Raw genomic sequence first — 121,896 nt, forward strand, 5'->3', positions numbered from 1 at the left:
ATATGAAACAAGAAAGTGGAGATGAATCAGCCTATATACCAGGTAAGTTGAAAAAAAAAGTTTAAGTAGGCTATTGATTTGTTTTGAAAGTTAAAGGTTCTAATTCTACTGTTTGTTGGTTGAAAAATGAATGGAAAAAATCCAAAATTAATGATAATTTTTTTTAACATTAATAGATGTGGTCATAAGAGAAGAAAGGGCAGAGCAGCAGATGGAGATGCTGCATGCGATGGTGCATGCGACGATGCTGCAAAATGCATGCGATTGGTATTGGTAAGGAGGAAGAAGAAGAAACAACCATCAATATACCAACGAGGCAACCACCAATATTTTAACACCAACCGCCAGCTTACAAGCCCGGAGGATGCAATACAATTGGCAACCAGCCACAAGGAGCCCCCTGCACAGTCTTTCAAAGGAAAGCAAGGTGCAACAGCTGAAGTTGACGTTTTCAATGAGGAAAACCCTCTTGAATACTTTCAGCTAATTTTTAGTGATGCATTACTGGATTGGCTTGTTACAGAGACAAACCGGTAGCCTATGCATATCAATATTGGGCTTCCAAGGTTGACACATGTTCACTGAGACCCAAGTCGCGGTGTCAGGCCTGGAAAGATACAGATAAAAACGAGCTGAAAGTTTTCTTGGGGCTTGTTATCCTAACGCAGTGGTTCCCAACCTTTTTTATCTGGTGGACCCTTTTAGTCGGTATTCAAATTTATATTCCCCCCTTACAAATTTAGTTTGTTAAAAACTTGTTTACATTAATACTTTAATTTATAAGTCTTGGAGGATAAACTAAACTTTCACTAGTAATAAGCTCTTTAATCTTATTTCTTTTCATACCAAAATAATTTAATTAATGAAGAACGTTGTTGAAAAGTATTTTATTCAAAGAATGCATTCAAATTCAGAATACAAGTCAATGCATTCAACAGTCTGTGTGAAGCTTGTGATTTTATTGTTTTAACAACTCATGAATGTGGTGGAAGAGTATTGGAAAGAGCACAACGAATATCATTCTCCACGTCTAATCTGTTTCTCTGTTTTGTTTTCATTTGCAAGAGTTGAAAAACCTGATTCGCATAGATAAGTGGAAGCAAACGGAAGTACTTTCTACTTCCAATAGCTTTCTCTGCCAATTTGGGATACGAATTACACATTAATGGCCAAAATCCAGTGATTGATTTTTCTCTGAATAAGTCTCTTGCGCGAGAATCCGTTTAGAGTTCCAAAAAATTCATCCTGCAACTTATCGGGAAGTTTTTCCATCAACAATGTGAATGAATTTCGTTTTAAATCAAGCTCATCGTCATAAGTTTCAGAAACATATGGAATGAATTCCAGTTCTAATGCTGTGGTGAGATGTTACAAAATCAATTCTTTTTCTAACTCTGGAAGAACTTGTTCTTTGCTGTCAACAACCCGCACCGATGATAATTTTTTAAACATGGTAACATGTTCAATTGTTCATTCTAACTTTTCTCTTTCAATTATCAAGCTAACTAGTAAAAGCTTCCAAAGCATCTTTAAATGCGAAGCGGTAGCCTACTGGCATCTGCTCCTGGAAGGGCCACCCAAGCCAGTCTGGTCGAAAGGTAGAGGCCAGACAAAACGTAGTCACCTCACGACCAGGACAGCAGAGCCTTCTTATAGCGCCTTTAAGACAATCTCCTAATGACCATGACATAAATCAATCACTGTATTCCAACTTGCCTTGAGCCAGCATGGAAGCAGTACAGTTTGTAAATTCACATGGTATCAATACGTCAAGTGCTCATAGATAGAAATAACCCATATTGATGCGCAATCTGCTTTAAACGGAGATGACGATTGAATACCGTATATTGATTGAATACGTTTAGTTTAAAATGGACCAAACATATCAACCTAACAAGCAAGGAATCTAATCCATCTGTCATCATTCAGCAATGAAATAAATTCCAATTTTATTTAAAGGTAAAAAATAATTTAAGCTCAAGAACTCGCTTGGTTACGTTTCCTCTTGAAAGCTATCGAGTATTTGCATGAAACAGAAGTAGGCCTACGTGATGGTCAGCATCCATGTCAGTGCACAGTTGCTTAAATAATTGGGAGTCAATCTAATAATAATTTCCTGTTTGACGCTCTAGTCTAGACCAACTTACTAGGCTTAAAAAGGTTTACAATTAGTGATGCAAGCCGCGCCGCGCCGCGTACGCGGCCGCTTTTGACTTTTTCGCCGCGTGCCGCGCCGCGCCGCGTGGAAGGTTGAAATGACAAAGCCGCGCCGCGCCGCTTGCCGCGTAAACTTTCAAGAAATTAATTTTTCGTAAACGTAAACTTTCAAGAAATTAAACTTTCGTAAACGTAAACTTTCAACTTTTCAAGAATCAGCTATGAAACTTCAAATTTAAATTGGAAACACGGATCAGTTATTTTTCCCTTCGGAAACCCTAAGATGGAAAGCTATGCAAATTGCAAATGGCTTGCAGTTGACAGGGTTTTAGGGCTTGCTTGTCAGGGAAGCTGTACGAATGTTTTTGGTTAGTAGCCTAGCTGATAAGCTCAGTTACCAGGCTATAGGCCTAGCGCAACTACCGCATTATTTACTATATCAGTTAGCCCAGTGAGTTCAGGCTATAAGTTTTACTCTTGTGTGTGTAGTTCATATAGCCACTGGCATTATAATTGCATTATTGCTTACAAAAAGTGTTCAAAAGTCCTGATACTGGATCCAGGAACATTCTATTTGTCTTAGTTTGTATTATGTCTTAGAACTTAGATGCATTGCTGATAAGAGAATATGATCTGGTTAGCCTGGCCAATTAGTGCACAACTGTATTGGTACTAGGTTACCAGTTATATGCCATGGATGCTTTTTCCTACAATTGACTTTCTAAACAATAACTCGTTAAAATATTTTTTTTTAATTTTGTAATTTGCGGTGTGCGGTGCGGTGCAGTGTCAAAGTTCCAGATAAATTGCGGTGTGCGGTGCGGTGCGCGGATAGATGAGTCAGTTGCGGTGCGGTGTGCGGATAAAAATTTTGGGTTCGCTGCATCTCTATTTACAATCCTAAAACCAAATTCTCCCCTTGAAAATTGCAAAATTCCCCCCTAGTGGGAAATCCCCCCCCTCCCGGTTGGGAACCACTGTCCTAACGGGTCTGGTATCAAAACTCACTATAGAAAGCTTTTGGAGTACAGATGAATTGACTGAAACACCATTTTTCGGAAAGTGCATGAGTAGAAATAGATTTCAACTTTTAATGTCAAGCGTTTTACATTTCAACGACAACTCTAGTATGCATGAAAATAATGATGATAAATTGTATAAGATCAGACCCGTTTATGACATGATGTTATCTAGATGGCGTTCGTTGTACACCCTTGGGGAGCACATTTCCATTGATGAAGGTATGATGAAGTGGAGAGGTCGAGTCTCATTGAGAGTATAGGCCTACAACAAAGATAAGCCCATCAAGTATGGCATCAAGTCATACATAGTGGCAGATTCCACAAGTTACTATTGCTGGAATCTGGAAATGTACCACGGTGTCTGGAAGCCCTTGAGAGAGACTGTTTGTGGGTTGTTGACACCTAGTTACACCTATCTTTGGCACTCACTTTACAATTTTACATGGATAACTTTTACAACAGTCTGGAGCTCAGTGAAGCCTTGCGTGCAAAGGAGATTCACACTGTGGGGACTTTGCGATCATATAGGGGCGAACCTCCAGAGGTAAGAGCTCCTCATAACCTGCAACAGAATTCCGTTGTTGCTGTGGACAATGGTAAAGTGATGGTCCTTGCTTGGAAGGACAAACGCATTGTTAAAGCTATAAGCACCAAGCACGATGCGACACTTTGTCCAGTTCCAAGACGGATACGATGAGCTCATAGAGAAAGGGAAGTGGTGATCAAACCTGCATGTATTGTAGATTATAATAATTACATGTCAGGGGTTGATCACCTTGACCAGATGATTGCTTATTACCCTTGTACAAGGAAGAGTGTGAAGTGGACAAAGAAGGCTTTCTTTTATCTTATGGAGATCTCGATCCACAACAGCTTTGTCTTGTACAAGGAGAAAAGCAGGGAGGGGTCCATATCATTCAAAACCTTTGAACTTGAGCTTGTGAGGCAGCTATGTGCACGGCCCCCAGTTGATCAGCAAGGATCTTTTTCGTCCGGTGGTGCTGTCAAGCGGCCTTCAACATTTGACAGGCTAAATGGGAGGTTCATGAAACACCATCTTGATAGACCGAGAGCCTACGACAGAAGATTTCACCCCATAAGGTACAAAAGGTTTGACCCCTTGAAGTTACTGGGGTCAACCATGTCACTCACAAAAAGTATGGAAGATTGACCGCACCGGGTGGATCTGGACCCTAGAGCCCCCTAAAAAGCCCAAAAGGGGGTTAATTTCACCCCATAAGGTGCATGGACCAAACTTGGTGAAAACGAAGTTCTATGTCAGGATATCACAAAAATATCAAATCTAACAATATTTTCGAGTGGAAAGGTGATGTAAGACCCCCCAAAGTGACCCCCCAGGGAGTTAATTTCACCCCATAAGGTACATGGACCAAAGTTGGTCAAAACGAAGTCTTATGTCAGGACATCACAAAAATATCAAATCTAACAATATTTTCGGGTGGAAAGATGATGTAAGATGACTTCTAAGTGACTTCCCTTAATGTGACCCCCTCGGAAGGTTTATTCCACCCCATAAAGTAGCCTACATGGACCAAACTTGGTCAAAACGAAGTCTTATGTCAGGACATCACAAAAATATCAAATCTAACAATAGTTTTGCGAGGAAAGATGATGTAAGACTCCCCCAAAGTGACCCCCCAAGAGATTAATTGCACCCCATAAGGTGGGCTACATGGACTAAAGTAGGTTAAATCGAAGTCTTATTTCACGGCATAACAAAAATATCAAATCTAACAATATTTTCGGGTGGAAAGGTGATGTAAGATGTCATCAAAGTAACCCCCAGAGGGTTTATTTCATCATAGAGTACATGGACCAAACGTGGTCAAAACGAAGTCTTATAGGGCACCACAAAATATCAAATCTAACAATACTCTCAATTGGGAAGGTGATAAAAGACCTACCCAAAAGTGAATCTCCTCCTGTAGTTTAATTTACTTCATCCCTTACTCGAACCAACCTTGGTGTAACGGAAGTGCTATGCCAGGACAGTACGAGTGGATTAAATCTAAAAATAATTTTACATAGGTTTTGGTGAAATACATTCACAAGCTGTCCCATGATGCATGAAATGGAACTATAGCCTACTTTACAAAAAGTTTTTGTATAAATCATATTCAGTCAATCGAAAAAAGGCAACAGGACATGACAATACATGGCTTTGTAACACCAAAAACAGAAAGTACATAAGAAGCATATAGGCTACAGTAGCCAGAAAATTGATCCAAGATCTTGATACGACCACTAAATGTGGACTTAATCGAACAACTGACTATCCAAATCAAAACGTTTCGAAATGAATCATTTGGAACGTTAATTTAGGCAGTAATGAACATTTTCCAGCTGCTACAATAGATAACCCAATAAACCCAATGTACTGTAGTAAATTTTTGTTTAATGCCATTTGCTTTATGTCTCCAATCAGTTATTGTAACTGTTCATTCATAAACAGAGATTGTTTGTGTAAATGTAAACGGTCGTTTCTTTATTCTTCATTGTCACTGCTGTCGCTTTCACTTTCTTCGTCTTATTCTTCAGATTCATACAATTCTCCTGTTATATACAGAGAAATAAAGACTGTACGAAACATTTGCTATTATGCACTACAGATATGCGTAACATACAATAGTAATTTTATTATCTTTGCAGACGTCTATTTTTCTTCGAATGATGCAACATTGCAATTTACTATTAACTGGAAAAAGTTCAACATTTATTAGTTATTTAGTGCACCCAGGCATTTTTCTCAAGATTGCAGAAACTATTGGTTACAGGTTCTTAAAACGAAACTTTACAGCCAGTTATTGGCTAATGTTTACAGTAAGAAAGTAAATGACGGATAGACCAGGAGAAAGTTTTATATTTATAAAGGGTAACCCAAGCGACATCCAATGCTGTTTACCTTCTTCTTGACTTTCCTGGATGAGATCAGATTCCACGCAGAGACATCTAAAGATGCTTTATACCTTTACCTTCAAACCACACCACTTTATAACAACCTCCTTCTTCTTTCCAGCCATACTCTAGCAGCGACGTTGCTATGCTTGTTCACTTCTAGTTGAAGATAACCACCATCTTGTGATGAGATGTGTGCGCCTTGTCTTCTGGAGAAGTACTCGTAAACAAAGTGGTAGAGTACTAGGCCTACTATCTACAGTAGCTTCTGGTATGTATGATATCCTTTCATTTTCTTTTTTGGGTTTGTAGCTGTCTAAAAACATGTGTAAACGAACTTCGTTGACATAATTAATTTTCTTGTTTTTGTACATGTTACACACAAAGTTCTCTATTGCGATGATAGTGTCTTCACTAATTTTTTTGTCTTGCCGAGTTGGCTAAAAGCTTTCCGAGTTGGCTAAAAGCTAAAAGCTGCCTAAACGTTTTGATTTGGATAGTCAGTTGTTCGATTAAGTCCACATTTAGTGGTCGTATCAAGATCTTGGATCAATTTTCTGGTTACTGTAGCCTATATGCTTCTATGCTTCTTATGTACTTTCTGTTTTTAGTGTTACAAAGCCATATATTGTCATGTCCTGTTGCCTTTTTTCGATTGACTGAAACGATTTATACAAAAACTTTTTGTAAAGTAGGCTATAGTTCCATTTCATGCATCATGGGACAGCTTGTGAATGTATTTCACCAAAACCTATATAAAAATATTATTAGATTTAATCCATTCGTACTGTCCTGGCATAGTACTTCCGTTACACCAAGGTTGGTTCGAGTAAGGGATGAAGCAAATTAAAGTATCGGAGGAGATTCACTTTTGGGTAGGTCTTTTATCACCTTCCCAATTGAGAGTATTGTTAGATTTGATACTTTGTGATGTCCTATAAGACTTCGTTTTGACCACGTTTGGTCCATGTACTCTATGATGAAATAAACCCTCTGGGGGTTACTTTGATGACATCTTACATCACCTTTCCACCCGAAAATATTGTTAGATTTGATATTTTTGTTATGCCGTGAAATAAGACTTCGATTTAACCTACTTTAGTCCATGTAGCCTATACCTTATGGGGTGCAATTAATCTCCTGGAGGGCCCCTTTGGGGGAGTCTTACATCATCTTTCCTCGCAAAACTATAGTTAGATTTGATATTTTTGTGATGTCCTGACATAAGACTTCGTTTTGACCAAGTTTGGTCCATGTACTTTATGGGGTGAAATACACCTTCCGAGGGGGTCACATTAAGGGAAGTCACTTTGAAGTCATCTTACATCACCTTTCCACCCGAAAATATTGTTAGATTTGATATTTTTGTGATGTCCTGACATAAGACTTCATTTTGACCAAGTTTGGTCCATGTACTTTATGGGGTGAAATAAATCTTCCGAGGGGTCACATTAAGGGAAGTCACTTTGAAGGCATCTTACATCACCTTTCCACCCGAAAATATTGTTAGATTTGATATTTTTGTGATATCCTGACATAAGACATCGTTTTGACCAAGTTTGGTCCATGTACTTTATGGGGTGAAATACACCTTCCGAGGGGGTCACATTAAGGGAAGTCACTTTGAAATCATCTTACATCACCTTTCTACTCGAAAATATTGTTAGATTTGATATTTTTGTGATGTCCTGACATAGAACTTCGTTTTCACCAAGTTTGGTCCATGTACCTTATGGAGTGAAATTAACCCCCTTTTTGGGCTTTTTAGGGGGCTCTAGGGTCCAGATCCACCCGGTGCGGTCAATCTTCCATACTTTTTGTGAGTGACAAGGTTGACCCCAGTAACTTCAAAGGGTCAAACTTTTTGTACCTTATGGGGTGAAATCTTCTGTCGTAGGCTCCCAGACTATGAACAGTTACCAACTATAGGCTACTCAAAAAGTAAAATATCCAACAAGGAGTTGCAGGGTGTGTCAAAAAAATAAAATCAGAAGAGAAACCAGATATTGTTGTAAAGAATGTGGACTGTGGAGCTACTCTCTGTGCAGTGCCGGTCTTTGGGGTGTGCAAACCGTGCGATCGCACAGGGCCCGCAAATTAGGGGGCCCGGTATTTACCCAGAAAATGCAGTAATTTTGTCATTTCTAATGGAAAAATTCAACAAAGGAATTAGCAACAAGAAAACATAGAGACTCAACGGGTGCAACCTATTTTCTTACCCTGAAAAGATCAAGAAAAAAAACAACAGAGCCGAAGTCGCTGATCGGAGCTGCCGCAAACATTTCAAAATTTCTCTCGAGCTTTTCAAGGGACGAAATAGGTCAAAATTTGATTTTGTTACTCCGATTTCAGGGTACGAAATCAGTGTACGAAATAGGCTGCATCCAGACTCAACATAGTGACATAGCTTTATATCCGAAAAATGCCAAAGAAAGCATGATCTTATCATTTTGCTATGCCACCGGACAGCACCATTTTAAAGTAATATTCATACCCAATTTTTTGTTGAACATGCTCTCAGAATGCCCCAAATTCAAACTAATTTTTTTAAATTTTCTAGGGGAGGCCCCCCATACCTCCCACCGTTGAGTGTCGCCTTCGGAGATCACGCCGTTAGGCCTCGCCCGCCGACGGTCAAACCACAGCCTCCCCTTTCAAAATATCTAGCTATGCTACTGAATTGGATCATTGTCATTGGGGCCCGCAAAGCATATTCCGTACAGGGCCCGAAATACCCTAAGACCGGCACTGCTCTGTGCCACACCCTGCTTCCACAAGTTTCATTTACTTGAAGACTATTAGGTTTCGAAGTAAAGAAGCGCCCAATCACGCGGGAATATTGTTTGCATTCAATGAAGTTTCATCATTGGTAATGGAAGTTGCTGATCCAATAAGCGAATCATGGTATTCTTATTGGGGAACAAAGATGCTTAGCCAACCAAGACAGTATAATCCACAAACAACCATACAATTTTATAATGAGGACAAGCATATAACACAAGACACACTTGTGACAATGGAAATAAAAGAACCTGAACAGATTGCTATTGCGCTTGAAATATCTAGTAGTATTATGAATGTTAATCTGATGTATCAAAATCAGCTAGAAGTCGCTTGTTGGCATTACTTGACTAAAGTACTAATCCAACTACCTAAAGATAATCAACAGCTAAATCGTGGAGAAAAGCTGATACTCCTTCGAAATATTACTACACGTCGAGAAAATGTTTGATCAGTTTTAGAAAGGCGTATCCGTAAGAACAAGGCGTTTATTCACGTCAAAGCAGATTATTTTGAGATTGAAACTGTTCAACACATGAACGATTTAGTTTATTTCTTATTTCTATTCCAACAAAACAACTACTGAAATCAAAACAACTACTGAAAATAATGGTCATTATCAGCTGTGGCAAATGCTTCACCAGCTATAATTTGAACAATTGAAACAAACAACAAACAGTATTTTTCAATATTTGTACTTTGTGGTATTAATTATTTGAAGATTAAAAAAGACTGAAGGCGATTAATGTTTAACTTTAAGATGCTTTTTATATTGAGATGGAATTTTTCAAGTAGGGGATGGTTGCATATATGTATGAAGGTTGCTACTCCAGTTTTGAAACAACTAAATAAAGACTTATGCAGTGGACAGTAGCTAAACATGTTTTTGCTATTAATAGCATAACAAACCAGTCTAATGATTTGCAAGTAACATTTCAAGTGATTTGCAAAGTTTGGTTGTTTTATGAACACCTTTGTGTTTTTTTGTGCGTTTTCCATACTGAGCAATGGCAGCCACCACATCAAAAAGTAGATGTAACTTGACAGCTTGCTCTTTTTCAAAAATCTTGTTTCCTCGATCGTAAGTAAACTGAACACTTCTGTTCATGTGTTGTATCTGCGTGTGTTATTTGTTGACAAACTTAGCATAGCATTTGAAATAAAATATAACAAACCACTCTGAAAAAGTTACGGTGTCATAACTGGGCGTTACATCTTAGTAAACGAACATCAACAGTCTCAGTTTGTTGAAGCTGCCATTCCACACGAGGAAGCCTTGTACAATTCAACGGGTGATCTTTGATCTATGTCTTATTTGTCTTGTTCTTATTCGAGCAGAGTGAAATAATTAGTGCCAATAAGAAAAGCAAATTCTCTGTAAACTATGCAAAAAAAATATTTAAAAAACATATTATACAAAAGAGATTTTCCAGAAGTCAGTCAACTATCAGTAAAGGAACGCTTACAAATACCTAAATCATTTTTCTCACACTTGCCTGTTTTTTTTTAGCATTAAACAAAATGTGGATAACTTGCAGTAGGCCTACTGTAATTTTGTTTTTCTGAAATTTGATATTTTACTTGACGTAGTATTCTGTTTAGTGAGACTAGGCCTATAAGGAATTTCTGTTCAAGTTTGAGGACATTCAAATTAGCTTCAAAAAGTAGAGCCATATCTAGAAATCGAGCTCGGGCTAATTTAAAATAACTGGGCCAGTTTTAGGTCAAATTTTCGTAGATTCCTTAAGCTCAATTTTTTATAATAACCACCTTTAATTTGTTGATTCGACTAATTGCAAAGCTGAATTTCTTATCTAATTTGTCTTTCAAGTAAATTTTCGACTCCAAGAGGATTTAAATTTGCATTTTAAACGTTTAGCTTTTAGCTCGAAACATCCCAGCTAGCAAATCGGTCCTACAGACGTTGAACCAATGTAAACAAGGACTGATTTGCTACTTGGGATGTTTCGAGGTAAGGCTAAAAGTTGAAACTATGAATGATTATGACCAGGACTGCTTTGCTGGTTGATACCTATTCACAAGCTTTCAATAGGCCGACTTGAGATGATGCTCATCATAAAAGTTCGGTTTTAAAACAATGTTGTAGGCCAGTGGTTCCTCCTCAGTTGGGTAGGCTATCATTTTGACCTTCCTAGGTTTCAAAGAACGTCATATGAAACTTTTTTAATTAAAGAAAATTAATCTGTTTTCTTGCAAACCCTACAGGTGTTTAATTATACAAAAGACATTTTTGTTGTAGTGGTACCTGCACCTCCATTGTTAAAACTTTATTGCAACAAAATTTAAAAACAAATACTGTAGGCTACCTAACCTTTTGAATGAAATTACCTATGCTATTAAATTGGTCTTCTTTGTTTGCAGCCTCACAAGTAGCCTACCTACAGTAGACCAGTAGCGTAGTGTCTAAGGGGCACGTGCCTCCCAAATCGTATTGACGTTACAGTATTTTATTTTAATACTTTTTTTGAAAAAATTATTTTCGTCAGTTTGGTTTGAAATTTTTTTGAGTTATGAAGTTCAGGGGTAGGCTATGGGGGGTTACTCCTACTTCCTACAGAAGTTTGTGCCTACTTGTACTTCCTACTGTATTTGTTCCCAGGGGTTTATTCCTATTTCCTACTTATTCCTACAGAGGTTTGTACCTACTTGATTAGTTGGGCTGCATGAAGCAAAAATAGGCTAACTTAACATTGATCCAGGCAATCTCCCGCTTGAATAGGCTAACTGGTCTATTTTCCACTACTGGTTAATCTAATTTTTAGTTGACTACAGTTTTCACGCTTGGGTTAATGGCCATGATTGGGTAGCCGGTGGTAGGTAGTGTTTCAAAATTTTGCTTCATTTTTGTTACACATTTCCATTGCATTCATTTTCTTTTCGAGTTAAGGTTCTCAAACGAAATAAAGTCCTTTGCCATAGGCCTATTTGCTTCAAACACCTCTAATTTATAGCGATTTTATCACGTTTCAGCAAAAGCAATAAAATTTTGTTTTCAATAAACTTCATCTATCGTAAAATTGTAGATCAGTGCGGTCCAAATTAGTTTTGTCCGAGGATATTTGTTTGCAAGCAAATGACGATTCTGGTTCAAATTACTGACGCTATATTTGTGATTGTTGAAAAAATTATTTTATGGCCTATTATGCTGGTTAACAATATAACATGAACGCCGAACGGTCGAAACACTGTAGCAACAAGGCTGTAAGACGCCAAGACGGTAAGATATTTGCAAAAGTTAATATCACCTGAACTACTTTGTTCTGGCGCAATGCAAAAGTAGGCCTAAATCACTACAACAATTTGTTGTGATGTAATCTTAACTCCCAGAAGAATTCTTTTTTTGTAGGCTACACTGCAAGAAAGACCGATCAAACATGGCGTGCAATAAGTTAATTTTGAACAATGATATGCATTCTCAGCCCAGTGCCGGTCGTTGGGGTGTGCAAACCGTGCGATCGCACAGGGCCCGCAATTTACTCAGACAATACAGTAATTTTTGTCATTTTCAATGCAAAAAAATTCATTTCGATTGACAAGCAAGTAGGCTACCGGAAGAAAACATTGAAAACATGATCTAATCCTTTTGCTATGGCACCGGACAGCACCATTATACAGTAACATTCATACGCAAATTTTTGTTGAACATGCTCTCAGAATGCACCAAATTCAAAGTAATTTTTCAAAATTTTCTGGGAGAGGCACCCCAGACCTCCCGCCGGCCGTCAACCCCCCCCCCCTTTCCCTTTCAAAATACCTAGCTACGCTATTGAATTGGATCATTGTCATTGGGGCCTGCAAAGCAAATTCCGCACAGGGCCCGACATACCTACCTTAAGACCGGCACTGCTCAGCCCATACATTGTTCACTAAACCAAAAACTTTTACAAGTACCTTAAATAAAAACGTAGTTTTGATTTGATTTATTAAACAATCTAGCAGCTCTGATCATGAGTGTAATTACAGTACAAGTCTCCATTTTTAACCTTTCATAAGCCCGGATTTGTTTCTGCCGTGGAGTAACAGGTTACCATGGCACTGTGTTTGTACCATGCAATTTGTTTTCCACCTTTTCCCACCATTGCAAATTTCTGTGTAGCTTGCATCACTGATTTAAATTTATTTCCAAGGTTTATAGCACACATCAGCCTCCTGACGAGTGATGTGCTCAGCAGTACGGTACTTCATTTTGTGACTATACGCTATATTGTAAGAACTAGCCAAATTTGAATATAATGTATCTTTTAAAACCAGTTGCATATAGCCCAGTAGACTATTATTACAAATAAATTAAATTAGAAAGGGGAAAATAGCCAGGGTGTATTAGAAATGCGTTCATTGGATCATGGGTAAAATTTGAAATGTCATAGACCAAAAATTGCCTAGCCTATGGCTAAATTTTCATGTTAAATTAAATATTTTTGCCTCTGAAGTGCCCCCCGAGGTGCGCAGGCTACTACATTTTAGTTTTACATCACTGGTCATTTTTACTTTTGACAATTTGATTTTTAAACTTTTCTTTTTTCTGTTCAGTTAGGCTACCATACAAGCGTGCCATCCAGCGGAGTTTTTAATCAAATTTCTTTGAGAGACCATGGCCTGGTTTAGTGCTTTTCAATCTTGTTTTGAGCCACGAAAGTCTTCATGCATTAAAATAATCTTGCAGGACACCAAACGTAATTTTATAATGTTGCAATGAATAAAACAACACAACAACAATTTAAAAACTTTCAGTTTTTGTCAGTGCGACATCTAGCCCTGTTTGGATGAGCACAAAGTTGATATCCAGGCAAGAATTGCAGAAAGACAAAGGCGAAGCTCTTTTGATTTTCTACCGATTTGTCATGGAACACTAATCAAACTAACAAATTTCTTGCAAAACACTAGACGATCTTTCACGGAACACCAGTGCTCCGCCGAAAACCCGTTAAAAATCACTGGCCAAGTCACTGGATAATTATGTATAAGTAAGCATTTGTTTTAGCAAATATTTTTTGACTGAACGACTTAGCCTACCTAGGTGTTTAATAAACATCGTATACAAACAATAGATTTAGTCAAAGTTTATCTACAGCAGGGGTCACCAACTGGCGGCCCACGGGCCGCATGCAGCCCACCATGCTTTTATATGCGGCCCGTGGAAGGCATCAGCGTACAAGTATAACCAAAAATACTTTTCTTGAGGAGAGAGCATGCAAAGCAAAAAATACTGTCCGGAAGCATATTTTCGCTTTGCATAAGTTACGATTCCATCGACCGACCAATCAGATTGTAGTTCTAAGTGGGGGTCGCTTAAAGTTATTCCAATGCGATGTCCAGCCACACTGTCCCAGTGGTTGATTAAAACGCGTACAGAGTGGAATTATTATGCTTTCGGGCAGTTGAAAAATATTTAAATTAGTATTGCAAAAATGTTGTTAATCAAAAATTCTTGTCATGCTGATAAGCACCGCAAGTGACAGTTGTCTAATCAAAGAAAGGCGGTTTTGTCGACTCTCACAAAAAGGATGAAAAACCAACTCATTGCTTTTTTAGAGGGAAGACTGTTCATGAGTTCGCCTACGATAGAAACGTTTTTTCAGTGATTTCCACAAGCGTTTGTTTCATGGTTCATGGTTTCTTTCTCCCTGTTAGAGGAGCCTATTTTCGCTGATATGTTTACAGGTCACCATTGTTGCCTGTATTGCGATGTGTCAAACATTTCCTTGTTTACTTAAACTGTTAATTGCAAGATATCTTTTGTGAAGCGAAGTGACGACACCAATCTTGCTTGGCGATGAATATTCGCTCGCCTCGCTATAAGTGCGCAAAACAAGTGGCCTCGTTTATCAGGCATTGTTAAAGAAATCAAAAGTGTTGTAAAGGGAGCTTGGCCTGGCAGTAGTGTTGTTGGACTAATTTTGTTGCTGCGGTATTCTAAGATAAATATTAACAACATGTAATGCTGGATACTGGATACGAAATCCGTTCTTTTCTAGCATAAGAGTCAACCTATTTAAAATGTTATTAGTGCGGCCCGCCACAGCTCTCCTTAGCGCCAAAGTGGCCAGCATGCAAAAAAGGTTGGTGACCCCTGATCTACAGCAATGACAATAAGATTATTGCATGATGATTTATTACACGATTGTTGCCAATACAAACCATTCAAGACTTTTAGCATTACGTATTGTGTGAAATACAGTCCATAACCGAATTACAGGAAAATCACTTAAAAACACTTGAATTTACGAATTATGAGCAAAGCAAACGTTTTAATTAGGGATAATTTTAATACTTAACAAAACATTTCTAAAAAACATAGGCCTAGCCTTCCGCTTGTTTGTAGTGTTTCACCTCGTCATACAAAATTGAAAACTTTATGTGTAGGCTACGCGTCACTCATCATCATAAGTGTTATAAACAAAATATTTTGTAAAGTGAGAAAAAAGATTTCTTAACCATTTTTATCAGAACTTAATACAAGATACAAAGGTACGATATCTGCACGAATAATATACAAGTTATTATACTGTACATTACAATAACTTAATTTTTTTTATGGATTGATTTCTTTTACTCTGAAAATAAAGACAACAGCATAAAGAGCTAAAGCAAATAATACTTGACATTTATTTTTCCTATAAATTGGTTAAACATCGTTTAAATAGTTTTTTTTTATTAGTTATAGTGAGTTTCGACCAAAAAAATATGACATGATAACTTCTACAACAATAAAAAGTATTAAAAAATTCTTTTTGGTCGCTGTTGAGCAGTTTGTTAAGTGGAAAAGAAATGAGATTCTCTTTGGATTCCAAAGAAAGGCTCCGGTGCAGGATGAACCCGGTTTGGCCTCAACTCAAGTGGACCTCTTCTATTGGTAACATCCTTCTCAAAATTAGATTCCAATTTTTCTGAACTCAGGTTGTTATCACCACTTTTATCATACTCAGGTTGATGTGTTTCATCTGAGCCACCATCGAATTTATCTTCATAAAAAATATTTCATAAAATTTACCTTAAATTGCACAATTAAATAGTAAAAAATTTATCAAAATACTAGGCCTCGTTGTATCTGAGTTTAGTTACAGTAAAGTACTTTATTTGAGTTCAAAGACAACTTTATCGTATTTTATGATAAATGATAGCCTACAAAAACTGTCCTAACATGTTGGTCAGTTGTTAGTACAGTAACTTCTCAACTTACGAACATTCGAAAATAGGCTACGATAATTAATTTTCGTACCGGTACATATATGTTCCCACAAAAAAAAATCGTAAATGCATCTCTGGCGTGTTTATTTGTGTCAGAAACACTCTTTATTTTCTCTTTCTTGACAAGGAATCCTTTCTGACAAGGGACGATTTGTTTGCGCCCGGTCCAGAGCGGGCGAAGATAGAGCGACTTTTTTTTGCTCAGCGACTGTGTTTTACTTTATTTCGGTGTGTTTAATATAACAAAAAACTTAAGTGTATAACGCGTATGTAATAGACCTATGTCTACTAGACTAGACTTTCGACCATGTAGTTCTATAGGCTACTGCTACCGCTACATTATCCTATAATCTTACCATTGCTGAACCCATCATTAATCGGAGTTTGCTTTGGTATAAAATCTGCTTGTCCCAAAGAAGATGGATTTTTTGAAAGGCAGGATCTAAAAGGTACGTACAATCGAAACTATCTGAAGTCTTTTTGTTTATTTGTAAGCTGACAGCAAAGTTATAAGTTGAAAAAGTGTACTGTTATCGACCCTACGTTTCCATGTGTAAAAGAGAAGCGGCAAGATTCGCCAGACTCTCACAATGTGCAATTGTGCAACCCTCTCCAATAACACCTAAGTTACGAAAGTTTCTGGAAGGAAAGTTGGAATCCTGCAGTAGTCTCACAGCTTCTACATTTATGATCTCATAGCCTTATTAGCTGTATATAACTTATTCGTTACTGACTTCAGCAGTTGAGGTAAATAACTTTATCCCTACCAGCTATTTTTACTGTGAGAACTGTGCATCCATAATATAACTTGGTGCATCTTTTCTGCTTAAGCAACTTTTCATGTTAGTAAATATAACTTAATCTTGGTTGATAACCTTCCCATTGTGAAAATAGTGCTTTTCACCCTGGAGTCCATTGATTTTGGCACCTGGTATTGATTTTGGCAAAGAAAAATAAAAAAAAATACAAGAAAGCATTACGTCATAAAGCAATTTTTGTATACTATTGTCAAGCTGTATATTATACTATTGTAGAGTTTTTGATAAAGGTTACTTTTCAAAACTACGACATTCTCTGGCCTAACAATTCCGTAAAAAAGGTTCGTGATTTTGAAAAAGTTGAGAGTTACTTCATAAAACAACGCAAAAGTTTCTCCACAACAAAGCTTTAGACGAGGCAGGGCCTATGAATGCAAAAAAAGATTTCTTCAATTAATTGTAAGCTTACAATAGGAAAATGTTTTCTTACTTGCAACAAGACAAGTGCCTCCAGCAAGAACACCTCCACACCAAGTACCCAGGTTTCCATAGTAACCAGTACAGAAAGTAACTTCCCATAAGACCAATCACTACACCAGCGACCCATAATAAATTTTCTTCTGGGTCGACGTTAGATGGCGCTGCTGCTGATGTTATGGTTGCCGCTGTTGTTTCCGCAACCATTGTCTCAGGAGGCTCTTCAGCTAAACGTTAAATTATATAATCAACAAATCGAGCTCTTGCTTAAGTGCATTTGTAAAGAGAATTTTGTTCGGAAAAGTACAACAAAAAAAGAGACTACAGTGCAGTGCCACACATGCTGTTGCTGAAGTTGTTCGCTCGCAATGCAATTTAATCGTAAACCTACTGAAACAGTTTAAAAAATGTTTGTCATAAAGATAGTTATCGTTTTACGCTAGTGGGTTAAATTGCCTAAGATTTAAATTTGCAAAAAAACAGCAGGAGGCCTTGTTTTTACATGAGCAGTTTCCAGGTGGCCCTCGACTGTTATCAGAAAAATCCCCGCAGTTGTTGATCAGTGTGACGTCACATTGGCCTTCGCGTGAAACACAACGTCCATTCGAGCAAGGAAAAAGGCTTGCATCATCGGTGCAGTTTGCTAAAGGAAAACAATCAAAAAAGTAAACAAACAAACAAAATAACAAAAATGTAACAAGCATTAAATTAACAAAAATTACATTTCTCACCTGAGTCAAGAAAGGAAGTGTACTGTGCGGTGAAGTTCATAACTGTGTCGTTCCCTCCAAACGAGATGATTTCCAAAACTAAGGTATCTCTAGATGACAAGTACTCCGTTCTGTCAATCACCCCTCCGCACAATTGAGCTAGTCGTGTCAGTCCGTCGCTGTCCACGATGTTCATCCTTGCTCCCACACAATCCAAGTCATGAAAGATTCCATTTACTTCTCCCATTCCTGCAATCAATAACAATCACAATCAAGTAAGAGCATATTCGTCCTGCAGTTCCTGGATTTATATAAAGCAACTGCGCTTACGTCAGCTTGGGATGGAATGAGATGATGGAAAAAGGTTCTATCCATAAAGTTTTAATTTCAAATTACAATATATTAACTTACCTCGGTTCTCCTTGTGATGTTAAGGTAAAGCTACGCTCTGTGAAAGCAACCAAAATTAGATCTCAATATTTTGACAAGTTTTCTCTTTTATCAAGACAAGTAATAAAATAAGCCTACTTTACTGTTACAAAGCATAGGAAATACAATTTTTCAACAAAATAAAAACAAAATGGCCACTCAGCGCTTTCGCATTATGTCAAAAGAATCCACTGAAAGTAGTTTGTCATAAGCTCATCTGAAACTTAGTTTATATTGTAGTGACGTCAGCTGCATCACCGAGCAATGAGAGCAGCTGGGCAATGACTGAAAACACATCGGTTCTACACCTATCGAGTGCAGGTAGATAAATCTTGTGACATGACATTTTTTGACATGCTTGAAAGTGGACACGGTGAACTGCCTTGCTGTCTTCCCCCTCACGTAGTTTAAGTTTTCAACCACAATGCATAAGCCTATGGTTGAAAATTAAGGTTGTGGAGTCGAAATCGTTAAATAAAGGTCGACTCCGATTCCGGTTGATACAAAACTGTGAACAATAAATTGTTTGTTTACAATCTTTTTCAAAATATTGTTTCTTGTTCTCCGTATTGCGCTCTGACATTTGTCAGAAAATAGAAGTGTTTGTTCTTGTCAGTTTTTAGGAAATTAAATTTTAAAAACAAAAAAGAGCAAAATTTTTTTTTTAATCTGGCAACACTGAATCTGGAGTCGCCAGTTATAAACCGAAGTGTCTGGAGTCTTACATTTTTCGCCCGACGTTATAGCCATGTTGAAAATAAGTTAAATAACCATAATACTTATCTCTATAAGACATATAAAGCAGTTAGCAAACATGCTTACCGGTCCCCACATTAAATCGAAGTTTATGCTCTGCGGTTGTGGCTTGAATTGTGTATCGACAATTCAAAACCCTAGGAGAATAAATTCCATCTCCTTCGTCTACTCCAGCATGCGCTTTGAGAATGCCGCCGCTGCTTCGATCAGCCGTAGTGCCGCATAATGCTGGTAGGATGGATACTGAAATACAGATGAAAACAATAAACCACTTCAGTTATTCTTTGCTTAAATTAATTTTGCCTGCACTTTTTTTTCTGATTTTTTTAAATATAGCACAAAAACTTAATTGAATCAGTCGTCATCCGATTTAAAACTCAAAATCGGAAAAAAAAACTCTGAACCTTTTGGGTTATTTTGTTTTAACATTCTTAAAAACATAAAAACTTTGGTAGCCACTTTAACATAGCAAATTTTGTTAGAGCCAGTTAGCCTTCGAAGCAATCAACCAATCAGAAGTACAGGTGAAATAGGGTTTGAACCAATCAGAAGTTAGAAGTAAGACAGAGAAAAAACGCAAACTGTTCTGATAAAAAGTAAATTAAGTGACTGTTCCGCTGTAGCCAGCGTGGCCTGGAAGGTTAGGGCTAGTGAATCCATTTCGATGACGTAGTTTCGATTCCCACCCTTGTCAAAGTTATATTGCATTACAAAGCTAAAAGTTTAATGCTTGCAGTAATGCCCGGGGCAAATGAAATCATTGTCATTTGAAAAAATATAAACTTTTCTATATAGAATTTGTATAAACTATTTCAAAGTTTATAGCTTTTCCCTTTCGTAAAGCTTGGTTGGTTGGTTTTGAATCTTTATCCTCGGACTGACAAAGCCTTAATTGGATATTCCCGGTAGTTTCGCATACTTGTAGAGGCTCTTGACACAGGGCCAATCACCGAAATTGGCAGAGTGAAGTTTTCCGATCGTTGAAGTGTTGTTGGCGAGACTCCAGAAAGTTTAGTTCAAACTACAAATTTATTATTCACTTAAAATCACACCAAACAACATCAAAATAGTATTTTACAAAAACAAGCATTTTCAAATTTCTTTCCCTGCTCTTCAGTCTTTTAGTGGTTTAAAGCAAGCAGCTCTACTCTATCCTATCTAGGGGTGTGGAAGTGTAAGGGGTGCTTTTCACAAACATTCTACCTTACATGCTCTGACAAACATCTGCCTACATAAATTATTGTACGTCGAAGATAAGAGTCTTAGGTGGTGAAAATGATCTTGCATATAACCAGGGCCATTGGGAGGATAGTTTGAGCCGGTACCAATAAGATCCTCAGGCCTTTAATCATGGCACTTCTAAGAAAACTGCAATATATCCAAAAATGCGGTTATTTTAAGTTCACAAGTCTCCTTGGAAAGATTACGGGCCCGTAACATCATCCCTAGCCCAGGTCCTCTACTTCCCGTCAACATTGTTGCAGGTAACTGCAAAGAATATAGCCTTGGACAGCTTGTCGATATGCAATCAAAGTTGTTCTGACCACACTTACCTGTTGACAAACTGTCTCCTCCTTTAATAAATATAAGAATGGTTGTAATAATGTAAAGTTTCATTTTTTGTCTTGTTACATCAGATGTAAAATTTGTCATCTATAGCTTATTAGCTGTGAGATTTAAAAGATAGTTTTCATCGTTGGCACACAAAATTACAAAAATTTGATCACTTGAGTCAAAGATTTTATTTATGATTTTATTTGTAGGCTACTGTTGGCAAGACATTGCAGACTGACAGTTTCTTCGATAATGGATATAGGCCTAGTTTTCACAGCTGCCCAAACTTTTACGGTGCAATACAATTTGTTTTGCAAACAAAATTTTAGTTTGAGCTTTGGAATGTGCGGTTGAGCTCTCCCGTGATTTGTCACAACCTAATATCCGCCATTTTCAAGTTTTCGAGATAAACGACTTTTTGTGTTTATAGCTGTAAAATTAACAAGGTAAAACACTCGAAGTTGACTTTTGGAAGGCTGGAGCGGACAACCAAACAAAATTTTTAAGAATGAAATTTGAGCCAGGTTTTTGTTTGTTTATTAAAATATGGCTTATATTTGGTTTTGCCAGATAACTAGTTATAAAAAAAGTATTAGGTTTGTATGATAAAACCTAATATACACTCTCGATGTTGACTTTAACCGCCTTATTGGCTTATTTAATGTTATGTTTTTGTATGATAAAGCCTCATATAAGCTAAATGTTGACTTTGACCACACTATGTTGGCTTGTAAGCCTAAATCAAACCTAAAGTACCGGTAAGCCTCTGGATTTCTCCCAGAACTGTGTATCATTTCATCACTGTAATCTCTAGATGACTTTGTTGATATCACAAAAGCCTGCTAGGTTAAAGGCTATCGCTGACTCAAAATTAGTTGCTGGTAGCCTACTTAATAACCATGCCTTCATTTAAGGCAGAGGTGATGAACCTGCGGGCCGCATGCGGCCCGTCAAAGAGTTTTGTGAGGCCCGCAAAACGATTTGACAATCGCTCATGCATTAAAGACATCTCAAAACTGTTTTATGCATTCACTGGTACACCTTTCCTTTGCTATTTTCTTGCCCTAAACACTAACTTTCAAGGTTTAAAGTTAGAAAATAGAAAAGCTATAAGGCAAAGGGAACGTTCAAATATTACGTAACGCCTTCGAGGGGGAGGGGGGGGTTTATGCAAAGCGTTACGTTAGCGTCACATCGGGGGGGAGGGGGTTCAAGCAAAACGTTACGTAACGCTTTGGAGTACGGAATGGTAGTTTTTTGTGCTGAATTCGTAGTGAAAAAGCGTTACATGGGGGAGGGGAGGATTGAAAAAAGCGTTACGTTGGCGTTACATGGGGGAGGGGGGGGTCAAAAATTCGGAAAAAAAGCGTTACGTAATATTTGAACGTTCCCAAAGTTGTTAACACTATTCACCAACTTCACCTTGTATTTTTGGTCGATTCCAATCTATGACGTCATAGAATTTTGACAAGCGCTAAGTTGTATGGCCCGATAACTCATATGTAATTTACAAAGTGGCCCGCGACCGCAAAAAGGTTCGTCACCCCTGATTTAAGGCTACCGTACTACATTGGCTCATTGGCTGCACAGCATCTGGGACGGTTGATTAAAAATGACCAAACACACTGAGTAGCGTACTCCCGGGCCTCTGCTTTAAAATCGTAATAATCATAAACCGTAAAGTCAACTAAGCCATCAGTACACCAGTAGGCTGCGAAAAATCAAACTGATTGGCGAGACGTAAATGATACGGCATTTAATGAAAATAAAAGCTAGTGTGTTCGGATGGACATTTTTAGGCTAGCCCACATAATTAAGCTTACTTAGTGCTTGACAACATTTTCGCCCAATCTACTTTATCAAAGAGATGTAAGATGTTGTAAAATAGCCTGCTGCAATTGCTTCTAAAATTATGGCTGTCACGTGACGATATCCTGTTACGTGATTGGAGTAGAAGAATATGTTAGGTTTCAGAAAATTATTCTTGCACAGATTAGAATATGTTAGGTTTTACCCACCAATTATCTCGAAAACCATACTACATTAGGGCACAAATTTTTGTCAGGAGATGCATGAAGTCTTTAAACGTAGAAAAATGCAAAAAAGTCATTTTCGACAAAATGGCGCATATTAGGTCTACCAAAATCACGGGAGAGCTATTTAGATCAGAGCTCTTCAAGCTTTTTGTTATCGTGGAACCCTTGATTTACTTTCGGGTAGACCACGGACCCCACTAAAAAATTTAAAAATCACCAACTGCTGGCAAGAAAATTAAATATTTCGTTATTACTTTTCAAAAATAAATAATTAGACACTTCAAAAATAAACAGCTGTTACAAAAGTTACAAAGTTATATTACTTTGTTGATCTTACATTTCTTTTACAATCTTCTTATATTGAGGCTCCATGTTGCTCATTGTTATCGAATGACTCATGAATTTACTGAAGCAAGACAAATTAATTCCCCTAAAAAACGAGGAACTCTTACGGAACCCTTTAAACTTGCGGAGCCTTACCACATGTTCCAGGAAACCCTAGGGGTCCGCAAAACCCCTGTTGAAGAGCATAGATCTGGTTCTAGATGTTCTCATGATGTTCTTTGTGCAGCTCTTTTTGTAATTCGGATTGCCATACCAACAATTCTACCTGATTAATTTATTTTTCGACAATAATTCCATTTATGCTATAATATAAGCTTACTTATACTTTGTATAAGCGTTTGCTTCCAAAGAAGGATTCTAAGACTGACTGCAAATGCAATCGATTGAACAAGCAATCTGAAGTATATTATCGACAGAGAAATGAACACTCTTTTGAATCTGATTCAGCGTTAGACACGAGTTGAGGTCTTTCCTATTTGCAATCAATTAGTCTTCTGCATGCTTGCAATTAGCTTAATCAATGAGGATAGATGTCTATATTGAACATAGACAAAGTGATAATTGATTCCTTATTGGAAAGCGTAAGTTAATTATTTATTGGAGTGTTTTATTCAATTATTGTCTCGACTAATAAAGAACGTTTTTAATGAGTCTAAACTAAGAAAATATTTTTGCTGGGGTGCGGTGTTTGTTGCTTTTTTTTTCTCAGTCATGCCAAATTCTAAATTGTTTCTTCATGTAAAAGAATTATTAGTATAGAATATTGCTTTTATTAAAGTAAATAAAACACTGCTAAGTTCTAAAATTAAATGAGAAACTTCATGCTTTTTAATGTAATTTTTGAACGTTTGCTTTCTTATCCGTAACCACAATACTTAACTCGAAGGTGCGTTCAAACGTGATGTTAGTCTTATTACTCGATTTGTGGATTCAGTTTTATTTATTTCTCAGATTACAAACAGATGATAAAACGAACAAAGTTTTCTTTTATGTCCAAAAATCTGTTTGAAATCCTTCGCTGCTCGCGGACAGCACTTAGGCTTACGTAAAACCCTCATTGTGAAATGTAACTTGACAACTACAGAAAACAAAGGTTTGATGTTGAATCACAATAAGATTTTTTTTTCCTTTGACATGTGAAGATATAACTTACTGGCGATCAAACGAATTGTAATAACAAAACATGCTTTCAGAATACAGAAAAGTTTAGACGTTGATCAGGAGTAAAAAAAAATTCTTTAACGGATACGACTACATCATTAAATACATAAGCTACAAACAAGATTGTGGCCGACATTAGCAACCACACAATGTATCCCGAAAACAATTTCTTTGAAAGTTTTTGTTATTTTTAACAGCTTTGAAGTAACATTTTATCAATCTTAAAATATCTCCTGTTTTCATGTCGGATCAAAGTTGTTTGTGGTTCTGTTGACTTAATTTTGTTGTAAATCGTTTTAGTTATCGCAAGCATAAATACTTCCATTTATTATTTAAGATGTAAATACAGAGGAACACATTTTATCAATTCATAATTAAGTTTATGGGTTCTTTAAAAACCCTGTTTTGCTTTAGGATATCGCTTCTTGTTTTTCTGTTTCATTGCACTCTTTCAAGAAACATATTTCAAAATACGTCGGTTCGTTGAAATTTAGAAAGCAAAATACTTGCATAAGTGACGTAGCAAAAAGAAAAGTTTAAGGGGCAAAAGCAAACTGTTGGAAGGGTAAACATTTTGATAGTTGGAATAAAGAGTTTGTTTAAAAATATAGTTGTTGAATACAGCTAAACATGTATAAAACGTCATTTAACATGTAGTGCAGTGTTATTAACACGCTTTAATAGCATTAAAAATCCATTTTAGTGGCAAGATCAAATCTTGGGAGGGAGCGATTGCTTCTGCGTCGGACCGTTATATATTAGGTAGGCCTACTTGATATTTTTGCCAAATAGAAGCTATAAGGCTCCTCAAATATGCTAATTTCTTATAAAGAACTAGATATAAGGAAAAGAGGACAATATGGAAAATCGGAAATGCGCCAGAAAGGGAATAAACACCAACCAAAACTCTTCCCAAACCAGGCCAACATAGATCTGGAATCATGGAAGCAACTTGCCAGTAACCTGGCAACCTGGAGAAGTGAAACTAGGCCTACACGTGGCAAAACGTGTTTAGAGAAATCGAGGGAACTGAAGATAGAGGAGAACCTTGAACTAAAAAAGGTAAAATAAACCAAGCCCATCCTCTACCTCGTACCCTGTAATGGTTTCCACGTCTGTTCCATCACAAACTTGATCTTCAAAACCAAGTTCACCATCGACACCAATCTGGAGCAAGAGCAGGAACCGACGATGATTTTTACATCACCAATAGATTATAGTTTTTTGTTTCCATGTTTATATTTTCCTAAACAGCTCGTTTCATAGACTCATTTTAAACCACCACCTGATGTATTTTTATCCATCTTGATGAGTAGGCTAATCCATTTTCTGACATTTCTTATCAGATTAACACAAATCAGTTTGTACGTTTTCAAATGCCTGATCCGTTTGCTGCGTCGGCCTAATCTATTCTCTACTATTTCGTATTTGAACAATGCAAAGCAGTTTTCTCAAATGTTTGAATCGTTCCACTGCAAGTTTTTTTCTTCTATTTTTTTTTGTAGTGAAGGAAATATCTTTTTTTCAAAGGCATGACTGTTCCCGACAGTTATTCACCAAATCAAACGTCATATAAAACCGTTATGGTCTACTTAACCTAGCTGGCATCTTACGTCATGGAAATTGCTAGAAAATGTCCAAATATTGCACCATCGGTTGTAAGCCTGATGAAATATTGCATCACTACCTTTGAACACCGGTTTGAATTGCGTGACAATGTTTTTCATTATTGCGTCACAGTACTGCGTACGTGAGTTTGAGATATTGCTATCTATTCTGGACTCTGGTCATTCGTGAAATGGTTGCTTGAGAGTTAGTCGCACATTTAACTGTTGGCTTAGTGCTTGCTAGCTGGACAAAAATTCTGTCTTTATCTAATTAGTTTGTATCGTAGTGACAAGTTTTAGCGGTGCACGGTGTTGCATCTCCATTTCAACAGCCAGGTGGCTAATTTTACAGAAATACAAATTTGAATAGACGTTTCAAAGGAGTGTTTCTCTTTCGGTCATTACATACAGACGAACGGATTCGGGAATCTTATGTTACAATTTTCCCACGAAGAGATTATGGTTTACCGCTGTGACCAATGACAAGGGCTAGATTTATAGCCGAATACGTTTGCAGTTTTGTTCTTTTTTATATCGTGATAAATGCCGTGCTGTTGGTTGGTTTCATTTACCTATGATCTAAAAAAGTAACATTAGCATCAAATCTGTTTCATGGATAAGGTATTTTCCAAATTTTGAGCATCGTGTGAGTAGTAAGATTGTATTTGCATTTTATTTTGCAAATTAAATCATTTGCAAAGTTTCATTGTCTATTGTAAACACTTCAGGGCTACTACTGGTAAACAAGCAGTGCTAATGAGCAGGTCAGCACCATCTGCCAGAGAGATACCCTGAGAGAACTTCAAAAATGTGTAACTGTAGGCTACATTCTTACTCTACAATTAACAATAGTTAGTTGTGCAATAACTGCTTTGTAATCCTGTTGGAAGTCTAGGTGTAGGCTAATCATGACAGAGACTAGCGAACATGTCCACCGGCAAGGCCTGCAATCCCTGCATAGTTGAATGTGGTGGAAATGTCTGTCAAGGATTTGGAGGGCTGTATGTGTGTTTTATTGTGAATACTTCAGTGTTTATACTGTATATTTAATGCAAATATTGCAGTGTGAGTGAATATTTCAGTTTATTTCAATGTTTAAATTTCAGTTTTAGTCTGGGTGCTTTAATGTGAATATTTGGGCGTGTATGTTTTAATCAGCAGTTGATTGATCATTTTAGGTTACAATAATTACACAGAAAGTGTTCCATGCATGTTTCTGACATATTGTCAATTTATGACACTTAAGCAAGCTGTGACAGTTATGTGTACCGAATTGAAATATTGTTAGAATTGCTGAGCAAGATGTTCTCACTGTCACTTTTTCAGTACGGTACAAAACTGTTCAAGTGTTTTTTTGGTTACAAATTATCGAAGTAGGCTATTTTTACCCACTTGTTGCCATGGTTACAATCCGGTGTTACCTGAGTTAGGATTAAAGTCAGGAAGGGTTAAGGTAAGGGTTAGGAATAAGGTTATGGTTTTGATCTTTGCCCAGGACTAACAAAAATTTCCATAATATGATACAAGTTTTTGTTTTCAACTGTTTTAAATTTTTCTCAGATTAGGGAATAATTCCTTATCTGGCAACGCTATTAAGGCTATATTTACACTATATAGTATATAGTGTAAATATCTAAAACACAGCCTAATCTAAACACAGCCTACAATCATACTGAAATCTTGAAACTTCTCTGATATACAGTACTGTAGGCTACAATATCTTTGAATTTTTAGGGTTTGTTGAATCATTTTGCTATATTAATGCAAGCAAGTTTCATAAATGCAGTGCTGGAAAATAATTTCTGTCCTTGTAGCAGGGCCAAATGTCATAACAGTCTAGCAGAAATTGAAAAAAAAGTTAAAAGATTAGTGAAAGTGTGATCTTTCAGTAAAAAATCATAGGTCTTCACTTCTGTTGAAGTACAATTACTTTTAGCTCTACAGTAGACAGAATCAGAAGTGTCCTAGTTGCAGTGCAACTTACTTTTTCAAGCACTGCAGAAAGGTGCTGATTTTCAAAAATATGCTTAGTAGGCTACGGTATATCAACAAATATCTTTTTTTGTTTCTAAAGTTTTCCTTTTCGTTTGTTTTCACTATTTATTTCTTAGCAGTCTTCTCTGGCCAGGCCATTCCAATCTTATTCTTGAATTTCAGGGACAGTGTCAATATTGACTCAAACAGGCATTCTGTAGTTATGCAGGGTGTCTGTAAAGTCTCGATACATAGTATAGTGATAGATTGTAGGTACATTTACATTGGTAGATTGAAAATAGAAATATGTTCAACTTTATTTTCTACTGAGTACTGACCACTTGCTGTGGAAATGAAGAGAAAGTGATCTCCAATCCTGCTTGAAAGCAATTTTACTCAAACAAGCAAAGAAAACCAAAGGAGTGAAAATAAAAAGCAACAGCCTATTGAATATTGATCCAGAAATGAACCTGATATTTCTTAATGTCATGAACCAATAGCAATGCATTCATCATGTATTTGTGAATTTAAAGTTGTAAACACCACTACAATACTGCATTCTTTGTGAAATAATGGAGTGTTAAACCTAATGTATTCTTTGTGTTACATTTTAAACAGATCTGATATTAAAATAGAAACACTGTTCAGAACACCATGTGTGCATAGGCCTTGTGGATTAACCCGCACCACAAATTTTGCTTGTGATTTGTGAGATCACGCGACATGTCGCGCTGGGGGGGCCCGGCAGCAACATCTGCACCGGGGCCCGGCAGGCCTCTTGGAGGCCCTGCCTATGGCATCGTTACTACTGGCGTTCGTAATGAAATAGTTAATGCGACACAACACATCTAATTGTTACGTATTTGCAACATTGTTGCATAATTGTTACGTAATCATGCAATAATTTCCCGATCTAATAGAAAACATGAAAAGTCAACAAATGAAGTGAAGATTAGTGACCGGGAGTAGCCTACTGCTGAAGACCAAACTGCGGCTTGTGAGATCCATAGTAACGTTGGTATTTTTAGAAAATTTTAACATTCAGTAACACTTAGAAATGCTTCCCGACCCACCTGAAATAGCTTCGCGATCCACCAATGGGTCGCGACCCACCATTAGGGAAGCACTGTGGCCTAAGCAAACAATTCACACAATAATTCATCACAACATTTTGCTTTAATATGTCACTAAAACGTTTTTCGACGTCGTTTTAATCTTAAAAATTGTTAAACTGAGCAACAGAGCAAAATTGTTCATCCAGATTACGACAATCAACTCTTAGTAAAGAAAAGATTTTGATCTTCGAAAGATCTTAAACCAACTTTGGAAATCCTAAAACCCTTAGTACCATGGCAACCATCTGTATTTATTTGGGAAAACAGATGAAAAGATATTTCATTTCTGCATAGTTGAGCTCAAACGTGTCTTTTTGAACACGTTTAGTTTAGATAAAATTTTATTTGAGTTTTCTATTTTGTGGATACAAAGAATTTTCGTTCAAAACTAGCTTAGAAGAGTGAAGACTACCTTTATCAAAATTGACTTTGAAATAAATGAAAACTTGTAACACACTGTAGCCTACAGTTATTTTTAAAACAACATTCATGCTTAAGAGTTTTGCTTAAAATTATAGAGATTGCATAAGAACTACAGTGTCCTACATCTACATATTACAATTGCTAAATCAAATATAGTTATTACTATCTGAAGCCTTTACAAATTGTTTCACCTAACGGATCATCAGAAGGTCTTATTCAAATAGAATCATTTATTATAATTATTATTTAATATTATTTATTAATTATTATATAATCATTTATTATAATAATTATTTCTATTTGAATAAGACCTTCTGATGATCCGTTAGGTGAAACAATTTGTAAAGGCTTCAGATAGTAATAACTATATTTGATTTAATTTGCTCTGCTTTGCTTTTTTGCTTAGCATTGAGCACTTTTTTGTAGTATTGATAGTTTTCATTGTTTTTATTACAATTGCTAAATATACAGTTGAACTAGTTTAATCTATCTGATGTAGGCTACGCATCTAATGTATAGACTAATGTGACAAGTTTAGATAAAATTTTAAGCAATTGACGGTATTTGTTGGTAGCGATGATATCTAAATCAACAGATCAAACCAGTACACTAATATATTAGTTTCAAAATCATGTATTTTAAGCTTTCTCGATCCCGAATGATAGCAGCTGGGAAGAGGACACAGAGCAGGACAGGCCTTTCATTATGTATTGAAATGTTACTCACTTGATCTATTTCTTGGCAGTGGACCGCAGAGTAGCAATTTAGCGATAGACTCGTGTTTCGACTGTGAGGCTTGGCTTATCAGTATCGCACCACTATGCCACAAAATCGTAAAAGCCGCCTATACCTGTCAATTGCATTCTAACCGTAGTAGAAAGACACAGAGAAGTGTAGGGAAAGTTTTTGTTTCACCTTGATCACTGTCATAGCCTGCTTAATGAAAAATTGGTGTTTTGGGATTTCGTTTGCTCTTTTCCTTGCATATCAGGTAGAATGCGTTGTTGAAACAAGTGAGCCACGTTGTCAAAACGTAAAAGTCAATATTTAGCTTAAATGAATGTTTTTGATGATCAAGTTGGCATCCTAATTTTATAGGCTACATTAGTACAATATTGCTTTTTTAAATAACCACCAATAGTTTAACAACGTATCTGACTAACTAAAAATTTATCACGCAAAGTTGGTAACTACCATGCGTAAACTAACCTTTCAATTCGAAAGAAAAATGAGAAATGTCTTATTAACTGAATCATACGCCATGCGATATAGCCTACCTGTATAGGTGGGAAAGTGGCATAGGCCGATATACGCAAACAGTATATTATGTTGCTTTTAATTTTTTCATTACCACTTCCATGGCCACCTGGAGATGTGGCCTGATTTGTCACATTTTGCAGATTTTGATTACAGCTACTGCTAGTGCTTGACTGACATTTTCTGAAATGTTTTTACTTTGTGCTGTTTCCTAATGACAAAAAACTTTTTTGTTGCCTTGGGGAAGCAGTAGCAAATGAGAAAAAGTAAGTTGAAAAACGCAAAATCAGACTGTTATTGAAAAGTAACAGTCTGACTAAAATCTTCGAAATCAAATTTTCTTTGTTTTTCAACATGTAAGGATGTTAAAACCTATTATGTCATCTGGGGAAAAGAATAAAAAAAGCGTAAAAATCTAATTTTTAGAAAAATTTATTTAAACGTTCGCCCAAAGTTAGAAAAACCTGGAAATTTCTGCAAAATGTGACAAATCAGGCCGTATCTTTAGGTGGCCATGCCACTTCTTAAATAGTAGCTTCAAGACCGGTTAAACGGTTTTAACAAGGTTAAACGCAAATGGATAAAACACATAAAAGCCAAAAATTAGACGTCATAAAAATATGTTTTTATGTTTGGTTTTTGCTTTGTTTTACGGCACCCAAGTGTAGCGAGAATTAATGGCGATAGACAGTTAGCATTTAGACCATGAGACTGGCTTTGTCTCAGCAACCATTTTCAGAGTCAGTTAATTTTCTTAGTTTTGTGAAAACCAGCTGTAGCCAACGACTCAAGCGCATCTGTAGGAGATAATTGTATTTAAATTATATTTATTGACCGCGCATCCAACTTTTAAGTTCACAATGAAGGAAAAGCTAACCTCTCGTGGTCTTGGGTCAAGGTTTTGTCGAAAAAGCTGAGAAAACACACTAGTCTGCACAGCGTATTGATCATTGAAAAAATAGAACATGAAACTCATTAATTGTGCCTGTAACGTTTTGTCGTAGACTTCCAGTGTAAACTTTAGTTCAGTGGTTTCGAACCTTCTTTATCCTGTGGACCCTTTTAGTCGATATTCATATCTAAATTTCCACCCTTGCAAAAAACTCGTTTACATTAATATTTTAATTAAGTCTTAGAAGAGAAAATAAACTCTCAATAGTAATAAGTTTTTTAGCCTCTAATATTCCTCTTCACACTAAAACAATTAATAATGAACTTTGCTCAAAAATATTTTATTCAAAGAATATATTCAAATTGTAAAAGTCGATGCATTTAACAGTCGGTGTAAAGCTTTTGTTTAAAGGGAAAGTAATTATGGCATTCTTCCCACTGTTTGGGTACTTTTTCTGTTTCAATCAGGCCACACCCTCGACATGAGGATTAATTCATGGCCTGTATAATCAAAATTGGTTGATGATGAATCATTAAGTGTATGTTCATTTCATTTGTAGGTTTGAACCTTTGCTCACCCAGCTGGTCCAGTGCTGGTTGATGAGTTTATCCATTATCAGTATCAGCTACTGTAGCAGCAACCTAAAATTCTTTGCGTGTGATTGCTCGTTTTCCCAAACAGGTTGTAAATATGATAACAAATGCACAGTGTGTAGTATCTGTGATATCACAGATGCTTTGTTTACTCTTCATTACCTCTTAATCCTCTCAACTTTTGAGTGAGAGATATGGAGTCGCAAAGGTTTAGTTAGTGTGTGAAAACATGTTAATTCAAAAATGATTTGAACACGCTGTAAAGCTCTAGTCTAAGCCAACTAACTAGGTTAAAAAACTTTACAATCCTAAAACCAAATCCCCCCTGCAAATTGCCAAATTCCCCCTAGTGGGAAATCTCCCCACAGTTAAGAACCCCTGGTTTAGTTGGTATGATTTTGGCGTGTTCACAATTTTGGCGTGTTAACAAACCTCGGTTTTTTAGTTAAACTCCATAGCCCTTTCCATTGTTATGGCATCAAAAATAAAGTCCTGAAAGATTGCAGAGTCAAAGTCTGATGCTTTTGATTGACTGCACAGTGCACATCCCATGGTGTGAAAAACATTTTATAGGCACCGTCACTAAAAAAATAGTGGCCCACTAGTAGATTTATTTTGGGATGGGAGTGGGGCGAAATGGTGCTTACACTGTCCTGTTTATGTAAATAAACTAATAGCCTACCACATTCACTTGATGATACTGAAAGTGTTGAAAATATATTGAAACTTGATATAAAATAGCATCTAATGCGATCTTTCTGATACGGAAAATTTAACACAGGCAAATGCTTAAAGTAGTCGACTGATTCACACCAACAGGTGAGGTAGGCTATATTGGTAATAAAATAACGTTACCTTACCAACCACAGTTTTGTCTTGTCTGGCTACAACTTTGTGTTTGAGATTTTAAATAAATTAAAGCTAACACTATAAAATCCCCTTCACATTTATGCGTTGTGTGGTGCGCTGCTGTAGTTTTAGATTAGTTATCACATTTTTGTGTCGTTTTAAGCAAGCTATGCGATTGCTTAAGCCACTAACAAGTGATAAAAGATGATCTTTGACCCTTAAGGCTCAAGTAACAAAAAAGAAAGATTAAGAGCGGGTTTATTGGGAAAGCAAATGGAAAAACAGTTTTCAAATTAGGCACTGCAATTCAGGTAATTTAAGAATTGTGAAAATGCAGACAAAGAAATGTGTAGAAAACAACATATTGCAATCACAAGAACCTCAATAGACGTGAACTGAACAGGTTGCGAACGAAATTAAGCTTTGCAAAGTTTTAGAGATAAAAAAAAGTTGAATAATTGTAAAATGGATAACTTTTAAACGTATACTTGGTAATGGAAGACGCAACACAAAAGCGACGATTTTCACAATGCTTGCATTGATTTCAAATCTGAATAAAAAACGAAACGGAACTTTAAAACAACATAGGAGAAGTATGTTTAGCGTGCACAAACTCAATAAGAATCATTACCTCAATAAACAAAAAATGACTTTCTTTGAATGGTAATTTATTTATAAACTATTTCTATAAATTTTGTTGACGTTGGAGAAATATTTGTTTTCGCAAAAAAGTTAGTTAGGTTTTAACAAGGTTAAACGCAAATGGATAAAACACAAAACAGCAAAACAGATTAGACGTCACAAAAACATTTTTTTATGTTTGATTTTTGCTTTGTTTTACGGCACCCAAGTGCAGCGAGAATTAATGGCGATAGACAGTTAGCATTTAGACCAGGGGTCGGCAACCTACGGCCCGCGGGCCGGATCCGGCCCGCCAAGCAAAATTATCCGGCCCGCAGCATTTTTGCAAATTGTAGTTGGCGGGCCAAAACGAACATCCCATTATTTTATGCTGCCATTTGGTTTTACATAACAGAATTAAGATTACTAAATGTTATGTAAAACTTTCGCAATTTTTACTTTTCCATATTTATCCGTAACGCTCACTTGTAATCACGTAGCCTGTGTACTTATGCCGCAACAATGCTTAGTTAGGGCATTGTCGCCATTTTGAATTTCCTTGATATTCTTTCTCTGCGAACTGCATTTTAGAGAGAGCGACGTTGCAGGCCTGACAGATAGTTTGATAGATTTGAAGTTTTAAGAATTAGTTTGTTTGAAGGTTGATAATTTAGAAATATGTGTAGCTTAGGAAGCAGGAATTGGCCTTTTTAGTGACAGCCGGTCCAGACTTTTAAATTACTTTATTTTTTAGAGTTATAATTTACTCCCAGTTCCATTTTTCCGTTTTTTTCAACAAGTGATTCTTGTCTTTGAAGAATTTGCTACTTGTTAGAATCCACCAAGCATAGGAAATTATCACAAAGCGCCTTTGTACCCGCGACCTATCGATCACGGGTCGCTTTGTTATAGTAAACTAGGTTTGGGGCAAAATTTAGCTTAAGCTTGCAGAAGGTAGCATCAAGGTACTTGGCAGTTTCACCTTGAAGTCCGGTTATATTAGCCTATTTACTGCATGCTAGTTGCAGGCTACATGAGTTGCGTTAGTAAGTCAATTAACCGTATATTTAACGGCAAGTTGAGAACACAACTTACTGATGACCACTTGCAAGATGTTATGATTCTTGCCTCATCCAACCTATCACCTGACCTTCAGAAACTTTCTAGCAGGAAACAACATCAAATATCACATTAATGTTGTGCTGTCAATAAATAAAGTACTTGGTGTTTTTCGTTACCAATTGTTACTATTTTTCTTTATATTAATCTATATAAGCCTATAGTAGCTAAATATGGAGATATTCTGATAAGAACGCCAATTTTAACAATATTATGAAAAGTAAAGAAAACGGAAGTGCAAATGGAAAACTTGTACGGCCCGTTGACATCTGCGCAGTTTTGTTTTGGCCCGCGACTGAAGAAAGGTTGCCGACCCCTGATTTAGACCATTAGACTGGCTTTGTCTCAGCCACCATTTTCAGAGTCAGTTAATTTTCTTACTTTTGTGAAAACCAGCTGTAGCCAACGACTCAAGCAGCTAGAGAGCGCTTTTTCTTACTGTCAACAAGGTGCTAAGTACTCTCTTGTTTTTTGATATGGTAGCCTAACTATGCCGTGAAGCAGACCAATCACATCTGCCATTTTGTTTGTTCTTAAATGCAACAGCGGCACACGCATCTGTATGAGATAATTGTATTTAAATTATATTTGTTGACATTAGCGCATCTAGGGGAGCACTTGATCACGTGCTCTCTTGAAAAAAATAATAACACGCAAATTTTCTCGGCTTTTAAAAACTAGTTTTGTCAGTTTATGTTCTCAAATAATTGAGAGACCAATGTATGGTGTTTGGCTAACGTTTTGAAAACTAAACTGTTTTCATCTTCAGTGTTATTACAGTAAATGCACTTTAAATAACACTTTATTTTAATTTTCTACAACTGAAGCTCTTTATTTTTTAACTAGATTGACAAAGCGTTCCAACCGTTTTGCTCCTAAGACAGTCACTTCTGTAGAAGTTTTGAGACCAAACGTAGTAAATTATTATGCCATCAAACAAGATTATGGAGTAGCACATGATCGCAAAAAGTGTGATGTGGATATGCATTCTAAGTAACCTAACGTTAGTTATAAAAGTCAAAGCCTAGCTTTTGTTGTTATTTTCTTCAAATTGTAGCTTAGTTAGATTCTGATTTAAAGGTTTGACTTGTTTTCGCCGAGAGTCATACTTAAGCCAGGTACGATTATTGTCCAGCAGGCATGTTTTGATAATTTGCCGATAGTGATTTTTATTAAAAGCGTTGTGTGTAGAAATATAAACATAAACCTATCAAACGTTACCTGTATGAAACAAAAATTAAATTACTTAAGTTTTAAACACTGCTAATTATTAAGAAAAGTAAACAGGCTTTGAAGAAAGCGCAATGGAAGAAAATAGAGCACTGACAAAACGAAATGAACTGGACAATAACGTGACAGAAAAAAACAAAGTACTCAATAAATACGAGAAGATGAAAAACCAACAACTCAGTTTAGACAAGATGATTCAAAATTACATTTTGAAGTACGAAAGCATGGACATTGCTTGGTTTGTAAACGCAGGTACCACAAACCACATCGGAATATTATTTGCGTTTAATTGTGTGCCAGCATTTATAATGAATCTTGATGATGATGATGCATCAGTTGGAAATGGAATGTCCAATTACATTTTTTCCCATTTGTCTTCGATTGCAAACATGTTCAAGCAATCGTTTAACAGAAACAAACCAATTAACGATCGCATCGTGATGGATTATTTCAATATACGAAAGCATGAAATGAAAGACAAAATCATAGAGATGTCAATCAAGAATGAAGATCAAAAACAAGCTGCACTGAAAGTTTTTGAGTCCATAAAGAACGTTGACAAGCAGTACTGCGATTTTTTGATGAAAGATTGTCGACACTACGTGGCAGCAATGGCCGCCTACATACTAAGACAGCAGATCCTTCCTGAGCAAAGCTCTGCTAAACGTAAACAAGAAATCTTGAAAATGTTGGCAGAAATGCTTTCCTACGGCCAAAACAGATCTAGTGCTGCAGAAGAATCACTTAATTTGGCAGAGAAAATGTGGAAAGAATTAGAGAAAGAATGACATTTTATCAGACTAGATCAAACATTTCGAATTGCGTTACTGGCATACACATCTCCTGCGACATCTGCGATCCATATCAAAAATACGCAAAGTTTGCAAACTGAAATAAAATATTTTGTTCATAAAAGTAGCAGTTTTTACATCAGGGCTAAAATGAAAATTTTTGTTAGCAGTGTCAATTTAAAACCAAAATGAGTTTAATGTCACAAAAATAAATGACTTTATATTCATCTTTTGATGGATTAAAAACCTACTCTTTTGTGTAGGGATCTTACCACAAGCTTATTTACTAACTTTTTACTTTATAAAAAAAAATCGTGTACAACTGGCAAGACGCTCGACTTTTATTTGTAATTTTGTTTTTCCTTGTTAAAAAAAGAAAAAAAATGTTCCACATTTTACAGATTTTGGTTTGTATGTTTTCTTTGATTTTCAGTTTTTTGATAACGATTCGACAAATAAAATGTCTTTTTTAATTCCCTTTCCACATTCCAATTTTATATGTTTATGCATATATGTTACTACCTTGGTATGATATTTTTCTTTGTATAAATGATATTGTATATTGTAATGAAATACATTACCATTGTCCTTACTATGCAACATTTCTATATTGGCAATTTGTGTGTTGTGCTTTACTCTTGCATGAAAACAAGAGTTAAGCAATTTGTTGTGTCCTATATGTTGTATACATTGGGGGTCCACAAGACAGCCTTGGTACAAATTGGAGGTTAATGACCCCAAATAGATTAAGTTCCATTGCTTTTTACCAGTGTAAGCCAGAGTGACTAAAGTATTGTCTGCATTAACACTTTTTAATCGTTATTAAATATACTGTAATTATTGTATTAAGCTCGAGCGCCAGCATCCAGTATCGGAACGAGAAAACAATTCATGGTAGCCTATAGCAGCAAAAAAGCGTGATTTCAACTAAAGGGCTGCTTTGCATGAATTAACAAAAGGACAGAAAACATCCCCAGTTCAGCTTGGTTCAAAACTAGTCTAGTTCTAGCTTGGGGTGTATTAGATTTCCTAAAAAAATTACCAATTTGCCTTATTTTGGTTAAAAAGTTGCGTTTTTTTTCAATATTTGAGGCGATACTGTTAATCTCTTCCGCTTATTGCTAACATCTCGTTACATCAATGTGATGTTAAAATTTAAAAGTTCAAAAATTTCAAAACTTGAGATGTTTTGGTAATGCAATCACGAGAAACGTTTCTTTGTTTGAAGCAAAAAGGTTAAACTTTTCTTGATTCTCGGGATTGGTGGCAACATCAAATCTCGCCCTAGATTCGATACTGCTGGACGCTGGTGTCTTGTTACATCAAAATGCTTATAAAATTTTGTAACGTTTTACTGTAGATTGTTTCAGGTCTTGATACACCAGCTTGCAAAATATTGCTTATAGATCTGTCATATGTTGAAATCATTGCAAAGCAAGTGGGTAACTGAAGAAAACTTATGGCAAGAAACAATGAAATTAAAGATTGGGAATTAGTTGACGGTTACATTAGAGAAAAATCTAAGGAAAGTATGGAAATTGCTTGGGTTTATTAGAAATGCGTTTATTGGATAATGGGTAAAGTTTGAAATGCTATAAACCAAAAATTGCCTATGACTAAAATTTTCATGGCAAATTAAATATGTGCTTTAAAGTGTACTCCCCTCCCCCTCTCCCAATCAAATGAGTCAAGCTACGCCAGTGCAATAGGTTATGTGTATAAGCAAGAGTTTTATTTGTTAGGATAGGAGATCAAATAGTTCACAGTCCGTAATTTTATTTACAGTTACTTGTTGGACGATTTCTTTTCTTTTCTGCATAATTCACAAAAGTTTATAAAAGCTAAAAGTACAATAACTTAATTGGTAACAGCAAAGAACATTGTGGTGGTAACGACTAAAGTAGCTTACCTAATAACAGCTAAACGATTTCATGCGGTAGTGCGTCTGGTCATAGCCCTGCTAGTTTTTTCATTGAGGGGGTTGTGCAGGCTACTACATTTTAGTTTTACGTCGCTTGTCATTTTTACTTTTAACAATTTGATTTTTAAACTGTTCCTTCTTCTGTTCAGTTAGCATACAAGTGCGTCATCCAGCGGAATTTTTAATCAAATTTCTTCGAGAGACCGTGGCCTGGTTACGTGTTTTTCAACCTTCTTTGAGCCATGAAACACTTTATGCATTAAAATAATCTTGCGGAACAACAAACAAAACTTTTGTAATGATGCAATAAATACAACAACACAACAACAATCTATATTCACTTTCACTGTTTCTTAGTGTGATATCTGGGCCTTTTTGGATGAGCACAAAGTTTATATTCAGGCAAGAATTGCAGAAAGACAAATGCAAAGCTCTTGTGATTTGATTTTCTACCGATTTTCCGTGGAACATTAATCAAACTAATAAATTTCTTGCGGAACAATTGACAATCTTTCACGGAACACCCTTGTTCTACGGAACATCCGTTGAAAATCACTGGCCTAGCCACTGAAAATGTAAGCATTTGTTATAGAAAATATTTTTTGACTGAACGACTTACTTCGGTGTTTAATAAACATCGTATATGAACAATGGATTTAGTCAAAGTTCATCTACATTCTACAGCAATGACAATAAGATTACTGGGTGGTGATTTATTACACGATTGTTGCTCATTCTCAACACAGGATATTCAAATAATTTACTAACAGTGCTCGGATCCACACATCTTTATGAAACTTAATTTTCTACTGCAGTTGTTGTTGAGACCAAGGACAAGCTAAGAGCGGAAACTTACGCTACGTTGCGTAATTTGTAAACTTAAACCTCGCATTAAAAATGTAGTTGCTGAGAAGCAATTTCAAGTATTTTTCTAACATGTATCAATGTATACACAAAAAAAGAGAAATGATAGTCATCTGTCAATTTATTCACACATCACATATCCTTTTGGAGTTTTGGTGTTATTCTTGATCGTGATCGCCTTTTGTTACAAGTAAAACTTACTCAACAAAATAACACACATATTCACAAACATACAATGTGACCAGTCGTCTGGGCTACGCATATTGGTTGTGACAATTATTATTAACCTTCCATGAAAGCGACGCTAAGTCTTGTTTTCTCAACAAAGTTATCGCAACTGTTTGATTGAAAATCGAAACTTCAACAAAAGAGTCAGATAAAATAGAATGAAAGATGAAATCTACTGTTTTGATAATTCAGTTCTGGACCTGGTAAAAGTTATGAATACAGTTTTTGTGATGAAAAGCAACACATATGGGAAGGTGGGGCAAAACGGACATGCTAACTTCAAAGTGCTCTATTTGAGCAAATAAATGAGATATCCTGGACCTATTGCGTTTTTTTGAATTAACATGTCACTCAACAACAACCGCCCAGAGTATAAAAGGGGTTCAAGTTTAGTTAAAGTTTATGTGCAAAAAATTATTTTTATTCTGGGTGTCCGTTTTGCCCCGAACATAGTATGTGACTGCTTTGCCTAGAAGCCTATTTTGTTAATTATTTGTCACGATCAAGCGATTTTTTGTAAAGTTATTCGAATAAATATTTATGAATAAAAAAAGTAAGATTTGATGACCAATAAAGTTATTCCAAAGAAAGCTTTCGTCGTCATAAAGCCAGCTTCTTCAGTAGTCTTATTCAAATAGAATGAAACTAACTGTTTGTCAGACAGTGTTTGACAAATGCATCTTTGCTGTTTTAGGTCTTTAAAACAAACTAGTTATCTGTTTGAAAACAATTTTCAAACCAAACAAACTACTAATTCTTTTAGGCTGTGTTGCAAGTAATATCGATATATCCGTTTTGCCCCAATCATTCATTGTCCGTTTTGCCCCAGCAGACAAGCTACATAAAAAAATGTATATAATTATAAGCAAAACTAAAATATGTAGAAAGCTCATGTTTTGGAGGATAGTGATTCATTGTCCACCAATGTTCAAAATTAAAAGAAAAGCAGAAATTTTTTAAAAACATCTAAATACAGGCATGTTTTTATAACAAAGTACTGAGAAAGGTATTTCGACCTCTTGCCCGCCGAGTGTGGTTCGAAAGTATCAACTTTTTTTTTATGTAGAATATTCATTCAAGGAGTTTTAGAAGATAGAGAAAAAAATTGTTGTTTGTATTTGTATGTTTTTCAAAAAAGCAAATGTCCGTTTTGCCCCTCATGTCCGTTTTGCCCAGCCTTCCCCTACTCGCGTACTACGTGAAAAGCCTTCGCGTATTTATACTGTAGGTCACAGTGGTTCCCAACCTGGGGTCCGTGGACCCCTTTGGGGTCCGTGAGAAAGCATTTGGGGGCGATTACCTTGATGAATTTTGAAAAAAAAAAAAAAACGAAAAGCGATCTTTTTACTTTCATTTCTCTTTTTAAATGCAAATTTGTCAAGCTTTAGTAAAAAACGAAGCTCCTCGCGTGGTTGTTACCCATTGCTGCTTGCACAGGTACGCCTTAGCAGCAAAAACTTTACCAGCAAGTCTCCAAGACATTCTGACGAATTTGCGTGAAAGTCTTTAATTTCATCGAAAGCAGAGCTGTAAACCACCGTACTTTTAAAGCGCTCTGCCAAGAAGTAGGGTCAGATTATGCAGTAGGCCTACTTTTGAATCATTCTGAGGTACGTTGGTTATCTAGAGGAGAAGTTTTAAAACGACTGCAGCAGCTAAAAAATGAGGTATCAACTCTTTTGAAAGCAAAAGGAAGTCCCCTCTCAAAATTGTTTGAGAGTAAAAGTTTCTATACGGCCTATGGCCTATACTTAGCCGATATTTTCGGTCATATTAACAATGTTAATCGTGGCATTCAAGGACCAGGTGTGACCATAATTGATGCAGCTGAAAAACTGAAAGCGTTTTTAGCCAAGTTGCCAGTTTGGAAACGCAGATTGGAAGCAGATAACATTACGCTAACTTTCCAATGTTAGAAGATCTTATCTTGATGAATGAAACTCAAAGAGAATGTACTCTTTTGATCTCTATGAGAGAAAAATTTTGCGCACACTTTGAAACCCTGCAAATCTCATTTCAACGTTATTTTAATTTAGAATACCTGCCGAACGAAGTTGAAACATGGATTCGAAATCTTTTTCTTTTTGACTTGAACAACATTGGCGATCTCAGTAAAGATGACCTAATTGATTTGAGATCAAAAGAGTTATTACGCATTGGATTTCATTCAAAAACTGTGGAAAAATTTTGGTGCTCATAACTGCAAACCTACCCACATTCTTGGCAAAGCAAGCGATTATTGTTTTGTTACCATTCATAACCACTTACCTTTGCGAAGCAGGATTCTCAGCTCTTGTTACAATAAAAACTAAACATCGAAATCGCCTGGACGTTGAAGATGACATTCGTGTTGCATTGTCAAAAACTTAACCACAGTTCAGTCGTTTAGTTCAGGAAGGCAACAACAGCCCTCTCATTAAATTTGCTTACGTTGAAAAAGTTTCGGCATGGCACTTTCGGTCACCTTAATATTCAAATACTGCTGACATTTCTTGAACAATTGATTCATTTTCTTATTTGAGCAACTGTTTAACTTGATATTTGCCGCAGGAGTCATAGCAGCAATGCAATATGACACAGTACAGTAGTTGAGTAGCATAATTATTACAATAGTCAATATTATGTTAATTGAGTTCAGGCAAAATTTAGGTAGGGGTCCGCAAATTAATAATTTGTCTAAAGGGGTTCGTGACAACAAAAAGGTTGGAAACCACTTCTGTAGGATGTGTTGGTTGTGTCATAATTTATGTGTTTTGGATCAGCGTAGACTTTATCCACTAATGAAGACACTTGCGCTTTTTGCGTACATCAGCATGGTGTGTTGACTGAAGCCTGACTGAAGCACTGGTAGTTATTATTGTAATGTTGACCAAATTTTTAGTATTAATTTCTGCTTACTTCCATATCACTCTTTTTTGTACTATAGCCAAAACCTCTATTGATATCTGATACTACGTGTTGAACTGTTAAATATGAGGCTCTTCAAAACCAGTTTGTGTTTTCAAATGACTTTGACAGTAGCAGCCTATTATTACTAAGCTCAAATTTTTACGTCATCAAGCAAGATGATTAAAAGTTGCACACGATCGCAAAAACTATGATGTGGACTTGGACATGTAAGCAAAATTCTGACTTGTTTATAAGGAGCGATCTCCCTGGAGTCAGCACAAGGCTGACTACTCACTTTGGAACAGCGAGCATTTTAGTTATCAAGCTCATAGCCTAGCTTTGGTTCTTATTTTCTCCAGCTAGTTGCATATTTAGATTCTTACCTAAAAGTTCGACATTTTTTTAACGAGAAATTTATAAACCAAGTAGGTTATCTTGTTATCCAGCAGGTATGTTTTGTTATTTTGATGACAGATGATTTATTTAAAAGCGTTGTGTGGAAAATTAAACATAAAAAAAAGAATGACAAGTTACTTTCATTATGCAAAAATAGATTAGTTAAGTTGTAAACTCTGCAAATAATTGAAAAAATGCAATGGAAAACAATGCAGTGACAAAACTAAGTGAACGTGATAAAAGCGTGAAAGAAGAAAACGAAACACTCATGGACTCCGAGAAAACAGAAAGCCAGCACCTCAGTTTCGACAAGAGGATTCAACATTACATTAGGAAGTACGAAAAAATTGGCATTGCCTGGTTTGTAAACGCAGGTCCCACAAACCACATCGGAATATTATTTATGTTTAATTGTGTACCAGCATTTATAATGCATCTTGACGATGACACTTCAGTGGGAGCTGGGATGTCCGATTACATTTTTTCATTTTTGTCTTCGATTGCAAACTTCTGCAAGCAAACGTTTAACAGAAACAAACCAATTAACGATCGCATCGTGATGGATTATTTCAACATACAAAAACATAAAAGGAAAGACAAAATCATAGAGATGTCAATCAAGAGTGAAGATCAAAAACAAGCTGCACTTAAAGTTTTTGAGTCCATTAAGAACGTTGACAAGCGATACTGCAACTTTTTGATGAAAGATTGTCGACACTACGTGGCAGCAATAGCCTACATATTATGGCAGCAAATCCTTCCTGAGCAAAGCTCTGCTAAACGTAAACAAGAAATCTTGAAGATGTTGGCGGAAATGCTTTCCTACGATCAAAACAGATCTGGTGCTTCTGATGAGTCAGTTATTTCGGCAGAGAAAATGTGGAAAGAATTGGAGAACAACTGATATTTGACCAGACTGGATCAAACATTTCGAATTGCATTACTGGCATACACATCGCTTGTGAACCAAATTAAGGATTCATAGATTTACGGGATGACCAACTCGGCTAGGTTATCCGACAAGTTGAGGGTACTGCCAGAATATTTTTTAAACTTCTAAAAACATTTTTTAAATATTTCTTTGATACTTTTAAAGTCATGGTCTTTTAAAGCATTTTTTGTTCGACTTTGGGTTAGTTTCAAACAATCAAGCTTTAGGTGGCTACTGCTTTAAAAATGTAAAAAAAGCGTTTTTAAATTTTTATCTGGCAGTACTTTACCCTCCACTTGTCAATAGCGTAGCCTAGTTGGCCATCCCGTAATTCTATGAATTCTTGGAACCAAATAAAACTAGGCAAAGTTTGCAAACTAAATATAGGCCTACTTGTTATTTTCCGATAGCTTTATCAAGAAATTATACAAGCTTTTGAACCTAGTTGATTTTGTTAGCTTGTTAGCAAAATAGTTATTGATTAAGCATCATTTTTTATCAGTGCTGAAATGACATATTTTTGCTCGATTTGAAAAATCTGACTTTATTGTCAGAAAAATAAATGATATTTCAATAATCTTTTCATTTATTGGTTAAAGTCCTTTTCTTTTGTCTAGGTGTCTTATCAAAAGCGCACAAGCTCATTTATAAAATATTTAGTTTATGGTAAAAACTTTCCCTACTGACAATTGATTTTGCTTCATTTCTTTTATTTGTGATTTTGTATTCTTGCCTTATCAAAAAATAGTTTGATAATTTGCACACTTTTTGTATGTTTTTTTTTATTACATTTTTTTTGTTACGGTTCGATAAATAACATGTATATTTTGTTCATCTTTTCACATTTTTAGTTTATATGCATATACTGTATGTTGCTATCTTTGTATGATACTGTATATTATAATACAGTGAAATGCATTTCCTTGCCCTTACCACGCAACGTTTCAAAATCCGCTATTTGTGGACCATTTGCAGTGGTATAAGGAACGAATTTTATTTCGACCAGGCGATATTTCTCACTGCAGTACTTATTGCAAAGCAAAACTTACTTGCAAAGCAAGTGTCGAAACAAAATTTCGTTTTGTTGAATTTTTAAAATCTATTTGTTTCAAAATGTTTTATTTGGTACCTGTAAAATTGCTTGTGTGATTTTTGATTAGTTTATACAGCACAAGTTCTTTAAAACCTGGAGCCCATTGATCACCAAGGAGTTCACAGAACAACTTTTGAGGGGCAGAGAATGTAGCCTATGTTACAAAATGCAAAAGCCTTTTTGTACTTTTAAAAATAGTTGACTTTAAGAAATTTACATCCATTTTGTTTTACTCTTGGATAAAAAATGTAGCCCATTAAATTTCTTTTGTATATATATGGGATCCACAAGCCTGCCGTGGTCCAAACTGAGGGTTTACCGAAAGTACTGAATTTCACTGCTTTATACTAACTTATAGTATAAGCCAGTGTATCTAAAATATAGTAGCAGCGTTACATTTAAGAAACTTTTCAGTGCACAATATTTTTTTCAGTGAGTAGTAATATTGTAAAATGGCGCTTGCAAAGTTGCAAGTGAATTACAGGCTTAATGACTTGCTACTGTAAAAGTTAAACTTTGTAGAAGTAATCTCAGAGTATCAAAAAGAACGAAAAAATTACAAACTTCATCCGCTCTTCTTTGCTTTCGCACTACTGTCGTCACGTCAACTATTAATTATTATTTCTGTTGTTATAGGCTACTTAAATTGCATTTAATTATGATTCAACGGATTACAGATACGTTGTGTAGCCTACAAGTTAAATTTAAAAGCTTTGTTTTAAGTTCGAAGCATTGCACGTGCACAAAAATCAAATCACACTGCGCAAACGTTCTGGTGGCAATGCGCAGTGCGCACCTTAGACGAACACTGTATAGTAGTAACTAACGTTCTTTTAATGCTTATTAAAATGTACTGTAATTAGTGTATTTAGTTTGAACGCCAGCATCCAGTATCGGAACTAGAAAACAAATTATCGCAGCAAAAGAAGAGCTTTGTTTCAAATAAAGGACTGCTGTGTTGCAAGTGATAACAAATGAGGAAAAAGCATCTCAAGTTCAGCTTTCTTCAAAATCAATATAAGTTTAGCTTAGTGTGAATTAGTCTCCCTAAACCAATTTTCCAATTTGCCTTATTTTGGATAAAAGTTGCATTTTTTTTTCAATATCTGAAGCGATGCAGCTTATTGCTAGTATCTGTGATGCTAAAATTAAATTGTTAAAAAGTTTCAAAAATCTTTATGTTTAGATTTAGTTGAGGTGCTTTCATAATGCAACCAGGAGCAACGTTTCTTAATTTTGAGCCAAAAATTTTATTTTCCCTAATTCTTGAGATCAGTGGCTACCCTCAATCCTGTCCTAGATCCGATACTTTTAGTGTCTTCTTATATCAAAGTGCTAACAAAATTTTGTAACGTTGTAGATTCAATTACGTCTTGGCACTCCCTTTGACCAATTGTTGCCTATATTTAGATCATTTGCTGAAATTGTTATAAAGCAAGCGTGCGTCCTCAAAAAACTGATGGCAGGATGCAATGACAACATTAGTTGGGAATCATTGGCTGAGTACATATACAGCGAAGACTACGATAAAATGAAGATCGCTTGGTTTCGAAGGAAAGAAGCGTTCGATCACGCTGGAATATTGTTTGTATTCAATAAAGTTCCAGCATTGATAATGGAAGTTGGTGATCCACCAAACGAATCATGGTCTTCATATTTGGGAAGAAAGTTCTTTAGAAAACCAATACATTACAATCCACAAATAACCATACAACCTTATAATCAGGAACAGCATATAAAACAAGACACATTTCTGAAAATGGAAATAGAAGAACCCGAACAAATTGCTCTTGCGCTTAAAATATCTCAAAATGTATTGAATGTTAATCTGATGTATCAAAATCAGCTAGACGTCGTTCGTTGGCATTACTTGACAAAAGTACTAATCCAACTACCTGAATATAACGAACAGCTAAATCCTGGACAAAAGCTGAGTTTCCTTCGAAACATAACCACACGTCTGGAAAATGTTTGAGCAGTTTTAATACGGCGTATCCGTGAGAACAACGCGTTTATTCACATCAAAGCAGATTATTTTAAGATTGAAACTGTTCAACACGTGAACGTTTTATTTTATTTCTAATATATATTCCAACAAAACAATTACTGAAATCAACTGGTCATTATCACTTATCAGCTATGGCAAATGCTTCACCAACTATAATTTGAACAATTGAAACAAACGACAAACAGTACCACAAAGTACAAATACTTTTCAATATATGTACTATATGGTATTTAATTTTTTTTAAATTGAACAATACTGAAGTAGATTAATGTTTAACCTTAAGATGATTTTTAAATTGAGGTGAAGTTCTTTAAGTAAGTGATGGTTGCATATCTATATGAAGGTTGCTACTTCAGTTTTGAAAAAATTAAACAAAGTTAATACTAAATAAAGCCACTGTGTTTTTAACTAAATAAAGACTTACGAAGTGTACAGTAGCTAAACATGTTTATGCTATTAACAGCAGAATAAACCAGTCTAATGATATGCAAGTAACATTTCAAGTGATTTGCAATTTTTGGTTGTTTTATGAACATCTTTGTGTTTGTTCTTTGCGGTTTTAATACCAAGCAACAGTAGCCAACCACATCAAAAAATTAAATGTAACTTGACAGCTTGCTCTTTTTCACAAATCTTATTTCATCGACCGTAAGAAAACCGAACACTTTTATTCTTGTGTTGTATCTGCGGGTGTTATTTGTTGATATACTTAGCATTTGAAATAAAATATAACAAGCTACTCTGAAAAAGTTACGGTGTCATAACTGGGCGTTACAGCTTAGTAAACGAACACCAACAGTCGATTTAAAGGTTTGTTGAAGCTGCCATTCCACACGAGGTAGCCCTGTAGGCTACAATTCAACAGGCGATCTTTGCTCTATGTCTTATTTGTCTTGTTCGAACAGAGTAAAGTAATTAGTGCCAATAAGAAAAACAAATTCTCAGTTAATTATGAAAAAATATAAGAGATTTTCCAGAAGTCATTCAAGTAAACTTATCAGTAAAGGAACGCTTACAATGGCCTAAATAAATTTTCTTGTATTTGCCTTTTTTTTTAAGCATTCAACAAAGTGTGGATAACTTGCAGTAATTTTGTTTTTCTGAAGTTTGATATTTTACTTGACGTATAGTAGGCTATTCTGTTTAGTAAGGCTATAAGGAACTCCTTGTTCAAGTTTGAGGACATTCAAATTAGTTTTAAAAAGTAGAGCCATAGCTAGAAATCGAGCTCGGGCTAAAATTTAAAATAACTGGGCCAGCTTTAGGTCAAATTTCCGTAGATTCCTTAAGCTCAATCTTTATTATAATCAGCTTTAATTTGTTGATTCAATTAACTGCAAAGCTGAATTTCTTATCTAATTCGTCTTTCAAGTAAATTTTCGAAGAGGAATTAAATTTGCATTTTAAACGTTTAGCTTTTAGCTCGAAACATCCCATCTAGCAAATCAGTCCTGCAGACGTTGAACCAATGTAAAAAAGGACTGGTTTGCTACTTGGGATGTTTCGAGGTAATGCTAAAAGTTGAAAATATGAATGATAAATGACCAAGACTGGTTTGCTGGCTGAGACCCATTCACAGCTCCTCAATTGGGTATCATTTTGACCTTCCTAGGTTTCCAAGAACGTCTTTTGAAACTTTTTTAATTAAAGAAGATTATTTGGTTTTGTGAGAGTAGGTAAAAGAATTCTTTAAACTAATCTCTTAGGTTGACAAAAGTCAATTTTTAAAAAGAAAATTACCACTTAAACAAATGGTTTTCTTGTAAACCCTACAGGTGGTTATTTATACAAAAGACATTTTTGTTGAAGTGGTTCCTGCACCTTCATTGTTAAAACTTTATTGCAACGAAATTTAAAAACAAATACTGCAGGCTACCTAACCTTTTGAATGAAATTACCTATGCTATTAAATTGGTCTTCATTGTGTGCAGCCTCGCAAGTACCTACAGTAGGCCAGTAGCGTAGTGTCTAAGGGGCACGTGCCTCCCAAGTCGTATTGACGTTACAGTATTTTATTTTAATATTTTGTTTTGAAAAAAGTAATTTCGTAAGTTTGGTTTGAAAATTTTTTGAGTTATGAAGTTTAGGGGTAGGTTATGGAAGGTTACTCCTACTTCCTACAGGAGTTTGTGCCTACTTCTACTTCCACCTGTATTTGTTCCCAGGGGTTTATTCCTATTCCTACTTATTCCTACAGAGGTTTATACCTACTTGATTAGTCTGGCTGCATGAAGCAAAAATAGGCTAACTTAACATTGATCCAGACAATCCCTCGCTTGAATAGGCTAACTGGTTATTTTCCACTACTGGTTAATCTAATTTTTAGTTGACATACAGTTTTCACGCTTGGGGTTAATGGCCATGATTGAGTAGCCGGTGGTAGGTAGTGTTTCAAAATTTTGCTTCATTTTTGTTACACAATTCCCTTGCATTGATGTTCTTTTCGAGTTAAGGTTCTCAAACGAAATAAAGTCCTTTGCCATAGGCCTATTTGCTTCAAACACCTCTAATTCATAGCGATTTTATCCCGTTTTAGCAAAAGCAATAAAATTTTGTTTTCAATAAACTTCATCTATCGTAAAATTGTAGATCAGTGCGGTCCAAATTAGTTTTGTCCGAGGATATTTGTTTTCAAGCAAATGACGATGCTGGTTCAAATTACTGACGCTATATTTGTGATTGTTGAAAAAATTATTTTATGGCCTATTATGCTGGTTAACAATATAACATGAACGCCGAACGGTCGAAACACTGTAGCAACAAGGCTGTAAGACGCCAAGACGGTAAGATATTTGCAAAAGTTAATATCACCTGAACTACTTTGTTCTGGCGCAATGCAAAAGTAGGCCTAAATCACTACAACAATTTGTTGTGATGTAATCTTAACTCCCAGAAGAATTCTTTTTTTTTTTTTGTAGGCCACAGCACTGCAAGAAAGACCGACCAAACAAGACGTGCAATAAGTTAGTTTTGAACAATGATATGCATTCTCAGCGGTCAGCCCATACATTGCCCACTAACCAAAAACTTTTACAAGTACCTTAAATAAAAACGTAGTTTTGATTAGATTTATTAAACAATCTAGCAGCTCTGATCATGAGTGTAACTACAGTACAAGTCTCCATTTTAACCTTTCATAAGCCTGGAGTTTCTGCCGTGGAGTAACAGGTTACCATAGCACTGTGATCGTACCATGCAATTTGTTTTCCACCTTTCTCTACCATGGAAAATTTCTGTGTAGCTTGCATCACTGATTTAAATTTATTTCCAAGGTTTATAGCACACATGAGCCTCCTGACGAGTGGTGTGCTCAGTAGTACGGTACTCCATTTTATGACCATACGCTGTATTGTAAGAACTAGCCAAATTTCAATATAATGTATCTTTTAAAACCAGTTGCATATAGCCCAGTAGACTATTATTACAAATAAATTAAATTAGAAAGGGAAAAATAGCCAGGGTATATTAGAAATGCGTTCATTGGATCATGGGTAAAATTTGAAATATCATAGACCAAAAATTGCCTAGCCTATGGCTAAATTTTCATTTCAAATTAAATAACTTATTTTTGCCTCTGAAGTGCCCCCCGAGGTGCGCAGGCTACTACATTTTAGTTTTACATCGCTGGTCATTTTTACTTTTGACAACTTGATTTTTAAACTTTTCTTTTTTCTGTTCAGTTAGGCTACCATACAAGCGTGCCATCCAGCGGAATTTTTAATCAAATTTCTTTGAGAGACCATGGCCTGGATTAATGTTTTTCAACCTTGTTTTGAGCCACGAAACACTTTATGCATTAAAAAATCTTGCAGAACATTAAACGTAATTTTATAATGTTGCAATGAATAAACTAACACAACAACAATTTAAAAACTTTCAGTTTAGTCAGTGCGATATCTAACCCTGTTTCCATGAGCACAAAGTTGATATTCAGGCAAGGATTACAGAAAGACAAAGGCGAAGCTCTTCTGATTTTGATTTTCTACCGATTTTTTATGGAATACTAATCAAACTAGCAAATTTCTTGCGAAACACTTGACGATCTTTTATGGAACACCAGTGCTCCACGGAAAACCCGTTGAAAATCGCTGGCCAAGTCACTATAAATGTTAGCATTTGTTTTAGCAAATATTTTTTGACTGAACGACTTACCTAGGAGTTTAATAAACATCGTATCGTATATAAACAATGGATGTAGTCAAAGTTCATCCACAGCCATGACAATAAAATTATCACATGATGATTTATTACACCATTGTTGCCAATACAAACCTTTCAAGACTTTTAGCATTATATAGGCTACTGTGTGAAATATAGTCCATAACGGAATTAGAGGAAAATATCAAATATGTTACACCTATAAAAACACTTAAATTTACGAATTACGAGCAAAACAAACGTTTTAATTAGAGATAGTTTTAATACGTAACAAAACATTTCTAAAAATCATAGGCCTAGCCTGCTGCTTGTTTGCAGTGTTTCACCTCATCATACAAAATTGAAAATTTTATGTGTACGCGCCACTCATCATCATAAGTGTAATAAACAAAGTTTTTTGGAAGGTAAGAAAAAAGATTTCTTTATCATTTTTATCAGAACTTAATACAAGATACAAAGGTACGATATCTTCGCGAATAATCTACAAGTTATTATACATTACAGTAACTTAGTTTTTTTATCGATTGATTTCTTTTACTCTGAAAATAAAGACAACAGCATAAAGAGCTAAAGTAAATAAATACTTGACATTTATTTTTTCAATAAATTGGGCAAACATCCTTTAAATATTTTTTTTAATTAGTTAATGATAAGTTTCGACCAAGAGAATAGGTTATGATATGATAACTTATACAACAATAAAAAATATTAAAAAAGTTTGTTGGTTGCTGTTGAGCAGTTTGTTAAGTGGAAAAGAAATGAGATTCTCTTTGGATTCCAAAGAAAGGCTCCGGTGCTGGATAAACCCGGTTTGGCCTCAGCTCAAGCGGGCCTCTTCCATTGGTAATATCCTTCTCAAAATTGGATTCCAATTTTTCTGAACTCAAGTTGTTATCACCACTTTCATCATACTCAGGTTGTTGTGTTTCATCTGAGCCACCATCGAATTTATCTTCATAAAAAGTATTTCATGAAATTTATCTTAAATTGCACAATCAAATAGTAAAAATTTGTCAAAATACTAGGCCTATTTGTATCTGAGTTCAATAGTTACAGTAAAGTACCTTAGTTGAGTTCAAAGACAACTTTATCGTATTTTATGCTAAATCATAGCCTATAAAAGCTGTCTTGTAACATGTTGGTCAGTTGTTAGTACAGTAACTTCTCAACTTACAAACATTCGAAGATGGGCTACGATCATTAATTTTTGTACCGGTAGGCTACATATACGTTCCCACAAAAAATCGTAAATGCATCTCTGGCGTGTTTATTTGTGTTAGAAACAGTCTTTATTTTCTCTTTGTAATCTCCCAATCGTCAAGACGGCAATAGGGATAAAAAAATGGTAGGCTGTCGTAATCAACAATGGTCATTGTCGCGAAGACAATCGCACAAATCTTTTTAACTGTCAGTCGGTTTTAGGCTCCGTCGCTAAAGCGGACTGTAGTGTCCAACCGGGCGTTGCCCTTGTCACCTTGATCTCGCGGCTTGGGAGACCGCTGTCGATCACATGTTTCAGGCGGGAGTTTGACTGGGGCGGTACGCCTGCCAAAGGATAACGCAAGTGTTCAAAGGCGGCTCAGGAAGACGGAAACCTGCTGCAAAGCGAAAGGGCAAAAACCCGCTCGATCGAAATTTTCAGTACGAATAGCGACCGCGAAAGCGCGGCCTATCGATCCTTTCGTCTGTTCGGGAGCGTCGAACGAGAGGTGTCAGTAATAGACGAGTCAATATAAGGTTGAACCCCAAAAAAATTGATACAAAAGGTTTTTCAACGGATTCTGTTACCTATGGGCCTACTAAATAATATACTAAAAGTCTACCAAAATCGGACCTCCAGAAAGGGGTCATTTTCAAGATGGCGTCCAAGATGGCCGCCGAGATGTTATATTGCCTATATCTCAATTGCTATTCAAGCTAGAAAAGCGGTTTAGGTGTCTATCCCTAGGTTTTCAGGGTCAATCAATCGAATTAAGTAGGTTAAATTACGATAGACTGATTATCTACTGAGATACGTATGATTTGTATATAATATACGCATACGACCTGGAGGAGCCCGGGGACATTTCGGACGCAGCGATAGGCCAACATCAGACAGAGCAGAGCACGATATTAGCAAATTCACTTGAGGTTTGAGATAAACCGCAAACAAAATCATCTTGACTTCCATTATGTAACACAAGCTTGAGAAAAGTGGTTTTCCAACATTCCAGTTTCTATACTTTTGGCAGCTTGATAAGCCGAATAGTGGTAAAATTTTCAGAGACAACTCCTCACTTTTCATCTGAATAAATTCCATATGTATTGGTGCAAAACGGTTTCCAGTAAACTTTAAAATAAAACGTTTTTTCGAAAACAAAACACTCGAAAATCCGTCCGTAGTATCCCCAATCTCCCCTAATAAGATGGAATTATCATAACAGCATATTACATGCGGCATAACAGGTACTATCAATACAGGCATCTAAGAAAAACTGCAACCAACAGGAGGCTCATACTTGGCCTCCTACAGCAGATGAATACAGGGGATTAATCTGTTCTAAAGAATGGCGTACCATTAAAGTCTGGACACAAACACATTCAGAAAATCATCGGAATTACAACAGTAGGCTACAAAGGTAAATCGTAAACCAGGGTGATCTACCGGTTTGTTGTCTTATTGCCTACGGCTGTCTCTATTCATCATCTTCCGACTCGTCTAGAAGAAACTTGTTATGTGGATTGTCACATTCTTGCAGTTGGCATGGTCCACATGCAGCGGTACATGGTAGTCCGTATCCTCTACAGGAGCAGCGGAGTGTCTTACAGGCAGTGGAGCAGTTGCAATGAATGACCTTCAAGAGACTGTCTGGAGCAGCCTTCATTTTTGACATAAGTGGGATGAGCCGATTCTTTTGCAGGTTCCACCCCCAATTCATGACATCCATACTCTCTGCTTTTCCCATCCAGACCATTATCTGGTAGTAAACTCGACGACAGTGAAATTGGGTAGCAGATTCAGTTGGTGGCATACTCTCGGGCGTTACAAATGATGAAGCAGAGACAACTTTCTTGCTGAAGGTGTTGTATCGTCGCATTATCGCAAGGGAATCTGTGCTCTGGCCATCAAAGAAAACAGCCATTACTTATTGAAACTTGAAACTTGGCACCCAAGGTCATCGATTATCTCTGTGGTCTGGTTTGGGGCAGTGAATGCTTTAGCACAAGACCGAAGAACAGGATCTCCATCACAAGTTTCCGAAAAGCAGTCTTCTTGCAAACACCGAATATCCGAGACGTAGTGTCACAACCAGTCATGGCATGGATAAATATCAACTCAGAACACATCTCATGTCCAAAGATTTTTTTCAAACGGTTGATGTTGTATACTTTGGTACTACCATCAGCTTTGGACTTGTCTGACCTGAAATAAAGGCCCTTATACTGTCTTGTCCCCGGAGTACATGTCTATCATTGGCAGATACCTTACTAAAGACTGGCCTGGGTGTTCCTTTCCCTGATAAATAGTGTGCATCATCCCCTGCCAGCCTGGCGTGGCCTGCTTGAAGTTGAATGACAACTCCCAAAGCAGATCAACCATGTTGGCACATGCAGTGAGAATCGGAAGTTCTCTGAATGTGATGTCTTGTCGAATATGTTTTGCAAAACGATGCTCAATTATCGCAACCTTGGACGTCTCTACAATGTTCAGTTTTAACGTTTCGTGCCTTGGGATAATCTGGCTTGTTTCCTGTCCTGGTGTCAAGGCGGCTATCATGCCCATCCCGTGAAACGTTGCTTTCCCATCAATTGTGAGAATGTTATGATCTACATTGTCTGCTGCGAATAGCAAGTTGTTGTCCAACACATCAATATCCTTACCAAGCATGTTTGGTGCAGAACAATTTGCGGCATTCATTTCAAACCTCTGCATTTCGCCATACGAAGAGCAGAACCCCATCTGACACAAGCTATCCAAAAGAAACCGCGATCGATTTAGATGGTGCAGTTGCACTGAAAGGCCAATTTGCAAAGGGGCAATAACAGCTCGTGGTCGGACTGCCTGTATGATTGCATGACCAATAATAGCAACTTTTCGCTGTGTGCCTTTACCTACAAACAAGGCATTGAACACAACGTAGAGTGATTTTGGAATATAATCAAGAGCCGCCTGGATTTTAAGTGTCTCTGTAGTCAAGTACTGGTCGTTAACAGATGGCACATTTGTCTTGATGTCACTCTTTATGAGCCTGGCAGCTGCTTCAAGTAATGCTCTCTTCTGTGACTCTTCATCACCTTCTTGGTTTGTGCTTGCGAAGTATGACCTGAGGATGCTTCCCGTTTTCTCTCTCAGCGTCACTATGTCCTCTAAACCTTTTCCTTCTGCAATAATTATGGAGTTTCCATACCGTTTCTTCAGGTGACTTTTTAGGTATTGATTGCCATAAGGGAGGGAACCGTCCTCAGATAAATACTCTTTCATTTTACACCTTAGATCAGAAACATTCAGCTGTTCTTCATCATTCATGGCTAGGTACGCACACATCTTTGTGAAGGCTTGCTCTTGATCCTCATTCTTTGGCCTTCCAGCTTTCCTACGCTTTGAATCGCGATCAGTCTGAAACTGCAAGGGGACATCACGGCTACACCTGAAATGGCTGCTACATACTTTGTGATATACGCAGTCTGCAGCATGTAGATCACCACAATAGTATTCAATTCTACCTTTGAATTTCAAAGACCACTCATCATGGCGGTTTTCACTGCAATCCAATATTGCCTTTGCGAAGATATCAGTTTTCACATAACTATAGTCTTCACTTCCATCATGAACATTATTTCCGCAGAAAAGGCAATCAGTCTTGCTATTGAACAGACCCTCAGAGTCCCTATAGTATCGGTACTTCTTTTATAAGTGCTGGTGGAATAAATCTTTTCGACTTTAACAACGATAACTTTGCTTGCATTGTGATGCGACTATGCACGCATTCATGTGATTATGATGTCACAAACACAAGAACAATAAAAACTTTAATACCACCATCTACCCAATACGCAAAATTATTTAGAAATATGCCGTACATTTCCTTAAAAATGACCCCTTTCTGGGGGTCCGATTTTGGTAAACTTTTAGTATGTTATTTAGTATGCCCATTGGTAACAGAATCCGTTGAAAAACCTTTTGTATCAATTTTTTTGGGGTTAGGTGCCTTTTTTCCGTATATTGACTCGTCTATAAAGTTACCACAGGAATAACTGACTTGTGGTGGTCAAGCTTTTACAGCGACGTTGCTTTTTGATTTTTTGTTGTCTGCTCTTCCTATTGTTACGAAGCAAAATTCACCAAGCGTTTGATTGTTTACCCACCAATAGGGAACGTGAACTGGGTTTAGACTGTTGTGAGACAAGTTATTTTAACCATACTGATGAACGTTTGAGCGAACAACAACTCTGCTTTACGCTTGTTAAGTTGGAATCCTTCCTGGCAAGAGATGATTTGTTTGCGACCAGTCCAAGACAGAGCGACTTTATTGCTGGGCGACTTTGTTTTACTTTATTTCCGCGTGTTTAATATAACAAAGAACTTACTGTGTAAGTGTATGATGTATGTATGATGTATGTGTATGATGTGATAGTGATAGTCCTATATGTCTACTAGACTTTCGTCCTCGTAGTTCTGTAGGCAACACCAGTTGGCCATGGCTACACCAATCAACAGTCCAGTTCGCACTTACGAACTGCCGTTTGAAACGCAACTTGTTTGTAAGCTGAGGAGTTACTGTAGTGGTAAATAATATTTAACCTTAAATGCCAAACACTAAAATGACATACAATGTTAGACAATTTGTACGCATTGCAAACATAGCCTTTTTGGAAAAAGTAACTTTTGTGGTAGGGGTTGGATAAAAATGTCAAAAAAAATTGTGTTAGAGTTTTATAATATCCTGATGCTGTGTATCCACAAAATTAAGATAAAATAGAATTAGACAATCTTTGACAAATAAGTTCCCCCCCATTTGTTATAGACTACTGCTACCACTACATTATTCTATTCTTACCACTGCTGAACCCATCATTAGCCGGAGGTTGCTTTGGTATCAAATCTGCTTGTCCCAAAGAAGATGGATTTTTTGAAAGGCAGGATCTAAAAGGTACAACCAAAATTATCTGAAGCCTTTTTGTTTATTTGTATACTGACAACAAAATTATAAGTTGAAAAGGTGTAATGGGTTTGGCTTAGACTGAAACTTGTTATATAAAAAAAAAAAGAAGAAGCGGTGAGATTCACCAGACTCTCACAATGGGCAATTGTGCAACCCATTCCAATGACACCTACCCAGTGATGTAGGCGCATACAAAAAATATTGACGCCGTCAGCGTAAACGCAAACGTTTGAAAACCATACGCCGTATGTGTCAACGTAACTTGTAAAAAAAGTTGGCGGCGTCAGCGTCAGCGCATACACTAGCGTAAACTCATTTTGTTTGCTAGGTGCCAAACATTCACACGGTATAAACCACTCGAAACAAACAAGTTTTATTTTGAATTTCCACGAAGAAACACAAGCATCTGAAAGTGCTCATCTGACATTTTGCTGCGTTTTGGTTTCAATATGTCTTTGCCCATTGAAAACATTCTTTCAACTGCAGCGCTGGAAAGAATTAGCGAGTTGTAGCGAAAAAAAGACATTAAAAAGTATGCGTTGACGCTATGCGCTAAAAAAACGCGAAAACTTTACGGCGTAGCCTCAAGCGACAACTATCCAAAAAAATGTGGCCGCAAGCGTTAGCGCAAACAAAAGTCTAGGCCGCAAGTCTACGGCGTCGAATTTGCGGCGTATACGTACATCTCTGCACCTAACTAAAGTTTCTGGAAGTAAAATTGGAATCCGTCAGTAGTCTCACAGCTTCTACATTTATTAGCCTTATTAACTCTATATAACTCATGCGTTACTGAATTTAGCAGTTTAGATAAATAACTTTCTCCTTACCAACTATTTTATTGTAAGTCAGAACTGTACATCAGTCGTAAAATTTACTGCATCTTTTTCTGCATAAGCAACTTTTCATGTTAGTGAATATAACTTATTCTTGGTTGAGAACCTTCCCAATGTAAAAATAGTGCTTTCCACTCTAGAGTCCATTGATGTTGGCACCTGGTATTTGCTACCTGGTATTGATTTTCACAAAGAAAATTAAAAAAGCACAAGAAAGCATTATTTATTAAAGTATTTTTTTATACTATTATCAAATCGTATATTATACTATTGTAGAGTTTTTGATCAAGGTCACTTTTCCAAACTGAGGTATTCACAAACCTAACAATTTCGTGAAAGAGGTTTGTGATTTTGAAAAAGTTAGGAGTTACTTCATAAAACAAGGCAAAAGTTTCTCCACCACAAAGCTTTAGACGAGGCAGGGGCAGGGCCTATGAACGCAAAAAAAAGATTTCTTCGATTAATCGTACAATAGGAACTTAAAACGCTTTCTTACTTGCAACAAGACAAGTGCCTCCAGCAAGAGCACCTCCACACCAAGTACCCAGGTTTCCATAGTAACCAGTACAGAAAGTAACTTCCCATAAGACCTATCACTATACCAGCGACCCATAATAAATTTTCTTCTTGGTCCACGTTAGATGGCGCTGCTGCTGATGTTATGGCCACTGTTGTTTCCACAAACGTTGTCTCTGGAGGCTCTTCAGCTAAACGTTAAATTATATTATCAACAAATTGATCTTTTGCTTGAGTGCATTTGTAAACTGAATTTTGTTAGGAAAATTACAACATGAAAGAGACTACAGTGCCAAGCATGCTGTTGCTGAATTTGTTCGCTAGCAATGCAATTTAATCGTAAACCGACAGAAACAGTTTTTAAAAAAGGTTTGTCATAAAGATAGTTATCGTTTTACGTTAGTAGGCTACATTGTCTAAGACTTTAAATTTGCAAAAAAGCAACAGGAGGTCTTGTTTTTACATGAGCAATTTCCAGGTGGCCCTCGACTGTTATCGGAAAAATCCCCGCAGTTGTTGATCAGTGTGACGTCACATTGGCCTTCGCGTGAAACACAACGTCCATTCGAGCAAGGAAAAAGGCTTGCATCATCGGTGCAGTTTGCTAAAGGGAAAAAAATCAAAACAATAAACAAACATAGAAATCAACAAAAATGCAACAAGCATTAATTTAACTAAAAGTACATTTCTCACCTGAGTCAAGAAAGGAAGTGTACTGTGCGGTGAAGTTCATAACTGTGTCGTTCCCCCCAAACGAAATGATTTCTAAAACTAAGGTGTCTCTGGATGACAAGTACTCCGTTCTGTCAATAACACCTCCGCACAATTGAGCTAGTCGTGTCAGTCCGTCGCTGTCCACGATGTTCATCCTTGCTCCCACACAACCCAAGTCATGAAAGATTCCGTTTACTTCTCCCATTCCTACAATCAATAACAATCACAATCAGATAAGAGCATATTAGACCCAGTGCCGGATTAACTATAGTAGCAGATGTAGCAGCTGCTACGGGCCCCGCGCTTCACAATGCCCAGCGCTTGGTGAGCAAAACATTTTTTTTGCAAAAAAAACTGTCGAACATAATTGATAAGTAATTTTTGGCTTGCAAACTGGCATGGCATGGGAGAATACCATAGTTTTAGGATTAAATTACTTAGTCTCAACGTCTTATCCCTTCCTAATTATTGTAAACTTTAAAAACCGGTAATTTCCTCTTGAGGCAACTGCCTGATCCAGTGCCACGAGCCCACGATACTAGTTGTTTGAAAGATTATTCGACTGCACTGTACACCAGTGAGAAGAGTATCAATCTTGCCGATTGCCTTGGACAGAGTTATTACAACGCGTCCAACATGAGCGGGAAATATAACGGAGTAAGCCTACAGGCAGAGGTGGGCAAAGTTACTTTCAAAAGTAACTGAGTTACAGTTACTTGGCCAAAATAGTAACTGAGTTACCGTTACAGTTACCAATTTTAAAAAGTAACTAGTTACCGTTACTAGTTACAGTTACTAGTTACTTTCAGTTACTCACAAATCTGAACATAAAATTCTGCACCTGGCCAGCTCTGCATGCAAGCCCAGTTTAACCGCAATGTTTGATATATAGTGTTAGAGCCATCCATGCTAACATAACAGCACAAGCACAAAACCAACAAGGTTTTATTTAAAAAAAAATACTCAGTGGCTTATATGTTTATTTCCTTTGAGAAATACGAGCATTTCAAAGTGCTCGTCACTCAGGCCTGCCCTTTTGGGCTTTAAAATGTCCATCTTTGCCCAATCGTCGTCGTTGTGTGAGTCCCTGGGGCCGAAAGTCTATCCTTTTACCGCCCCAGATTCACGATGTTCCCGGACTACACTGGAAGGCTACTAGAGAGCAGCCAGTCTTTGGTTTCATCATCCATGACGCAGACCTTCCACTCCGTTAGGTGGCTTGAAGATGTTACAGTCATCGATGATGTCCGCCCCGATAGTTCAATTGGTTAGTGCGTCACTTCTGGAACGAAAAAGCTTCAAGATCAAGCGGCACTGGTTCGACTCTCAGGGCATGCGCTTGAGCAACGCACGTTAAGGACTCCTCTCTATTCAGCGGCATCTAATAGATGGAATAATTTCCCGGCAACAAGACTTCAACAATCGGAAACTTCACTTTGTCAATCTCGGTGACCGGGCCTGCGTCAGTGATTTAAAGCCTCTACAAGTATTCGAAACTGCCAGGATTAAGTTCTGCAAGAAGCTTTCCCAGTCCGAGGATAAAGATTTAATCAATCAATCAATGATGTGGTCTGCGGTCTGTTCCTCGGCACCACATTCACAGAAGGAAGAGGCCATTTCCCATTGGTGCATGGTTGAGCGGAAAAGCCCGACGCCCGTACGGAGACGGTTGAGGCGCACCCATGCCTGTCTTGGTAGTGTCAGGTCGATGGAGCGTGTGTCGGCGTCGGGGATGAACGAATAGTCTGGTGATGAACAAGTGCTGCAATGAAAACAATATTTCTACTGCAGCACTTGACGGAATGGGAGTGCTATGTTTTTAAAACAGTTTTTTCATCGGTCCAATTGTGAATCTGGATCCGCTTAACTTGTCCTCAGGGTCCGCTTCCAAATACTCCTGTAACAGATTAAACGCGCATTGCTTTCTTTTCTAGGTATTTGCGTAAAGTGGTGCAAAAGTCCTCCGTGGCTCTACCTACCACCATCCACTTCAGCGTCGCTGCTGCTCCCCTCTTCAGCAGACCAGTTTGCTTCTTCAATTGCTTGAAGCATGTTCTGTTTTATTTTTGTCTTCAATTCAGCAGTGTCGCTTAATGATCAGGCATTAAACACAGATAAGTCTAAATTGTAGGTGGAATGCAGTCGCTGTCCTCGAACCAATGACCAAATCTGGTTTGTATTGCTTCCACAAGAACGTCCACCAACGGCAAGCAAACAGCAATGCTGTTGCTGGTTTTAATGTCAGACAATCTTTTTAGAGGCATTGCAAGCGTTACACTAAATGCAATAAGTTTCAACTTCTTGAAGGTAACTATAACTAACTGACTATAAGCATCAACAAATTTCTTTTAATCGCTGCGTGTTTCTTGATGCTTAAAGTCAGTTAGTTAGTTACCTTCAAGAAGTTGAAATTTACTGCATTTTTATAAATATTTTCAGGTTCCTGATGAGGGCTTAAGTTAAACCGAAAACGTTTGACTGTTAAATTCATTTGTAAATATGTAAAATTTATTATTATAATGCTCAACCCTGTTGCATTGTTGTGTCTTGCCTGTCTTTGGTACATATTGATTAATCGCCAAAAACAACTAATTTAGCCAAATCAGTTATAAAAAATCGCCAAAAAAGAGCTAAATCATAAATATGAAGCTAAACGTCTTAAAAAATCGCCAGATTTCTGGACTTTGGCGATCAATTCGCCAATATGGCAACCCTTCTCCACCAGACCACAAAACAAAAGTAGAACCGCGCATGCGCAGTGCTGCGCCGATACATCTGCGAAAAAAATGCATTATTGCGCAAAACGCAGCAAACACGCATTAAGCAAGACACAAACACGTGCAGAGAAATAAACGGCAATTAAAAACTAAAATTTCAATACAAAAGTAACTTGTAACTGTAACTGTTGAAAAAGTGTTAAAATAGGAACTAGTTACCGCGTTTCGTTACTTTTGGAAAATAGTAACGAAGTTACCGTTACAGTTACTCAAAAAGTAACTAGTTACAGTAACTAGTTACTTTTGTAACTAGTTACTGCCCACCTCTGCCTACAGGCACTTGTAAAAAAAAAAAAAAATTGGTGCTGTTGCAGAATATGTTCCATGCTATGCTCGTTCGTTGAATTTAGTTGGTGTACGTGCTGCACAATCGTGTCCAGAAACAGTTCAGTTCTTTGACTTCGTTGAAAAGATCTATCCTAGGCTATTCTTTACTGCTTCAACACACCGTTGGTCCGTTCTGGAGTGTTCAGGTGGTGGAGTGCTAAAGAAGCTCTCTGAAACACGATGGTCCGGAACACGATGGTCCGGAAGAACTGATGCCATTAATTAAGGTAATTAAAGAACGTTTTCTTTTCAAAAAGGAGGCACCGGAGAAACTTGCTAATGACCAAGAGCAAAAGGCAGACTGTCAACAGCAGGCAAATGGACTCCTTGAGAAAATGGAGTTGCTCGAAATTGGAACCTTAGTGGTTTTTTGAAATTCCTTACCCGATAGCTTCCAAGCAAGTCAAGCCTCTCTTCAAACAAAGCGGCAAAATGTCAACATTGCTTCAGCGTTGTGTGCCTCTTTGGCAGGATCCCTACAGACTTTCAGAGAACAATTCGCTAAGTTTGAGTCAGAGGCGTAGAAGCTGACTTAAGTGCCGGATTACCGACCAACAAGCACAAGAAGAATTGTCCAAAATCGAACGCACGATGAGAATGTAGGCAGTGGCCGCTCAGTTTCAGATGCAATGGATATCAACTAAAGGCAGATTCTCGATGGAAGTTTTCCTTGCAGTATTGGACAGCCTACAATCTGCGCTGGAGCAACGTCGCAAGGCATACACCAATTCGTAAATCACATTGCTATTGATTGCTCCTCTCCAGAACTCAACTGTTTCACTTCGATTAAAGAAAACAATATTGACACCACGTTTCCTGACATTGACAATTTGTCACGATTTCTTTCTATCTCTTACCAGGAAAAAGACTTGGAAAGGTTCAATGACGTAGTTTAATGGGTCAAACCGAAAAGCAGTCAATTAAATGTCGAATGGTTCTACTAGTGAGATGATAATCTAACTTCTTGAAGGACTTTAACAAACGGCTCCTCAAATAACTCTAATTTCGAACACAATTTATATCAGCACCAATTCTCATCTACTTGTATTCGATTACTTCAACTCTCAATCAACAATAATTTCTGCACCAACTACCAATCCTCAACTCATAACATAATCAACTCATAATAATCATCATAATGCAAACTACACCACTATTTATAGAAAGTTGTTTCGGTGTAGTAACTTCGAGAAGGTTACGTAAGGTTACATCATAAAGAACCATTGTTCTATCAAGCAGCATTTAAATGTAAACAACAGAAGTCTCTAGATTGTCACGTAGGGAAAATGATTCTAGAAAACACACGTTACATCAGGGCTTCCCAAACTGGGGGTCGCGACCCCTTGAGGGGTCGCGTAACGAACTTCGGGGGTCGCAGAAAGTATACAAATTTTACACAAAACACTGCATATTAACACTTATGTGCAAGATGCTGTGAAAGTTATTAACTTTAATAAGAGTCGTGCACTCAATAGGCTACCCGTATTTTGTAAATTTATGTAGTGAAATATGGAATAGGAGCTTAAAACCATCTTTGCTGCATTGTAAACGTGGATTTCAAAACTAAAGTCAATGCTTTAAAAAGTTATTAGTGTTAAAAAATTAAGTCGTGATTTTTCCAACGGAAAAAAGTTTAGACTTTGTCCGCCGTTTTTGTAAAGGCTTTTCAAATTATGCTATTTGTCAGGTTTGCTTGAAAATGGGGAAGGAATTTAATTTGTCCTTTCAAGGAGAAAACGTCCATGTTTTTACATTGAAATCTAAAGGCGAAGTGTTCATCAAAAAAATTAAACATCTAGAAACAAAAGATTGAAAATGGTTTATTTGAAATATTCTCATTTACTGAAAAGTTTTGGCTAACAATGGCGTGGAATCAAACGTTATTAAGCTTCTGGTTATCGACACTTGTCAAGACTGTTGAATGAGGTTAAAAAGTAGGCTATTTTTATCTAGAATTGGACAATAGCCTACCAATTTAGATTTAATCCAAAACCCACTTAATGCAAAAACAAAGTACCGACCACCTCTCTTTCAAATCTCATGAAAAATTTGCAGATCTATCTTTTGACTCTAAGTAGTGGCTTGAATTTTCTGGAAAAAAGTCACACTTTTTGGCTTAGCCCAACGTTAGAGGGGAATATTCACCATTAGGCTATATGGCTTAGCAATAACCGCACTCCTGCCGTTTGTCTCCACGTAGCCTATATGTGCGTGTCAGTGTTTTCAATGTTGATAAAAAGCGTTCCAACGGAAGTAACATTAAACCGCCTTGAGACCAGCATTGACAAACATCGTGCGATGGCTAGACTTGCTTTGTAGCAGAGAGAAGACGCACCCATCACACATTCACACTGAATAAATGTGTTGACTTTTTAGTTTTGTTTCCAGCAGGCTACAAGTAGTAAAGTAATAGGTTTTGATTACGGATAGCTTGTTTTCAGTTTTCGTTTAAATTAAGCCTTTCAATACGTATCACAAACGTATATTTCGCATTGTTTGTTCTTTTAACCCTAAAGGGTCGCGGAAAATTTTAGGAGATTAAAAGGGGTCGCGAGCAAAAAAGTTTGGGAAGCCCTGCGTTACATAATACAGATTTCGTAATCAGAGGTCCATTCGTAAACAACCTTGTGACATCATGACAAACGATATTGGCAATTGTGAAAACAACAGAATGTTCCAGATACAGAATGATCTAGAATTACGTTACATAACAACGACTTCACAATTAGAGGTTACTACTGGTCATTGACCGATAATAACATACCGCTCAAGAATTCCATAATGAAAACAGCAAATTCTGTCAAGACGCAAAGCAGTCCGACGCCAGGCCTTGCACATTGATTGTGACACAATTTGTTACGCATTTATCTATGTATGATTGTAACTAACTGTACTGGAGAGAGATTCAAAATTAAAGTTGATGAAAAACTAGCCTATCTGCGAAACACGATGGGGCAAGAGCGGCTGCACTATAATGAAAAAATATCAAATCTGTAAAATACATTAAATCAATCTGCTACAGGCCCGCACTTGGTTAATCCGGCACTGATCAGACCTGCAGTCCCTGGAAGTCTGAGCAGTCCCTGAAGAAAGCAACTGCGCTTACGTCAGCTTGGGATGCAATGAGATGATGGAAAAGGTTCTGTGCATAAAGTTTTAATTTCAAATTACAGCATATTAACTTACGTCGGTTCTCCTTGTGATGTTAAAGTAAAGCTACGCCGTGTGAATTTCTCTTTTATCAAGACAAGTAATAAAATATGTCTACTTTACTGTTACCAAGCATAGGAAATACAATTTTTCAACAAAATAAAAACAAAATGGCCACTCAGCGCTTTCGCATTATGTCAAAAGTATCCACTGAAAGTAGTTTGTCACAAGCTCATCTGAATCTTAATTTCAATTGTAGTGACGTAAGCTGCATGACCAAGCAATGAGAGCAGCAGGCTGTGCAATGATTGGAAACACATTGGTTCTACACCTATCGAGTTAGGGATTGTAGATCATAGCGATACGAAACTACATCCGCTTTTGGCTTATCCGCAACACTAAAAGGGTCACGTTTTTTTTTTTATTTACAAAATATTGTACTTTTTATAGGTTATCTAAGAAGAGTGAAGTTGGTTTTAAAGTAATTTAAGGTTTTTAGTTGAAAGCAAGCCACCAGCAAAGCGAAAAAAAAATGTCAAATTGGCAATTGACCCTTCTAATGTTGGCGGAACAGCGGAGTTGCGCGTCCCGTAATGTACTGTTCCTACTATCGAGTGCAGGTAGATAAATCTTTTGACATGACATTTTTTGACATGCTTGAAAGTGGGCAAGATGATCAACTAACTGCCTTGCTGTCTGCTCCCTCACTTAGTTTAAGTTTTCAACCATAATGCATAAGCCTATAATTGAAAATTAAGGCTGTGCAGTCGAAGTCGTAAAAAAAGGTCGACTCCGATTCCAGTTGATACAAAACTGTGAACCATAATTTTTTTGTTTACAATCTTTTTCAAAATATTATTTTTTGTTCTCCGTATTGCGCTCTGACATTTGTCAGAAAATAGAAGTGTTTGCCCTTGTCAGTGTTTGGGAAATTAAATTTTAAAAACAAAATAGGTCAATTTTTGTTTTGAACCTGGCAACCCTAAAAAATCTGGCAACACTGAATGTGGAGTCGGTTAGTTATAAACCGAAGCATTGGGAGTCGTATATTTTTCGCCCATCTTCATAGCCATATTGAAAATAAGTTAAATATCCATAATACTTATCTCCATAAGACATATAAAGCAGTTAACAAACATGCTTACCGGTCCCCACATTAAATCGAAGTTTATGCTCGGCGGTTGTGGCTTGAATTGTGTATCGACAATTCAAAACCCTAGGAGAATAAATTCCATCTCCTTCGTCTACTCCAGCATGCGCTTTGAGAATGCCGCCGCTGCTTCGATCAGCCGTAGTGCCGCATAGTGCTGGCAGGATGGATACTGAAATACAGATGAAAACAATAAACCACTTCAGTTATTCTTTGCTTAAATTAATTTTTGCCTGCACGGTTTTTTCTAATTTTTTTTAAATATAGCACAAAAAATGAATTGAATCAGTCGTCATCCGATTTAAAACTCAAAATCGCAAAAAAACTGTGAACCTTTTGGGTTATTTTGTTTTAACATTCTCAAAAACCTAAAAACTTTAGTAGCCGCTTTAACATAGCAACTTTTGTAAGAGCCAGTAATGCTTCGAAGCAATCAACCATTCAGAAATAGAGGTGAAATAGCGTTATAGCGTTTTAACTAATCAGAAGTTAGAGGTAGAACAGAGAAAAGACTCCAGAAAATTTAGTTTAAATTACAAATATATTATTCACTTAAAATCACACGAAACAACACCAAAATAGTACTTTACAAAACAAGCATTTTCAAATTTGTTTTGCTGCACTTCAGTGTTTTAGTTTAAAGCAAGCAGCTTTACCCTATCCTATTAGGGGGTGTGGGAGTGTAAGCGGTGCTTTTCACAAACATTCTACCTTGCATGCTCTAACAAACATCTGCCTATCTAAAATTTTGTATGTCGAGGATAAGAATCTTGGGTTGTGAAAATGATATTGCAAATAACCAGGGCCATTGGGAGGATAATTTAGGCCCGGGACCAACAAGATCCTCAGGTCTCTAATCATGGTACTTCTAAGAACACTGCAATATATCCAAAGAATGCTCGGCGGTTTCTTTAAGTTCACAGAGCCCTTTACAAAGATTACGGGCTCTTAACATCATCTCGAGCCCGGGTCTAAAAATACCTCCTGTACAGTGTACATCCCTATCAACGCTGTTGTAGATAACTGCAAAGAATATAGCCTCGGACAGCTTGATGATATGTAATCTAAGTTGTTATGACCACACTTACCTGTGGACAAACTGTCACCTCCTTTGATAAAAATAAGAATGGTTGTAATAATGTAAAGTTTCATTTATTGTCTTATTATACCAGATGTAAAAATTTTTATCTATAATTTATTAGCTGTGAGATTTAAAATATTGTTTTCATCGTTGACACACAAAATTGTTCACATATAGACCTACGGATGAAATAAGAAAAAATTGCCAGGGCAAGACTTCGCAGACTGACAGTTTCTTCGATAATGCATGTAGTTTTCACAGCTGCCCAAGCTTTTACGGTGCAATACAATTTGTTTTGCAAACCAAATTTTAGTTTGAGCTTTGGAGTGTGCGGTTCAGCTATTTAGATCACTGCTCTTCGACCTTTTGTTATCGCGGAACCCTTGATTTACTTTCGCCTAGATCACGGACCCCACTAACAAAATTTAAAAATCACCAACTGCTTGCGAGAAAATCAAATATTTTGTTATTACTTTTTTTAAATAAATAATTAGACACTTTAAAAATAAACAGCTGTTACAAAAGTTACAAAGTCATATTACTTTGTTGATCTTACATTTATTTTACAATCTTTTTAAATTGAGGTTCCGTGTAACTCATTGTTATCCAATGACTCATCAATATACTGAAGCAAGAAAAATTAATTCCCCTAAAAAAACTAGGAATCCTTACGGAACCCTTCAAACTTGCGGAGCCCTACCACATATTTCACAGAACCCCTGTTGAAGAGCATTGATCTGGTTCTGGATGTTCTCATGATGTTCTTTGTGCAGCTCTTTTTGTAATTTTGATTGCCATACCAACAATTCTACCTGATCAATTTATTATTCGACAATAATTCCATGTATGCTATATTATACTTATATTTAGTATAAGCGTTTGCTTCCAAAGAAGGATTCTATGATTGACTTTACAATTTTGTACATGCCATCGATTGAACAAGCAATCTGAAACATATTATCGATATAGAGAAAGAATCTGATTCAGCGTTAGACGCGAGTTGCAGCCTTTCCTATTTGCAATCAATTAGTCTTCTGCATGCTTGCAATTAACTTAATCAATGAGGATAGATGTCTATATTAAACATAGATAAAAGTGATAATTGATTCCTTATTAGAAAGCATAAATTAATTATTCATTGGAGTGTTTTATTCAATTATTGTCTCGACAAATAAAGAACGTTTTTAATGAGTCTAAACTAAGAAAATATTTTTTCTAGGTTGGTGTTTGTTGTTTTTTCTTTTCTTGGTCATTCTAAATTCTAAACTGTTTCTTTATGTAAAACACTTATTATAGAATATTGCTTTTACTCTAAAGTAAATGAAACACTTCCTAGTTCTAAAATTAAATGAGAAACTTATGACCAAAAGACAAGTAAGCCTATGGGCTAAAGAAATTTGTTGTTTCTTGAATTTTGTTTTCACTCAAAACTACAATGACCTAACATCTATAGCACTCTATCTCGTCTTTTTCTAAATTAGCTGCAAGCAATGGAATTGATTGTTAAAACTTTGTTTTGTAGCACTGGAGTGACAAAAAAATCTCACGATAAGTTCAAGGTTTCACTTATACGAAACATGCTTTTTAATGTAATTTTTGCACGTTTGCTTCCTTATCCGTAACCACAATACTTAACTCGAAGGTGCGTTCAAACGTGATGTTAGTCTTGTTACTCGATTTGTGTATTCAGTTTTATTTATTTCTTAGATTACAAACAGATGGTAAAACGAACAAAGTTTTCTTTTATGTCCAAAAAATCTAACATTTGAAATCCTTCCCTGCTCGTGGACAGCACTTAGGCTTACCTAAAACCGTCATTGTGTAATGTAACTTGAAAACTACAGAAAACAAAGGTTTGATGTGGAATCACAAAAAGATTTTTTTTCCCTTTGACATGGGAAGATATAAATTATTGGCGATCAAACGAATTGTCATAACAAAACATGCTTTCAGAATACAGAAAAGTTTAGACGTTGATCAGGACTAAAAAAGTAAATTCTTTAGCGGATATGACTTCATCATTAAATACATAAGCTACAAACAAGATTGTGGCCGACATTAGCAACCAAACAATGTATCCCAAAAACAATTTCTTTGAAAGTTTCTTTTTAACAGCTTTGAAGTAACATTTTATCAATCCTAAAATAACTCTTGTTTTTATGTCGGATCAAAGTTGTTTGTGGTTCTTTTGACTTAATTTTGTTGTGAATCGTTTTAGTTATAAACAGACGTAACCCAGCAACAATATTACATTTAACATAATAAAAACAAAAAAAAAAAACAATATGCTAACGTTTTCGGCTAATCATACAGTCCTTTTCAAGCCTATAAGAAAAAAAAATACTAAAGAATAATACACTATCGCAAACAAAATATGGATAAATCTAAACATTTGAGACATTTTAGTTAAGTTTAGTTTAATTTTAGTTTGGTTTTTTAAACGTTTTAGTTACGGTATCGCAAGCATAAATACTTCCGTTTTTTATTTAAAATCTAAATACTGAGGAACACATTTTTATCAATTCATAATTAAGTTTATGGGTTCTTTAAAAACCATGTTTTGCTTTAAGATATTGCTTCTGGTTCTTCTGTTTCATTTCACTCTCAAATATGCAGAGAAAATAGAAGTTTGCTCTTGTCAGTTTTTTTTTTTTTTGCTTGAAGTGACCTTTTCACTTTCGATGGCAATTTTCAGAATTAAGAAATATATTTCAAAATTCGTCGGTTCTTGGAAATTTAAAAAGCACGATACTTGCATAAGTGAAGTAGCTAAAATAAAAATTTTAAGGGGCAAAAGCAACTGTTGGAAGGGCAACAAAAGCAACATTTTAATACTTGAAAAAAAGAGTTTGTTTAAAAATATAGTTACTGAATGTAGCCAAACATGTATAAAACGTCATTCAACATGTAGCGCAATGTTATTAAGCTTTAATAGCGTTAAAAACCCATTTTACGGAGCAAGATAAAATTTAAGGGGGAGCAATTGCTTCTGCGTCGGACCGTTATATATTACGCGCTTGATATTTGTGCCAAATAAAAGCTATAAGGCTGCTCATATAGGCTAATACCTTATAAAAAACTAGATATAACGAAAAAATGACAATATGGAAAATAAAAAATGCGCTAGAAAGGAAATAAAAACCAACCAAAACTCTTCTCAAACCAGGCCAACATGGATCTGGAATCATGGAAGCAATTTGCCAGTATAACTTGGCAAACTGGAGAAGTAAATCTAGAGGTGACGAAGAGTGTTTAGAGAAATCTAGGGAATTAAAAATAGAGAAGAACCTTGAACTAACAAAAGTAAAATAAACCAAGCCCATCCCCTACCTCGTGCCATGTAATGATTTCCACGTCTGTTCCATGAGAAGCTTGATCTTCAAAGCCAAGTTCACCATCGACACCAATCTGGAGCAAGAGGAGGAACCGACGATGATTTTTACATCACAAACAGATTATAGTTTTTTGTAACCATAGCCTACTTATGTTTGCCTGAAGCAGCTCGTTTCATAGACTAGTTTTAAACCACCACGTAATGTATTTGCATCCTCTTGATGAGTAATCCATTTTCTGACATTTCTCATCTGATTAACACAAATCAGTTTGTACTGTTTTCAAATGCCTGATCCGTTTGCTGCTTCGGCCTAATCTATTCTCTACTATTTTGTATTTGAACAATGCAAAACAGTTTTTTCAAATGTTTGAATCGTTCTTCTGCAAGTTTTTTCTTCTATTTTTTAAATTTTTTATTTTGGTGAAGTTATTTCTTTTCCAAAGGCATGACAAGGGCTAGATTTGTAGCCGAAAACGTTTGCATTTTTGTTCTTTTTTATAATTATCGTCATACATGCCGTGCTGTTGCTTGGCTTCATTTGCCTCTAAAAAAGTAAACCTAAAAAAGTAAACATCTAAAAAAGCAACCTTGGCTATAAAGTTGTTTCATAGATAAGATATCTTCCAAATTTTGAGCATCATGTGAGTATAGTAACATTGTATTTGTATTTTATTTTGTCGCGTGCCATTCGCATATCAATGATAGTGTACAACTGTACATTTGCTTATACAAGGCATTGTGTTGGTTAAACGTTTACTGGAAAGTAATGTGGCTGACGCCTTGATGTCTGTACAGCATAAGTCTGTTCTTGATGTTAAAGTAAGCAAAAAGCTTATTGTGGACTTCAGTTTTGATGAAATGGTAGGTTACAATTTTCGGCTATCACTGTCAGTAAGCTGTACCAACAATGGTGTAATTGTGAATGAGACATAATCGACTACAAAAATTGTAAGCATCGGTTTGAGAGTAAAAGGACCAAAAATCTTTGTATTTGAGAAATTGTCTTGGTTATTAAATCTTCTGAAACCCGGATTTACAAATCAGCGCTTTTCTTTGTGCATCTTACGTATCTTACGGTATCTCACGTATCTTACATGTTACGTTATCTCACGTATCTTACGCTTCCGTAGTTGAATCATTTTGAAAAACTTCAATGCACACCAATCAATACTGATGAACTTCTTAGAAGGCATCATCTACTCTTGATTGGGATCTCAAAAGTAGGCCTATAGATGAGAAATGTGTTGCAAGAAAAGTACAAAAAGGAAACAATTACAGTAAATGAAATTGGAGTGTCATTGAAAACAACTGAGCAACCCTGATGGATGATGTTCAGGCCCATGGTGACAAATAGATAATGATGATGATGAAAAACTTCAATCTACATTTTAAATTCTAATTTAAAACTACTGCCATCTAGTCAAGCGTAATCGAAAGTTATCGTTCTTGCAAATTGTGTATAAACCAACCGCAATTTTTTTTCATCTGTTCTTTTTTACAATAACGTTTTCAAAACATATCAGTTACTTTTATTCCTATGTTTTCGGGTGCTTTTTTAGTATATCAAGCACTTTGGCCAATAGAAACACGTTAGTGAATCGTGTTTCGTGGTTTAATGGTAAAAATGTTTTTCGCTTAAAACTTCATTTCATTTGCACAATTGCTTTATTGCGCTTTTGTATTGCTTAAGCAAACAATTCACACAATTCATCACAACATTTTGCTTTGATATGTCACTAAAACGTTTTTCGACGTCGTTTTAATCTTCAAAAGTGTTAAACTGAGCAACAGAGCAAAATTGTTCATCCAGATTACGACAATCAACTCTTAGTAAAGAAAAGATTCTGATCTTCGAAGGATCTTAAACCAACTTTGGAAATCTTAAAACCCTTAGTACTATGGCAACCATCTGTATTTGAGAAAACAGATTAAAAGATATTTCATTTCTGTATAGTTGAGCCCAAAAGTGTCTTTTAGAACACGTTTAGTTTAGTTAAAATTTTATTTTAGTTTTCTATTTTGTGGATGCAAAGAATTTTCGTTCAAAACTAGCCTAGAAGATTACCTTTATCAAAATTGAATGCGAAATAAATGAAAACTTGTAACACACTGTACAGTTATTTTTAAAACAACATTCGTGCTTAAGAGTTTTGCCTAAAATTATAGAGATTGCATAAGAACTGCAGTGTCCTACATATTACAATTACTGAGTACAAAGTTGAACTAGTTTAATCTTTCTGATGTAGGCTACCTAGCTCATGTAGGCTAATATGATATGTTTAGATAAAATTTTAAGCAATTGACGGCATTTGTTGGTAGTGATCATGTCTAAATCAACAGATCAAGCCAGAACACTAATACATTAGTTTCAAAATCATTTATTTTAAGCTTTCTCGATCCCGAATGATAGCAGCTGGGAAGAAGACATAGAGCAGAACAGGCCTTTCATTATGTATTAAAATGTAACTCACTTTAACTGTTTCTTGGCAGCCGACCGCAGAGCAGCAAGAATTAATAGCGATAGACACGTGTTTCGACCGTGAGGCTTGGCTTATCAGTATCGCACAACTAATTTATGCAACAGAGTCGCCTATACCTGTCAATTGCATTCTAACCGTAGTACAAAGACGCAGAAGTGTAGGGAAAGTTTTTGCCTCACCTTGATCACTGTCATACAATGAAAAATTGGTGTTTTTGGATTTCGTTTGCTCTTTTCCTTGCATATGATGTAGAATGCGTTGTTGAAACAAGTGAGTCACGTTATCAAAATGTAAAAGTTAATATTTTGCTTAAATGAATGTTTTTGATGGTCAAGTTGGCATCTTAATGTTATACATTGGTACAGTATTGCTTTTTAAATAACCACCAATCGTATAACAGCGTATCTGACTAACTAAAACATAAGCCGCAAAGTTGCTAACTACCATGCGTAAACTAACCTTTCAATTCGAATGAAAAATGAGCAATGTCTTATTAACTGTAGCATACGCCATACAATATATATCTGAAAAAGTGGCATAGACCTATACACACAAATAATATATTATGTTGCTTTTAATTTTGCATTACCACTTCCTAAATAGTAGTTAGTTTCAAGACTGGTAAAACGGTTTTCTAAAATACTTATGAAGGCATTGTTATGCACTGCGTAATGTCTATAAAGTGATTGCTACATTTTTGTTTAAATGATTGGGTGCTTTTAGTCAACAAAATTTGCCAATTTTTTATTATCTGGCATGAAATTAAAATAAGGTATATTTGAACAAAATTTTTATTTTGATCTATTTTTAGTTATAATTGTAAAATATTGCAACATTTAACCGAAAATACTGTATTTTATTGTATCAGCTTTTTCAGCGCAAATAAAGTTTGTCAAAGACCAACTTATTTTTTAGATGACTTGATCACGGGAGCCAGATGCGGCGCCACTTCTCAAGTATCAGGAGGACTTGTCTTCTCACATCAGCCATTCAACACACTCCCTCCCATCACAAACGACATCGTGTGTTTCTTTACAATGCGAGGAGTCAGGTTTAGACATACAATCAGGTTTATGTTTAGGTATGCTAAAAATAACTGTACAGAGTGTTAAGCAGGCTACATTGTAAGCTACATCAGGGCTTCTCAAACTTTTTTGCTCGAGACCCCTTTTAATCTTTTTAAATTTTTCGCGACCCCTTACGATTAAAAACGATGAACAGTGCGAAATATACATTTGTGATATTTACTGAAAAGCTTTAGATCAAACGAAAACCAAAAACAATTTACCGGCACTCAGTTCAGCAGTTTGTTTTTTATTTTTTATTTATTTCTGACCATCACAGCGAAGCCTATGGGCAGCCTACCGGAAACAAAACAAAAAAGCAAACACATTTATTCAGTGTGATGGGTGTGACTGCTTTCTGCTACAAAGCAAGTCCAGTCGTGACTCAGTGTTTGTTAATGCAGGTCTCGAGGCGGTTTCGATGTTGCTTTGGCTGGAACGGTAGGCTAAGTGAGAACATTTCAGATACATCATATTGAAATTTTTGTTTTAAGATGCTCCATTTTTTGATGAACTCATCAATTTTAGATTTCAATGCAAAATATTGATGTTTTTTCCTAGGAGGGACAAATTAAATTCGTTCAGTTTTTCAGCAAATCTGACATTTGGCATAATTCCAAAAGCTAGATGCGAAAATGGTGGACCAAGGCTGAATTTTATTCTGTTGGAAAAATCACGATTTTATTTTTCAACGTGAATTGGCTAGCCATTTTAAAGCTTTGTCTTTTGAAAGCCACCTCACTTCACGATGCGGTAAAAGAGTTTTTAACTCCGATTCCATTTCACCTCATAAATTTTCAAAAATATGGGCAACCTGTTAAGTGCGCGACTCATAGCATCTCGCACAAAAGTGTTAATATGCAGTACCTTGTGCAAATTGGTATACTTTCTGCGACCCTTGAAGTTCGTTACGCGACCCCTTGAGGGGTCGCGGCCCTCAGTTTGGGAAGCTCTGAGCTACATCAACTAAGATTGTGAATCTCTCCGCATAAACTGTTAAATAGTTTTTTGTGCAAACTTGGACTTTATTCCAGTCACACATGTGTTTTAAAGTAACAGAATGAGCAAATACTTTTACTGTTTCCAATATCACTGTATTCTCCAAAATTTATTCCTGACGTGTATATATCTTATTCGCTCTGAGGATGCACACTGATATGATGCGCAAAACGTCAGTGAAGTAATAAATCAGCTTGTTTGTCTTTGCTTTTACTTGGACTTTCATCACATCAAATGAACGTTGCAAGTAGTGCTAAAAACGATAATTGTTCTGATGAATACCCAAACTTTCAGTGTTCAGAGCCATTTTAGTTTAAGGATTCTACTGCTCAATCTATTCTCAATTCTCAATAGACTACTACGCTACTTTTACATCAATCTTTTTTTATTTTTTCACAGTTTTCCTATATTTTTGTTACAGACTTATAAAACTTCACCAATACCAAAAACATACGTAGATGCTACCTAAAGCGTACAAATCATGTCTTTACAGTCACTTCAGTTTGTCACCTTCGGATTGTTCGTTGGCCAACTTAACCTTCTATGACGGCACTACAGACACAGATCCAGTTATTGCAACCATTTGTCCTGGTATGTTTATGTATTGGGTTGAGATGTTAAATAGTAGGCTATCTTCTCGGTAACAATTACATTCTAAATCTAACTATTCCTAGACAGCAAAATCCTTCATTTTTATATTAATTTAACGTCTGCAGACATTAATTAATGTAAAAATGGAGGATTTTGCTGCCAGGCATGCGACTTCGACACAGGCTATGTGGTTACCACTCATAGTAAAAATGACTGCAAGTCAAGTCTAGTGACACTGAAAATAAACTGAAGGTTTTTCAAGTATTGCGTCTAAAGAAAACAATAATAAATAAATAAATAAGAAATCCAATCCTTTGGGACAGCGAAGCTTTCGTATCACTTCAATAATTATTATCTCACTGCTTGGCTGCATAGGCGAGTGGTGAGAGCCATGGTTCGACGTTGGAAAGCTCGCCGGTTCGACACTATGACTATAGCTCTTGATTTCTCTTATGGTTATGAACAGTAGGGCTACTCTGTTCTACTCTACTCGGCTACTCTTTGTAGAGAGACTTTTTGGGGCTATGGCCTGCTGAACCGAACTGAATGCGTGTCTTAAAAAAGTAAACTTCTAACTCAAGTTCATCCACGTATTACGTTTTTGATACAGCTGAGATGGTTTCAACCAAATGATTAAGGCTATGAGCAACTTTTTCGTACTGGAGGGGGTTGGGGGCAAATACGAAATATTAAATTCGGATGCGATATACATCAATTTTTAGAACTAATTCAGAACTTTACCTCATCGATTAAATCCGGTTTGATAAAGATCCCACGTTTCTTGGTCTTATCGTATCTTTTATTAAAAAGCGAGGTGTTCATTGATTGCGTCTTCTCATGAACCTTTTTCCTCGCTCGTCTGAAAGCCAGGAGGTTATTCTTTTTTCTCCATCCTTGAGTCCTTAATATATATTTGACCGACACGTCCAAATAGCAAACGGCAGTGACCTAAACTACAGCAAGGTGTGCATTAAAAAGCATTTGTTTCGACCAGTTGAGATACCCGATAGGTTATAGAGTGACCTGACTGATTGCTTCTTGTAGCCATTCATTTGTTTTTCTTTCAGATACACCAGATGTTCTAACTCGAGAATATGTCAGCACAAGTTTCTTTTTGACACTAAAGCTTCAAGTCAGCAGTCTTTCTGCTGAACTGAGAACTGCAAACTTCTCAGGATATTATGTTAGTTACACGGACGACAGAGGTACTGTACATATCTTTTAAATCCACGTTCACAACTAAATAGCTTGTTATCGATCTATTGAATCTTCATTTTTACCTTAGAAAAATATGTAATTCTCCCAGAAGCCGGAAGAGAAGTTGGAAAACATCAGTTTTAACTTTATTAATTACCAATATTACTCGATTCTAAAGAAGCCTATTTCTGTGATGAAAAGTCGTATGTACTTACACATTACTCCTTTTTACTCGTGAAATATAAAAATAAATTAAAACACTTGTTCATTCTGAAAGCTATAGTTCAGTTCAGTTCAGTTCAGTTGTTTTTTTATTTCTGACCATCATATCAACACAATACACATCAACATAGCAAGCCTGTACTGTATAATAGTCTTGACTAACTCAATTGCTATTTTAAACATGTTTAGAACAACAATGTAATATTTTAATTCTATTTTACTATATAAATTTCACAAAAATATTTCAATATTTAATTTATTTGTTGGACTAGCATATATGTGTACTGACAAAGTCACACCTGTTTGGCGAAAGCTCTATAATAAACTGTTTTCGCCAATTTAGTATGATACTCACTGTTTATTCTTAATTTTTTTTCTCACTACGCATCTTTTTAGAACATCGTTGAATTCAAATAAACAATTTTAATAAAAAGTTTTGTGATAACGTTTTATTGTGGAATCAAAATGCAGCCCATGCAGCAAAATTTTTACTCTTTACCAGGGGTTCCCAACCTTTTTTACATCGTGGCCCCCTTTAAAAATTTTGAAAAATCAATGGTCCCCTATTTTTTCAACCGTTTGAAAAAATTAGGAAACGTCATTTTAATTAAAAAACTTGTTTAACTTCATGCAGTAACCGGTAGTTAGAATGATAAAATGATATAAATACAACACACAATAAACATGATAGTACATTAATTAGTTATTACATATGCAGTTAATGTGATGGTTGAGCTTGTTTTTCAATTTTTTTCATGGCCCCCATGGCCCCCAGGTTGGGAACCCCTGCTCCATACAAACAGTCATAAAGTTGATAAGCCTTCAAATCTTAGATGTTTAACACAAATTTCTTTAGACCCATGCGCCGACCCCTCCCTGGAAATGATGTGCGACAATGGAAGGTGCATTTACGAGGAGTTGCAATGCGATGATATCGATTCTTGTGGAGACAACACAGATGAACGCACAACGTCGCCATCGTTTTGTAATGAGACAACCACCACCTCTCCCGGTAAGTATATAGAACTTCTTTAATTCATGACTCCCTAATCAAAACAGTTGCATTATACCAGTTGTTCTCAACCTTCCCCGGGGCCCTATTCAGAGATTTCTATAGTCTGGGGCTCACCATAATACAAGGGCTGTACTAAAAATCATGAGTGATGCAGTAAAGTTGTATCGGATTATGACATAACTATATAAACATCACATCAGATAAGACGCTTTAAACATCACGTTACGAACATTCCATAAAAGAATGCTTTTTATGGATTCTAGATCTACTAGCTAGGTCTATGCAGTTACCATGGGACTAGTAGGCCTATACAGAGCACGAATATACATTGATCTTGATTTAGCATAACTACTAAAGCAAAGTTGCAGTGAAAAAATATCGTTACACCTTTTGAATACATATAACGCTCCCTGATTATTTCCGCCCCTCTAAAAGTCAACAGCACCACTTGCGAAACAAATATCGCAATTGTTTGCATTTCTATGTGCGCTCAACAGATGGCTATGTTTATTGATTCACTAATTGGCGTCCGCAATGTGTAACACGACATGTGAACAAATGATATTTTTTGGCTATTGCAGAAACTGGAAGATGTCACTATTAAGTTGTTTTTTTACAGTTCAGTAATGGCAATGACAACTCCATTTCATCTTTTTCTGGTATTGGTAGGGACACCAGTAGCGACCGATCCAGGAGGAACCGTAGTCACAGATGCGACAACTGAGCCAATAGCGATGACGATGCAACAGACCCCCATAACATTGACAACCACTCCAACAACAACAACAACAACAGCAGTGGTTGCTTTAGATAATTCTCTGTTTTCCGATCTTACTCCTCTCTATATCATACTGAGTTTAGCATTTACCACATTTTGTGTATATCTGATTTATGTTCTTCTTTCCTTTCCGTGCTTCAAAACTTGCATGACCGGATGCTTGCGTTACTGCTTTCTTGCTGCATTACGTCGCAGACGAAAATGGAAAGAGGCTGATGAAATGGTATGTATTTGAGTGGACACATCGTTGTTTTTTTTTAATTTTTGTGTTTGTGAGTAGTTTGACACTTCCTCAGTAGCTTACAAGTTATACTCTAAAGCAAATTGTCTTTTTCTTCATACTTAGAAGCTTCAAAACCTTCCAGTAGGTATAGGAGACAAATAAACAAGTGGTTGAATCAAGCAGTTTTAACTGAAACTTCCCTCACAATAAAATAACTTGACAGATAAACACTTTTTTTGGATATTAGTCTACTGTACGAAAAATCGTTTGATCTATCACATTGTTTTTTTTCAGCAATTTAAAGCTTTCAAAGTAAACGTTATTTCCAAAGTTTGTCATAGTGTTATGCCATATACAGTAACCTGCTTGCTGCTTTACAAAACAAGTTTTTGTTCTATCTTCAACGGGTCGTACGTGATGTCGCACCACCCCTGCAGAGCAACAAAAGCAGGCCAATAACCTGCATTACAACACTAGTAACACCGCTAATTAATATGACAGGCCAGAAGGAATCTAAATCGAAAGGTTTCCCCAGAAATGCATAGCGACATGATGACCTTGGAGAACTTAAGCTCTGTGGAATTACCTCGAGATGAAATAGATGATAATGCTAAACCCAACTCAGAAAATGGTTAGTTAAGGTTTACCATGATTAATTTTTTTTTTGCAAAGTAGCTTATAAATTATGACACATTTTATGGGTTTTATTTACGACGTGCGCTGCGGTGAGAGAATGTAAATCAAGGCTAATAAGCTAGCTACGCAATTTGATAGCGGTTGATTTTCCTGAGGTAGCTGAAGCTAAAGTATGCGATATGCGAGATACAGTCTTACTCTACACTCTACTCTACAGGTTGTCATTTGAGTTTAGCTGACGCTTGGCATCTGCGTTCCGCATCACTCGTCATCACTTTCAACGATATTTCAATTTTACATAGATTGATAAACACAACATGTTTAACTTCAAGATATACCTAAGTATGCGTCGGTGTAAATATTTGTAGGGAGTGCATTCAAGCCAGCAAATAGACCTCTGAATGGAACAACTTCAAATGGAAATCATCTAAACATTCCTGCTAAAAATGCAAAGTAAAATGCCAGAGAATCCACAGTGAGTAGTCCACCGTTAATTAATTTGGGTTCACCGTTATTTACTGTACATGCACAAAGCATCTTGGAAGCTTTAGGAAAACAGTTTCAAAGACGATAGGCTACTGTAAAATATGCCCAAAGTCTAAAATCTAAAGGGTTCAGCGTAGACGAGAATCTTGGCCGTATGCAACTTTTGCATTTACCTGACCTAGTTTCATAAACGACACGTTTATTTATTTATGAAATGAAGTAGGCTACTGCTAATTAATGATGACCCTTTTGATTAAATGCATTGATGTATATTTTAATAAATCTGTTATTAAGCTTAGCTTACCTTTAAAAGCTAAAAGTAGTTTTATGTTTGATTTGAAAACAAAATTGTTTTTACAGTTACGGTAGAAGACTTCGTCAAAAAAGCATTCAGTTTTCTTCGTTTTCTTTATCGACGATTCCACAATGGAAAACAGAAGCATGTTTGTACAAAAACTTTGAACCTGGGCTAATTTTATGAACACTTTTAAGTCCAGCTTCCTTAAATCTTCAAGAAGTTTTAAAACTGTATGCTTACGCTTGCAAGAGACAACAACAATCAAAACGGTGCTTTAGCAATTGTTGATCGTCTAAATTGCAAAAAGTTGCATTCAAATCAACTGCATTTTTCTAAATGATTCGAAAAACAACACTTCAACAACAATCGGAAACTCTACTCAGTCAATCTCGGTGACCGGGCCTGCGTCTGTGGTTCAAAGAGTCTCCTACAAGTCAGCAGTTGTGAACTGAGCATTGAGCAAACGACAACTGAGAAAGTGACAACTGAGAAAGTGACAACTGAGCTAGCAACATTTCAGCAAGTGGCCGAAGTTGGTAAATGATGAAACTGAGCAAGTAACTACTGAGCAAGCTATAACTTAGAATGTCACAATTCAGCAAAATAAATTTGACAGGCGATGACCAAGCAAGTCCGACGAGAGCACATAAATCTTATTCACTGAGTTTCAGGAGCTGAAATGTTATTGCTGAGTTGAAGCGCTTGCTGAGTTGTCCGACTACCATGGTTCAAAGCCTTTACAAGCATTCGAAACTGCCAGGATTAAGTTCTCAAAAAAGCTTTCCCAGTTCGAGAATAAAAATCAATCAAATTAGAATTTTTCTGAACTGTTATTAACCGCCTGGAAATTGTCAGGAAGAGCAACTGAATCCGGACCTCAGATAACTATCAACCCTTTCCAACTAAAACTGCATTCTTGAATAATAACATTGCATCTACTTTACCTTACTTTGAAAAAGTATTTCCTGTACAATGAATCTTTTAAGATGCTAGGGTAGGCTATGGTGTTTGTCTTAAGGAACCGTATTAACTAAGCGACGCATATAATAATCCGATCCACTGTTTGGCGCCAGTGAGAAAGATATTCTTTAACGTAGAATTTGCGTCAAAATTCTACACACAGTTTAAACATTTTTTGATTGTTTATTTGCAAGATGTTCAAGAGAGTTTATTGTGTTTGATGCAGATTGAGCTCTTTTTTGAGATATCTTTTGGAAGTCAAATAATGGTGGATCAACCGTGAACAACGGGTGGCTCAACCGTGAAATTTAGGGTAGCCTATCATTTGAGCCGGCTGAGTGTCAATTTCAAAATGCCGATAAATGATATGAATCGGGGTCAGTCGTAAACACAAACATGCTCACAAGAACCGTAGAAGACTGAAATTTATCATGATGGTTTCGGATTTTTGGTAAAGTTCGTCGTTAAATTTTTATTGCAAAACATCGATTTCTGGTTCAACTTACTAGACCTTCCCTAGACATCATGTAATGACTGAAGTAATTAAAGTAGCAAAGCATGTCACCAAACAGTACATTATCACTAAAACCTTATTCAGTGTACAGATATACCATAGGCTAGCTTGTTAAAAATTAAAAAGAAATAAACAGACTTCTTGGGGGGACGTTGGCAAGTTTTCTACCCTAACACCAAAACCCAATATGTGTCAGATGCATCGCGAAAAGGGTTTAAGAGTAGTTGACGTACCGGTATACCACGTTATGCATCAAGTTTTAATTGATTGACAAATTAACAGTAAATTCGGCAACCTGGCAAAAATCTCTGAATACATCAATCATCTATGTTTTGCTGATGACATAATTTCAAATCAATTACAAATAATGCAAAAAGAACTTAAAATATGAAAAGTAAAAAAATTAGTTTTTAAGTGAACGTTAACAAAACACAAGTCATGTTTAGGCCTAATACATCGGCAGAAAAAGGTAGTAATAGTACACTTGATAAAATAACAATCAGAAGAGTTGATAAATATATTTAACTTAATCAAAAATCCCAACTAACTCCAGCGAAGAAAACAAAATAACAAAAGAATATCACTTGGTTGGCAAGCCTTCGGCAGGGCAAGTTTAATGTTTAACAAAATTGTCTCTTCATCTCAAAAAGCAAGTCTACGGCCAATGCATCCTTTGAACTGTTACATATGGCGCAGAAACTGGGAACCTTACAAAAAAGTTAACTCTTAAACTAAGATCAATGCAGAAAGCACACGGACGGATTATGATGGGTTTAACATTTCGAGACAAAAAAAAACTGCTGAATGGATTCGAACAAACAGTGAATTAGTATTTGCGTTTTTCCATCTCTTTGTTACTCTCTCTTGTGATTTTACACCTGTAGCTCAGTATTTCCGCTGTCAAGATTAGAAATTCAAGAACAGAAGCAAACTGAACAGTAGGCTACTGAACGAAACGCAGTAGAAATGTGTTTATATTCTTTCAATAGTAATGAATTCACGTGGTTTGAATTGTTATGGCACTTTTTAAAATCATCACAGTACAACTAACGAGTGATTTAACAGTGGATATGTAGTTTTTCCAAGAATGTTCCACTGGTCAAAAAATGGATCATAACATTCAACTTCTCTGATTTTTTCCGCTTTGTTGTTCATCCCTCCAAACACAAATATTCTTTCCTGAAGAACACAAGCTTTTGAAGACCTACGTTGAAAATTCATGTCACTGACGTAATTCCATTCATCTTTTCTGGGATCATACTTTTCAACAGTTTGTAGAGATTGACCATTCGAGTAACCACCAATTGCATAAATACAACCGTTTAAACTAACAGCCGTTAACCATCTTCTTGGACTCTGCATTGACTTCACTTTTTTCCATTTCCCATCACAGCTTAACAAACATTCAACGGAAGACAAACACATGTTATCACCAAATCCACCTGCAGAGTATAATCCACCTTCACAAACCACTACTGCGTTTCCTCCTCTGCATTGAATCATAGGACTAATACTCTTCCACGTGTTGGTCGCTGGTGTGTACATTTCACCACTTGTTAAAGATTTTTTTCCGTCGCCTCCACCAACAACAACTAAAGATCTATTGAAAACAGCAGCTCCTGCAGAAAATCTTGGTTCCATCATTGACTCGACGTTTTCCCATTTTAATTCTTTATCCCTTATATTCATTCGCCAAGCTGTTTTTGTCACCGTTTCGTCAACACAAATCGGGTTTCTTCCACCAACATAATACAGAAAATCAAATAACACAGTTGAGCAACCAGAAGTACGGCCATCCGGCAAGCAAGGGTAGATTCGTGGAGTGTCATTCCGAAAACTATACAATTCAACTACGCTGGTGCTTGTTCCATTTCCTCCTATGCTAACTATTCTTGTTATATTTTCTCTTTGAATCTTATCAGATGAAAGTTGGCTGTAGTGCTGCAGAAAAAATTTGCACAAGTCAAGGTTTTGCATAATCAGATCTTCTTTCATAACTACGTCTACAAGAAACTTATGTGAAACTTTGTTGAGGTCGACAAGTGGCAATAAATGAGCAAGTTGATCTGCACGACTCTCTTCATCGTATTTCGTCCATCTCAATATAGCATTGCATTTTAATATTTCATCGACACAGTCTTCCATTTGGTAGGAAAAGCAATCGACTAGTTTGTCTTTGCTTAATTGCTTGAACTCGATTGTAGTAGATACCATGTCAAGGCTTGAAACTATAATGTTCATTGCACAAGCTACAAGTTTGCTGCACTGATAGCGATCTGCTATGCTAAGAACAGTAAAACAATTTTCAAACGAAACAGCTGCTTCAAGAAATTTAATGCAAAACTCCTTAACTTCCTCGATTTGCAAGTAATCTGACGCAAAAAGCAGATCACATACATTGTCACTGTTAATGAAAACATTTCCAGTGTATATAAATTCAATAACGTTTTTCATTGAATTTTCCTCTATACCTTTGATCTCTACAGAACTTTGATATTTCTCTTTCATGTCCACCTTAAACATCTTCTCAAAATAAGAAGAAAAGCAAGATAGGATTAATCTGTTTGCATGAAAGCAACTATTTCCTACACAGATTTCAATGTCATTGAACAAGCCCAAGTGCCTGTTTTCGTTTGCATATTCCAACAAGTTAACCGTTTTCGTTCGTCTTTGACACTCTTCGCTGATACTAGTTCTTCCACTGAACGTAAATGCCATTGTTAAGTGATAGTTTCAAGTGTAGTTTACTACAAGCAAGTAATTAATAAGCAACTACAAAACACTGCATCAAATTCTGAAAGACAGATATTTTCCATTACAAGGTGGTTCTGCTATTCAGCTTATTTACTCGATATAAATATTAAAAGCACAGATGTTTGTACGTAATCCTAGTAAACAGGCTTATCTGAGTTTCGAAATATACGTGTTGCTTGCACTTCCATCGCATTGCAAACACGGGTTGTACTGCAAATTAAGGACAGAGAGCGCAGCTCAACTAAACTAAAGTAAGCTTCTGGATTTGCGTACAAATACAAATAAGTCATTGAATAAAAAGCTCAAAAAAAGGGGTCAACTCAAATTCTATGCTCGCCTCACGTTTATAACGACACTGATAAGGCGTATCACTTCCGCATATTCAAACTTTATGTAAAGTCTGTTCAAGTGACGGTTAGTGTATAGGCTACTGTGTAAAACAGTGCTTCCCAACTTTTTTCAGTTCGCGACCTACTTTTAATGCAAGTTTTATTGTGCTACCCACAATGAGATATGACATCTTTATTATGGTATCTTTCTTTACTCCATGGCGCACCGTACGTTATGAAATAGTTAATGCCACGCAACACATCTAATTGTTACATATTTGTTACATTGTTGCATAATTTTTACGTAATGATAATGCAATAATTTCCCGATCTAATAGAAAACAGGGTGCGAAATTCATGAAAATGGAAAATCAACAGATGAAGCGAAGATAAGAGTAGCGATGGCGAAGACGCAGTACTGTTCAAGACCAAACTGCGGCTTGTGAGATCCACAGTAATGACGATATTTTATAGAAAATTTTAACATTTAGTAGCATTTAAAAATGCTTCGCGACCAAGCTGAAATAGCTTCGCGACCCACCGGTTGGGAAGCACTGGTGTAAAACATACGCAATAAGCTGTTTCCCTTGCACAATATATGAAGCTAGCAAAACCTACATAGCCTACTCTTTTTACATTGATTCTATGTTGAATCAGTTCAAAAAAGGAAATTTTGCTAGATGGTTAACAGCCAACCAGCAAATTACCCCTTTTTTACATTGATTTCTCGTTACACTACTGTGAAAGGGGATGATTTGTTAACTGGGAAGTAGGGGTTTTGATGGGGAGAAGATAGGCAACTTCCCCCTAGCATAACTTTGTAAAGGAAAAACGAGTAATTTTTCACTTTTGAGAGAGGCACATTTGTGCTACTAAAATAAAAATTTGCCAAATTAATAATGAACACCATCTTGTATAAAATGCGTAGTTCCACGTATATTTCAATCATTGTAGGTGCTTCTCCAGCTGATTCTCATCAAGAGCAAATTATTTTCTTGTTAAATTGCTTCAACTCGTAAAATCTGATGCTGTACTGATTTTTGTATCACTGAACGGTTTCTGTTATTTGATAGTTTCAACTTGAAAACTGCTGCTGCTTTAGCTAAGCGTGTAGCCTACTATTTTTGCATTACCAACAGAAACTTCACTTTAAACACTGCGTTGGCCAAGCACATGCTAATCGATCCAACATGTCTGAGAAGATAAAAGGAGTTTAAGCAAGATTAAAGGAAGTAAACCATTCCTGCCTATTTTCTGTTTATAGATGTCAATGTTTAAATCTAATTAGAGTTCATAGTGTTGGCCTACAGTGTTGTCCTGATGTCATATCATTTTTGGAATAATTGGTCGAATGTGAGCTTAAGTTATTTTCAGTAAATATTTTAGAGCCTAGCATTGATTTAGCCAGTTACAGATATCCATTTAGATAGCAAACTCCAAAACTTAATTTTTTACAGTTTCCTTTGCAAGATAAAGTCCAAAACACGAAAGTTTTATGGTAACTTATCATCACAGTTTAGATCTGAAAATAATCTCAAAATACACCAAATTAATATTAATTTTTCAAACTTTTCTGGAGAAGGCTCCTCAGACTTCCCGCAGTTTTACTCGCCTTCGCCAAAGACACACCACTTTCACAACATACCAGCCGCCACTGGCGCTAAACACCAACCAACTTTCCCTAATTATCCTAGCATTTCCCTAAGCGCCTAATTAATTAAATGCAACTATGACAAACAAGTTTTGCAAAAGCCGTCATATGTGTCCAAAACTGAATTTATTACAATTACTGATCAAGGGTGTTTGTAAAAATCTTTTGCTAAATTGATCATTAGCAGTTACCAGTCACTCTACTTAAATACAAAATAAGATGAAAGCATGACCAAGTAAGTGGCCTGGTTGTCAGTTAATGACGTAAGTGCTCATATATGCAAAGTTACCTAGCCTACATTAAATTAGTCATTATGAGTAACGAGGACATGTTTCCGGACAAGAGTCAAGCTACCAGTAGATCAATAGGCTATCACAACATCATTCGTGTTGGGAAATTTGTTTACTTTTGTTAATGGGGTTGTGCGATCCACTCGGTGGCGCTACAACTGGGTCCTAGCAACACGCTCGCAGTGATTGCTTCAAGCTTTAGCACGCTTTGCGTAACGCGCGTGCAGCTGATATGGGTGGGATGGGAGTGCAGTATTACAAAGTTTGATACATTTTAGGCTTGATTTAACGTTGCTGTAGCTATAAAAGCAAATAAGTAAACAGGCTTTTCGAACACATTGCATGACAAGGTATCGACTTGTGGTGACAGGCAGAGAGGGAGACAGCAGTTTTTATAGCTATAATCCTTTAATAATGTCCTTGAAGTCTATGATTGTGCTGTCTCTTCCTTGTAATAATAAATTGAGATGATTTAACTCCGTAAACATGTCAGTTAAATAAGCAAGATTTTCTTCAAAATTATCAGCATTCATCATATCAATCAATTCTTTTTCAATCATGCCATTTTGTTTTTGGATTTGTTTGGCAGTTTGCTTCTTTTGCATTTCACTATCAATTTTATTCTGCATAAATGCCTTTACTTCTCTTCTTAGCTGAAATAATCGATTCAAAGCATTGCCGTTTGATTCAAAGCATTTGCCTTTTGATGACATTAAATAAAAACTCTTCTTTAATGTCATCTTTTATTTTGTAATGGACGTAAACTAGCATCTATGCACAAGATCGAACTCCAGTGGACTCATCCACTGCAATGCTGAACAAGCCAGATTCTTTAATTTCCTTCACAACAGTCTCCTTAAAATTTTCTGCCATTTCAAAAATTTGTCTCTGCACTTTTGTTGGATAGTGAAACTTGCATACCCTGCCATCACCTTTTATATAGGCTACCAAGTACTTATAGGCTACTTGCATACCATGCCTTAACCATTTATATAGGCTACCAAGTAGCCTACTTGCATGTTTAACTGTATGATGATTGATGAATCAACCATGTTTGATGGGTGTGTGGCGCACACACTCTGAATATACGCCACTGCAATATCCAGGGTTGCCATCGACGTGGACCCCAAAATAAGGACAACAGAAAAATTAAATTTTCATACAAAATAAAACAAACGTTTTTGAACAAATCTCAGCATTTATACGAGCCATTATATATCACATGCCATATTGTTTGCCAGAAACAATGTGTTCCAGCAACTCATTGTTCGTAAAAAAATACTTTGTGCATCTCACGACAACTCAGGTCTAGGTTTACTTTTACTGTAGTAGGGATTTGGCTGTCATTCTACTAAGTTTATTCACTAATTGTCGAAAATAAAACAAAATAAGGACTCAAATCAAAAAGAAGGACATTTCCTAGCAATAAGGACAGTAATATTTTCCAAGATGGAGTTCATCAAAATAAGGACAAATCTTAGAAATAAGGACGGTATGGCAACCCTGGCAATATGCCTGGAATGGGGTGATTTACCGATTAGGTCCGTGTTGTGCACCGTCTTCCTGGCGTTCAATTAAAAAATGGTTTTCGATTTCGCCATTTACTCGACAAACCTCCTAAGAAAGTCGAGTTGCTAAGCGATCTGTTTCCGACGGCCTTCCCTACTGCACACTTAGTTAATTACAAGCACTTTTGCAACTTTATGAGATGTTTTTCTTATTTTTGTATCACTCTTCGTTTCAACCTTCTAAAAACAAACATGTTTTGATAACTACAATGCATATCCGAATCATATTTTAAGTTATTCTTTCGCCCACGCATAACCAAGCGCTGTACAACGCATCGTCTATATGCTGCGCAAGGCTAGTTCTCGTTTAGAAGGACCCAGTTGTACCGCCGCTAGTGGTTTCGTGGTATCCTGTCGCACAACCCCATTGCTGGCAAATTTTATATCGTTAAGCTTTATACTGAAAAGCTTGGGTGTTCATCAGGACAATTATCGTTTTTAGCACTAGTTGCAACGTTCATCTGATGAAAGTGAAAGTAAAAGCAACAACAAACAGGTTGATTTATTGCTTCACTTACGTTTTCCGCACCATGACAATGCGCATCCTCAGAGCGAACAACATACAAACTTCGTTAAACTTTATTTGGTTGAATTTTGGTACAGGGATTACTTCATCCAATCTTAAGCGGGCTAAATGAAACCGAGTAACACCATGGCGTTTATCACATTTATCATGAAGCAAAAAAAAAAATTCAAACGTTTTGGATGTACATCTAACTAAGTGGTTCCCAACCTTTTTAAAAAGCAACCCCAATATGTTTCTCGGCAGCCGATTTGTAGCAAGAATTAACAGCGATAGACACGTGTTTCGCCCATGAGGCTGGGCTCATCAGTATCGCACTGTTGTTCAACTGTTTTATTCGCATCAACAGTGCACGGGTACAAAGGATTGACATGGCGAGAGAGCACAAACAAACATAGCCAGGTCGAAGACTTTAAGAAACCGGCCTGCCACACCCCACGACGGCGGAGAGCGGCGTGATTTAGGGGTGACGATGCACCCGGAGGGGTAAGTCCACCAGCTTAGGTCGCGGGGGGCAAGCTGGGGAGTCGAGGTACCTGTGGAGGGAGAGTGGGGATCGAAAACGTTGCATGATCCGTCCACAAATTTAGAATGGCGGAGCGGGCCAGGGAGACAGGCTCTTTCTGCATAGCCCAGAAAGATGGCCTGCGACGGGCCGGGCGACCCGTCGCGTGTGGACCCTAGAACCAGCAGTAATTGGCCGCCGGGCGGCGCCCACGTCTCCTTCACGCGACCTCGGCGCAGGTACTTGACTCTTATATCCGGTCTGCCAGTAGGCAGAGCGGATAAAATTGGGGTCTACCACGAGGAAGAGAGTCGACTATTTAAGGATAATTTGGCTCTCGTGGTAGACGAAATTCCAAAAAAATGTGGAGCAGAGGCTCGATTAATCAATAGAAACATGATTGGATGGTCTGAATGGCTAGCGTGGAAGCTACACCGTTATGGTTAGCGAATCGCAACTGCTCGCTGTACTAGTGAGTGCTTAGCCTTGTGCTGACAGCCGGGAAGAACGCCCCTTTCTTCACAAAGCAACCCCAATTTAAAAAAAACTAAACTCAGTGTTTATTTGCGACCCCATTTTGTTGACCTGTAGAGAAAAAAATTTCAAGTAAGCCAAACGGTTTTCACCGTTTGTTGGGACAGCTCGCCAACATAAGCATTAAGCAACTTTAGTTTTTTTCGTTGAAACGATTTCAAAACATATTTTTGTTTCACTTTGACGAAAATTTGTTTTTTCTTCTTTCATTTCGAGATTACAGCAACCTGGTTTCGTTATGCGCTTGAAAATACATGAAAATGTAATACATGAAAATGTAATACATGAAAATCGTACAAGGCAGAAAGCGTCATGAACTAAAAAATGAGCGCCCAAAAATTTATTTCGAGATCATTTACTGATTGCCTTGTTTTGATATCAAGCACGTAATAACGTTCGCGTTTTGTCGCTTTTTCTAGACCTCTGCCAATGTTTGGCATATATTGTTTTTCGTTGCGATGGTCACAAATAAAAACAAACTGAACTCAACTGGTTTGGTTGTGCGCTTGAAAAAATACAAAATGCTAATACAGGAGAATCGTAGGCTTACAAGGTAGAAAGCGTAATAAAGTAAAATATGCGCGGCTTGCGTAAAAAGTGTTTATTTAAGATATATTCAGTGCCGGGTTGAAAAGGAAGATCAAAGAGGGCCTTCCAGGGCCGGATTTAGCTGATGGGGGCCCGGAGCACTTTTAGATTGGGGATCCCCGTGCAAAAAAAATTTTCGCGCCTACCGTACGGCGCGAAAAACTACCTTTACGTCTACAGTAGCATTAATCCAACACTGCAGAGCATTTTGCAGAAACTTCAAAGGCTGAAAAAAAAAAAAGTGACACAAAATCACATTCTTTTCACGTAGGGGGGCCCTTTAAATGTCGGGGGGGGCGAAGAACCTGCACCCTCTGCTCCTCCCTAAATCCAGGCCTGCGGCCCTCAGGCCCACCGTCTCAGGAGGCCCACAAACAATACATTTTAGCGCTTCAGCAAAAACATGTTTGCTTTACTAGCTACTGTAAAGTTCACTAAGTGTAGGCCTACTGGTTATTGAGAAGATAGATTTAATAAAGGCTGATACCAATTAAATGCTAGGGCTTAGCATTGAGCCCCTCAAATTAAAACATCTGTAAAAACACCACACTATTTTGAAAAATAGGTAAAATGCGATGACGTTAGTAAAATTATCCGCAAAAATGTCTTTAAAATAACAGGGCTGGATGCAATGGCATTGTAGTAAAAAAAAGCGTTTACCAGTTGTTACGGCCAATCTCTGTACAAATCAAACGTCATATAAAACCGTTCAAGTCTACTGAATATTACGTCATGGAAGTTGCTAGAAAATGTGCCAAAATTGCACCATCGTTCATAGACTTGTGTCAACTTGTTTGGACTTGTTTGGGCCTGTTTAAACAGGAAATATTACATCAGCTTTAAACACCTGTTGGAATGACTTCATAATTGTCTTTCATTTATTGCGTCACAGTTACTTTCTACGTGAATTTGAGATATTGATATCTATTCTGGTCATTCGTAAAATGATTGTTTGAAAGTTGGCCGCACATTTAACTGTTGGCTTAGTGCTTGCTAGCTGGACAAAGGTTCCGTCTTTTATCCAAGTAATCTGTTGTGTAGTGACAGTTTAAGTGGTGTAGGCGTTGCACCCCCTCGTTTTCGGTAGCCTCGGGCTAATTTTACAGGAATACACTGTTTGAAAAGAAGTTCAAGTGTGTGTTTCTTCGGTCATTATATACAGACGAACGGATTAGGGAACTTTATGTTAAAATTTTCCCAAGAAGAGATTATGGTTTACCGCTGTGACCACCAGTGATGAATTTGGTTGGTTTAAATCTGTATCCCCCGACTGACAAAGCCTCTGATGGGTTATTTCTGACAGTTGCGCTTACTCGTAGAGGCTTTAAACCACTGACGCAGGGCCGATTACCAAGATTAACAGAGTGAAGTTTCCTTTTGTTGTTGCCTGTGAATAAATCCACAAAGTAAGTGCCACTGAATGAAGAACAGTCCTAAAATTGATTGATTGATTTAGTTTTTATCCTCGGACTGGAAAATCTTTTTTGAGAGCTTAATCCTGGTAGTTTTGCAAGTAAAGCTTAGAACCACTTGTAAAGCTTAGAACCACTGACGCAGGCCCGGTCACCGAGATTGACAGATTGAAGTTTCCGATTGTTGTTGAAGTGCTGATACGGGGAAATTATTCCATCCACTAGGTACCACTGAATGGAGAGCAGTCTTGAAATGCGTTGTTCACGCGCACACCCCGAGAGCCGAACCAGCGCCGCTTGATCTTCAGTCGGGCGTGTAACCACTGAGCTAACGGGGGGAGCTAATGTTGTTCCAGCGCACACCCTGAGAGCAGAAGTAGCGCTGCTTAATCTTGAAGTTTCTTTGTTTACAAAGTCGGGCGCTTAATTAACTAAAGTAACGGGGCGTAATTGAAAATAACCAGTGATGGAGACGTGCTGCAAAAGCTTTACAGATGTTTAAAACTGACTAATGTTTTTTTTCATGCTCTTTGTTATGTATAGTGTTCATAGACTCCTTAAGTAAAGGACTGGAACCTCCCATGCTCGGGGTTTGTAACTTGAGTCCGAATGATTAACTTGAGTCCTGGCTTAAATGACTTCTAGAGAAGCTAGAAACACAATCTTGGATTCTATATTAGGGTTTTTGAGGATGGCGAGTTCAATAGTGTTACTTTCAACAATACCTGAGGTCATTTTCAAGGTCAAAATATCATATTTTAAGGTCAAATTACAGAATTTTGGTCATTTTTGCCCATTTTTGCGTCTAAATCGTAAAGTAAAACTGTTTCAAAGAAGTCTGTGACGAAATATGATATTGTGCACCTACTGCATCTATTGTGTAAGATATTTTCTCTACACTGCGTAAGTTCTTTGAAGTTCTTTTTATTTATTTTCGGAAACATTTTGGTGATTTCATATGCCCTAGCAAAACATTGCGGTTCCAAGCCTTTGTGACGTAACAATTTATTGAAATCAAAGCTGTAATTTGCATGGCAAGACTGAAATGCGTTGCCGGTTTCATTTTGCTGAGTTGTTATCCTTTGTAGATGCACCTTTAGCTAGTAGTATAATGCTGCTTGTACTACTTTAGCTAACATTCAATTGAAAGCTTATGTCCTCAATGTAAGTGACAAAGAAAAGCCTTTGGGATGCCTCAGGGGGCAAGAAAAGCTTTCCAACTATAGTGATAGACATTGTCTATTATAGTGTCATCTTGTTATGTATTGTGAATTTGTGTATTATATTGTAATCATTGACTCTTTTAGATAATAGCCATAGTGTTAAGAAATACATATGATGTTTATGTAATAGCATATTTCGTCACAGACTTCTTTCAAACAGTTTTGCTTTACGATTTAGACGCAAAAATGACCAAAATTCTGTAATTTGACCTTAAAATATAATATTTTGACCTTGAAAATGACCTCAAACGGTGTTGAAAATAACACTATTCAACTCGCCATCCTCAAAAACCCTAATATGAAATCCAAGATAGTGTTTCTAGCTTCTCTAGAAGTCATTTAAGCCAGGACTCAAGTTAATCATTCAGACTCAAGTTAAAAACCCCGAGATCGTCAGTTTCCAGTCCTTTACTTAAGGAGTCTATGATAGTGTTTCTTTTAAAAGGTACGTTTGACGTGTTTGACGAAACGAAATGAAACGTTTGACGTAGGTCTCACAAACATGACAATTATAGTTCTTTAGCCAAGAGCAAAACATTTGTTTTGTAAGAGTGTAGGAAGAAACCCCTTCAAAAAATATTTTTTCGGGAAAAAAGAACACGCGGAAAATATTCTCGTTGGAAAATATCTCTCCGGAAAATATCTCTCCGGAAAATATCTACCATACAGCATTTGAAGGTAATCCAAAGTTTTGCATTTCTCATCAACATCATCCGAAGAGATATTTTCCTGGTTACATATTTTCCGAAGGAATATTTTCCAGGAAGATATTTTCCAGATGGATTTTTTGGTGTGGATATTTTCCAGTGAATTTTTTGCCGATTACCGTTTTGCAACCAACATGGCATGGAGTGTTTTTGTTTCATTCTTCAAGTTAGGTTACAGTGGCTTATCTTGTAGGCCCATTAAATGATTCATCACAAGTCGAGCTAATTTTCTGAAATAAAAATTGGACTTCTTAAAACAGTAGAACTTTAATTTTCAAACTGTTCGCCTGAAACTAAGCTTCGATTAGTTAATTCGTACTCACTGAAATGAATAAATGTTTTATGGAAATGAAGTAGGCCTATTAGCCATGTTAAGTTTTTTTTTTAGGGCATTGGTGTGACAGGCCTGGAAACAGGTGGGAAAACCGTCGCTGAATTTGTTCACCTGCGAAAGTCATTTTAATGATTCTGAAAAAAGTGCTTTTAATTTTTGCTCACACTTACTTATTTTTGTTGCACCCTTGATATGGGTGTCTGGATACATAGCCGTAGGAGAGTAAAACATTTGGGGGGGCGAACAAAATTTGCCCAAATTTTCCAAATTTTGCCCAAATTGTGTCTTTGCGTATATATTTTCAAAAACATAAAATTACTCACAACCTCTGAGATAGTGCAGTCTAAGAACTCCACAGTCATCAACTTGGCGGTGTACAAAAACACAGGCAGCAAAACGTTCAACTTAGCAAAACAAGGCTGAATTAACTTTAAACTAAATAAACCATCAAATTTAAATAATTTTCTTGTGGCACAAAAATATGTATATATATTAGGCCTACCTGGATCCAACAACAATTTAAACTGAGAATTCAACAATAACTGGACAACAGTGGTTAAATATCCAAGTCGTCAAATCATTTCAAAATCTCTAGCTCAATTGCAATAAAAAGCCAGACCAAAAGTAGCTGAATCTTTTCATTATAAAGATAGTTCAAAAAATCAAGAGTCAAGATTCGTAAATTTGCATTGAAAAAATCTCAAATGACAACCTATTTACTTATCAAACTAGTAACATTACTTAATCCATGCTACTTACAACCTGAAAAGAATTCTACTGTACAGTTTATCATACTATGCACATCAAATTTGCACCTTTGAACAAAACTAAGTTGCTATTAGTATGAATATTGATCTCATATTACAGTGAAGTTATAGCCAACGTTTTTTCATTAACATAATTACTGTATGGTACCAAGATATTCTAAGTTCATGATGAAGCAACTACTGAAATCGCAGGCACTGAACCAAAATAACTCATATATAGGTAATAACTTCAAACTCAATCCTTGCCAGAAAATACAGACAACATCATCAATACTGTCTATATTGCCTGATATTTTAACTGCATGAATTGGATGCCAAAGCAACATAACACTTGCCTATATATTTTGATCATTGATTACTACAATATGTAGGCTACTGTGTCATATATGGTAAATAGCTGAGCATATCAACCCTAGGATTGGCAAAGACAAACAGCAGTTAATACAAAAAATAATTTTTATGTATATAAAAAACATTTCAACTGTAGCCCACAAGTTCAGTTCACAAAAACATGAAATCAAACACTGGAAAATTCACAGATACTAAAACGAAGCTTACCATTCTCTACAAATTGTAACATACCAAATACAATAGTTTCCAAAATTGAAGATGGCACAGTTTACATTCATGGAAAAATCTTAATGTTCTTCATACAAAATATTACACTATAACAAATATACAAAGTTTTTAAACTGGTAAGATGTTGAAAACTCATAGTAGCCTAAGATTGATTTGCCCAATAACTAGACATTTTTGCCCAAATATTTTTACAAATAAATACATCAGTAGAATATAGATAATGAAGCAAAAAACCTCATAAGATTACCAGTACCCAGCAGGGTTTCAAAATTCCACCAATGAAGAAATCTAGTGTATATATATCCTAATGATTATATTAGTAATAGCTTACCTCTGCTTGCTAATTGCATTATTTTACATTTTGCAGATATATACTGAATCGAAGCTTAACATTCTGCCCAAATTGCAATACACCAAATACAAAAGTTCAAAAACTGATGACACTACATTTAACATTTAAAGAAAAAATGTTAATGTATTTCATACAAAATGCAACACTATAAACAAATTCCTAAACTAGAAAGATTTTGAAAACTCATGGTAAGATTGATTTTCCCAATAACTGGACATTTTTTCCCAAATATTTTTACAAATAAATACAATAGTAGAATATAGAGAAAGAAGCAAAAAACCTCATAAGATTACCAGTAGGCTACCCAGCAAGGTTTCAAAATTCCACCAATGAAGAAATGTAGTGTATATCCTAATGAACATCGGTAATAAGCTTACCGGTACCTCTGCTTGCTAATTGCATTTTCTTACATTTTGCAGATATATACTGAATCGAAGCTTAACATTCTGCCCAAATAGCAATATACCAAATACAAAAGTTCCAAATTTGATGACACTACATTTAACATTTAAAGAAAAATGTTAATGTATTTCATACAAAATGCAACACTATAAACAAATTCCTAAACTAGAAAGATTTTGAAAACTCATGGTAAGATTGATTTTCCCAATAACTGGACATTTTTGCCCAAATACAATTTTAGAAATAACTACATTAGTAAGACATAAAGTAAAAAGCAAAAGCCATTTAAGGTTATTAGTAGGCTACCTAGCAAGCTTACAAATCTCACCGTGAAGAAATACAGCCTACGTACATGCTGGTGAATATCAGTACTAATAAGCTTAACTTTGCTCAAAAGCCAATTATGTTCTTTTACACTTTACTTTTTGCAGGTGTTGAATTGAAACTTATCATTCTGCCCAAATTGCAATACGTACCACATCCAACAATTTTCAAAATAGATGAAAATGCACTTTACATAAGTGATTGGAAAATATTAATGTATATATCTCATAAATTATAACAATTACGTAAACTTTCTAAACTGGTAAAATGTCGAAACATCACGATAAGATTGATTTGCCCAAATAAGTGCAGATTTTTGCCCAAATTCGCGGCGTTTTTTTTTCAGCGGGGGAGCGACCGCCCCCCTGCCCCCCCCCCCCCCCCCCCATCTCCTACGGCTATGTCTGGATAGGCTACCACCTGATTTCAAGTCCACTCAAAAGTTAACCTACATGGCGATCAGTTAGTTACACATTTCGTTTTATTAAATTCAATAAGCCACTTTAGCTTCAAAGTTTATTTTTATTATCGGTAAACTATTGATGGATTTTAATTTGTATGATCTACCACTTGGCAGTTTGAATTAAACTACAACATGCCAGGTTTGTATTTACAGTGCTGTATGCGCTTCAATGGCCATGAAAGAACAAGATGCAGGAAATGCAGTAGGAATAATTACGAATCCAATTATGAAGATATAATGGAACCTATTTACTATGTCGTTATTTTACTGTCTAACTAACATTAAAAAGATGTTAAATAGAAACAGCCAAATCCAATAAATATTTTAATGCCATTATAAGCTTTCGTCAACATAAAACAAAGTTGTGTTTGAGTGAAAATTACTAAAAAACATGTTTGCGATGAAAAAACATAATACATTACTTGAAATACGCTTGGTTTCTCTACATAGACCAAGAATAACCTTGAGCTTGATCGGTGGCCTAAGCAGCACCAGAAACACAGCGATAATGATTGTTCTTCAATAATTCGGTTCTTTTTCGGTCACAAAAGCTTGTACTGCCTTAAATGCATGCGCTGTATGATGTCCTGGCAGTCGTTGAACACACGACGTGTGATTTCGGTGTCAAGAGCACAAGTGTAGTGGGGGTAGCAGTAGTGTCGATTGTCACCAGTCGTACTTATTCGCTGAAACAGAAAAAACGAGGTTATTCGCAATCACTTGTTTCTCTTTTGGCTATTAGACGATAAACTGATAAACGAATGGCAAAAAGAGTTCAGGTTTAGAAAAATTTTGATTGAGAAAAGCAAAGTTGACAGGACGAATAAATTGTTTGTCGAAGTAGAAGTGAAGGAAGTTTTGTGCATATTAACGTTGGTGATGTTTTACAAGATAGATGATGAAGCTCAAACGACCGATGGATGCAAAAAAGCAATGCTTTTGAGTTTCAATCTAAGCCATTACACCGGATAAAAACTAGCAAACTTGAAATTGAGTTACACACTGCAAGCAGTAGCAAGAAGTTCATAAGAACGTTTACGCATTGTGTAATCATCAGGACTGTGGAATCGGAGTCATGGATTCGGAGAGATTTTGGCTTGTCAGGAGTTGGAATCGTTAAAAAAGGTCGAATCCGACTCCGGCTTGATGCTAAACGATGAACCAAAAAATTATGTTTGCAATCCATTTGTTCAAAATATTGATTTTTTTCTCCGTTTTGCGCTCTAACACTTTTCCAGATAATGCAAGTGTTTGTTCTTGTCAGTTTTTGTGAAAGTCGCCGTTTCAATTTCGATCACAATTCAAGTGAAATTAAATTTTTAAAAAATGAAAAAGGTAAAAAATTGAAAAAAGTCTGGCAACACTGAAGCTGGAGTTGGCCAGTTATTAAACTGAGAAATCGGTACACGGATTACAAAGCCTGTGTGACTTCTGGAACGAAGAAGCTTCAAGATCAAGCGGCGCTGGTTCGACTCTCGGAGTGTGCGCTTGAGCAACGCACGTTAAGGACTGTTCTCCATTCAGCGGCATCTAATGGATGGAATAGTTTCCCGGCAACAAGACTTTAACAATCGGAGACTGCACTCTATCAATCTCGGTAACCGGACCTACGTCAGTGATTCAAAGCCTCTACTAGTATGCAAAACTGCCAGGATTAAGCTCTGCAAGAAGCTTTCCCAGTCCGAGAATAAAGATTCAATCATCGTATTTTTTTCCAGTTTTGTTTCAATGACAAGTTTTACATTTAGGTAAGTTCCAGGGCTACAAGTAGCCGCAAACCATTTGGTGGGATGCGAACAATCATATGGCCGGACGTAGCGTAAACGTTTTCCCTTTTCGTATTACAAAATTCTGTTTGTAAGTGGCAAAAAGTATAAAAACTGATTAACTTTTATAACCTTTTATTTGATTTTTGAAGAAAATAAACATACAGCAATTATGCGACAGAAACTTGATTGAGAAAAGATTTACGCTGGCTTGCAGTCTTGATACGTCAGATAAAAACGCTACACTTGCAAATCAGGAAAGACAACGGAATGGCGTTCGCATTCAATAATAATAAATACGAAACTGTATGTGTGTTAGAATAATGTTAGCGACCGAGTATAACATGTTAAGCAAAGTACGTTTCAAGAATACGAAGCGGAACTGTTACATCGAGAAACTGTGATAAGAGCTGCTTTTGAACCAGAACAGAAAATTCTGATTCACTTTTAAATCTGTAAAGATGTATGAAAAGGGTAATGAACGAAGGTATTTTTACTTTGTCGGATTAAGTCAAGTCAAGATGGTTGGAGAAAGCCAAGATCGCTTTCCCCATGCATTACCAGTTGATTGTTCTTTAATTTCTCGGCTCTGTCACAAAAGTTCGTACTGCCTTAAATGCATTCGCAGTACGATGTCCCGGCAGTCGAACACGCGACGTAAGATTTCGGTCTCAATATCAACAGCGCAAGTGAAGTGGGGGTAGCAGGAAAGTTCACCGTCACCAGTCTCACTCACTTGCTGAAACAGAAAAGTAGTTGCGGAGAACGGGACTGTGGCATTGTGGTCAGAGTGCTTGCCTTCCATCCTAAAAGCATGGAAGACAGACAAGCACTAATTTATTTTGTTTTTATGTGTTGTCGATTTTTTGTTTTTCTACTTTTTTTTGCTACTTAGTCTAATGAAGGTGGCGGGTGACTTGATGACTTTTTGTGTTTTGTTTTGCTGTCTCCTTTTCATTTAGTAAAAATTTTGGTTGTTAATTCCTTTATGACTGGTATTTTTGCTGTATCTATACTGGATGGAAAAACAAGCTGATTGATTGATTGATTGAAGGCCTGAGTTCAATTCTTATGGCGATCAACCTCGCTTTTGTTCTCATAGATGTTGAGTAGTAACTCGCTTCCAGCGAAGGTAAACGACGAGAAATGAAACTGGCCGCTCTAGAACAACATGTTGGTGGGATTATCAGCTCATTGGTTACAAAAGTGGTTTCAAAATCTATAACCTAATATGAAGCATATCAGTGAAATTTTCATGATGACTCAGAAAACCCAAAAATATGTTTATGATTGTGAACCTTAAGCAAATGTAATAATAGGCTACGGTAAAGTATTTACTCACTAAAAATTCATCTCTTATGAAGTACTTTGCTCTTGTGACTCTTGGATCTTCTTGGTCGGCTGGATCAGCTGTAAAATAATGTGATTGTGAAAAATAAAAATACAAAATGTTGACTGAGGCACGGTGAAATATGCCTTATACGCTATAGCAGGGGTGGCCAACACGTCGATCGCGATCGACCGGTCGATCGCCAAGTCTCCACTGGTCGATTGGGCCAGATTTTGTGTTGACAAACTTCCTAAAACGCGCATTTTTCAATCAATATTCTTGAGAGAAAATTTGTAGATCAGCCCAGAAAATACACTTGGTTGGATAAATTCAATCTGGGCTTTACTAGGTGTAAAACAGAATACCTGCCTTACACACCTATGGAACCATATTATGGTGTAACAAGTACGAACATCCAAGTTTAAAAATCGAAGTAGCCTGGAAAATAGGTGTTTTGGCAAAAAAATAGCAGTAACTTTCCAGTTTGATTGTTGGTTGCGCTAGAAGAGGAGGCTAATTGTTTACCTCGGTTATGTCCGTTTATTGCAGTCTAATCCTAGTCTAGCCCAATCTATACTACTAAACTATAACTTACTATGATTATTATTATTCTTTTTTGTATGAACTTCTGGGACCGAGGATTTATCCTTTTACCTCCAAAGTTTCATGTGTCCTCGGACTACATTGGAAGGCTACTAGAAAGCAGCCAGTCTTTGATTTTATCATTCAAGACACTCACACCTTCCACTCCATTAGGTGGCTTAAAGATGGTACAATCGTTGATGATGTGGTCGGTGGTCTGTTTCTCAGCACCACACTTACAACAAGAAGAAGAAGAGGCCATTCTCCCTTGGTGCATGGTTGAGCAAAAAAGCCCAACGCCATTGCGAAGATTTTTTAGGCCTAACCACGCCACTCTCGGTAGCATCAGGCCGATGGGACGGGTCTCGGCTTCGGAGATGAACGAATGGAATTTGGTGGTACTTGACTTCCATTGAGATTTTTATGTAAGGCTCGTCCAATTAACCACCGAGATGTTTTGTTTGTCAGCTTCTTTTAGCAGAAGTTGAGCCGCTGGCAGGATGGGGTATCTTGATTTCAGTTGATGGGAGGTAAATTAACTGAAACTTGAATATACTGATCAGTGATCAGTGCTGACAATGGTAAATGTGTGATAAATGTAAATCTATTTACATTAAAAGTGTTACAACAAAAAAGTTGATTAGTGACTTCATCACCGACCGGTCGATCGCCTGTAATTAAGACATTTTCTAGTCGATCCCATTTGATGAGAAGTTGGCCACCCCTGCGCTACAGGAAAGATGCTGGGGCCACTTCGGCAAATTTTTGAAATGTTACTCAAAAACTGAAAAACACTATACAAACTATTTATTTAAAAGCCTTCTGTAATCGTAAGAAAAAATATTAAAAACGCAACTTTTTTAAACCGCATCTTGTAACTCAAACTTCTACGGAAGCAGTGACGTAGCTAGGGGGGGGGGCGGACCGCCCCGGGCGGCACGTCTGGGGGCGGCACTTTAAGACATGACGTTTTGTTTTTTTGTTGATAATGCAAAAGTACACGGCAAATAAAAGCAAACAGACTGGCAACGTTCAAAACAGTGGCGTAGCCAAGCGAGGAGGGGTTTGGGGGTTACAACCCCCCCTTTGGCACGCATGTGACGTCACGATGTTGAGAATGATGCTTTCAGTCTCTATGTCTCTAAAACAAAGTTTGCCTAATTTTAAACGAAACTCCGTTAAAAGAGCGAGTTTTGCCAATACCAAACATTCAAATATCTCAGCCAGGAATTAGCAACAAGAAAACATAAAGACTTAGCTTTATTAAGTTACCGAAAAATTCCCAAGAAAACATGATCTTATCCTTTTGCTATGCCACCGGACAGCACCATTTTACAGGAATATTTATACTAGGGGATTTATACCCACATTTTTGTTGAAAATGCTCTCAGAATGCACCAAATCCAAAGTAATTTTTCAAAATTTTCTGGGGGAGGCCCCCCAGACCCACCACTGGGTGTCGTCTTTGGCGAGGACGCCGTCGGGCTTCGCCCGCCGGCCCTTAAAACCCCCCTTTTCAAAATTACTGGCTACGCTACTGGTTCAAAACATACAATAATTCCACTTTAAGTCAATTAAAAAATTTCATGTTCACATGCTTTTTCTTGAAGAGGCGGCAAAATTTGAATCCGCCCTAGCTACGCCATCGACGGCGTAGCTAGGGCGGATTCAGTGACACCAAATGGTGGCGGTATGTGAGCGATCTGTCCAGTGTTACCCCAAGATATCTTGGTTCTGGGCAGCAGAAAGGCAGAAGAGATTTTCCGTTGTTCTGGACGTGTAGCTCACGATCAGCTTCCCGATTGTGAAGGTGGAAAGCTGCTGCCACAGTTTTGGTTTCGCTGAGTTTCAGTCGCCAGTTCTGGAGATAGGCTGAGAGAGTTTTCATGTCCTGGCTCAAGGTGTCTTCTAGATTTTCCTCCGACTTTGAGGAGTGGAGAATTGCCAGGTCGTCCGCATAAGCGTATTTTGCGGAGACCGTAGTTGGCAGGTCGTGGGTGTAGATGTTGAGAAGAAGTGGAGCCAGGACCGATCCCTGTGGGACGCCGTTTTTCAGTCGTCTCAGTCTGCTTTGCCGTGGCAGGGCCGGATTAAGGCGGGGGCTGATGGGGCTGCAGCCCCAGGCCCATCAAAAAAATAGGCCAACCGATAACAACTTAGGCTACTAAGAGCAACTGACATGCTTATTATCAGGTTCGAAAAAATAAAGGACGAAAATCATAGAACGAATGCTAACTGCGTAAGCCAGTGCTTCTTAACCAGGGGGCAGGCTTCCCCAAGGGGGCGTCAGCTAATTTCCAAGGGGGCGCGACACCTACTAAAACCACTTCATTTGCCATCAATTAAGCTTTCATCTGATAGCCTACACGTTGGGAGGCACGATATGACGCTATAAGGTTAGCTACATGCGTCAAGAAAAGGTTATCAAGCAGTTTTTCAAGTCTTGACGAACAATCACAGACTAAAGAAACAGCCAAGGGGTTGATCTTGTCAATGGAAAAGCTTGAAACCGTTGTTTTAATCTAAAAGTATGCTTGGATGGCGAAGGTGGATCTGAAAACACATCACTTGATCCATCGAGCAGAATCAAAGTAGACTCATATTTGCCAATCATTGACCAAATTATTTTGTGTATGAAATCCGGAATTGCAGCATACCTGCAGCATGTACGCCTTCCGACGTACACCTAACCCTCGCGGTAGCCACTTTAACAAGTCGAAATTCTGCCACTGCGAATGACTACAATGCAACCGTCAACCAATCAGAACATGTTATAAGAGGCTACCGTCCAATTGTGATCCTTCTAGCACTCATCCAGAGAGTTAATGCTTGTTTTGAACTTTATTTGGTAATTACAGAAGAAAAAGAGCAATAGCAGTAGTGGGAATCGAACCCGCGTCAATGAAATGAATGCTTTCTAGCCTTAACCCTAACCCCTAAGCCAACCAGCTGACAAAAAATCCATGACTTGATTTGCTTTATATTGTGGTAATATTTTATTTAGGTTATTTAAGTGTAAGGATAGTTTATATTTAAGTATGAGAATAGTTTGTTTATAAGTTGAGTTGAATTTTACGGTTGTCTGACTACCTGATGAAAGTTCTATTTATCTAATTTAGCTATCTGACTCCATGAACTGATTTCCACACAATTGTTATTCGAATTATAATTTTAAGTTATCAGAAGGTGTTCATATAATATTGTAGGTCTCTAACACAATTTGAATTTATACATTACACAATAGTGAAATTACAGGATAGTGAAACATTATCACGAGTTATTACATTTTAATTAAACAATCAATTTAATGTTTTTTTGAGAGCTGAACTGGTCTAACTGAGCTGGTTTGATGTGAGCTAGTCCGATTTGATAGAGCTCTCGTCAAAGGACGAACAAACCATTTTATTGTGTGCGCTCTTTTTTCTATTTTCTTTGGGAGCAGTTGCATGGAAAATTACAGAAACTTTAGTAAAAGGCAGGAAAACTTATATGTTGAAATAACGGATCGCTACAGTATCATCTTCTTTTCGCCATTTTTTACGTCACTTAAACCGTAGCTTATGATTGGTTGGCGGTTTCATTCTAGTCAATTTCAGTGGCAGAATTTCGACTTGTTAAAGTGGCTACCAACCCACGCTGCAGCCGACTGCAATGTCTGTTTCCGGTTGTCTACTCCGCTTATGACTTAAATTTGGTGCTACCCATTACTCGAAATCGATCACTGGGTAGAGGCAATTATCGTAAAGTTTTTTGCCCAGAGAAACAACAGCAAGTGCGGGTGGCTGGAGTCGAACATGCAGGCTCTCGACTGCAAGCCCAACGCGCTAACCACTCGGCCACTGCTGCCTTGCTTCACATATCCAGATGATCTAGACTAGATTCTAGAAGAATCACTGCCTGAAAAATGGTTCATTTTTCTACTCTGCTAAAACAACCCCATTTTAACAGCGAATGCAGCAAAGAAACTCAAATGTTTAGATTCATCAAGAAATTGAATTTATGTATGCATTTCCTAACGTACCTGTTGTACTAAGAATGTATCTTTGTCTGATGATTTCTAATTGTTCAGGCGAGCGCTTATTTTCAGTGCTTAAAAGAGTAAAGAATCAACTGCGTTCATTCATGGGTCAGAAAAAGTTTCATTCCTTAGCTCTACTCTGCATAGAAAACAAAATTTTGCAAAAAATAGACACCGATGATAACAGCTTTGCTTTGTCTAAATCCAGAAAACATGTCATTTGAATGTGTTTAATAAGTAAATAGCCTACTGTACTTCGAGTATAATTTTTGTTATTTCATTTTAATTGTGATTGGTACAATGAAGGGAATGAAATATAGGCCTCAGATTACCATATAGCCCCAGGTCCATCAAAACCTTAATCCGGCCCTGGCCGTGAGCTACCGGTGGTGAGGGTGAAGCTTCGGTTCCTGACAAGTTCCATAATCATATGAACCATATGTCGGTCAGGAAGCAGGCGAAGCAGCTTGCAAGTAAGGCCGCGATGCCATACGGTGTCATAGGCAGCTGTGAGATCTAGAAAGACAACGCCGACCTTCTTGTTTGCCTCAAAGCAATCATCGATGTCTTGGGTTAAAAGTGCGACCTGATTTCCGGTGGATTTTCCGCGCCGAAACCCAGCTTGCTCTTTTGGAAGGAGCGGATCGATGATTGGGTTGACGCGGGCATCGATCAGTCTTTCGAGGATCTTGAAAGGAACACAGAGGAGGGATATCGGACGATAACTCCTTGGATCCTCTGGTGGCTTCTGAGGCTTAGGGATTGCAACTACTAAAGCTCTTCTCCAGATTTTTGGGATTGTGAGGTAGTGCAGGCAGGAAGAGAGGAATCTACGTAACCAGGACTTTAGGGCATGGCCAACATGAAGCACAAGCTCAGGGCAGATCTTATCCGGCCCTGGAGACTTGTGTGATTTCACTAGGCGGAAGGCGATGACGAATTCCTCTGGAGTGAAGTCTCCAGAGATTGTTTCTTCTGGTGGTGTTTCCATTGGCCACAGGGCAGATACTTCCTTGGCAACAAGGCGGGATGCCTTGAGGTCCTTTGTCTTGTAGACCCCGTTCTGCACTAACTGGGAAGCGATGGCATTAGCAGAAACCGGGCACTGACGAGGGGAGTTTGCTGAGTGCCCAGTGAGGTTGTTGATGATGCTCCATGCTTTGCGGCTTGAGTGTGAGAAGTCGATGGTTTGGACAGCTTCGTTCCATCGCTCAAGCTTCTTTGTGTCTAGCCCCTCAAGTAGTCTGGTGGCGGCGGTGTTAGAAGCAGCACCACTTGTGGCGGCTATACGAAGGCACAGCTTGGTTTAAAATTGAAAAAGGAACATGTCAGGAATGCGTTCTGTCTTCTCTGTTCAATATGTGTAAAGAAATGTTCATGTAAATAACTCCAACAGTGGAGTAAAAATAGGTGGGAGATTATCAATCGTTACATTAAGATATGCCGACAACACAATTCTTTGGGTTGCAAATGTACAAGACCTTGATGACTTAAATATTACATATATTGATCACAGTGAAAACGCCAGGCGAAAATGCTAATCTATAACTCAACATCAAAAAAAACAAAAGTTGTGAAAACCGAAAAAGCGGATGACATAAATGTCGAGATCAGAAATAAAGAAATTGAAACAGTAAAAAAATTCATACTTCCACAATCAAAAACAAGCTTGGGTTTAAAATTTACGAGAGTCTGATGGATGTGCTGTCTCAACTTGTAGTTACGTTTTTTAAAAGTGTGTATCTTCTTTGTAATTTTATATACCATTGTGGCAAGAAGCAGCTAAATCCGTTTTCGGGATTTTGCTTTACGTACCGCAAACTTAAGTTGTTTCTGACAGAACACAAGGGTCGACTTGCCTTCGCGAAGCAACCCAACATCGGGAGCTCCCACTCTCGCATCGGGAGCTCCAACTCTGAGCGTTGCGCGAAGAGAAGAAGGAAAAAAAAAAAAAACACTCTCGCATGTAAGGCGACGTCGACCAACGGGTGTGAGGTCTAGCGACCCTCCTCCGACGTGCAGAACAACGCAGGGCACTACGCCTTTGCGTGTCTTGGGCAAACCCAGCCCTCAGACACTGGTGGGGTGTTATGTGGCACGAAGCAGCTAAATCCGTTTTCGGGATTTTGCTTTACTTCGATACGTACCACAAACCTAATTTGTTTCTGACAGAACACAAGGGTTGACTTGCCTTCGCTGAGCACCCCAAATTGGAAGCTCCCACTCTCGCATGTGAGGCGACGTCGACCAACGGGTGTGAGGACTAGCGACCCTCCCCAGCACTGGTGACCCCCGACGTTCAGAACAACACAGGGCACTCTACCTTTGCATGTCTCGGGCAAACCCAGCCCTCAGACACTGGTGGGGTGTTATGTGGCACGAAGCAGCTAAATCCGTTTACGGGATTTTGCTTTACTTCGATACGTACCACAAACCTAATTTGTTTCTGACAGAACACAAGGGTCGACTTGCCTTCGCTGAGCACCCCAACATTGGGAGCTCCCACTCTCGCATGTAAGGCAATGCCGACCAACGGGTGTGAGGACTAGCGACCCTCCCCCGCACCAACAAATTAGGCAATAAAAATAGTTGAAATGCTTTGCTTACCGTCGTTTGGTAAAAAATAATATTTAAACTCAGGAAAGAAAACTTCAAGCTTTGATTTTCCAGAGAGAATTTTTTCTTTCAACAAATCATGTTTGTTTAGCAAAAGAATTGCCGATGTTGTGGATAACCATCTGCATAAAACAAACAAAAAAGCTAAAAAAATTTAACAAATTGTATTATGGATAGATAGGTTGTGCAATATGCAAATTGCACATCTACTGCTAGCTTTTATCCACGAATTATCATGAAAGTCTACAGTAGGCAAAAACAACAAAGCAATCCACAATATTCAAGTCATTCTTGCAAGTGGCTAGTATAAATTTTTGAAAACTAAAGAAGCTTGCGCATGCACAGACTTTCGTGGCTTCCGTTGCCTAATTTCAGGCCCACAAGTGGGCTTGAGAGCCAACGTTGAGAATCACTGCATTACATGAGAATCAAGCAGTGATGTACGCGCATACAAAAAATATTGACGCCGTCAGCGTAAACACAAACGTTCGAAAAATCATACGCCGCATGCGTTAACGCAACGTGGAAAAAAAGTTGGCGGCGTCAGCGCATACACTAGCGCAAACTAATTTTGTTTGCTAGGTGCCAAACATTCACACGGTATAAACCACTCGAAACAAACAAGCTTTATTTTGAATTTCCACGAAGAAACACAAGCATCTGAAAGTGTTCATCTGACATTTTGCTGTGTTTTGGTTCCAATATGTCTTTGCCCATTGAAAACATTCTTTCAACTGCAGCGCTGGAAGGTATCGGCGTGTTGTAGCGAAAAAAATACATTAAAAAGTATGCGTTGACGCTATGCGCTAAAAAACCGCGAAAACTTTACGGCGTAGCCTCAAGCGCAAACTATCCAAAAAATGTGGCCGTTAGCGCAAACAAAAGTCTACGCCGCAAGTATGCGGCGTAGAATTTGCGGCGTATACGTACATCTCTGGAATCAAGGATACACATCATTATATGAGGCATGATGATTATGTGCTTGAATATGAGGCATAATGATGCATAAGACGCAGTTAGTGAACGACAAACAGAGAACATTGGACACAAAAAGTCATCATCATCATTTTCAGCCTGTGGCAGCCCACTGCAGAGCGAAAGCCTTTCCTTTTTTTTTGCCAATCTAGTAGAGTGTGTGTATTTTTCATACCAGTTGGTTGTCGCACATTTTTTGTCGATTTCGCTTCACCAACTCATTTTTGGCTTTCCTTGTTTGCGTTTGTTTTCCCAGAGTATAGAAGTTGTTAATTTGTTATTCTATCTGTTGTCCTGACATCTTGTTATATAACCTGCCCATGGCCGTTTTAATTTTTTGATGGTTATTACAATATTTGTAATTTTGTTTGATTTCAAATACATTCATTTGCTCATTGGATTTATCTTAGTTTATGAGTTCACTTTTTTGTGAAGTTAAGAGGTAATTTTAACCTAAATATTACTCTTGCACTTCTGGAGGCTTGCCAACCAACGAAAAGCTTTCTTCTTGTGTTTTTTTGTTTTTCTGAAGTCAGTTGTAAGTTATTTTTTGGTCAAGGTAAATATTGATCAACTTATTCGATGGTTATTTCATCAAGTGTAATATTGCTTCTTGTTTCTGGTGAAGTATTAAACATCACTTTTGTTTTATTTATTTTCATTTAAAAACCTTTTTTTTCCGTGGTAAGTTCTTTTAGCATTGTTTGTAGTTGATTTGGCTGTTCAGATATAAGAATTATGTCAGCAACAAAACGTAAATGATTCATGTAGGCTATCGCCGTCTATTTTGATTTTTTTTTTTCAATCAAGTTGTTAAAACATTTCTTCTACAGTTGATGTTTCGATAGAGTCAAACACTTTTTATAATCTACTAGTCCAAGGCAGAGTGGATTATTGTACTCATTTGTTTTCTCGATTAGTTGACGATAGCATGCAGGTGATCCATGTAGTTAATAAACCTGTTTCTGAAATCTGTTTGCTCTTTAGGCTGTTGACAGTCTCAATTTTTAGTTATTCCATTATAAATTACTCTGACAAAAACTTGTAACCTGTGGGAACTAAGCTAATCGGACGATGATTTTCTAAAGCTTTTTGATCTCCTTTTGTATGTAGGAGTATGATGATAGGATTTTGCCAGCTGGAACTAATTTGACTTGTTTCAACGCATTTTTTATACAGGTAAACATGAGGTGGTAACCTTATATAACTATAGAAAAGGATATCATGTGTCGCTTCATCTGGTTAATTGCGTGTTTAATTTCTGGAATGTTTACTTTTGAGATGGTTGTAAAGTTTTCATTGTTGTCTATGCCGATAGTTCTTTGATGTTGACTGCTAAAATAGAGATTTTGATAAAATTCATTCCGCGTTAGAGCCATCTTGATTTTCATACTAGTCATAAGTATTTTTGCCTAAGTTGAGCTTCAATCAGCAATTACAATAAGTATGATAATGAGTGACTTCTTAAAACGTTAATTGATTAACATAAGTACACAGCTGCAGAAAAAAACTTTGTTTAGAAATCTAGCTTTTTAAATTTTGTAATGACAAAATGAATTACATGGTATACATGTAGTAAATAATTTGTCGTACTGATTATTCCATGTGTTTTGGAAAACTTCAATGGATTTTTTGAGCTCATTACGACCCTCTTCTGAAGCCTCAACCACGTCATAACCATTGCTTGCTACAACAAACATGATGCAAAGGATATCTGAAAAATAACACTGAAACTGCAACATTCAAGCTGCAAACTGCAAGTCTGTTGTTCGAAACAATCATTTTAGCACAGCGCATAAAATATAAAAACTGTTTCGATCACGAAATGCGAAGCATGCAATGAAGAAAATAGACTTATGTGCATTTTTACCAAGTTTAACAAAATCGAACATTAAAATTCTACAAAAAAAAATTGATGAAGCATAATTGAGTTCATATTCGTGCTTAACGCACCAGAAATGCCCAGAAACGCTTCACTGCTGCTGATTCATTGTTGTACTTGTAGGCTACAGTGTAACCAGTGCCGGATTATCCAATAGACAGTAAGATATTACTTGCAAACAAGAATATAATAACTTTAATAAGTTACCATTAAAGCACTGCATCCATTTCTTCCAGCTTCCCTTTTGGCCTCCTACGTCCACAACACTGGAAACATCAATGTTGATTCACAGTCAGTCTTTATGACCATCAATGCCAATAGACCTTTCAACATTAATAGGCCTTCGTCTGTTGTAATAATCACATAAAGGTGTACAATTTGTACATTGACAAACGCATAGGTCGGAAAATAAAAATTAAAGATTTTAAATTTGCTTTTTCATATTAAGCTTATCCAACGACTAGTAATAAAACATTGCATTATTTTTGATTGTCTTTAAAGCTTTGTAGCCTTTTGGTCACGAGGATCATGATGTGTAATGGTCAATTCAAACAAACAGTTAAATTACAGCTTTCCCATTTAAAGTGCATTTGAAGGTTTTCAACTTCATGCAGCTTAAGGTCAAATGTCATATGACTATCTCACATCATCAAGAATATTCGCTTTGTCGAAGAGTGAATGAGTGAATGAGTTTAATGAGTGAAAAAGAAAAGGAACTTAAACCTGATGTCATGGTCACATACACAAGGCCAAAAACAATTGGAAATTATCTTACAAACCACAAAGTTCTATCAAAAAAAAATCCAATCTTCTATTCTACAAAGAGGTTATTCTGCCCCTTGTGGTCGCTGTGCGTTGTGTGGTAACCATGGTCATCATCGCTTGTCAATGGTTTCACGCACAACGACTTTGAGCACTCCGCAAAGACTTTTTAAGTTAAAACAGGAACTCAATTGCAGCAATTATGGGATTTATGTAGCAACATGTTTACTTTGCCATGAACAATATGTTGGACAAACGGTTAATAAATTTTCGGTTCGCTGGTCAGGCCATCGTGCAACTTGGAACACTTTCGATTTTTCTTCTAATAATGACAGGGCTGCGTTATTAAAACATTTTGCTGTATTTCATGATCTAAGTACTGAACCACAACTTTCCCAATGCTACAATGTCACATTTGTTGAACAACCCAGTATTGATAATCTAGATGCTTGTGAAGATAAATGGATACATAGGATACATGCCAAAATAAATATCCAAAAATTAATTCTGCCACAAGTTTAATTTTTTGACGCTCCACTACATTTTTGGTATTTTTTCAATATTTTACTGCCTTATTATTCACTGCCGTCTTTGCCTACTCTTTTTTCCACAACGCTACATTTTGTGTTTTCCATGACGCTCTATTTAATTATTTATCGCTGTGCTTAGTTTGCTTATCACTGCCTTTGACTGCCTTGTTTCGCATATAATTTATTTTCTTAGCTGTAATTTGTCACGACGCTACATTTGCAGGCTTTGCTCATCGCTCTTTCATCAATTTTCGTTTATGATTTATATTTGATACGTAATTTACTTTACTGCCGGCTTGGTTTAGTTTTCATTCAGCATTTTTTCAATATTTACGCTTATGCTTTTTCAATTTTTACGCTCATGTTTTGACATTATTGCGTCACTGTAATGTTATTTAAAACATTACTTGTAGGCTTTAACTGCCCTTTATCAGAACTGAAGATGCACTGAATAAGTGCGAAATATATTTTCTGTTACATCTACTGACTACTGATCCCTGTTACCTTAGCAATTGAGGTTTTAGCTTTGTCGAAGAGGCTACAGCAAAATTTTTTGCAAACAATAAACAAATTATTTGCAGTTAGTTATGAATTACACTTTTCGGAATTTGTTTGCCTGTTGTGTGATATCATACATACACAAATCATTTGTTTATAGTCAATGCAGTACGCGTTTGCTATTTCACAAACAATATGCATTAAAGAGAGTGTAAGGTATAGGCTACACAGCAGAAGAAATAAGTATAACAAAAGCAACTTAGCACACGTGATTTGTATATGGTTGATAAATGGGCGATTTTACATTTCTTACAATTTTAACAAAATTTTAATGTGCCTAAAGTATGCAAAACATTAAGATTGTCACAACACTTTCCTTATTGATTCAGTTCAATGGTAAACTCATCGCTTTTAATTTCACTCAACATACTTCCATGTTTGCAGGTGATATCTTCTGAAAACTGATATTTTTCCTATTTAACTACTGATTTTATAATAATGATAACAATATCAAAAATATAACCTCCTCTTGCCCATAAATGAAGTAGCTCTTGATAAATGTGTGAAAAGAAAACTCACTGTAAACGAAGAGTGTCTATCTCACATTTTATTTCCACAGTTTTTTTGGTGGGTTCTTGGCATCTCAGAATGTCCTACCAACACAATGAAAATTAAAGTAATTCCACTAACACTAGCGCAACAATTTCATGACATTCACTTATAAATTGATCAATTTAGTTTGATAAATTTCTTTTGGGGTATAATTGTGTTGACTACATGGGCTATATCCAAGGGGGGGTGATCACCCCCCCCCCCCACTCATTGGAGTGAAGTTGAAGTGACTATGAGGATTTTAGCCCACTGTTCAAAAATCACCCCCCCCCCCCCCGAATTCTAGAAGTGGATAGAGCCCCTGGTTGACTAAATTCCCGTAAGTACTGAAGCATACCAACTTAATTGTTCAGCATGGTTCAAGTAATTTGTTCACTTGCAAATCTGTAAATATTGCTTGAACATGTGATAGAAATCTGCAAACGACGAATATCAAACGAACAAAATGTTGATCAGGGATACAAATTGAAATAAGTAAATATTCGGGTCAAATTGACCAACACAGACAAGTTATGTGGACTGACAACGAGCCATACCATGAGGAAAAATACGTCAGATCAATCTACTCTTGATTAATTCTGAGAATCATTTCCCGAATTGAGAAAGCCTCTTTGGAAGCTTAATCTTAACCCAGCTTTATCCTGGCAGTTCGTATACTTGTAGAGGTTATGAAAACTCGACGTAGGTTCGGAATTGACAGCAAATCACTTCTTCATTATATCCGTCAAGTGTGGAGCATTGCTGAAGCCCATGAGCTTACAGTCGAAACTTGAATGATTGATGCTTGCGTGCGCGGACATTTTGCCGAAAGACATTTTGCCGAATGGACATTTTGCCGAAACTCATTTTTCCGAAAGGTTATGTGTTATTACGTTATGATAATACATTTGTATAATTTCGGCAATTTGTCCAACCGGCATCTAGTCCTTTCGGCAAAATATCTTTCGGCAAGATGTCCGGGTACCGTAAGTTCAAGATACGAAGCAGCATATCTTTACATCTTCGTTATCCAAGACAATGTTTAGGCCAAAGAAAACTTCTTCCAACAGGTTTCAGCGCAAAGAAGCTTTAAGATAAGTGATCAAGTTTACTAAACTTCGCTTATGGATAAAAGGATATAACAATGATATGAATTAAAAGAGTAAGCAAAAATGAAAAATTTGACCTGGAAAGATGGAATATAATCTTCTTGCCTGATGGTCGAAATTTGATCCAGAAAACTAAATAACAATTCAAAAAAATATCTATAAAATTTATGATAGGTTAAGATTACTGGTGTAGCAACAACGCAAACTAAGTTGAATGCTTGGCTGAGTATCTTAATGAAGATTCATCTTGCAAGATCCCCGAAACGAGGCTTGTTTGTTACCGCTCAAGATTAAGAAGCATTTAACCACATGCTAAAATTGAAGCAAAGGCCAATGCATGATTTTGCTTCTTTCAACAAACAACATTTAACTTCACACGTATTCACAAAAAAAGCGTGTCTTTAGTAAATCGGAGACTTAAACTGATCCCATAAGGTAGCTTCCCGGAATCGTTTGTGGTGTTCACAAAGTGTGCTTGTATAAGTCTAAGTCTAGGCTTTTGCTTTTCTCTCAAAATCCAAATTACAGACAATCTTCATGTGCTGGTGGGTGAGAAGTTGGATATGGAAATCCGATGCATAAGTTGTTGTAAAAAATCCAGTAGGCTTTAAAACTATAAAGATGAACGTATAGCTTAACACTAGCAGTAGCCTACAATTTTCTGTGAAAATTTCGTTATTTTGCGATATTTTAAGAAACGTGTGTCTTTAGATTGTATAGGCTATATGGCACCAAAGTTATAAGAAAAATATTTCAAAATAGTTTGTTTCGAATGAAAATGTTTGCGAATAGTCTCATTGGGATCAAAGAAAATGTTTCTAACAATCATAGCTGACAATGACACCAAATTCAACGCCTTGAAAGGGGTATTCAATTTTGATTAACAAAAAAGATAAAAAAAGTTTCTGATAAATGTTATAGCAGTCTATATCAGAAAATTACAATTTAAACTGGGTTATAACAATTGGTTTAGCACAACTTACTATTTGGCGCAGTCAATTAATTGATATTCGTCGCTTCTGTCGTAGCACTTCTGAACACCTGGATCGCTCCATAACGATTCAATGATGTCAAAGAATGTCTACAAACGAAAACGCGTTTTAGCTTAACCCCTCTAAATCGATGTCCATATAACCAAGTTGGCAGTTCATATACGTGGCTACTATTTAGAACAAGCTTATACAGGTTAACCAATTGCAATAGAACACATCTATTAAGGTTGAGCTTTTTTTAGGCTTTTAATAGACTGTTTATAAACGTAACTATGCAAAACATAAAATAGCACAGTTATACGCTGACACTTCATAGCATGCAACACTTACAAGCCACTACAATAAAATGTCAGCGGGAGAACTTATTTAATTTTTCAATGAAACAAAATCACGCAGCAACCAAACAGCCAAAAGGATAGTACGTAACTCAGACGTAATTATAACGCAATTCTACAAGACGCACACTATATTAGGTTCGCAGTTCGGCTATGTTTAAAAATTCTTTTGCTTCGTCTTACGCTGTCAAACTCTTCATCATCTTCAAACTTTGGTGAAATGTTGAGAATATATTCCAAATTGCTTATATTTTCTTCTGTTGCCAATATAGGGGGTTGCAGTGTTTGCATGGCTTTTGCAATGGCCTAAATTATGACAGACGTCATCAAAAAATAAAGTATCTTCTGACAGGTGTCAAACCCACAACAATGCTTGACATGAACGACTCGGTTACGTGTCTTGTAGTACAAACAAATTTGCGTTCAGATGAGTTAGTTCAATCCTAAACACCGAAAAATCGATTTCAATCGGCTGGCAGCTAGAATGCTAGATAATCTTCAGTTTTAAGGTGAAAACAAACAGCACAAATAATAAGGAATATGATAAAGGGGCCATAGAGTCAAAACTTTTCACTTAAGCTCAGGGCCGGATTTAGCTGATGGGGGTCCGGGGCACTTTTAGATCGGGGGCCCCTGTGCAATTTTTTTTTCGCGCCTACTGCGCGAAAAACCACTTTACGTCTACAGTAGCATTAATCCAGCACTGCACTGCACAGCATTTTGCAGAAACTTCAAAGGCTGAAGAAACAGAAAAAATTTTTTTTTTCCACGTAGGGGGGCCCTTCAAAAGTCGGGGGGCCCGGGGCACCTGCACCCTCTGCCCCCCCTACATTCGGGTCTGATCATGCTACATTTAACGTTTAAGAATTGATGGAAATGGCTTCATAACAAAAAAATTTAAATCGTAAAGGATCAAGCAAATTAATTTGTTAAATCGCTAAAAAGCCTGATAAAATTTATTACAAAAAAACACGCATGCTACTTACCATCATAGCATCACAAATGTTTTTTTTGATGTTCAACAATATGTGTTTCTTCTCTCTAAAAATAATTGCGTTAGAAACAGTAAAACATTATCGTCAGTGTTTAAAGTGGTGTTCCTGCTACTGTGCTATTTCTTTTAGTCCATAACAGTAGTTCTCAAACTATGGTACGCATAACACTAGTGGTACGCGAAAGTCTTCAAAGTGAAATGCGAGTAACTCACTTAAGTAGACAAGAGTTCGATAAAATAATAGAATTTGCGAGAACTTTGGATGAGAGGGTTCAAACGTTTGTTACGCAACAGGAGTTGCCAGATTGGATGATCATCAAATCAAAAGGCAAGAACTGTCGTGTTGCGCCTGGACATGATTTTAAATGCAACATTAGCAAAGATAGGATAGCGCAGCTAACAAGACGCTCGCTTTTCAATCATGCAATCCTGGTTCGACTTCCGGCTTAAACCGGTTGTTTAAAAACACTGCTTACCTCTACCTATAGAGTGTGATGAATTGGGTGGGTATAGTTGCTGAAGGAAAGACAGTGGAGAAAAAGAAACCGACCACCCCACTCTCGTTAGTGCCCAAGGCTTAATATTATAGAGAACCTTATCTTTTCATCTCCTGATGCTTGAATTCATGTGTGGGACTCACCTCACTTGGTTAGCAAAGGTGTTTTTCACATTGACTAACTGATACAATAATTACATCGATCTCATTGAAAGTAATTTATTTGTTGTATTTTATGATTGTTTAGATTATAATTTCGCTTGGGGCCCTGTATTGATCTTGTTAAACTTTCTTGTATTTTATTGTAGGCCTATATTCTTAAGATTTACTGAATACGCAGCAGGTGGTACGCGAACACTCCACAAAACTTACAAGTTTTAAAAATCACTGAGTTATAACTAAAATATACGCGGTTGTTGTAAACAAACTTATTATTTTATAATCATTATAATACTTCTCGTCAAAACCGTTCAGATGAAATTGTCTGATTTGCTTGACTATTGTACTTTTTCCCGCTCTTTCAAGACCTGCAATGAAAATGATGCTGATCGATGCAGATTTGAGTTATAAAATGAAAGTCAAAACTTAAATTTAATTTCAGCTTATAGGCTACTGCAAAAGGAACAAAACTATAGTAACGACCCTAAGCGATCTTCTTGTTTCAGTCACAAGCAAGGCCATTATTGGAACAAATAAGGCCAGCACTGATCAAATATCCCATTTCAAACTAAACAAAGGCACAAAAAGCCTATCCAGGAGTAAAGATAAGATTCTCCCTCGTAAAGAGAGCCTTAGCTTCAGGAGAGCAACAACGAAGTAGAATACGTTTATTATATCTCCGATTGCTCAAATTGTTTTATGGCCTCTAAAACATCCATAATCCAAAAAGTGCTTTCTGTCAACACTATCGGCCATAAACTTTAGGCTTATATTAATTTATAGAGAGTAAGTAGAGAGTATAGCGATTTAGTAGAAAGTAAAACTTTACTTCTTCTATCGCAGCGATTCTTAACCTTTTGCCTTGTCGGCACCATTTTGAAATTACCAATCAATTCTCACACCCCCTCCTAGGATTGGCTAAAAAGTAATAGTCGCCTACAGTTCGAAGTTTTTGTTGAAACCTAGTAAAACAACTTTGCTTCTTACGTCATATTATAACAAACCTTGATTCAACATAATTCAACATCCCCGCACCACCTAGGCACAGGTCTCGCACCCCTTAGTGGTACGTGCACACCTGGAACCCCTGTTTCATCGAGTTTTCCAAGATTGGTTGATACACAACAGATTGAAACATTCTTTTGCGACGAAGTTGTATACTGAAAGGATCCACTTACTGCACTGCGTGATAAGCTGAGAGCACACCAGAAGATGGTCCACTGTTTGGGCTTTACTTTACTAAGCTACTATGATATATATTTTGATAAATCGTAGATGTAACTACTACACGTCATGTATTGTAGCCTTGTTGCACAAACTGCTCTGGATTGTTATGGTTTACATACAAGTGTACACATCTTTACAGCATTACAAGCAGGCCCGGATTTAGGGGGGAGGGGCAGAGGGGGCAGTTGCCCCGGGCCCCCCGACTTTTGAAGGGCCCCTCTATGTGGAAAAAATGTGATTTTGTGTTATGTTTTTCCTTTTGGCCTTTAAAGTTTCTGCAAAATGCTGTGCAGTACTGGACTGATGCTACTGTAAACGTAGAGATGGTTTTTGCACGGGGGCCCCCCGATCTAAAAGTGCCCCGGGCCCCCATCAGCTAAATCCGGCCCTGATTACAAGCCTGTTTTACTGGAACTGATCAAAATGAAAACTTAATTTTGAAAATGTGCAGTTCATTTTGTTTAGCATCGGAACAGCTTGGTAACAAAAATATTGCATTTCTAAGATATAAAAGCATGAAATAGACGTTACCAAGACTAGGCTATGTTAAGAAAAGTAAAACAGCTATATCAAACAAATACAATGTTAATTGCATGGCAAACCATAACATTAATAGCCAGTAGCGTTGACAAGGAGGTCCAGAGGGGACTTTTGGATCGGGGTTAGGCATCATTTAAGGACTTATAACCTTTCAAGAGGCTCGGAAGTTTAAAGAAAGTATCAGGTATTTGTTTTAGATATATTGCGGTTTTCTTAGAAGTGTCTTGATTCGGGTCACGATATATCTCGTTGGTACCAGGCCCGAATACTGAACAGGTCAATCAACTTCATTACCTAAAAGTAAAACTGTGTGTGTTTTCAAGTATTCGGCTTTGTCACTAGCAAGTTGAAGATTGATCTTTTGATTGGTTTGTCGTTGTTCTGCCCATTTTTGAATGCGACTCCATAGCTGAAAACAAGACCTTAAACCCGACATATTACTTAGGACACATAAGCTAAAACCACAAAATAATGTAAATGCTTACTTTCGGATGCTCAATCCACTTTGGCACTACAAACCAAAGTTGCTTGGTTTGGTTTTTAATCTTTATCCTCGGACTGACAAAGCCTTGATTGGTTATTACTGGTAGTTTCGCATACTTGTAGAGGCTCTTGACGCAGGGCCGGTTACCGAGATTGGCAGAGTAAAGTTTTCCGATTGTTGAAGTGTTGTTGCCGGGGAATTATTCCGTTCACTAGGTGCCACTGAATGAAGAGCAGTCCTGAGAGTGCGTTGCTCAAGCGTATACCCCGAGAGTCGAACCAGCGCCGCGTGATTTTGAGCCAGGCGCGTAACCACTGAGCTATGGGGCGGACAGTCCACGGCGTTAGCTCGATTGATTAAACGTTCGACTTTGTAGACAATGCAACCTCAAAATAAAATGGCCCTGGTTCGCTTCGGGGTGTGCGCTTAAACAACGCATTTCAGGACTGCTCTCCATTTAGTGGCACCTACTGGATAGAATAATCATAGACAACAACACTTTTACAATCGAAAACTTCACTCTATCAATCTCGGTTACCTGTCCTGCGTCAGTCGTTCAAAGCCTCTCCAAGTTTGCAAACCTATCAGAGGCTTTTTCAGTCCAAGGATAAAGATTCATAATCAAACCAAAAAGGTCAACTTTCTTCTCGGTCATAGCTGCTACAGTAGCCTACTTTAAAGACTTTGTTTTTCATGTGTACAGTTGACCAGGCAACATAGCCTTCGAGCAAATTTTAAAAAAATAAATGAATTTTTAAATGAGTGTGTTCGCTTCGTCCAAACTTAAAACCAAGTTTCTGAAATTGGCTGAAAACCTGTTTTTTGTTTACTCTGAATGACGTTTTTTCAATGCCATTTCTACTGCACCTTCGTATGATGAAATTCATTTTTTAATTATCTATTTAAACTTTAAACAGACTTATTAGTAGTCAGAACTAAACTTTTTCTTGACCCTCTGACAACAAGTAGACTGCAGATTTACTTATTTAACAAGCCTACTGTATCATCCAACAACTGACTAATATCATTTTCTGTATTATAATTTTGTTACCGGTATTGTGAAGATGGCGAAACTGCTACGCTAAGGCAATAACACGGAAAAACGTCATAAAAGGATGCCAAGTAGGCGAATCCTTTGTGAATCAATGATTAGAGCAAAACAAAACAATTGAATAGAACGTCTTTCTACGCTATAGCCTATAGGCCTGAAACAAAGCTTGTTAGCCTTCGAAATATTAAAAACTTTATAGACAGCGTGGAGGAATTTGTTATACAGTATTAACAACATAACAAGTCTGAGTTCAAATCGGAATGTAAAAATTTATCAAAATTTTTGAAATAGTTTTAGACGTAAGGGGGCGGTGTTGCACAGTTTCACACAAAAAAGTTCTCATCTGTGTAAGCATTATCTCGTTCCCCATTAGCGAAATGTATTGAAGAGCCCTTGTTTTTAAGGAGGACGCTTAAAATGTTTTGCGATGATGTTTCTCAAACTATGAGACTGTATAAAAAAAGTAGCTTAGAATCATTAGTTTTGGCAAAATAAAAAAAGAATTTCTATCATTTTAGCAAAGAGTGAACTCTCTCACATTTCTTGAAAAGAGTAACTAATATGCTGGCAATGTAGTCGTTTGCACGAGAGTCTGCTGATCATAACGTGTTTTGCTTCAGTGCCCATACTTCAATTTGTTTCAGCTTATTCATGACACTTATGTTGGGAAATCAGAACAAAAACATATAAACTTTGACTCTACAATCATTTAGAAACCGATACCGTCTTTACCTCTAAAATACAATCATTTAGAAACCGATACCGTCTTTACCTCTAAAATGACACAAAATGGCTATGGAATTAAATCAAAAACAGATCAGACGACCCAGTTTCTGCTGTCAACATGCGAGAATCTTTCAAATTGAACATCCATCCTTCACATTAGGAGTTCACGA

The 121,896-nt window shown here is 36.9% G+C and overlaps 5 protein-coding genes across 7 annotated transcripts; 1 reads left to right on the forward strand and 4 right to left on the reverse strand.

The window, feature by feature from the left end:
* Positions 1-15,650: 15,650 nt before the first annotated feature.
* On the reverse strand, positions 15,651-20,832 carry LOC145764339 (uncharacterized). Its single transcript, XM_082575956.1, has 7 exons — positions 20,769-20,832; positions 19,282-19,458; positions 18,052-18,279; positions 17,823-17,963; positions 17,334-17,547; positions 16,442-16,527; positions 15,651-15,859 (listed from the first exon to the last, which is right to left on the reverse strand). The coding sequence occupies exons 1-7, from the start codon at positions 20,830-20,832 to the stop codon at positions 15,651-15,653; spliced, it is 1,119 nt and encodes a 372-aa protein (XP_082432082.1).
* Positions 20,833-51,426: 30,594 nt separating this feature from the next.
* Positions 51,427-68,084, reverse strand: LOC145765610 (uncharacterized). Its single transcript, XM_082577445.1, has 7 exons — positions 67,969-68,084; positions 66,876-67,052; positions 59,456-59,683; positions 59,226-59,366; positions 58,743-58,953; positions 57,309-57,394; positions 51,427-52,222 (listed from the first exon to the last, which is right to left on the reverse strand). Exons 1-7 carry the CDS (start codon positions 68,030-68,032, stop codon positions 52,014-52,016), a joined length of 1,116 nt encoding a protein of 371 aa, XP_082433571.1. The 5' UTR covers positions 68,033-68,084; the 3' UTR covers positions 51,427-52,013.
* A 5,831-nt stretch (positions 68,085-73,915) lies between these two features.
* On the forward strand, positions 73,916-81,767 carry LOC145765515 (uncharacterized). Of its 2 annotated transcripts, none has more exons than XM_082577348.1 (9): positions 73,916-74,045; positions 74,691-74,856; positions 76,332-76,429; positions 77,497-77,634; positions 78,705-78,860; positions 79,533-79,864; positions 80,366-80,495; positions 80,869-80,975; positions 81,347-81,767. In XM_082577348.1, the coding sequence occupies exons 1-8, from the start codon at positions 73,973-73,975 to the stop codon at positions 80,955-80,957; spliced, it is 1,182 nt and encodes a 393-aa protein (XP_082433474.1). In that variant the 5' UTR covers positions 73,916-73,972; the 3' UTR covers positions 80,958-80,975; positions 81,347-81,767. The 2 variants fall into 2 exon arrangements, with proteins under 2 accessions (XP_082433474.1, XP_082433475.1); XM_082577349.1 differs by having other exon boundaries at positions 79,575-79,864.
* A 755-nt stretch (positions 81,768-82,522) lies between these two features.
* LOC145765037 (kelch-like protein 30) lies at positions 82,523-85,120 on the reverse strand. The gene has a single exon (XM_082576773.1). It carries the CDS (start codon positions 84,997-84,999, stop codon positions 83,794-83,796), a length of 1,206 nt encoding a protein of 401 aa, XP_082432899.1. The 5' UTR covers positions 85,000-85,120; the 3' UTR covers positions 82,523-83,793.
* Positions 85,121-98,323: 13,203 nt separating this feature from the next.
* On the reverse strand, positions 98,324-117,344 carry LOC145765323 (guanine nucleotide-binding protein G(s) subunit alpha isoforms short-like). Of its 2 annotated transcripts, XM_082577126.1 has the most exons (11): positions 117,036-117,344; positions 116,233-116,355; positions 115,706-115,803; positions 114,800-114,854; positions 113,602-113,675; positions 111,440-111,498; positions 110,944-111,064; positions 108,367-108,497; positions 101,172-101,239; positions 100,391-100,568; positions 98,632-98,749 (listed from the first exon to the last, which is right to left on the reverse strand). In XM_082577126.1, exons 1-10 carry the CDS (start codon positions 117,039-117,041, stop codon positions 100,422-100,424), a joined length of 882 nt encoding a protein of 293 aa, XP_082433252.1. In that variant the 5' UTR covers positions 117,042-117,344; the 3' UTR covers positions 98,632-98,749; positions 100,391-100,421. The 2 variants fall into 2 exon arrangements, with proteins under 2 accessions (XP_082433253.1, XP_082433252.1); XM_082577127.1 differs by lacking the exon at positions 100,391-100,568 and having other exon boundaries at positions 98,324-98,749.
* Between the last annotated feature and the right edge of the window lie 4,552 nt (positions 117,345-121,896).

This window comes from Aplidium turbinatum, chromosome 2 (genome assembly GCF_918807975.1).
Source record: "Aplidium turbinatum chromosome 2, kaAplTurb1.1, whole genome shotgun sequence".
Classification (NCBI taxonomy): domain Eukaryota; kingdom Metazoa; phylum Chordata; class Ascidiacea; order Aplousobranchia; family Polyclinidae; genus Aplidium; species Aplidium turbinatum.

What these genes read in the sequence shown, in the direction of transcription:
- LOC145765037 (XM_082576773.1), bottom strand. Translation starts at nt 84,999, where the DNA reads ATGAACATTATAGTTTCAAGCCTTGACATGGTATCTACTACAATCGAG.
- LOC145765515 (XM_082577348.1), top strand. Translation starts at nt 73,973, where the DNA reads ATGAAAAATTGGTGTTTTTGGATTTCGTTTGCTCTTTTCCTTGCATAT. An exon ending in TAGTTACACGGACGACAGAG is followed by an intron (nt 77,635 to 78,704) that starts GTACTGTACATA and finishes AAATTTCTTTAG; the next exon opens with ACCCATGCGCCGACCCCTCC. An exon ending in GGAAAGAGGCTGATGAAATG is followed by an intron (nt 79,865 to 80,365) that starts GTATGTATTTGA and finishes TTAATATGACAG; the next exon opens with GCCAGAAGGAATCTAAATCG.
- LOC145764339 (XM_082575956.1), bottom strand. Translation starts at nt 20,832, where the DNA reads ATGAAACTTTACATTATTACAACCATTCTTATATTTATTAAAGGAGGA. An exon ending in TCGATTTAATGTGGGGACCG is followed by an intron (nt 18,280 to 19,281) that starts GTAAGCATGTTT and finishes TATTGATTGCAG; the next exon opens with GAATGGGAGAAGTAAATGGA. An exon ending in CACTTCCTTTCTTGACTCAG is followed by an intron (nt 17,964 to 18,051) that starts GTGAGAAATGTA and finishes GTTTTCCTTTAG; the next exon opens with CAAACTGCACCGATGATGCA.
- LOC145765610 (XM_082577445.1), bottom strand. Translation starts at nt 68,032, where the DNA reads ATGAAACTTTACATTATTACAACCATTCTTATTTTTATCAAAGGAGGT. An exon ending in AGGTGACAGTTTGTCCACAG is followed by an intron (nt 67,053 to 67,968) that starts GTAAGTGTGGTC and finishes TCTGTATTTCAG; the next exon opens with TATCCATCCTGCCAGCACTA. An exon ending in AGGCACTTGTCTTGTTGCAA is followed by an intron (nt 57,395 to 58,742) that starts GTAAGAAAGCGT and finishes TGTACCTTTTAG; the next exon opens with ATCCTGCCTTTCAAAAAATC.
- LOC145765323 (XM_082577126.1), bottom strand. An exon ending in ATAGACACTCTTCGTTTACA is followed by an intron (nt 111,499 to 113,601) that starts GTGAGTTTTCTT and finishes TGATGTTTCCAG; the next exon opens with TGTTGTGGACGTAGGAGGCC. An exon ending in TCATAAGAGATGAATTTTTA is followed by an intron (nt 100,569 to 101,171) that starts GTGAGTAAATAC and finishes TTTCTGTTTCAG; the next exon opens with CAAGTGAGTGAGACTGGTGA.